Consider the following 121,896-nt stretch of genomic DNA (forward strand, 5'->3'; position numbering starts at 1 on the left):
TAGTAAAATCTAGATTATTCCCAGTGCCATGTGAGACGAGGAATAGAAGGACAGGCAGATGAATGCATAGCTGAGGAGCTGGTGCTGCGAGCATGGATTCACATTTTTGGATCATTGAGATCACTTCTAGTGACCTGTATAAGAAGGGCAGGTTTTACCTGAATTGGAAGGGAACAAATATCCTAGCAGGGAGATTTGCTAGTACTAACTTGGGAGGCTTTAAAATCGGGGGTGGGACCCAAAGAGATAATGAGAAAAAAAGCAAGTATAAGGCTGGTACAGTAGAGAAGAGGAGAAAGTGAGGTCTGCAGATGCTGGAGATCAGAGCTGAAAATGTGTTGCTGGAACAGCGCAGCAGGTCAGGTAGCATCCAGGGAACAGGAGAATCGACGTTTCGGGCATAAGAAGGGCTTATGCCCGAAACGTCGATTCTCCTGTTCCCTGGATGCTGCCTGACCTGCTGTGCTGTTCCAGCAACACATTTTCAGCACAGTAGAGAAGAGGAGCAAGTTAAATAGTCAAGTCAGGTAATAGCAGCCATTACCTGAGGTAAAACCAATAAATTAAAATGCATTTATTTCAATGCAAGAGGCCTGACAGGTAAGGCAGATGAACTCAGGGCATGTTTGGAACAATGGGACTGGATATTATAGCTATTACAGAAATGTGGCTCAGGGAGGGGCAGGACTGATTTTCCAAAATGTAAATGGTATTGGAAGGATAGAAAGGGGGGCAAGAGATGTGGGTGTGGTGGTGTTTTGGTTAAGGATAACATTACAGATGTACTTTGTGTATTCCTGGGTGAGCATCTGGTGCTGTTATATGGGTGGAACTGAGAAATAAGAAAGGGATGATCGCCTTCTTGGGGTTGTACTGTAGTTCCCCAGTAATCAGTGGGTAATTGAGGAGCAAATATTTAAGGAGATCTCAGATCTCTTTAAGAATAATAGGGTTGTAATGATAGGAGATTTTAACTTTCCAAATATAGACTGGGACTGCCATAGTGTTAAGGGCTTGGATGGAGAAGAATTTGTTAAGTGTGTACAAGAAAACTTTCTTATTCAATATGTGATGTACCTACAAGAGAAGGAGCAAAACTTGACCTTCTGTTGGGAAATAAGACAGGGAAAGTGACTGAGGTGTCAGGAGGGGAGCACTTTGGGGCCAGTGATCAAGATGTTATTAGTTTTAAAATAGTTATGGAAAAGGATAGACCTAATCTAAAAGTTAAAGTCTGAAATTGGAGTAAGGCCAATTTTGATGACATGGGGCAAGAACTTTCAAACATTGATTGGAAGACCCTGTTCATGGGTAAATTAATGGTTGGAAAGTATCTGTCTTCAAAAGTGAGATAATGAGAGATCAGAGACTGTTAGTGTGAAGGGCAAGACTGGTAGCTTAGGTAGTGTTCGATGACAAGAGAAATTGATGCTCTGGTCAAGAAAAAGGAGGCATATGACAGCTAGGATTGAGTGAATGCATAGAGTAGTATAAAAGGCAGTAGGAATGTACTTAAGAGGGAAATCAGGAGGGCAAAAAGGGCACATGAAATATCTTTGGCAAATAGGGTTAAAGAGAATCCAAAGAAATTCTACAACTACATTAAGGGCAAAAGAGTAACTAAGGAGAGAATAGGGTCCCTTAAAAATCAACAAGGTCTCTATGTAAGGAACCAGAGGAGATGAGTGAAATACTAAACAAATGTTTCAGGTTGGTATCTTGGTGTTGGAAGGACACAGAAGCTAGAGAACTTGGGGAAATAAATAGTGATATCTTGAAAAGTGCCCATATTACAGAAAAGTAGCTGCTGCATATCTTAAAATGCATAAAGGTGTATAATCCCTGGAACCTGATCAGGTTAATGCAAAAATTATGGGAAGCTGGGGAAGAGGTTGCTGAGGCATTTGTATTATCAATAGCCATGGGTGAGGTGCTGGAAGACTGGGGGTTGGCTAACATGGTGCCATTATTTAAGAAAGGCAGTAAGGAAAAACCAAGGAATTGTAAACTGGTGAGCCAATGGTGGGTAAGCTATTGGAGGGAATTCTGAGGGACAGGATTTATATGCATTTAGAAAGGCAAGGACTGGTTACGGATAGGTAAAAAGGTAAAAAGGTAAATAGTCACCTTCGCTTTATGCAGTGTGTCACAGTAATTTGATTGAGTTTCTTGAAGAAGTGACAAAGAAGATTGATGAAAACAGAGCAGTAGGCATTGTCTATATGGACTTCAGCAAAATGTTGGACAAGGTTCTGCATGGTAGACCGGTTAGAAAGGTTGGATCACATGGAATCCACAGGGAGCGAGCCAATTGGATCAAACATTGGCTTGAAACAGGACAGAGAGGATGGTATTGGAGGGTTGTTTTTTGAACTGGTGGCCTGTGACCAGTGGTAAGGATCAAAGCTGGGTCCTCTGCTTTTTTTCATAAATATAAATTATTTGGATATGAATATAGGAGGTATGGTCAATTTGTTTTTTTTAAATTTACTATTGGTCTTTAGCAGTTACTACCATCCAATAAATTTATTGTTTTCTTGTGATGTCACTCTTTGTTTTGCGCTGGACCCCCAATCCTGGGCTTCAATTTATCCAATTCAAAACAAACCTTACAAACTATGAGCCAACAAAGCAAGCAAAAAAAAATCTTCTCCCCTATGCTTTGAATTCCCACACTGCCTCCAAATTCCCTGAACTATCTCCTCGCTCAGTGATGTGATCTCTCCTCCCTGAGTATGTGCTAACTGATCCAATTTTCCCAATAACAGGTGTAAAATTAATTGGCCTACAATTACCTGTTTGTTGTCTCCTTCCCTTTTTGAATTACCGTGATACATTGCTAATTTTTCAATTCTTCAGGACATTTCCAGAATCTAAGGAGATTGCTTTCAGTGCACCCATTGTCTGTGCAGCCATTCATTTAAAATCTTAAGATGGCATCCATCAGGTCCAGTTGACGTATTTTGGCCCCATGAGATTTCCTAAAAATCTTCCTCTCACATCATTAAATTTACTTTGTTCCCACATTTTTGCTCCTTGTTTATTGGGGCAGAGTAAATAGGGAGAAAATGTTTCCATTCATGATAGGATCAAGAATGAGAGGGGACAAATTTAAAGTTATGAATAAAAGAAGCCAAAGTAATATGAGGGAAAATGTTTTCATGCAACAAGTGGTTAGGTTCTGAAACACATTGCTGAGCATGGTGGAGGCTGGTTCATATGAGGCATTCTGAAGGGAATTTGATGGTTATTTGTAAATGAACAATTTGCAGAATTACAGGGATAGGTTAGAGAAAACAATAAATGACATGCTTGTTTGGACGCTCTGCACAAAAATATTAGGATGAAAGACCTCCTGCACTGTTACAATTGCATTATTCTATGAAGCATCAAGACAGAAAAGTATTTGTTGGGCCAACTGGCCTGTTTCCATTTATTTTAGTGAGAAATTCATGTTCTCAAGCACATTCTGCAACAAATGGTTTTCAGCGTGCAGATGTACAACTTATAATGATAGATTGCAGTCCTGTTCTTGACGGAAATTCCTTGTTTCACCCCTAAAAAATGGGCTTTGGAGGTGTGGTCTAAATTTTGCAGTGTGACATTAATTTAGATATACATATTCAAAGTTTGTGAGAAGATTTGTAGCTCGGGTGCTCGTTGTTGTGGTTCTGTTCGCCGAGCTGGGAATTTGTGTTGCAGACATTTCATCCCCTGTCTAGGTGACATCCTCAGTGCTTGGGAGCCTCATGTGAAACGCTTCTGTGATGTTTCCTCCGGCATTTATAGTGGTTTGAATCTGCCGCTTCCGGTTGTCAGTTCCAGCTGTCCGTTGCAGTGGTCGGTATATTGGGTCCAGGTCAATGTGCTTATTGATTGAATCTGTTCACAGAGAACAGCTAGGGAATTCCTAGAGGCATGACACTCATCTACAGATTCAATCAATAAGCACATCGACCTGAACCCAATATACCGACCACTGCAATGGACAGCTGGAACTGACAACCGGAAGCGGCAGATTCAAACCACTATAAATGCTGGAGGAAACATCACAGAAGCGCTTCACATGAGGCTCCCAAGCACTGAGGATGTCACCTAGATAGGGGACGAAACGTCTGCAACACAAATTCCCAGCTCAGGGAACAGAACCACAACAGGTATACATTTTTTGGATTAGGTTAGATTACTTACAGTGTGGAAACAGGCCCTTTGGCCCAACGAGTCCACACCGACCCACCGAAGCGCAACCCACCCAGACCCATTCCCCTAACACTACGGGCAGTTTCGAAAGGCCAATTCACCTAACCTGCACATTTTTGGACTGTGGGAAACCGGAGCAAACCCACGCAGACACAGGGAGAATGTGCAAACTCCACACAGACAATCGCCTGAGGTGGGAATTGAACCCAGGTCTCTGGCGCTGTGAGGTAGCAGTGCTAACCACTGTGCCACCATGCATGTGGGATGCATTCTGTTATAATTGATGTAGCTTGTATCTTCTCTCATATTGGAGGAGAAAGTGAGGTCTGCAGATGCTGGAGATCAGAGCTGAAAATGTGTTGCTGGAAAAGCGCAGCAGGTCAGGCAGCATCCAGGGAACAGGAGAATCGACGTTTCGATTCTCCTGTTCCCTGGATGCTGCCTGACCTGCTGCGCTTTTCCAGCAACACATTTTCAGCTCTTCTCTCGTATTGCTAATCTTCAGAAATTAATAGGTTGCAAATAAACAAGAGAGGTTGAATAGGTGAAAGTGAGGACTGCAGATACTGGAGATCAGAGTCTAGATTAGAGTGGTGCTGGAAAAGCACAGCAGGTCAGGTAGCATCTGAAGAATAGGAAAATCGACATTTTGGGCAAAAGCCCTGATTTTTCTGCTCCAAGAGAGGCTGAATAGACTGGGACTGTTTTCCCTGGAGCATCAAAAGTTGAGGGGTGACCTTATAGATGTTTATAAAATCCTGAGGACCATGGATAAGGTAAAGAGACAAGGTCTTTTCCCTGGAGTGGGGCAGACAATAACTAGAGAGCATAAGTTCAGGGTGGGAGGGGAAATACATAAAAGGGACCTAAGGGACAATTTTTTCACTCATAGGGTGGTGCTTGTATACAGTGAACTGCCAGAGGAAGTGGTGGAGGCTGATACAATTACAACATTTAAAAGGCATCTCGATGGGTATATGAATAGGAAGGGTTTAGAGGGATATGGGCCAAATGCTGGTAAATGGGACTAGATTAAGTTAGAATATCTGGGCAGCATGGACGAGTTGAACTGAAGGGCCTGTTTCCCTGTTGTATTTCTCTATAAAATTGAGGCCCAAGATTGCCTGTGATCTTTTTTGTATTCACTTTCAAGTAGATAAATTAATTACATGATGAGCGGTTTTGTGGAAAACCCCAGAACTAATTCCTGTTTATTTAAAGCATGAAAATGAATTAAGTAAAATAAATCATTTAAAGCTGAACTTTAGAAAGACATCACCAGTGGATGCTTAAACTAGATTCAGATTAATTTCACCAATAGCACAATTGCCTCTAATTCAGAAGAGTAAATTTATATTTATTCTTAAAGATTAAATATCCATTTTGTGCATTACATATTTCACTTCAAACCTAAGCTCATTTTGTGTTTCTAAAAATGATATATTTTCTATGGGTTATTATGTGGAAACGTTGACTTTTCCTTCGCTATCAATTCTGAAGAACGATCACTAGACTCGAAACATTAACTTTGTTTTCTCTCCACAAATTCTGCCAGACCTGCTGAGTTTCTCCAGCAATTTCTGTTTTTGTTGAGAACTTTTAGTGGAACGTATTTAGTCTTCGCGATGGAAAACATGACACATTTCCATGTTGGAAAATGTTTTATCTTTTCCTTCACAAAACTTTATTGTACATTTAAAATACTTCGAACAATATCACACAACATTATAATTCAATTGTAGTTCAAAAATGAAAAGAAATAATATAGGAACGGTTTTATTCTCTTCACTATGCTCCATGCAAAACAATCAATGGTTTCTACGTCAATATCCTCTTCAAATAAAACTAACCAAATGAATGCTTTTAATACTTTACTTTTGTTTAACTTTGAATAGAGTTTTTATATAAATTGTAGTTTAAATAAACTTCGTCCAAATAATACATAATCACCAATAGCAACGGCGCTCGAAAATGACGTCAGTCATCTGGTCACATGAGGAAAAGAAAGGGAAAGAGGAGAAAAAATATTTTGTCTTTTGGAACGAAAAATATAAAATGGTGATCTTAATTAAATAGTTGTAACTATATTGATTCGGAAAAGATATTTCTGAAAAGGAGCGATTGACGGTGCGACGACTCGTGACGTCACGTGTTCAAGATGGCGGCGGGGATTTGAGGCAGTCACGTGGGCCGCGCGGCTTTGTGAGCACATTGACAGGTAAATGAGCGGTGGCTGGAGCGTTCGCGCTGCCGGCACGCTCTGAGTGTGGCTCGTGGTCGCACCTGGGCCTTTTCAAATCGGCGCCGGGCTAACGGAAAGGTGACGGTGTGCGCGTGGGCCTGAGGGCGCTTCATTGACGTGCGGCGTGGGCTCGATGGTGTCGGTCCGAGGCCGGTGGGGGATGGGGACTAATGGCAGGGGCCTAGACCTGGCCAGGGGACTCTGTGTCCCAAATCGCCCACCCTTGGGATCCGGGGATTCTGATCTGCTCGCATCTTCTGTTCCGGCAGTCTTCAAACGCAGCTTCACCATCATCGAGACCTGGGTCTCAGACCGGTAGCCACGGTTCTGATGGAAGGTCACTGACTTGAACCGTTAGCTTTGTTTTATTCTGGATCTGAGTGTTTTCAGTTTTCTGTCCCCACCCCATTTCCCGTTTTTAATTCCTATGGTATTTGGTATATTGTGGTACTAAGTTGTCATTGTTGTGGGCAAGGTATGCTGGGGGAGACATCACTGCCCTTCTAGTGTTTTAATTAAACCGTTAGTGGTTTATTTTTGAAGTTGTGTGCTTTCCTTATCTTTTGGGAGTTGTTTCAATATGCCCTGTTATTGGATAATAGAACCGACGAAAAGTGCACGATGAAGCCACTTGGTAAGGTGGGCTTCTGTTGGACACAGTGTGCGGTTATTGAGATCAAATGGCAGCTTTCACGCACGTTCCAGAGCGTCGAGTTGGAAAGAATGCAATCTTGAGTTTGTTAGCATTAACGAGGTGTGCTTTTATTCTGTAGTTGGAATTGGACGGAGGTTGTGCTTGTTTCGATTGAGCTTTAAAATCTTAATGTTTTAACTGAAATATGAATAAAATCTGTAGAACAAAGTTTAATGCTGGCTTGCGTGAACCTCCGCTTTCATTGAGGTCAGTTTAATGGACAGGGAGGAAAGAAATAGTGGTTGGGAGGGAGAAGAAATATGAGCTTGACCCTCCTGATTTCAAAATACCAGAGTCATCCTATTTTTAGATTTGAAAACTGCCTTAGGTTTTATTCTTGGAGCCCCAGGTACTGAAGTTCTCAAAACATTATAAGTCAACATGGTGTTGAGTTAAAATATTGTCCAAACAGTTAGTTGGCATTAACTTTCTGGGTTTAAAAATAGACTGCTATTCTGGCATTAACTTTTTAGAAGTTTAAACTTGAGAGGCCAGGATGGACTTGCTCAGTATTCTGTTACTGGGATTGAGGTGAAGTTGTTGAATTTTGCCTCAGTGCAACTAAATTGGGGAGAGAGAAATCAGCTTTTAATTCAGTGCAGATCTTGTTGAACATGTTAGTTAGCTGAGAAGTCTTGTAATTACAGTAGTGCAGTCTGTTAACCACCTGTCTAGGCTAAAGAAGTTGGATGGAATACCTGGCTTTCAAAAAAATCGTGGTCCTTGTGGACAGTCAACACTCATCTCATCTCAGACCTCTCCCTGTAATCCCCCCTCAATATATTTATCTCAATTTCATGGAATTTTGCTAACACTAAACTGGTTATCAAAGATGACTTGATTCTGTTCCCATTAGCCTTTCAGCTGAAATCATAATGTACTATTCAGATGAATGCTGGAAGTGTTCTCTTAATCTGTATTGTATGACAAGTTGTCATTTTCAATTGATTGCTTAAATGGGACTGAATTACCAATGAATTTGCCAACTGAGTAACTTGACCATTTCATTTAGTTGACTTGTAAAGTGAATTGAATTGATTTAATTTTACTTATACATTAAATAATCTATCCATGCCTGTGAAGGCATCCACCCAGACATTTGGAGATGAATGCAGTGAAAACTTGTACTGAGCCGGGAAGGGGTAGAATCCAAAGTGGTGACTAAAAGATTGTTTGGAGAAACTGATTTGTGTGAACTTCGTTAACTTACCTGCCAGGCTTTATTCATCAGTCATGTTTCATTTGTCAAGTTTGGGCTTTCTTCTTTGTGGTGTTTACTCAACGTAGGCTCAAGGAATGGTATTTTCAAACATATGTACATCATCTGGTCTCTATTGACGTCATTAGTTTTCATGTTGTAGTCATAGAGATGTACAGCATTGAAACAGACCCTTCAGTCCAACTCGTCCATGCCGACCAGATATTCCAACCCAATCTAGTCCCACCTGCCAGCACCTGGCCCATATCCCTCCAAACCCTTCCTATTTATATACCCATCCAAATGCCTCTTAAATGTTGCAATTGTACCAGCCTCCACCACTTCCTCTGGCAATTCCTTCTATACACATACTGCCCTCTGTGTGAAAATGTTGCCCCTTAGGTCTCTTTTATATCTTTTTCCCCTCACCTATGCCCTCTAGTTCTGGACTCCCTGACCCCAGGGAAAAGACTTTGTCTATTTACCCTATCCATGCCCCTCATAATTTTGTAAACCTCTATAAGGTCACCCCTCAGCCTTCGACACTCCAGGGAAAACAGTCCCAGCGCCTCCCTATAGCACAAATCCTCGAACCCTGACAACATCCTTGTAAATCTTTTCTGAACCATTTCAAGTTTCACAACATCTTTCCGATAGGAAGGAGACCAGAATTTCAAGCAAAATTCCAACAGTGGCCAAACAATGTCCTGTACAGCTGCAACGTGACCTCCCAGCTCTTGTACTCAATACTCTGACCAATAAAGGAAACCATACCAAACGCCACCTTCACTATCCTATCTACTGCGACTCCACTTTCAAGGAGCTATGAACCTGCACTTCAAGGTCTCTTTGTTCAATAACACTCCTTAGGACCATACCATTAAGTGTGTAAGTCCTGCTAAGATTTGCTTTGCATTTATCTGAATTAAACTCCACTTCTCAGCACATTGGCCCATCTGGTCAAGATCCTGTTGTAATCTGAAGTAACCCTCTTCGCTGTCCACTACACCTCCAATTTTGGTGTCATCTGCAAACTTGCTGTGTACCTCTTATGCTCGCATCCAAATCATTTACGTAAATGACAAAAAGTAGAGGACCCTGCACTGATCCTTGTGACACTCCACTGGTCACAGGCCTCCAGTCTGAAAAACAACCCTCCACCACCACCTTCTGTCTTCTACCTTTGAACCAGTTTTGTATCCAAATGGCTGGTTCTCCCTGTATTCCATGAGATCTAACCTTGCTTATCAGTCTCCCATGGGAACCTTGTCAAACGCATTACTGAAGTCCATATAGATCACATCTACTGCTCTGCCTTCATCAGTCTTCTTTGTTACTTCCTCAAAAACTCATTCAAGTTTGTGAGACATGATTTATAGAACATAGAACATAGAAGAATACAGCGCAGTACAGGCCCTTCGGCCCTCGATGTTGCGCCGATCCAAGCCCACCTAACCTACACTAGCCCACTATCCTCCATATGCCTATCCAATGCCCGCTTAAATGCCCATAATGAGGGAGAGTCCACCACTGCTACTGGCAGGGCATTCCATGAACTCACGACTCGCTGAGTAAAGAACCTACCCCTAACATCTGTCCTATACCTACCCCCTCTTACCACACACAAAGCCATGTTGACTATCCCTAATCAGTCCTTGCCTTTCCAAATACATGATCTCCAGCATCTGCAGACCTCACTTTCTCCTCAAATACATGTACATCCTGTCCCTCAGGATTCCCTCCAACAACTTGCCCACCACCGACATCAGGCTCACTAGTCTTTAGTTCCCTGGCTTGTCCTTACCTCCCTTCTTAAACAGTGGCACCACGTTAGCCAACCTCCAGTCTTCCGGCACCTCATCTGTAACTATCGATGATACAAATATCTCAGCAAGAGGCTCAGCAATCCCTTCTCTAGCTTCCCACAGTTCTATGGTACACCTATCAGGTCCCTGGGGGTTTATCCACCTTTACCCGTTTCAAGCCATCCAGCACTTCCTCCTCTGTGATATGGACGTTTTTCAAGACGTCACCATCTATTCCCTACAGTCTATATCTTCCATATCCTTTTCCACAGTAAATACTGATGCAAAGTACTCATTTAGTACCACCCCCATTTTCTGCGGCTCCACACAAAGGCCGTCTTGCTGATCTTTGAGGGGCCCTATTCCCTCCCTAGTTACCCTTTTGTCCTTAATATATTTGTAAAAACCCTTTGGATTCTCCTTAATTCTATTTGCCAAAGCTATCTCATGTCACCTTTTGCCCTCCTGATTTCCCTCTTAAGTATACTCCTACTGCCTTTATACTGTAAGGATTCACTCGATCTATCCTGTCTATACCTTACATATGCTTCCTTTTTCTTAAGCAAACCCTCAATTTCTTTAGTCATCCAGCATTCCCTAAACCTACCAGCCTTTCCTTTCACCCTATCAGGAACATAGTCATTTCTCCATTTATGGCAGCTTTTCATTCTACTTCTCACCTACATCTATAGACCCATATTTTATTTCTTGTTCTATTACCAAAGTCCTTGTCTTAAACGTCATTTCAAGTGAAAAGTGATTTAAATTTTACTTTCACTGGATTTCTTGCACTGGATTTGCTACCTGGGAGACAACGAATAAATTGGGTAGATTTTGATGGGGTGTAACTGAGGTTCTGATGACCTTTTGATTTTCTGCCCCACTCTGAGCTCTCTGCCTTACATCTATACTATTCCAATGAAGCTTAATGTAAGCTTGAGGGCCAGCATTTCCTCTTTTGGGTGTTTGCCACCTTTTTGGCAAATAGTACAAGTTCAACGTTTTCTAAGTTCTGTCCCCATTTGTTTTGAAGAGCTGTTGCTGATTCCTCTCTTCTCATTCTCACTGATTCTAGATAATATTTTCATTGCTTGTCCTGTTGTTGTTTTGCCTCGTCATGCTTTTATTGAATCTTCCTGCATTCCACCCCATAATAACTTCTGTTTTTTTCTCTCCCTTCCTTTTCTCACTACCTTAGTTCATTGTTGCATCTGGGTTTCCTGGTTCTGATGAAAGGTCAATAGCTTGAAATATTGCCTGTTTTTTCTGTATGCATAGTTGCTTGCTATTTACACCTTCAAGCACTTTATTTCTACCTTCTAACATTTGAACACTTGCCAAGTGCAATGTGGCTTTGTTATCTGTAGACAAAACCAGATAGAGATTTTATCTGCAAGCATATTAATGAACCAGTTCAATTTTTCCAATAACCCTGAAGCTTTTCTCATGATTTGTGCATGAATGTCAGAAATCAGGCTTACTGAAATTTTTATAATATGCCATGATGAATTTGAACTAAATTGGTAGTCCTGTTGCATAAGTATTAGACTACCATCCATCCAACAGATGGAGGAGGCTTAGATATTAAGCGTGAAGCTCTAGATAGCCTCTGTTTGAAGAGTTTGGTTTTGGTGGGGCTGAAATTTAGATAGGAATATGTCAGATTTGAGGGAATTTGAATAGGAACAGGAGTAACTATTTACCCTGTGGTGCTTGCTCTGCCGCTTATTGTGGCTGGTTGAACACTTCGATGCCTTTTGCCTGCAGAATCCCTGTAACTCTTTATGCATTGGTAATCACAAATCTATCAATTTTCTACATTTAAACACACTCAAAATTTGAGCTTTCATGTCTATTTTCTGTTTGCAGACTTTATCCCATCAGATTTCTGTCTTCCGAGGAAGGTTGCATTTCTATGGATCATTGCCTATGGCTGTTGGAAGAAATGTGATGTTTACTAAAGGCAGAAGAAGAATTGAGCTATTAGGTGTTTGTTAGCCTGTTAAAACCTGTTTTTTTTTTAGGACAACAATAGAGTAAACTAATACAATACTGGAAATCCAGAGGACTGGCAGTATGAGGAAAGAACTGTTCATATTTCAGGTTGACTCTTCAGAACGAGGAAATCTTAGCAGTGTAAGACTTTTAATGTACATGATTGGAGGTTGACCATTGTACCATTAGTTTTTATGCTTTGGTTGAAAAGTATACGGAAAAAAGGCTGGAATCTGTTGCTAACTCAGTTTTAACCATGGAATGAAGCATTATGATTTGAACTGTTGAAATGAAATCAGCTGCCTTAGTTTCTTTGCTCCCCTCGTTCACTCTAACCTGTCTCCTCTGCACTTGTTGCTCTCTCTTCTCTCAGGTCTAACTTGAGTTTATAACAAACCTACTGATGAGGCTGGTGCTGTTGTCTGTTGTGATGACCTCTGCTTTGCAGGGGCTGAGTGTCAACCCCTCACAACCCACCTCTTTCTTTATCCTTCTGTCACTTTCACCTGGTCTATCTCTGACTCTTTACTATTCCATTCCTGGAATAGGGTGCCACCCAATATCCACTGCAAATGACTTACCCCCATAGTTATCTTTACTTACCATCTCTCACCCTCTTTCCTGCAAGGACTCCATTTTGTTCTTTCCAGTTTTTCCATTCCATATTTCAAAGGGATTTCAAACATATCCATGTTTCCTCAGTGAGGATTTCCCACCAATTATGGTTAATAGGGTAGGCATATCAGACCTATTCCTGCACTTTTGCCCTCACCCATCTCCTCTTCCAGAGCAGCGATAGGGTTCCCTTTGTCCTTATTTTCTACCCCACCATTGGTTTCATTGGCAGTCTGTCACCCCCAGCAGAATGCCATCACCAAATGCATTGTCCCCTCCCCTCCACTGTCAGTATTCCCTGCGGACTGTCCCTTTGTCCTGCTCCACTCCTCCATTGCTCTAACACTACTTGCTCATACCTCATGGCACCTTGCTATGCAATCACAAATGTATGACACTTGTTCTTTCACCACCTATTATCCAAAGTTCCTAGCATATATTTCAGGTGAAGCAGCATTTTATTTGTACTGTTTCAGTCTAGCCTACGGCATTCTCTTAACCATACAGTCAGTCTCTGTTGGTGTGAGGCAGTGCAGATAACGTGAGCACTTTGCAGAACATAGCTGCTCTGTCTGTAACAATGCCTCAGACCTTCAGTTCTTTGTCATTTCTTGCTCCCATACCGACGTTTCCTTCCTGGTCCTATTCCTGTGTTCCAGTAGAGCTCAATGCAAGGTGGAGGAACAACGCTTAATTTTTCCACAAAGGCACTTTACAGCTTCTAGGACCGCGTATGGTTTTAAAAACTTTACAGCATGATCTCTGACCTTCGTTTTGATTAAAATCCACCCACCCCCTGCCACATGTCTTTATCACCTTGGTACTTTGCCTTGTGCTGTGGGGCCCCCTCACCATCTGTTCCAGTTGCTGCTTTTCCCCTCAGGCCACAGTATAAAAGCTAGTATTTTCTAGCTCCCTCTTCACATTTGAAAACAGCCCTAACAGGCCCAGTATTAACTGTTTTCCTACTTGCGACTTCTTCAAGATCCAGATTTGGCAATGTAGTTCTACAAAAGGGAAACTTTTTAAAAATGTAGTGTTTTGATGCTAGCAAGGAAGATGGAGAATCATTTGCAATTCTAAAAGCTGCAGCTCAACATTTAATATGCATGCTAGTATTGCTTGGATAGAAGATTGGCTAATAGTCAGAAGTAGAGTGGGAACTTTCAAGCTGGCAGGCTGTGACTTGAATGCCAGAAGGACTTGTGCTGGACTCAGAGCAATTTACTGTCTCTCAGTCATTTAATATGAATAATAATGTATCTATTTACCCTTATAAAAATAAAATGGATAAATGTAAGCAATTGACAGAACAGAGATTCCAGTTTGAGATGGCATACAGTATAGGGCAGTGTAGGTCCTAAGAAAAGCCAATTTTTACTTAAGTTATGGGATTTGTAGGCTTTGATGTTTAAAGTGACTTGGTTATGAAAAGGACAAGGAGAGCAAAAAGCTAGCATGCAGTTAGAGTAAGCAATTGGAAGACAACTGTCATATTGACCTTCAGTGCAAGGGAATTAAAGTACAGCTTAAATATCTTGCTACAATTGTAGTACCACATCTGGAATACTGCGCACTGTTTAGTGGTCTATATTCGTGGGTATACAGAGGAACCTCGATTATCTGGCATTCGAATATCTGAATATCGGATTATCCAGAAAGATTGCAAGGTCTTGATGCTCAACTAAACTGTTATCTGGCATTTGATTATCTGGAATTTGATTAACTGAATGAAATACATTCCACCCATGCCCTTTGGGTAATCGAGGTTCCTCTGTAGTTGTATTGGTGGTACTATAGTGAAGGTTCACTAACTTTGGCCCTTTGGAATGGGATGATTGTTGTACAGTTTGAAGCTGTAGTTATTGGAAGTTTGATTTGATTGAAACATTCAAGATTCTGAAGTGGCATGGTAGGGTGAAAACATTACTCCTTCTGGTTGAGGAATCCAAAACATAGGGTCACTGTCTGAACTTAATCGACTGATCACTTTGGACTGAAAGGAGAAGAAACTAGTTCACTCAAAGGGTTGTGAATCTTTGGAAATCGTTGTCTTTAAAGAGTCCATATTACAGAAGAGGTGCTGGAGGTCTTAAAATGCATAAAGATAGATAAATCCCCGAGACCTGATCAAGTACCTCTCGACGTTGTAGGAAGGCAGGGAAGAAATTGTGGGACCCCTGTCAGATGTTTGCTTATTTGATAGCCATGACTGAGCAGCTGGAAGACTGGAGGGTGACTAATGTTAATGCATTATTTAAGAGAGGCTGCAAGGAAAACCAGAGAACTACAGGCTGAGTCTGACATCAGTGGTTAAGTTGTTGGAGGGGTTTCTGAGATGGGATCTGTATGTATTTGGCAAGGCAAGGACTGATTTGGAATAGCATGGCTTTGTCCATGGGCAGTCACGTTTCAAATTTTGAGTTTTTTTTGATGAGGTGACAAAGAAAATAAATGAAGGCAGAGCAGTAGACATGTCCTACATGGACTTTAGCAAGGCCTTCAAGGTTCTGCATTGTAGACTGATTTGTAAAGTTAGACCACATAGGATCTATGGAGAGCTAGCCAATTGGATGCAAAATTAGCTTGACAGGACAAGACAGAATTGGTGTCACAGATAGACAGGGTGGTGAAGGTGGTTTTTGGCATGCTTGCCTTTGGTCAAAGCATCAAATTGGAGTTGGGACATAATGTTAGAGCTGTGCAAGACATTGGTTAGGCCACTTTGGAGTGCTGCGTACAATTCTGATGACCCTGCTATCGAAAGGATGTTATTAAACTTTAAAGGATGTTCCCAAGACTGGAAGGTTTGAATTAGAAGGAAAGGCTGGCTAGGCCTACTAGAGTGTAAGAGGTTCAGGGGTGACCTTTTTAGAGGTTTTAAAATCATGAAGGATAGATTAGGTGAATAACCGAGGCTTTTTTTTATCCAGGGTAGGCAACTCCAAAACTACTAGGCATAGGTTTGGGTGAGAGGGGAAGGATTTAACAGGGACTGGAGGGGCACCAGTTTCTCTCAGTGGTGAGTATGTTGAATGAGTTGCTGGAGGAAGTGATGGAGCAGAGTACAACTATCTTTTTACAAAAGCATTTGGACAGGTACATGGCTAAGTCGGGTTTAGAGGGCTGTGGCCAAATGTAGGCAAATGGGGCTGCTTCAGATTTGGAATGAGTTGGGCGGATGAATCTGTTTTTGTGCTGTATGACTCTTTGACCTTCATGGTCAGTTTTGATCACTGAATCTGTGTAAGACTGGAGTAGGATTGATTTTTGGAATCTCAGCATTGAGAGATCCACACAACTGGCAGAAAAGTGGAGTTGAAACACATCAGGTGTGATTGCACTGAGTGAGTGTGAAGTGCTGTTATGGCCACTTCCTGCTTTCTCTTGTTTCTTTTCTACCTGTAGTGTAGCATCCAACTGATGCCTTATTAAGTATACCTTGTACCACTGCTCCTGAAGTGGTATTCTGCACTTTGTATTGAACCTTGATGAAATTAGTGCTGGAAAGCAGTTCAGCTGTTCATGGCCAACAGTGCCTCATGAATGGCCTCTGGGCTGAACATATAGAAACCATGTTATTGCTACTAACCTGCTTCACCTGAAAACCATGCTCATTATGAAGATCTACAGGATACTTCTGGGCACTGGATCAATTCTGCAATGTTGGGTACCTTCTTTTAAATGATGGCAAATATTGAAAATGAAATTCAACATCTATATCACTACTGACTTTGCCATTTGAAGTGTGTTCAATGATGACCTTGTGCCAGGCACTTAGGTTATATTTTAGAGCTCTAGTGCTATCTGGCCTTTTGTGAATATCTGGGACATGGGCAAATTACAACAGACATCATAAAACCCAAGAGAAATATTGCCAGGAATGCCCTCAAAAATCGTGCAAATCTAAAGGTGGGATAATATCGGTATTCTTTCCAGCCAACAGTAAGGCTTTGAGAAAGTGAGGCAGAGTCGAAGAGTGTGGTGCTGGAGAAGCACAGCCAGTCATGCAGCATCTGAGGAGCAAGTGAGCATAAGCTCTTCATCAGGAATGAGGGAGGACAGCATTATGTGCTGTCAGTCAGGTGTGTTCAGCAGGCCACATTATCTACAGGTTTGAAACAAGACTTCTAAATTGCAAGCTTATCACACCAAGTGGATGCCATGAGGACAAAATGCCTTGAGACACCCTCCGACCCTCCTTGGGCAAAAAGATACTCCCACTAGTTGGAGGGATAGCTTCTCTTCTGAACCTGCCAAACTAGAGAAGTGTGTGCAAATTTGTCAAACATTTCGGCATCATGTGTTTCAATGAACGTGTAAAACCTCAAACATTGCACCTGCCTCTTAAAATACCACCTGCCCTATCTATGGTGGACTTAGCTACTGCAAACCACATCTCAAGTGGAAGAAAGTCATTCTGACTCAAGGAACTGCTGAAGATGGCAACCCTAAGAAGGAAAATTGTCTCAATTTGGGCAATGGATTAAGCAAGCCACCTTGTTGTGCTGCTTTGAAGTAAATGTGTCATTTCTCCATGACCAAGATGCCACCATTCAGCCAACCATAATCTTTTCTAGTACAAATGAGCAATGTGATAGTGTCACTGTGATGCCAGGTATATAACGTGTACATCTCAATGACTTGCAGACTGTATTGAAAATGTTGCACTGACTTTGGGCAATTGCACTCAGTCATTGCTGGCCATACTCAGGATACAGTGACCAGCAGTAGGTTTATTTCTGTAGTTGGAGAGCACTTCAATGATTGCCACTGTATTGGAAACCAGTAAGGTTCAGTTGGCCTGCAATGTTTCACTATCATGTGCTATAATCTACATGTCCTTTCACAGAGCTCCATTCTGTGTAAGAAAAGGAAGCTGTGTGCGTATTGCTCCCTTTTTAGTAGCAGAAGGGTTCATAAAGACTCTCAATTCTTGCTGAAACCCAAAGCAAACACCTTGACCAATTGCTCTGCTTGCTTGATAGAATGCTAATCATCTGGCCAAGGTTGAGTTAAAGAATGAAGCTGCAACTTGCTGCCAATCAGGTATCCAACTAATCAGCCTGTTTTCATGTTGCCTAATTTTTTTTAAGGGATGAGGGGTGTCACTGGTTAGGCCAGCATTTATTGCCTATCCCTACTTGTCCAGAGGGCAGATAAGTGCCAATCACATTGGTGTGTAGTAGGGGTCACGTAGGAAGTCTTAGTGCAATTGTATAAGGTACAACTGTGTCCACTTCTGGAGTATTGAGCAGTTGTGAATCCCTTAGTTTAGGAAAGATGTCATTTAATTGGTAGCCTTTTAGAGAATTTTCACCATAGTCCCTGATATCCTGGTGGTTAAGTGGGTTGGGACTCAGATCACCATTCATTGTTCTAAACTCTCGTGAACAAATTGAAACACCTGATTCTTAAGGGACTTGACAAGGTAAATGCTGAGAGGATGTTTGTCCTTGTGGACTTCTCTCGGAAGAGAGAACAACGGGTGCTATTTAAAACTGATTTATTTCTCAGGATTGTGTGTTTGGAACTCTGCCACGCAAACCTGTGGGAGCAGAGTCAGAGTATAGATGCAGACTTTTTTGCTCCAACTTGTCCATGCTGACCAGATATCCTAAATTAATCCAGTCCCATTTGCCAGCATTTGGCCTGTATCACTAAACCCTTCCTATTTATGTACCCATCCAGATGCCTTTTAAATGTTCTAATTGTACCAGCCTCCTCCATTTCCTCTGGCAGCTTATTCCATGGAGGCATCAACTTCTGCTTGAAACAGTTGCCCCTTAGGTCTCTCAAATCTTTCCCCTCTCATCCTAAACCTATGACCTCTAGTTTTGCACTCCCATATACTCTCCTCTACCTGTGTCACTCATGATTTTTATAAACCTCTGAAAGGTCACCTTTGATACTCCAAAGGAAATAGCCCCAACCTCTTCAGCCTCTCTATAGCTCAAACCTTCTGACCCTGGCAACACGCTTGTAAATCTTTTCTGAACCCTTTCAAGTTTTACAACATCCTTCCTGTAGCAGGGAGATCAGAATTGAACGCAGGATTCCAAAAGTGGTCTAACCGATGTCCTGTACAGCTGCACCATGACCTCCCAACTCCTGTACTCAATACTCTGACCAATAATGGAAAGCAAACCACCCACCACCATCTCTATCCTATCTACCTGCAACTCTATTTTAATGGAGCTATGAACCTGTACTCCAAGGTCTCTTTGTTCAGCAACTCTCCCCAGAACCTTACCATTAACTGTATGTCCAGCCCTGATTTGCCTTTCCAAAATGCAACCCCTCACACATTTATCTAAATTAACCCTCCATCTGCCATTCCTTGGCCTACTGGCCTGTCTGATCAAGATCCTGTTGTACTCTGAGGTAACCTTCGCTGTCCACTGTATCTTTGTTTTTGGTGTCATCTGCAAACTTACTAGCCGTATCTCCTATCTTTATATCCAATCGTTTTTATATAAATGACAAAAAGCAGTGGACCCAGCACTGATCCTTGTGGCACATTGGTCACAGATCTCCAGTCTGAAAAGCAACCCCCTTCTACCATCTACCGTGGGTGGCACAGTGGTCAGCACTGCTGCCTCACAGCGCCAGAGACCCGGGTTCAATTCCCGCCTCAGGCGACTGACTGTGTGGAGTTTGCACGTTCTCCCCGTGTCTGCGTGGGTTTCCTCCGGGTGCTCCGGTTTCCTCCCACAGTCCAAAAATGTGCAGGTCAGGTGAATTGGCCATGCTAAATTGCCCGTAGTGTTAGGTAAGGGGTAAATGTAGGGGTATGGGTGGGTTGCACTTCGGCGGGGCGGTGTGGACTTGTTGGGCAGAAGGGCCTGTTTCCACACTGTGTAATCTAATCTAATCTAATCCTCTTTTTTTCATGCCAATTCTGTATCCAAATGGCCAGTTCTCCATATTTTCCATGTGATCTAACCTTGCTAACCAGTCTACTGTGGGGAACCTTGTCAAATCCCTCACTCTAATCCATGTAGATCACATGTACTGCTCTACCGTCATCAATCCTTTGTTCCTTCAAAAAAACTCAAGGTCCATGAGACATGGTTTCCCCTACAGAAAGCTGTGTTGACTATGCCTAATCAGTCCTTGCCTTTCCAAATAAGTGTGAATCCTGTCCCTCCGGATTCCCTCCCAACAACTTGTCCACCACTGATGCAAGACCCAGTGGTCTTTTACGGCCTGCAGTAAATAGATTCTTGATCAGTAGGGCAATGAATGGTTTTGGGGAAAGGGCAGGAAAATGGACTTGAAGAATGCTGATCAGCCATGGTACTATTGAATTGCAGACTATGCTTGAGCGGCCTCCTGTTACTATTTCCTATGGTTTTAGGTGACTAGTTCTATATAGTTTTGATTTCATTTATCTGAGGATGTCAATACATTTGAAGCTGAGTGTTTACTCAGCGAATCCTTGGTGTAGAAATTGGACAAGTTGAGCCAGTAGCCATTGGAGTTTGGAAGAATGAAAAATGATTTTATTTGATGAATACAAGATTCTAGGGGGGAGGCTTGAAAAGGTTAAAGCTGAAATGATAGCTGAGGGCACAACAATGCATTCATGAGGCTGAGATTTGTGGATAGTGTGTTGCACAAAGTGGTCACCTTTCAACCTAAAGAAGTGCAGGCAATGCGAGAATGGATGACCACTGGGCTGGTAGTGAGGGCATCAGTCCTCTCTGTGCAAAAGTAGTTTTGGCCTGGTTGTGGGAAGGAGGAGAGAAAGGGCTGAGAGGGGTGAGAAAGATGACCTGTTGTCAGTATCCATCAGTGAGGGGAATAGACAGGTGAATACAACATGGGTTGTTGTTTTTTCCTGGATGTAGGTTCAAAAAAGTCATGAAATGTTGTGAACATCCAGACATTGTTCCATGTTTGGGGAGATGAGGTCCTGTAGGTAGACTTCAGAGAATTAGGATTTGTGCCTCTCCTCCATCTACAAGATACAAATCAAGCATTTGATGGAAACTTGATCAATGGCAAATAGGTGCCGGAGTAGCAGATGGAGTTTAATTTAGATAAATGAGGTGTTGCATTTGGGTCATGGATTCGGTCTTTTCCCTGGGGATTTAACCACTTTTGAGTTTTAAGGCATCCTGCACTCTGCTGTGTAGTATGGGCACTTTAAGATAACACTTTATTTCCCCAAGGTCACTAGCTTCCATATCCCTCTCCACAATAAACACTGATGAAAAATACTTGTTTAATATTTCACCTATCTACTGTGGTTCTACGACCTTGGCTGATCTTTAAGGGGCTGTATTTTCTCCCTAGGTACTTTTTTTTTTGTCCTTCATATATTTGTAGAATCCTTTTGGTTTCTTCCTAACCTGATCTGTCAAAGCTATCTCATGTCCCTTTTTTTCCCCTCCTGATTTCTTGAGTATACTCTTCCTGCCCTTTGAATCCCCTGAAGGGTACAATGATTTGTTGTTGGTCTGTTACCTGACCTGTTAGGTTTGTTGACAGACATTTCATCCTGTGTTGCCTCCTGTGAAGTGCTGCTGTACTGTTCCGCTGTACTGAATTTGTGGTTCTGTTTGAACTGTTTCTGGTTAGTGCTGGTTCTGGTTTTCCATTGCAGCAGTTGTATATTGGGTCCAGGTCAATGTTTGTGTTGGAGTCAGAGGGTGAGTACCATGCTTCCAGGAATTTCCTTGTTCTTTGTTTAGTCTGTCCTCGTATTGTTGTTGTCCCAGTCAAACTGCTGGTTCTTGTCTGTGTATGGATACTAGGGACAGTTGTTCATGTTGCTAGTTGGTGTTCATGGGCGCGGGTTACAAGTTGTCTGCCTGTTTGTCCTATCCTGTGCTTAGTGCAGTTGTATGGGATTTCTGGAGAAACCAGCACCAGCCAGAAACAGCTCAAACAGGACCACCAATTCAGTGCAACAGTATGGTGCTTCTCAGGAGGCAGCACAGTATTGATCTTACCTAGAAAGGGAATGAAACATACCAGCTCGGCGAACAGATCAATAACAAATCCAACCAGCTCCCGAGCTACAGATCTTCACAAACTGGATTCACTCGATCCCGCTGTCTGTACTTTAGATGTGCTTTCTCATTTTTTTCCTTGACCGGAGTCTCATCTCTCTGGTCATCCAGTATTCCCTACAACTACCAGCCTTGCCCTTCACACTAACAGCAACAGTGTGTCTCTGGGCTCCCTTCTCAATTTTGAAGACTTCCCACTCTCCACTCATACTGTACATAAAGGGCCTGTTCCTATTTGCCCTTTAACTGTGAATATCTGCCCCATCAACATATGAAAGTTCTTGCCTAAGACCATCAAAATTGCCCTTACTCCAATTTAAACTTTAATGTTTAGGTCTGGTCTATCCTTTTCTGTAACCATTTAAAAACTAATAGCATTTAGGTCACTGGCCCCAAAATGCACCCCCAATGACACCTCAGTCACTTGTCCTGTCTTATTTCCCCAAGAGAAGGTCTAGTTTTGCTCCTTCTCAACTCAGAATCGGAAAATTTTCATGTCCATGCTTAAAAAAATTCCTCTCCATCCTAGTCCTAGTCTACATTTGGAAAGGGAAAATATCCTATTATTATAAACCTGTTATTCTTGCAGATAACTGGAATCTCCTTACAAATTTACTTAATTTTTGTTGACCCCCTCGGCTGCAGTAGTACAATCCCAAGAGGTGGCCATCCTTTCGTGCAGAGGATGATGCTTGAATGGAGCGAGTTACTGGAGGAAGTGGTGAAGACTGGTACAATAAAACTTTAAATGGCACTTGAATGGGAAGCGTTTAGAGGGATGAGAGTCAAATGCAGGCAAATGGGACCAGTACAATTAGGACCTCTCATCAGCATGGATGAGTTGGATTCAAGGGTGTCTTTCTGTACTTTATTATCTGACTCTGAATACTGGGAAACATTCTAATTCATTGCTGATATCATGTCTTGCATTCTCTGTATTAGCCCAGGTTAATCTAGGTTTGTTTTCAACAGTGTTGCATTATTGACAGTGCTGGTAGTTGACATTTCATTCAATTTCTTTTTACATTTTCCCTTCAATCCACTTATCCCCAAGCCAACTGGAATTTTTTTCCTAGAATTGTTGATTAGTACTGAAGGAGGCAATTCCATCCATTGACTCCTAATGGAGTTTCAAATTATTTTTAAACTGGAATACATGCATGAGTTGTAAAACTTAATGTTCCTTTTACAGATTTTCTATTTTGTACATTGTTTTGTATATACTGTATATGATGTCTTCAGTGGGCAATGACCGATCTCGTGGCACTCGGGACAAGATACAGACTCAGACATGCGCACAGATACAGAAACCAGTACAGGTAAGGGGCTGAATTGCTTATCAGTGCAAATCTAGTCAGGCAGGCAAATGAACTTCAAAAATAGTATTATACTTTAATTAAGTATGGACTTTTTTTCCTAATTTGTTTTAACAATTTCCCTCTGTGGGAGAAAGGACTGGAGAATATTGGCTTTTTGTTTGTTTTCCAGTTACTGTTTAGAGTGGTTCTTATATTTATTAGATATAAAGTAATCCCTTGAAACTCAGCATATTCTGAACTGTTGATGTTTTAGGCTACAGCAGAACAAATTCGACTTGCCCAAATGATCTATGATAAGAATGATGCAGACTTTGAAGAGAAAGTGAAGCAAGTGAGTAAGACTCCACATGTAATGCAAAGTCAGTTTCTTAAAAATAGATTTCTCCCTTGTACTCATCAACAAATATCAAGTAGCTAAGTCATTTGACTAAGTTGGTATTAAATGTGTGGTTTTTCAAAGTTTGGGTTGCATTTGAGATTTGTGTACTTAAATCTGAATGCATAAAATTAGGCTTGTGTGGTTGAGAAATTTGAGAGCAGGCCTCTCGTGAAAACTCTGCATCAACTTTTCTTTTTCAATCACTTGATTAATTTTTTGAATGCATTGTGTAGATGTTTCCACAGTTACTCTAATTTCGTACAATAGTTATAATTAACAGTAGAATAATACCTTATTCTTAATGGGACTTTTTTTAGTTAATGGAAGTCACTGGAAAGAACCCAGATGAAAGCATAGTTGCACTTCATGACTGCAATGGTGATGTAAACAAAGCAATCAACGTACTGCTGGAAGGAAATTCAGATACGGTAAGAACAAAGGCATTTCATTATTCATCCATGATGCTAGACTATTAAGTTTTTATTTTTGTATTTGCACAGGTTTGGAAAAGGTACATCTGACTGCACTTTAAAAACTAACTTTCAAAAAGTTAAAACTGAACATACTGTTGAGCTGTTACTGAAAGACTGAAAATTGTCAAATTATAAACATTTCTATATAATTGGTAGAAATGTGTTGACTGGTCCTGGGAACATTTTAATCAAGGGTTTTCCAGCATACAACCCCTAACTCCCATTATGATTGGTTCCAGATTTGAAGTTTTTAAATTGAATAAGTAAGGCGTTCGACAAGGTTCTCCATGGGAGACTGATTAGCAAGGTTAGATCTCATGGAATACGGGGAGAACTAGCCACTTGGATACAGAACTGGCTCAAAGGTAGAAGACAGAGGGTGGTGGTGGAGGATTGTTTTTCAGATTGGAGGCCTGTGACCAGTGGAGTGCCACAAGGATCGGTGCTGGGTCCTCTACTTTTTGTCATTTATGTAAATGATTTGGATGTGAGCATAAGAGGTACAGTTAGTAAGTTTGCAGATGACACCAAAATTACAACAGGATCTTGACCAGATGGGCCAATGGGCTGAGAAGTGGCAGATGGAGTTTAATTCAGATAAATGCGAGGTGCTGCATTTTGGGAAAGCAAATCTTAGCAGGACTTATACACTTAATGGTAAGGTCCTAGGGAATGTTGCTGAACAAAGAGATCTTGGAATGCAGGATCATAGCTCCTTGAAAGTGGAGTTGCAGGTAGATAGGATAGTGAAGGTGGTGTTTGGTATGCTTTCCTTTATTGGTCAGAGTATTGAGTACAGGAGTTGGGAGGTCATGTTGCGCCTGTACAGGATATTGGTTAGGCCACTGTTGGAATATTGCGTGCAATTCTGGTCTCCTTCCTATTGGAAAGATGTTGTGAAATTTGAAAGGGTTTGGAAGATATAAAAGGATGTTGCCAGGGTTCAAGGATCTGAGCTATAGCGAGAGGCTGAACAGGCTGGGGCTGTTTTCCCTCAGAGGCTGAGGGGTGACCTTATAGAGGTTTACAAAATTGAGGGGCATAGATAGGAGAAATAGACAGTTTTTCCCCAGGGTCGGGGAGTCTAGAATTAGAGGGCATAGGTTGAGGGTGAGAGGGGAAAGATATAAAAGAGACCTAAGGGGCAACTTTTTCACACAGGGTGGTACGTATATGGAATGAGCTGCCAGAGGAAGTGGTGGAGGCTGGTACAATTGCAACATTTAAGAGGCATTTGGATGGGTATATGAATAGGAAGGGTTTGGAGGGATATGGGCCAGGGGGGAGGTGGCAGGTGGGACTAGATTGGGTTGGGATATCTGGTCGGCATGGACGGTTTAGACCGAAGGGTCTATTTCCATGCTGTACATCTCTGACTCTAAGTTGGCCATGTATGTTAGGAAGTAGCATTCATTATTTTCTATTCTAAGATTGCTAGTGATAGAAATTTTTTTTATCCATTCATGAGATGCAGATGTTTCTGCCTGGCCAGAATTTATTGCCTGTCTTTAGTTGCCCTTGAGAAGTTGGTGGCGAGCTGCCTTGAACCACTGCAGCATGCTTCAAAAAGTGAGCTTGCACATAACTCTGAAATAGTCTCATAGCAAGTGAATTTTGAGCAATTGATATCTTGTACCTAAACTTGAATTTTTTTTGTCTACGTCAAATGTTTGGAGCATGGATAATGTGCAGGTACCAATACTCAGTTTAGATAATATATCATTTGATTCCTAGTTTACATCATTTTGTTCGATTTTGCTTTTGTTTGACAATACCGAGACAGAAGATAACCAACTTAGCTGCAGGAATGAGATTGGTTGAAAAGGTATTTACTGAGACACTCAATCTCTAACCCTTTGAGGAATAGAGAGAAACTCCAGTTTGCCTCTCCTTCACAACTGACTTCAGATCTTGAGCGTTTAAGTTATGGAACTTCAACCAATTATTCTTTAAAATAAAAAGATGGGTAGGAGTCTTTTAAGTTAGGGTATGAATCCTAGATAATTACAGCCATGTGGAATGCCATGAGAAGTTAGATTGAACTCATTTCAGGTGAGCTATTGTCTGATTATAACTAAACTAACTGAAGTTCATGTTATTATGACTCTTATTTGATATCTGGGATCTTGACCGTATTTCAAGTTTGAAGTCTGCACTTTGATGCCAACAGTTCTGCTTAGGGTTCCTTATTCTGTAAACATTCCCTTTTTGTTTGAGATTTTCCCCATTAGTGGCAACAACCCTGTCCAGCCCACTCAGTGTTTTCTTTCAATAAGACCACTCTTCATTCTTCATGCTAATGAATAAAGGCCTTAGCTGTTCAGCAGTTCTTGATAAGTCAGTCATTGAGATATACGGCATGGAAACAGACTCTTCGGTCCAACTCGTCCATGCTGACCAGATATCCTAACCTAATCTAGTCTCATTTATCAGCACTTGGCACATAGCCCTCTAATCTTTTCCTATTCATACACTCATCCAGATGCGTTTTAAAATGTCCAAGCCTCCACAATTCCTCTGGCAACTCATTTCATATGTGCATCATCCTCTGCATTTTAAAAAAAGTTTCCCCCTGTCCCTTTTAAACTTTTTCCCCCTCCCCCTAAACCTATGCCCTCTAGTTGTGGACTCTCTTCCCCTCCTCCTCCTCCTCCCCCCCCCCCCCCACACAGGGGAAAGACTGTCTATTTACCCTATCCATGCCTCTATAAACCTCTATAAGGTCACCCCTCGGCCTCCGATGATCCAGGGAAAACAACCCCAGCCTATTCGATCTCTCCCTATAAGTTCAAACCCTCCAACTCTGGCAACATCCTCGTAAATCTTTACTGAACCTTTTCAAGTTTTGTAACATCCTTCCAATAGGAGGGAGACCAGAATTGCACGCAGTATTCCAAACGTGGCCTAACCAATGCCCTGTACAGCCACAATATGACCTCCCAACTCCTATACTCAATGCATTGACCAGTAAAGGCAAGCATACAAAACACTGCCTTCACTGTCCGATCTACCTGCAACTCCACTTTCCAGGATCTATGAGCCTGCACTCCAAAGTCTTCGTTCAGTAACACTCCCTAAGATCTTAGCATTAAGTGTGTAGGTCGTGCTAAGATTTGCTTTTCCAAAATGTAGCACCTCTCATTTATCTGAATTAAATTCCATCTGCCACTCCTCAGCCTATTTGTCCATCTGATAAAGATCCTGAGGTAATCTCCTTCACTATCCACTACTTCTCCAATTTTGGTGTCATCTGCAAACTTAGTCAACCACTTGTTCCCAGAAACCAGGCTGCTGAGCCTCTCTTGAACTGCTTCCAATGCTGGCTGCTTCAATTGAAAGGAAGTTTACAACACGAAGAAGACATGAGAACAGTATGTGAACATATTCAAGATATGAGCGATTTAAAAATGTAATAGGAAGTGGTAGAAAATGTATGGAGATGAGTGCAACAAAAATTAGAGCCTAAGTAATAGTTAAGAACCCTAATGCTTAAGGCAGGTGGTGGTGTTATCCTGTGCTGAACCAAATTGGTCAGAGATTATCCGACCAAAAGAAGCAGTGAAACCTAGATGTAGATGTTCAAGAAAGGATCAAGGCAAAAGATGGAAAATTATAGGCCAATTAACCTAACCTCGGTTGTTGGTAAAATTCTAGAATCCATCATTAAGGATGAGGTTTCTAAATTCTTGGAAGAGCACGGTCGGGTTAGAACAAGTCAACATGGATTTAGTAAGGGGAAGTCGTGCCTGACAAACCTGTTGGAGTTCTTTGAAGAGGTGACAAGTAGGTTAGACCGGGGAAACCCAGTGGATGTGGTCTACCTAGACTTCCAAAAGGCCTTTGATAAGGTGCCACATGGGAGGCTGCTGAGCAAGGTGAGGGCCCATGGTGTTTGAGGTGAGCTACTGGTATGGATAGAGGGTTGGCTGTCTGACAGGAGGCAGAGAGTTGGGATAAAAGGTTCTTTTTCGGAATGGCAGCCGGTGACAAGCGGTGTCCCGCAGGGTTCAGTGTTGGGGTCGCAGCTGTTCACGTTATATATATATATATTAATGATCTGGATGAAGGGACTGGGGGCATTCTAGCGAAGTTTGCCGACGATACAAAGTTAGGTGGACAGGCAGGTAGTACTGAGGAAGTGGGGAGGCTGCAGAAGGATCTAGACAGTTTGGAGGAATGGTCCAGGAAATGGTTGATGGAATTCAATGTGAGCAAATGCGAGGTCTTGCACTTTGGGGGAAAAAGAATAGAATCATGGATTACTTTCTAAATGGTGAGAAAATTCGTAAAGCCAAAGTACAGAGGGATCTGGGAGTGCTAGTTGAGGATTCTCTAAAGGTAAACATGCAGGTTGAGTCCGTGATTAAGAAAGCAAATGCAATGTTGTCAATTATCTCAAGAGGATTGGGATATAAAAGCACTGTTGTGCTACTGAGACTTTATAAAGCTCCAAATGGGGCCCAACCAGAGTACTGTGTCCAGTTTTGGTCCCCACACCTCAGGAAGGACATACTGGCACTGGAGCGTGCCCAGCGGAGATTCACATGGATGATCCCTGGAATGATAGGTCTAACATACGAGGAATGGCTGAGGATCCTGGGATTGTATTCATTGGAGTTTAGAAGATTATGGGAAGATCTAATAGAAACTTACAAGATAATACATGGCTTGGAAAGGGTGGACGCTAGGAAATTGTTTCCGTTAGGCGAGGAGACGAGGACCCGTGGACACAACCTTCGAATTAGAGGGGGTAAATTCAGAACAGAAATGCGGAGACATTTCTTCAGCCAGAGAATGGTGGGCCTGTGGAATTCATTGCCACAGAGTGCAGTGGAGGCTGGGACGCTAAATGTCTTCAAGGCAGAGATTGATAAATTCTTGATGTCCCAAGGAATTAAAGGCTACGGGGAGAATGCGGGTAAGTGGAGTTGAAATGCCCATCAGAGCTGAAAATGTGTTGCTGGAAAAGCGCAGCATGTCAGGCAGCATCCAAGTTTCAGGAGAATCGACGTTTCGGGCATAAGCCCTTCAGGAATGAGGAAAGTGTGTCCAGCAGGCTAAGATAAAAGGTAGGGAGGAGGGACTTAAAGCCTTCCGCCGCTTCCTTTCCCGCCGTACCAACCAGTACCCTTCTACTGACACCCTCCTTCGACTGACTGAACTGGTCCTCACCCTGAACAACTTCTTTCCAATCCTCCCACTTCCTCCAAACCAAAGGAGTAGCCATGGGCACCCGCATGGGCCCCAGCTATGCCTGCCTCTTCGTAGGATATGTGGAACAGTCCATCTTCCGCAGTTACACTGGCACCACCCCCCACCTTTTCCTCCACTACATCGATGACTGTATCAGCGCTGCCTCATGCTCCCACGAGGAGTTTGAACAGTTCATCCACTTTACCAACACCTTCCACCCCGACCTCAAATTCACCTGGACCGTCTCAGACTCCTCCCTCCCCTTCCTAGACCTTTCCATTTCTATCTCGGGTGACCGAATCGACACGGACATTTACTATAAACCGACCGACTCCCACAGCTACCTAGACTACACCTCCTCCTACCCTGCCCCCTGCAAAAACGCCATCCCATATTCCCAATTCCTTCATCTCCGCCGCATCTGCTCCCAGGAGGACCAGTTCCAAAACCGTACAACCCAGATGGCCTCCTTCTTCAAGGACCGCAATTTCCCGCCAGACGTAGTCGACAATGCCCTCCACCGCATCTCTTCCGTCCTTGAGCCCCGCCCCTCCAACCGCCACCAGGACAGAACCCCACTGGTCCTCACCTACCACCCCACCAACCTCCATGTACAATGTATCATCCGCCGTCATTTCCGCCACCTCCAAACGGACCCCACCACCAGGGATATATTTCCCTCCCCTCCCCTATCAGCGTTCCGAAAAGATCACTCCCTCAGTGACTCCCTCGTCAGATCCACACCCCTCACCAACCCAACCTCCCCTCCCGGCACCTTCCCCTGCAACCGCAAGAAATGCAAAGCTTGCGCCCACACCTCTTCCCTTACTTTCCTCCAAGGCCCCAAGGGACGCTTCCATATCCGCCACAAATTCACCTGCACCTCCACACACACCATCTATTGCACTGCTGCACCCGATGTGGCCTCCTCTATATTGGGGAGACAGGCCGCCTACTTGCGGAACGTTTCAGAGAACACCTCTGGGACACCCGGACCAACCAACCCAACCACCCCGTAGCCCGACACTTTAACTCCCCCTCCCACTCCACCAAGAACATGCAGGTCCTTGGCAACACGACGGTTGGAGGAAGAGCGCCTCATCTTCTGCCTGGGAACCCTCCAACCACAAGGGATGAACTCAGATTTCTCCAGTTTCCTCATCCCCCCCCCCCCCGCCAAACCTTGTCTCAGTCAAATCCCTCGAACTCAGCACCACCTTCCTAACCTGCAATCTTCTTCCTGACCTCTCCGCCCCCACCCCACTCCGGCCTATCACCCTCACCTTGACCTCCCTCCACCTATCGCATTTCCAAAGCCCCTCCCCAAGTCCCTCCTCCCTACCTTTTATCTTAGCCTGCTGGACACACTTTCCTCATTCCTGAAGAAGGGCTTATGCCCGAAACGTCGATTCTCCTGTTCCTTGGATGCTGCCTGACATGCTGCGCTTTTCCAGCAACACATTTTCAACTCTGATCTCCAGCATCTGCAGCCCTCACTTTCTCCTTGAAATGCTCATCAGCCATGATTGAATGGCGGAGTGGACTCGATGGGCCGAATGGCCTTCCTTCCGCTCCTATATCTTATGGTCTTATAGATCAGCATATTGGATTTTTTTGGGATCAGCAGATGATTAAAATGTTAATAGATGTGGAAATTGAAAGTAAATTGGTAAGCTATATAAATACAAAAGCAATAGCCTCTACAGGCATATAAAAAAAGTAGCTAAAATAATTGTGGATACAGGATCTGGCCTGAATCCAGCTGTTTTTTTTGAAAAGGAAGTGGTTGCACTGATAGAGGCATTACTTGAAATATTCTAGAACTTGATAGATTCCAGGAACATTTCAGTAAATTAGAAAACTGCTACTGTGACACCTCTCCAAGAAGGGAGGGAGACCAAGCAGGAAACTATAGGCCAATTAACCCAACATCACCCATTGGGACTATTAAGCTAGAAATTCCAGGGCATTTAACCAAGTTTTTCACGCAACCAGCATGGTTTTGTGAAAGGGCAATGATGTTTGACAAATTTTGCTAGTGTTCTTGGAGGGTATAACAAGCAGAGTTGACAGTGAAACTGGTAGATATAGGGCATATGGATTTCCAGCAAACATTTGATGCCCCATAAAATTATGGATCTCACTGTATGGGGCAGTGTATTGACATGGATTGGTTTACATTTTGAAGGTAGAGTTAGGATTCATGGCTCATCATTTTGGAAAGGTGTAACTTGTGGAATGTATCAAAATTTGTTAAATGTACAATGAGGAATTTGCAAGGATATAAAATGGAATGTGTTGTAGGAAAGAGGAGGAAGCAGCAAAAAGCAGACTATTTACATGAAGAGAAACTCCCAAAATAGTGCTGTGCAAAGGGAGTGTTCTTATAAAATGCAAAATTACCAACAAATAAGTTAGGCAAATGGTCCAACAAATAAATTTAGGCAAATGGAATTTCAGCCTCTATTGTTAGGGGGTTGTCATTTAAAAATTGAAGCCTTCCTATAACAGAATAGGTTGCTGGTGTGGCCACTTCAGTCTTATGTGCAGTTTTTAAGGCTGTATTTAAAGGATGCACTGGCATTAGAGGCCTGCTAGTCCGACTGCTGGGATGAAGGCGTTAACTAACTAGGGACTGCTCAACAGGTCAGTCCTTCATTCATTAGAAGAATGAGGATGATATTTTTGACCTGTCCAAGATTTTTTTGGCAGTGCTTGATGGGGTAAATATTGAGATGTTTCCAGTAATAGAGCAAACTCAAACCAGGAGACATAACTACAGAATAAGGGGAAATTTGTCCCAAACTGACATGGAAAGAAATTTCTTCTCCCAGACAGTAGCGAATGTCTGGAATTCTGTATTCCTCTATGTTCTGGAGGCCAAATCACTAAGAATGGAGGGGTAGATTTTTAAATAGAAATACAAGTTGAGGGCTGAGATGAGCTGGCATGAAGAACTAGTTCAGTCCTGATCTTGTTGAAAGGCAGGCTTGAGGTGCAATTCCTGTTTCTTAAGCTGATTGTGAATTGTTATGGATGTGGAATTTCAGAATTTGGTTTAAAGCTGAAGTGATTTGATTGGGTGTCATTGTACAGACTTCATGGGAGACTGTAGGCAAAAAGAAGAGTCTTGGAACTGGAAAAGATGGCCTTCTAGAAAATAAAGAAAACCGAGAGAAGCGTGGAGATAAAGCAATTCGGGGTCGTGCAGCCTCTTCTAGACGAGGGAGAGGAAGTCAAGGCAGGGATTGTAAGTATTTCATTTATATGTAACACTGAGACAGTTGTTTGCTGTTTCTGCTGAAGTGCATATTTCCTGAACTTTCCATGTTTTCAATTTGCAGACAGAGTTGAGGAAAATGGAGTGGATGTTAGTCCAGGTGATAAATATGCAGAGCGAGGCAGGCGTGGCCGTGGCAGAGGTGAGACAGGAAAAAAGCAGCAATCTTGACTGTATTACTGTTTATATACTACTGTCACTTGAATTTCATTAATATTACTTAAGATAATGACTGGAAATATAACTGGTTCATCAAGCTTCTAATCATGTATGATGGTTGTGGCATAATTTTTCACTCCCTACTTAACCACTATGATCTCTTAAGGCAATCAAATTTTAAGCTAATTATGGAAGGAGGTCTTAAGTATGCTCAAAGAATTCTTTAGGAATGTGCTCCTCGGCAGTTCCTTTTTTTCTCTCTGGTCTTTCAGAAATCACCTTAACATGCATACTGTACCTTGCTGTTGGATGCCATCTGTTATCCTGGTTAAGAAGCCTCAGTCTTCTGAGCTGAGTGATTTCTGACTGCTCTACCTCTTAATAATTATCAACTGTTTTGAGAAGTTTGTCTGTAACATTTTGATCTATTTGATCGTATTAATCTGTTTATATTCTGGGTGATGTGGTTTAACTTTGGTGCATCTGATCAACAGGTAGGTTAATGCTACCTTTGATTTCTCTTTAACTTTTAATACTATGTGATTGCTTAAGCATGTTGAAAAAATGGGAAACCTTAAAGTTTGCTCCTACTTTTGGTTTTCTTCACTACAGTTTCTAATACTTTGCCTGATATGGCTGTGTTGGGAAAGCAGACACTTGAACAGTGACTAAACTAAACTGGGAAGAAAGGATATTTGATGAGCTGATTTTTAAAAAAAAAAAATTGAAATCTGTTTTTGAAAAATTTTGAAAACAATGTCATGAATCATGGAAATCATCCCTTGTCCAAAATCCTGGAAACCTGATCTTAGGGCAAAGTTAAAAATTGCACCAGGTTATACTCCAATAGATTTATTTGGAAGTACAAACTTTCGGAGTGCTGCTCCTTCAGAATAGCTCGTGGGACAGATTATAGGACCTCGAGTTTATAGTGAAAGTCAAAGTGTCATACAACTGGTGCAATGTATTGAACAAACCTAGATTGCTGTTCAGTCTTTAATTATTTAGAATGGGGTTGCAGGTTTTGATTAATATGTCAATCCTGGAACTCTTTCAAGTCACATTCCCGAGATAACTTAAGGTGACATCTTAAAATGACATCTTAACTCAGACAATGCATTAAAGGTGTGAGGTTAGAGTGTGTACCCCAAACTTAAGTCAGACTGGTTCTATTTCTAAAGTAGGAATTGATAAAATGTCATGTAGATGGACTGCCAACAGCTTGTATGCTTATTGAACAAAATAGACTCTATCTACAAATACAAGTCTGCTCATGCAAATTCACCCCATGGGGTGAATTGGGGCAAATGGAGAAAGACTGCTGAAAACTGCAGACCAGAGGGATTTGAGTCCTTGTTCATGAGTTGCAAAAAGCTAGCATCTAAGTTCAGGTATTCAGGAAGGCAAATGCAATGTTGGCCTTTTGAAGTAAAGGGAATGTATATAGAAATATTGAAGTCTTGTTAAAATTGTACAAGGCACTAGTCAGACTAGAGCTAGAATACTAAGCAGTTCTGAATGCCTAATATAAAGCTACCTTGGCATTGGAGGCTTTCAGGAGAAGTTTCATGAGGCAGATATGTATTTTCTTGAGGCATTGAGTAGTTTGGGCCGATACTGAGTTTAGAAGAATGCGATGTGACTTTGAGACATAGATTCTTAAGGAGTGTGACATTGTAGATATGCAAAGTGGAAGGATTTGGGACTAGAGGGTATAGTCTCAGAATAAGAAATCACCTATTTAAGATGAATGAGGAAGAATTTGTGTGGGTTATGAATTTGTGGAATTTTTTATTGCACAGAGCTGTCCAGGCTCTGTCCTTAGTATTTGTAATGTTATGATAGGTTTTTTTTTAATGATGAAATTGAGTTATGGGGAAAAGGCAGGAAAATGATGTTAAAAGTTATCAAAACAGCTCCCTGATCTAACTGGCTGAGCACACTTGATGGGCTGAGTGGCCTGTTTGTTCTACTCCTGTGTCTTAGGGCCTAATGAAATTGTGGGCCTGATCAGGTGTGATAAAGTAAACTGGGTACTCTGCAGAAGAATGTAAAATGGTGTAATAATTCTCTGCTGCCTTTCAGTTTAAAATAACAACGTTATTGTTTTTTGGGGAAAATGCAATGTTATTTCTATGTTGATAATAATGTAGACATTAAAATAGTTACACTGCAAGTGCCTAGGTGAAAAGTGGCTGTAGTAACCAACGAAGCTGCATGCATGTACTACCTTGGAAAGTTAAAGTTCTTTTGAGTAGATCTTACAATCGTGGATGTTATTTTGAAAAGGCAGTAGGTGAGCATGCTATCCTCTTTGGAAGCCTTGTCTGATATGGATGTGTTGGAGAAATCAGGGCCTTGAAGGGTACAGAGGTTGCGGACACATGATATTTGATGAGCTGACCTTAATGAAATCTGACCTTTGAAGTCGTCATGAGCAATGAGAATCCTTTCTTCTCTGTATTATTTTGGATGTGTTCAGGGAAAGCTGTAATTTCTCGGGCATGTTCTGGGACCAAGGTTTGAATCCCACTATGGCAGATGGGAGTTTGAAATCATCAAAAATCGAGGGCTAAGAGTCTAATTATGACCATGAAACAGTTGCTGGAAGAGCACAGCCGGTCAGGCAGCATCTGATGATCAGGAGAGTTGACGTTTTGAGCATAAGCTCTCAATCAGGATGAAGAACTTGTGCTCGAAATGTCTACTTTCCTGCTCCTCGGATGCTGCCTGACTGGCTGTGCTTTCTCAGCACTGCACTTCTTGATTCTGACTCTGATCTCCAGCATCTGCAGTCCTTACTTTCTCCTCCATGAAACAATTGCTGGTTGTCAGAAAAAAAAACATGTAGTTCACTAATCTTTTTGAGGAAGAAAACTGCTGTCATTGTGGTCTGGCGTACATGTGACTCTAGATTCATAGTAATATGGTTGATTCTTAACTGCTGTCTGAGCAATTAGGTTGGGCAGTAAATGCTGATCTAATCAGCAATGCCCACAATCCATGAATGAAATGAAAGAAAGCAGGAGAGATCAGCTCATGAATTTGGGTATCTGATGTACGAAGGAGGAGTCAGTAATCACTGATTATTCTAATTACACTAATAATTTTAATACTTTGAAGTACATTCTTTATGCTGAAGTAACTTTCTGATGTTTTTAATCTCTGTACTTTCTGTAATCTCTGTACCACCTGAATCCCTGTACTTTCTCTCTGAATGAACACTGCATATGATGTTAGTATGTTTTACCATTTTCCTAAGGTTGAAAAGTATGTCCTGATGTATAACCCAGTTCTAACCTTGGATGATTTGAGGTTGTAATTGTTACTTCTCTTTAACCTGTTTGTTTTACACCACACAATTTTTCATGTTTGTTTTGACTTCCCATTCAGTTATTTTCTGGTTCAATGAAGTAGAGTAGCTCTTTGGAATTATTTTCATAATTTAGCTGCTTCAGTTTGGAAGCTGACCTTGCTGTCTTCACCTGTATTCTTTCCAAAGCCCTTTGCCTACTTCAACATATGCAGCACATTTAACTTGAACAATTGAAGTACTTTTTAAATATGTTCATGAAATTTCTCATCAGGATGATCAGCATATGTTCATTGTGTGTTCTCTGCTGAGGTGAACACCTCTTGAGTTCTTGAATTTTCACTTGAAGGTTGCAGAGTTTGTTTTTTCTAAAGTGCTTTTGAATTGGAGATTGAGACTCTCAATAAACTCTCTCCACCTGAATCCCTGTATCTGATGTTTTACCTGTACTCAATCTGTTCATTAAGAACTGCTCCTGTGACTTCTTCAGCTTAACTTCTTTGCTCTCAACCATTCTAAGCTGAACTTACTGCGCACTCTGCTGCCAAATCCAGCCCTAACTTTGTAGTAAAGCCCACCGACCAAGGACAGTGCTGTTGTTTGGTGCACTGACCTCCCATGTTACCTCCATTCCATTTTTCCATTTTCTTCATCTGTTATGCTCTGTTCTGATGACACCTTCTGCAGGGGGCTTATTTCCTCAACTGAAAATTCCCTGCTGTCATGGTCGTTAGCTGTGTCTGATTGGTTTCCCCACATATCTGCCTTCAATCCCTTTCCTTTTCCACGATAATGATGGGGTCCCTCCCAACCTCTGCATTCAAAGGATCATAAGCTACTGCATCCAGTAGGAGGCCACCACCAGACACCCTTGTCTGCATTCTGCAGATTGTTGCTTCTAGGACACCCTAGTCACTGCTCCATTCCCAGCACCCCACAGGACCTTAGGCAAGTTTTGCACCTTCTGCAATTTCATGTTTCCTCATCTCTCCTCACTATCCAAGGTCCCAGGCACGCCTTCCAAGTGAAGTAGTGATTTACCTGCACCTTACTCCATTTAGTGTCCATGTATTTGTTGTTCTACTTTGGGAAGATGAAATGCAGTTTGGGTGATCACTTTACTGTCTCTGTAAATATGACCCTGAGCTTCTAGTTGCCTGTCACGTCAACGCAGTACTTTGCTTCCTAGCCAGCATTTCTGTCTCTGGCCTGCTGCAGTGCTCCAGAAAGCCTTGATGCAAACTGGAATGCAACACATGTCTTCTGCTTGGAAACATGACAGCCTTCAGAACACATTATCATGTTTAATAATGTTAACTGCATGACTATTACCTCCTATGTCTATTAACCACCCCCACAGCTCAGATCCTGTCAAGACATGGCTTGCTTTCAGCACAGAGACAACCCATTTTCACTCATGCATAGCTGCCATTACCAGTTACCTAGCTTTTTCCCTTTGGCTTCTTATCTTATTCCCTTTTGTATGCTTAACTTTCTCTGGGCTTCCTGTCCACCTACCTGCTTACTACTTTCTCCACCTCTTCCTTCTGATCATCAGTGTAAATACTACTTTTATGTAACTGCTATGAGTTCTAAAGGAGGATCACTGTACTCAAAACTTTGTTTTCTGCCTGCAGATGTTGCTAGAACAGCTGAATTTCTCCAGCAAATTGAGAATATTTTTGGCTCAGGTTGAGGTTCTGGATGTAGGTTTGTTCACTGAGCTGAAAGGTTCAGTTTCGTGAAACCGAACCTTTTCAGTTCAGTGAGCAAACGTTCATCATGAATTTCTCCAATTTCTTGTCCTGAAGGTAAGAGTAAAGTTGCCAATGTCTTAAACCATAGGGCTCTGAAACAGATGACAATGGTGATGGTTTGACCCGAGTGTCACCACGCCTCAGGTGAGGGCAGGTTGAGAAGGAGACTCCTTTGTGGTAACCTCAGCAGTGTGCCTTGAACCCAAGCTGGTGGGCTTCACTGCATTGCAAGCTAGCTGTTGGTTCCTCAAAAATTCTATTCTGGATGTTAACATTTCTAAATTAACAACACCAGTTGTTTAGTTGGGACTGACTTCTACCTTCAGGTTTCAAGTAATTTAGTTTTATACTAAGCTTGATATTTTTGTTTTTGCCTTAGTTGAGTTGATTTGGAGACTGCAAAATGGTCTGCAGTTGGGTCAGATAAGTAAATGTGTTTTTTTAATGTTCATTAACTGGGTGAGGGCATTATTGGCTAGACCAGCATTTATTGCCCAGCCCTAATTGCTTAGAGGACAGTTAAGAGTAGGACTGGAGTCATATGAAGACCAAACTAGGTAAGGGTACCAGGTTTACTTAACTAAACAACATTAGTGAATCAGGTGTTTTTCCAACAATTTATGGTCATCAATAGACTCTTCAGATTTTTTATTGAATTCAGATTCCACTATCTGCCTTGGCAGGATGTGAACCTGGGTATCTGGAATGTTATTTGGGTCTCTGGATTAACCATCCAATAATACTGCTATGCCATTGCTTCCCCCTCACTATGAATTTTGGTGCTGTCTATAAGAGGCAGCTTCTCCTAACCAGGTATAAAGTCCAGTTTCAATGAGCATTTACTGCTTATAACCTGGGATAAAATAATAATGAGACTCATTATCCATGCGATACTGTTTTGTTTTTTGGTGTTGATTAGTTTGGGACAATTCTAAAATCAAAATCGTAAAATATTATTTATTTGTTGTTCCATATCATTTTGATTTATCTGTAGTTCATTTATTCTTACTGATTTGTAACAAGTTGACTTCCTAGGATGTAACTTGTTTTTTCAAGTTCATATGTTCGTATTTCATATTCCAATAAATATTTCCTGTTTCTAACCTGTTGACCTAGAACTAATATTAATTAAGTGAACGTGTCTGTTTGAAAATAGATCATTATTTTTGGAGTTAAAGCTAAACTTAAGGGCTGAAATTCCTCAACTATTCTTTTAACTTGAGGAAACTGCTCACTCTGCCAAAACTTGCTCCCTGTCACTTATGAAATTTCCACCTCAATAAGAAAACTTGACAAACCTCCTTTTCATTGATCTAACATAGTCATAGAGATGTACAGCATGGAAACAGACCCTTCGGTCCAATCTGTCCACACTGACCAGATATCCTAACCCAATCTAGGCCCACCTGTCAGCACCCGGCCCATATCACTCCAAACTCTTCCTATTCATATACCCATCCAAATGCCTCTTAAATATTGCAATTGTACCAGCCTCCACCACTTCCTCTGGCAGCTCATTCCAAACACGTACCACCCTCTGTGTGGAAAAAGTTGCCCCTTCGGTCTCTTTTATATCTTTCCACTCACACTAAACCTATGCCCTCTAGTTCTGGACACCCCAACCCTAGGGAAAAGACTTTGTCTATTTACCCTATCCATGCCCCTCATAATTTTGTAAACTTCTAAGGTCACCCGTCAGCCTCCAACGCTCCAGGGAAAACAGCCTCAGCCTGTTCAGCCTCTCCCTATAGCTCAAATGCTCCAACCCTGGAAACATTCTTGTAAATCTTTTCTGAACCCTTTCAAGTTTCACAACATCTTTTCGATAGGAAGGAGACCAGAATTGCATGCAATATTCCAACAGTGGCCTAACCAGTGTCCTGTACAGACATAACATGACCTCTCAACTCCTGTACTCCATACTCTGACCAACAAAAGAAAGCATGCCAAACGCCGCCTTCACTATCCTATCTACCTGTGACTCCACTTTCAAGGAGCTATGAACCTGCACTCCAAGGTCTCTTTGTTCAGCAATGCTCCCTAGGACCTTACCATTAAGTGTATAGGTCCTGCTAAGATTTGTTTTCCCAAATGCAGCACCTTGCATTTATCTAAATTAAACTCCATCTGCCACTTCTCAGCCCATTGGCCCATCTGGTGAAGATCCTGTTGTAATCGAAGGTAACCCTCTTCACTGTCCACTACACCTCCAATTTTGGTGTCATCTGCAAACTAACTAACTGTACCTCTTATGCTTGCATCCAAATCATTTATGTAAATGACAAAAAGTAGAGGACGCAGCACCAATCCTTGTGGCACTCCACTGGTCACAGGCCTCCAGTCTGAAAGACAACCCTCCATTTTTCGCAACATTCTGCAGCCATTCTGTTCTGCTATATTTTTTGGCTTGTGGGGTGTTGAGCAGTGGTTTGTATCTGAGACATTTTGGTAATAAGTGTTATCTGAGGCATTGATGCAGGAAGTACAGCTGTTCATGGTGGCGCTCAGTCAGATGGCATTGGTTTCCCATCATCAGGCTAGTTTTAGTGTATTGCACCCATAAATGTTTGGAGAACCTCAACCTGAGCCACAAATCTTCTAAAGAATTGCAAAGCTAGAATATCCTTCCTTGGATAAGGAGACCAAATCTGCACGTATTTTTTCAGGTGCAGTCTTACCAATGCCCTAAACAGTTGCAGTAAGATGATCTTGGCTCCTGTATTTTAATCTTCTTGCTATGAAGGCCAACATACCATTTTCACACTTCACCATTTGCTATACCTGCATGCTTACTTTCAGCAACTGGTGTACAAGGACACCTAGGAGATGACATGCAGTTTCCTCACCTAAACTATTAACCCATAGCATCCATAGAATCCCTATATTGCGGAAGCAAGCCATTTAACCCATCGAGTCCACATTATACCCTGCTAGGAGCATCCAACCCAAACAGCTCGGGGTCACAGTGTAAGAATAAGGGGAAAACCATTCAGGACTGATATGAGGAAGAATTTCTTCATTCAGAGAGTTGTGAACCTATAAGATTGTCTAGCACACAAAGCTGTTGGCGCCAGTTTGTTAAATATATTCAAGAGGTGAGCTGGATGTGACCTTTTTGACTAAAAGAATCAAGGGGCAATGGGCAGAAAGCAGGAATGGAATACTGAAATTCCATGATCCTATTGAATTGTGGTGCAGGCCGGAAGGCCTACTGTTCTACCTATTTTCTATGTAGAGTCCTACACCCAAACATATTTAGCTGTCTTATTAATGATTTTCTGTCATAAAGTCAGATAATTGCACATGTTCAGTACCATTTGCAATTCCTCAGATACTGAATTAGTCTGTGTCCAAATGCAACAGACCAGAATAATATCCAGGCCTGAGCTGACAAGCAGCATCTGAGGCAGGAGGGTACATCAGTACCCAATAACAGGGTCGCGTGCTTGAGTCAGAGGTAGGGCCTGAGGTCAGGGCCAGGACCAGCAGCAGGGTGATTCAGAACAAGAACAATACAGCACAGGAACAGGCCATTTGTCCCTCCAAGCCTGCTTGCCACATTTAACCTGTTTATTAACCGAATCCATATCCCTTTATTCCCTTCCCAATCATGTGTTTATCCCTTTCTCTGGCCCTACTGGAAAGTGGCAAGTAACATTCATGGCACAAAAGTGTCAGGTAACGATCATCTCCAACAGAAGAGATTCTAACCATCATCCTTGACTTTCAAAAGGCAATACTATTGCTGAATCCTCCACTAACAACATTCTCGGGTTACCAGTAAACAGAAACTGAACTGGATTAGCTATGTAAATACTTTGGTTACAAGTGCAGGTCAGACATTAGGAATTGAGCAGCAAGTAATGAAGAGCTTATGTCCAAAATGTCAATTCTCCTGCTCTTCAGATGCTGTCTGAACATCTGTGCTTTTCCAGCACCCCACGTTTTGATTCTGATCTCCAGCATCTGCAGTCCTTACTTCCTCCTAGCAAAACTGACTCCCAAAGCCTGTCCACCATCAACAAGTCAGGAATGTGATGAAATACTCTCCAGTCGTTTGGATGAGTACAGCTCCAACAACAATCAAAAAGCTTGACACCATTCAGGACAAAGGAGCCTGCTTGACTGACACAAAACCACAAACATTCACTCTCTCCACCACCAATACGTAGTAGCAACTGTGTGCCATCTATAAAGTCACCAAGGCCCATAAAACACCTTCCAAACTCATTGCCACTACAATCTAGAAGGACAAGGACAACAGATTAGTCCCCTCTCAGCCATTGTTATCCTGAACTGTGTTACTTCACTGTCACTGGGTCATAGTCCTGGAGCTCCATCCCTAATCGCATTGTGTACATATACACCGAATATACTGCAGCAATTGAAGAAGGTAGTTCATTATAGCTGTCTGAAAAGGGCAATCAGGGTGTTGGGTTCTTTTTCTTGAGATTCTTACACCCTTGATGCAACTGCAACTTCTGTGCCAAAACTTTAAGTATAAGCTTTCTGGAGAAACCCTTAACACACTTCGCAGGGCTAGCAGAGTCGTGTCAAAGATATCTGTAACTTCCTTTATACAGTACAAGACTTTCACATTACTGTCAGTAATGCCCACAAGACAGCCCTAGCCATTCCCCTACAGTCACATGCCACTCAAGACTCAATGTAGTGATCATATCATTTCCAGAAACAATGTAATGTACATCATCCCTAGATGGCCAGATATGTTGTGAATCATTTTTTTAACTACAGGACATGGTCAGAATTTTAATTGCAATGTTCTTATTAATTCTGAATAGGGGATAATAATGTAATTCTTTTACTCTGAATAACTAGGAAATGGCTCTGAATGCCAAGAGATAGGGATGTAGATTTCTTACATTCTACCTGTAAGACAGAAGCATACCACTCTACCCTCAGGACATCCAATTTCCTGCAGGTCAGCAAATTCGCCCTTCAATATTTCAAGGGATGGGAAATAAATGCTGACCCAGCACATGAAGCCCTTATCACTTGAAGAATAAACAAAACTACAAACCATATCAGAATGTATAAAGATCCCCGGGCTAACTGCTAATATCTACTGATCACATTATGTCTGAAATAGACAACCACATATGTGCTCCAACAAAGATCTTCATTTTAGCAGTTTGCCAGAGGATCTGTGATAAACAATGAAGTCTTTTAAACAGACAACCTAGTCGTATGTATATCAAATGTTAAATGTCTGTATTTTGGTGTCTGAGATATCAAATTTATTTTTACTTGCTGAATTGAATCTAGTGTTTTATATCTTCCAGCTCTGGATTTATGCTGAATACATAATAGCATCCTTTGTGAATCTAGAATTTTATCATAGTCTGCTAATTCCAAGTCGTAGAAAAACTCAATACAGTTAAACGGTGTCAGAGTGTAAAGGACATGTTTCTGTAACAGATCAATCAGACCTTTTGCAAAGGGGTGTTGTAAAAAAGCCATTAAAGAATGCTTTAACACTTATAATAAGTTAGAATGTGAAAATGTTGGCACTTTAACATGATTTATTCATGCATAGATGCTTACTGACTAAGAAGTTTCTAAATCAATTCATCAGTGATGCAGTGAGTTATTACTCTGTACTTTTGCCTTGGAACAAGGGTTGAGCCCAGTTGAGGTAATAGCAGTAAAATTTCTACTTATATTTTATCTATTACATGTGAATGGTTTGGATAACTTTAATTCAGTTTCTATTGGGAATTGAGCCTATAGAACAAAAGCAATTTCTACAATTTGGTACTCACTCAGACAGACCATTATAATGGTTAATCTAAGATGTTTAAGACATGCTCCAAAATTCAGGGACGAGTCATCTGATTTTTCGACTATAGTAAATATGATATTGCTACATTTTTTCAGACATTAATCTCCCTGTCCTTTCTGGTTTATTTGTTGATATTTTATGTAATAGTTTCTTTTAAATAAGACAGGGTAAAAAGTAGTGAATAAACAATCTTTCCATGAAAAAGACATGACGTCACCAACAAACACAAAATTACTGGCAAAGTATTGCAAAGATTTACAAAGGATTCACAGCACTCCAGCATTGATATTCCTCCACTAGAGATTTAGAACTGCAATATATTTCAAATATGGAGTTTAAAGTGTCCCAAACTGGGAAAAATTCTAAAATTGTACAAGCATTAGCATACAATTAAAAAAGGCAAGAACACACTAAATGAGAAGCATCTGTATTTCCTGCACTGCACCTGTAACTATACTTCAAAACTGCTTCATTGATCGTAAAGGATAGATTGAAATTGTCAAGTTATAACTTAGTAGTCCATATTTCCTAACTGCCACTGGTTGAACACAGTTGGTTAATTGTCGACAGTTATTTTCTTGATTTTTAAAAATATTTTTATTAAAAATTTTAACATGTTTTAGCAAGTTTACAAAAGAAAACTAAAAAAAAAGAACCAAGTATAAACATTGATATACAGTTGAATCTTAAATAAATGATAACCAAAATCTATCAAACAACAAAAAAATACCAAAAGAAAAAAAAGACAAAACTCAACTCAACTAACTACTTGTCTAACTTACAACTAACCAGAGTGTATCATTAAAATTCTTACATTATTCAAGAGAAAAACAAATCCAATGGATAACACACAAATTGAGCAGTGATATACATGCTCGGAATGTGTTAACATCACATCTCAACAAAACCCGTATTTATCCAAAACATCCCGAACATAGAGCATATAAAATTCTCAAAAATAAAAGCTCTTTAGTACATTCAGATCAGTATAATAAAAAAAACTATTTCTAAATAGTAGCAAAAATGTATAAAACTTACTTAAATGGAGATCTTCCCCCTTATTCCCAGGGGGGATCACTTCCTTTCCAAAAAAATCCCCATCATAACCTCTTCCAACCAGTGCCCCATCCTTGACCCAGGCACCCCACGATAGGATAAAGAAAATTCAAGTATACTACTGAACTAGAACTAACAGTGAGTACCCTATATTTTCTCTCCCCACCCCCCCCATCCCCACAGCAACACCTGGATATTTTTTGGTAATGTTAATACCATATATGAACATGTGTGACTATAAAATTACAGTCTCAGCAAATAATAATTAAATATATTAATACAAAATAACAGGGAAAAACAACCCTGCTTCCAAGGACAAAGATAAGATAAGGTAGCCACCTTCTCTCTCTCTCTTTTCCCCCCCCCCCCACCCAATCTACATTAACTAGACCCCCTGGCCTATATGTGGGGGGGCAGGACAAGGAAATTGCTAAGTAAAGGATGAATAAATAAACCTTTCTTCCCACCCCCCCGGAGATAATATTAAACAGTAAGGTAAGATTAGATTACTTAGTGTGGAAACAAGTCCACACCGACCTGCAGAAGCGCAACCCACCCAGACCCATTCTCCTACATTTACCCCTTTGCCTAACACTATGGGCAATTTAGCATGGACTGTGGGAGGAAACCAGAGCACCCGGAGGAAACCCACGCAGACACTGGGAGAATGTGCAAACTCCCCACAGTCAGTCGCCTAAGGAGGGAATTAAACCCAGGTCTCTGGCGCTGTGAGGCAGCAGTGCTAATCACGTGCCACTGTGCTGTCCTGAAAGGAAAAAAAAGGGGCGTAAACTGGGATTGGGGGGGGGGGGGGGGTAGGGCAAAACAACATCAATTAACTAATTTGGGAAATTTGTCTGAGTGTCCAAAAGTTCCTTGGCCTTCTCCGGTGATCCGAAGTTAAACACTGACCCTCCATGGCCAAAGAGTAGTATAGCTGGGTAGCGCAAGGAGTATTGAATGTTTAAATCCCTTAAACACTTCTTTGCTTCATCAAACGCCTTCCTCTTTTGGACCAAAGCTGGGGAAAAGTCCTGAAATAACATAATCTTGGATCCTTTATAAGTCATGGCTTGGGGATCTTTCCCAAGATTTCTGGAGGCTTCCAAGAGCATCTGCCTCACCTTATAACTCTGCAGCCGGAATAGGACCGGGCAGGGGTGCTGGTTCGAGCCGGGCCCGCGTATTGCAACCCAGTAGGCCCATTCTACCCTTACCTGGCCTGATCCAGCCTCCAGATTCATTAACTGCGGAAGCCACTGTTCGAGGAACCTTGTAAGCTGGCCGCCTCCTTCCCATTCGGGAAGGCCCAGCAAACGAATATTTTTTTGACGACCTTGATTCTCAAGGTCGTCAGTGTGGTTCTCTAAGGTCCGGACTTGCTGCTCGAGAGTCCGGACCCAACCCAAGGCCAATTCTGCAATGGCCTTGGAGGTTGTGGCCTTTAGCTCAGCCCCTCCGACTCTGCATTCAATTTCTTCGATGTCTCGAGAATGAATTCCACTGACTTCGGGACTCTTCTATGAAAGCATCGATCTTCGCATTGAGTTTGGAGATTATTTCTGCGAGGCTTGCCATCATAGGTAAGTCCCCCGGGGCGGCTGCGGACGCCTCTGCTGCAGCTGGGGATGGTGGGGGAGGGGCTCCTGAGAACTGCGGGTTCCTTTCCCCCTCGTCATTTTTACAGGAGTCTGAACTGTATAAGTTTAGTACTGAACCACTAATTACATTAAGTAAAAAGTATTTTTAATTGATTGTGGGGGAGGGTGGCCCACTTTGCCTAGGTCTTGGGAGGAGCACTATAGACTCAGACTTGCTGAATCACCGCCATCTTGGATCTCCATTTTCTTGTTAAATATGGAAACCCGGTATTCTTTTAATTTGACTCACTAAGTCACGTAAATTGGGAACTTTGGATATCTTCATTAAATATTTTCGCGTTTACAATGACTCCAGAATTCAAAATGATTGCCAATGCATGATACTAATAAGTCATGATAAAAGGATACTTCATTTTTCAGAACTTAATTTGTTCTGTCAACATCATAGAAACATAATCAAAAAAATTGTAGCCAAAGAAAGATATCTAGAGGGATGATTTAAAGCTTGTTCAAACATGGTTATTTTTAAGAAAGGTCTGAAATAAGGAGGAGGAAATGAGTGGTGAAATAGATTAGAAAGGAATTCCAGATCACAGACCAAACTCTGTATCCCTTTCTGGTCATGACACCATAGTAAGAGTGACTGCACAAAACAGGGTGCTGAGGATGTTCACCAAAACATTGCTGGTGCTGGAGTGATTCAGCTATAGAAAAAACTGGAAGTGAAATCTGAGAACGCAGTTCCAATTTTGATAGCTGGGAGGTTAGTTGCTATGTAGTCTTCTATCTTTTTTAAAACTGTATTTTTTAATCCTTAGATGGCCACTTAATACCATGGCCTTCTCTTTTGTTTAATACTAAATTCCAACAATTCAACATTGCAGTAAACAAGCTTCATAACAAAAAATGTCCTTGCATGTGTAGAAGTGTCAACAGATGGCCAGGGCAAGGACTCATACTTTTCACATGTTTTTTGGCAGCAGTATCTGAGAAGAGGTCCTGCAGCCACGAAGGTCAGATTCTCCTCGATTAGAAAAATATTTCGGTTGATCCAACTGCTGTTGTGTTCCAGAGATGTTGACATCAAACTCCTCCTTCCTCTGCAATCCCAATCAAGAGGGATGCTTGCTCTAGCATTAAATATTTACCTTGGTTCAACATTAGGAGTACACAAATGGTGCAATCCCAATCTGAGTGTTGGGTTGCAGCCTGTGAAAACTGTAGCCGTGCAGTTTATGATAATTGTTCATTCTTCAAATTTGTAGGATTTCGTGGACGTAACAGAGGTAGGGGAGCAGGAAGATTTTCAGCACAAGGTATGGGGTACGTAAGTATTTTTCTTAATTGTTTATTTCATAGGTTCCATGTATTAAAAGCGCTGTCATGCTGTCAACTGTCTTGCAGATGTGTTGATGTAATCTGGTATAATTCATCACTGTTTAATATGTTTAGAGTTGAAATCTATGCTATTGATTTAAATTGAAGGGCAAAAATGAGATGTAGTGCAATGCAGATAACTGGAAAAGGACAGACTACCTAAAATTAGCAGAGCGAGACTTTTTTAAAATGGAGTGCTTATTATTCTGACAGTAAATAGAGGTTTGATCTTAACAGGTCATCTTAAAGGGATTGTTCAGCATTCTCGGATTTATACCTTCCTTCACCACCTCTGGCAATATGTGAAACAAACTGGTGATGAGGCGGGTATATTTGGAACATTTAAAAGGCATCTGGATGGATACACAAATAGGAAGGGTTTTGAAGAAAATGGGCCAAATGCTAGCAAATGGGACTTGATCAGTTTACGATATCTGGTGGGCGTGGATGAGTTGGACCGAAGGGTCTGTTTCTGCACTGTATGGTCCTGACTGTGACTGTAACTGTAAATGCATTGTAGCAATAGTGATTTTTGATGCTATTTGTTAAATAGTGACCATCTGAATTTTTCATTGTAAAGTCTCTCATTTTGCTTAATTATGTAAATACCCTTTGCATTCACTTGGTATATTTCAATTGCAGAACCTTTAACCCCATAGACTATGCAGATTCTGCAACAAATAATGGTTTTGGAACAACATCTGAAATTTGGGAGGCAAGTCGAAATAATGGAACAGGTAGGAAAATGTCCACTGAAAATATTAGTGCGCTTAATTTTTTAAGGATATATAAAATTGATTTGTCAGATCCTATCTTCTCCCCCTTCCTGTTATTCCAGGTGCTTGGCAGAATTCCATGGAGGACTGGGTTACTGAAGACTGGAATGAAGATGTAAGTAACAGACTTGTGTTGGAATGCTTTTTTTTCCCCTCAAGTGTTCAAACCTGTTGATAGAACATCAAAGTCACTTGAGCATTATTTGTGAAATGGCCTACAGTAGTTTGTGAGCTTGTATCTTAAGAATTAATAGTCATTGCTGCTCTGTGGTGCATTTTTATACCAATTGCCCAAGAATTCATCATACGTAATGGTGAATTGATGTCTTTTGCTTGATTTTAAAGTTTTTTACATGCATGAAATAATAGATTCTTTAGATGCAATTTAATCTTGTGGTAAGATTAGTACTCTGTAATAAATTTAGTTCTGTTCAGAAATGTGCCATTGGATCCACAACAGCTGTTGTATATGTCTTGTGATGTAGCAGTGCCAATAGACCCCCTCATTCAATGTTAGTTAAATAAATTAGAATGTTAACCTTTTGGCAGACTGCTTGTTTTTGCAGTGGGGGAAGTCAGTAATATCAAACAGCTCATCTCTAGTACCTGGAATGTAGCACTTATATCTTCTATGTCTGTTTATTTGAAGGCTGTTTTTAAACTTGAACAATGTGTTAGTTTAAATTTCTTTACATGTTCTATACATGCCAGTATCTTGAATAATAGTCAGTTTTATCTAGAGTGTATGCCAGTTGATTTGTAAATGTTACAACTGAAAATACTTAGTATAGCAATTTGAAAAACCTGTCAAGTCCTGTAATCTCAAAATTGCAACCATAATTGAAACAGACTTCAACCAAAAGTAGTTGAATACCTCTCCTGAGGGAAGTAGTGATTGGCAGGACACTTAAAAACTATCTCTTGGAGGAAGAGAGATTTTGGTGGTGGGGGGGTGGGTTCTTATACACAGAATCCTGAAGGAGGCAGGATAAGTTAATGGGTTGGTGAAGGCATATGGGACACTTGCCTTTATCAGTGATGACGTGTAATAAGAGTCAGGAGATTGATGGAGCTGTACAGGACTTTGGTTAGGCCATAGCGGGAGTACGATGTGCAGATCTGTAAACTGCAATATAGGAAGGATGCAGTTGCACTGGAATGGGAGAAGGGATTGACCATGATATTGCTGAGGATTGAGCATCGAGCAAGGTGGATGGAAAGCAGCTGATCCTTAGTTGAAAGGCCATTAACACGAGAATGCATCTTTAAGGTGAAAGGCAGGATATTTAGAGGGGATTGAAGGAATAATGTTTTCACTTAGAGGGTGGTGGGTGTCTAGGATACAGTGCCTAGGAGGATAGTTGAGGCAAATATTCTCCAACCTTTTTAAGAAGTGCTCTGGTAAGTACTTGATGTCATAACATTCAAGACTATGGGCCTAGTCCTGGACAAACAGGGCTTGTGTAGAATGTGTATTTTTTTGTGGTACAGACTTGACAGTATAAAATAGGCATTTTGGCCTGTGATCCTACTGAAGTGGAGGCATTAGTTTACTCCAAGTGTCGGAAAGGTCAGTGCACCTTTTTTAAATAGATGTTGGTAACTGAAGAATAAAACTGTCAGTTAAGACCTAACTTTTTCTCAGAGGATGTGTGGAATGAGCTGCCAGAGGAAGTGGTGGAGGCTGGTACAATTACAGCATTTGAAAGGCATCTGGATGGGTACATAAATAGGAAGGGTTTAGAGGGATATGGGCCAAGTGCTGGCAAATGGGACTACATTGTGGGCGGCACGGTGGCACAGTGGTTAGCACTGCTGCCTCACAGCGCCTGAGACCCGGGTTCAATTCCCGCCTCAGGCGACTGACTGTGTGGAGTTTGCACGTTCTCCCCGTGTCTGCGTGGGTTTCCTCCGGGTGCTCCGGTTTCCTCCCACAGTCCAAAGATGTGCAGGGTCAGGTGAATTGGCCATGCTAAATTGCCCGTAGTGTTAGGTAAGGGGTAAATGTAAGGGTATGGATGGGTTTCGCTTCGGCGGGTCGGTGTGGACTTGTTGGGCCGAAGGGCCTGTTTCCACACTGTAATGTAATCTAATCTAATCTAATCATTAAGTAAGCATGGTTGACGTGGATGAGTTGGACTGAAGGCTCTGTTTCTGTGCTGTACGTCAGTATGATTCTAAGATATTTGGTGAACTCGTAATATATCAGCACATTTTGTTAGTACACAATGACTAAATAAGAATCTAAAATCCATTCAAATTGCACAACTGATCATGCCACTTAGTCCCAGAAAATCTATTATCTCAGATTTTGTTTTCACTTCTGGATTATTCATTGGTTGAATTACATAAAATACTGTTTTGTTGAACTGAACTCTAAATCCTGGTGCTTTCTCCCTAATGCATTGTGGGTAAGCAGTAGGGAGCCTATCACCTTCAAGGGTTGGGTAAAAAATTCTGTCCAGCCAGTGAATCCCACAAATGAATGAATTTTTAAAAAAAAACCGACTTTTGAGAATCCCTGACTTTGTCTGAATTACAGGGAAAGTGATGGTCCAGTGGTATTATCACTGGACTCTTAATCTAGAGACTCAATGTTCTGAGGATGTGGGTATGAATCCCGCCACAGCCGATGTTTGAGTTTGAATTCAAGAAAAGCAAATCTGGAATGGAGTCTAATGATCAAGAATATACTGTTAGTTGTCAGAAAAACCATCTGGTACACTAATGCCCTTTTCTTGGAGCAAGCTAATCTTCCCTCCTTACCTGGTCTGGCCTACATGTAGCTCCAGACCCACAGCAATGTGGTTGATTCTTAACAGCCCTCTTAGCAATTAGGGATGGGCAATAAATGCTGGCCTAGTCAGTGATGCCCTCATCCCACTAATGAATTCCAGAAAGTTATATTACAGTAGATCTTTATCTGATATCACTAATCATGAAATCGCCTATCTGTGCCAAAAAATAAGTAACAACAAAAGTCAATTCAAGAAGTGCTTCTATAACACGATGGTTGCATTGTTGTGCAACCCCATATAGAAAAATTGTACTTTAGAAACAGCGCTTAAAGCATGGATGTAATAGTGTTAGAGCCAATATATTTTAAAAGTTCATGCTTTAGAAATAGTCCCCAAATCGTCAATCTCATTAGTGAATTTGTGTTAGTTAAATGCATGTTACAGCAGAATGGCATGTATCTGCAGGCAATCATTGCATGTATGATTTTTAACCCATTTTTAATGAGCTCCGTACTTGTGAATTTCATCATTCACAGAAGTTCTCAGGAACGAAATCCTCGTGGATACGGAGGATACTTGATTGGTAACTCCTTGATTTTGTTAATGAAACTGCCTTATGATGTACAGTACAAAATGTCAGGTGCAGTCACTGGGAAGTTTAAGCCTTATTTGAAAAGTTTAACCTATTTACATTTTTTAACTTGGTTGACCAGATCTTAATTATTTTTAAGTTGATTGGGAGTGCTGCCTTCTCCTCAGCCCCCCACTTCCCCCTATCCATCTCTCCACCCTGGAGACTCCCTGCTTCTATTCCTGATGAAGGGCTTTTGCCTGAAACATCGATTTTCCTGCTCCTCAGATGCAGCCTGACCTGTGCTTTTCCAGCACCACTCTGATCTAAACTCTGGGAGTGCTGTCACCTTGTTTTACTAATGGTAAAATTAGAATCCGTTATATTTCTTCTTTTTACTTTCATGTTGATTTTAGCTGGACGCTTTGCTTCAGGAGGTGGTCACACCCCTTAGGTTAAGTAATTCAAATTTGGAGACAGCTGGTGGTTGTAATATCAACAGAGACTGGAGGTGAGGGTACTCAGCAGCTGAGGAACCTTGGACAGGGAGCCATTTTTTAAGTGGGAGCAGGAAAAGAACGTCGTATTGATAAGGGCCCATACAATTACAGGGGTAGATACTGTTTTCTGTAGCAATGAGTGAAAGTCCCGAAAGCTGTACCTGGTCAGTGCCAGGATTAGGACACCTCAGGGTTGAAAGGGATATAGCTGTTGACCAGGTTGGTACCAGTCACCTTGATAAAAATGGAAAGGTTCTGCTGAAAGAATTTGAACCGTTAACTAAATTGAAAAGCAAAACCTCAAAGGTAATCTTGGGACTACCACCTGAGCCATGGGTAAACTGGCATATGGTAAAGTCAAGGAGCTGATTGTGCGGGTGCAATTAGTTTTAGTTTATGGGGCACAGGCACCACAACAGTAATGTACAGTGTGTTCTGGTATAATGTGGCAGTTGTGTTCTTTTGCAGCCCCGTGCTACAGAAAACAGCTATAGAAAATTGCTATACTTGTTGAGTAGGAAGCTTGCATTATCCAAACAGCGTCTGCAATTTCGGTCATGTCATAGCCAATCTGAATTTACAAAGCATGCGTTATGACCTGTAGTAGGGAGCTGATGTAGTGGCACGAATTTCACTTGAATTGTGCTGGTATCAGTGTCCTGACGGATGAAATAATTTGTGCTACAGAGAGGGCTGTAAACTACTGGGAAAAAGGGAGTCTGGGAGAGGGGAAACATGGCTTTATAAAGCAAAAGAATGTATCAGCATTAGATGATCTAGAAACTAAATATTATAGGATATTTCAGTTTTTGAATACATGAAGCAAAGGTTGGTGGGATAGCTTTGTTAGTACAAGATGGAATAAGTTCAATAACAAATGATTTCAATCAAAGTTCAGAATTCATATGGATGGAGGATAAGAAATAACAAGGGAAGGCAATAATGGTGAGTAGTTTATAGGTGCCTCAACAGTGTTTATACTGTAAGAAATAAATTGAGATGATAGAGGGCATGTAAAAATGCAATATATTAATCATGGCTAAGTTTAATCATTGTGTAGATTGAGGAAAATCCAGTGGTAAAAGTAACCATGAATTGAGGTGTATTTGGGACAGTTTCTGAGAATAATGTTGTGGATCCATGTAGGAATCAGGTTGCTTTGGATCAGTAATGAGGCAGATTGAATAAACAATGTCAGGTTAAAAGATTCTTAATGCAACACTGATTATAACATTATAACAAATTCGCATTCTGTTTGAGGGGAAGAAATTTGGGTCAGAAACCATTCTGCTAAACTTAAGGGTAATTACAAAGGAATGAGGGCAGAGTTGGTTGGTGTGGACTGGGAAAGGCATTTGATAAAAAGATAGTTGAGGAACAATGCCAGATGTTAGTTTGACTCCTAATGAAGATATGCCTCTGAAAGATGAGGTTACTAGGAAGGGAATAAACTAATCAAGGAAGTTAGGAAATAAAAACAATATATTTTGGTAACTGTTAGCAAGCCAGAGGATTGGCAGTCATTTTCTTAAAGCCAACAAAACATTTAAAGAGAAGAAAAAAAAATTAAGTAATATAAAAGTGAACAGCGATCTTATTTAAATGAGTGTCCAATATGAATGTAGCTCCTTAGAAAGTTGCTCGAGGGAAAAGTAATGGGGAAATAAATGAGGTTAAAGGCTAATAGTCCTCAGTTCTGGGTTTTGTCCTTGGACGTTGAAGGAAGTAGTTAAAGAAATAGTGGCTGTCCTGGTGGTAATCATGCAAGCATCTGACTCGGAAACTTAAGGATTATATGGAGTTAAAGGCGTATAAAGTGGAAGTTGAAACTTTATTGCTGGAACAGCACAGCAGGTCAGGCAGCATCTAGGGAACAGAAGATTCGACGTTTCGGGCACATGCCCTTCTTCTGTTCCCTAGATGCTGCCTGACCTGCTGTGCTGTTCCAGCAATAAAGTTTCAACTTTGATCTCCAGCGTCTGCAGACCTCACTTTCTCCCCGTATAAAGTGGAAAAATAGTAATTCTGGGGAATGGGAGTTTTTAGAATATAGAAAAGGAAGACAAACCGGGGAAAGGGAGAATGGAAAATAATGCAATCTAGGGAAAGGTAAAGGACTAATTACTTCTATGGGAATGTCAAATGTTTCCTCTCTGCTTGAAGCGAATGTCAGTCCAATAAAGGCAGAGTTTGGATAATATGGGGAAGAAAGAAGTAGCAAAATAACTAAACGATGACTTTGTCTATTTCATTTAGGAAGATACAAGAAATCTCTTAGAACTAGAGATCCAGATAGTGAGGGACATAAAGTTGAAGGAACTTCATATTAGTAAGAAGATTGTCATGAGGGTTTAATGGGCGGGAAAGCTGATAAATCTTCAGGACCTGATATTCTACATCTAAATGTTGTTGGGGGTGGCTGTTGAGATTATCAATGCATTGATAGTTATCTTCCAAACTTCTAAAGAGTTTGAAATGACTGCAGATTAGAAGCTAGCCAGTTTCATCCCACTGTTGAAGGGAGTAAGAGAAAGCGGGAAACTACAAACTTGTTGGCCTTGAATCATTAGTAAGGGAAAATGCCAGAATCCATTATCAAGAATGGGATAAAATAGGTATTTGGAAGATAATCATTCGGTCAAAGTCAGCATGGATTTGTGAATTGGAAAGTTTTTGACAAACTTGAGTTTAAGACATTACTAACAACAAAGATTAGTTGATGGATGTAGTATATGTTGATTTTTGAAAAGCTTTTGATTACAGCAGGAGGTTGGTTATCAAAATTAAATCACTTGGATTAAGAATTAGGAAAACATTAGTAAATAAGTCATTCTCACATTGGAAGATAGAGTTGGGTACTGCAAGGATCAGTGCTTGGGACCTCAGCTGTTCACTATTCAAATCAATGGTTTGGAGATGGGACCTAAATGTGACATTTACAAATTTGCAGATAATAAATTAAAAGCTCAATCAGAATGTGATGTCAGGAAGATGTGAAGCAGCTCAGGATGGTTTAGACAAGCTTAATGTCTGGTTAAGAAAATGGTAAATGGATGATCATATGGAAAAATGAAAGGTTATCCACCTTGGTATGAGGAACAGATGTACAGGGTATCACCTTTTAAATGGTATCTCTTGAGGTTAAATATAGATGTGCAAAGAGGTTGAGGTGCCCTTGTTGATGGTCATTGGATGCTAAAATGATGCAGGAAGCTATGAGGAAGGCCAAAGGAAGGTGACCATTATTGCAAAAGAATTTGACTATACGGTTCATGAAGTCTTCAATTGGATAAGAGTATACTTAGACTGTACCTAGAGCATTGTGTGCAGTTTTCCTTTGGTTTAGCTCTGGAAGGACCTTCGTTAAGAGAGGGAATGTGACCAGATTTGTTCATGGGATGGCAGGACTGCCTTATGAAAGGTTGGGCAAAGTGGGCTTGTATTCTTTAGAATTTCAAGCAATGAGGGTGATCTTATTCAAACTTACAGAATTACTTGAAGGGAAGGACATGGTTGTTGCAGATAAGCTGGCTGGGGAGTCTACAACCATAGGGCACAATTTAAAAATAAAGGCAATGCTGTTTGGTTCTGAGATGAGGATTTTTTTAATGTATATGATTGAGATTCCTTTGGAATGCTGTACCAGAGAGGGCTGTGGAAGCAATGTTCCAGTATCATAGAGACTTAGAAAATTCTAACCGGACTAGACAGGGTAGATGCAGGGAGGATGTTCCTGATAGTGGGTGTGTTCAGAACCAGTAGTCACAGTCAGGATCGGGGTAGACCATTTAGGATGGAGATGAGACGCTACCTAGAGTAGTGAGCCTGTGGAATTCTTACCTTTTGGAAGTAGTTGATGCCAAAACATTGAATGTATTCAAGAGATGGCTAGATATCGCTCTTGGTGTGAATGGGATCAAAGGTCAAAGAGCAAGCAGCATTAGGCTGTTGAATTGAACGATCAGCCATGATTGTGATGAATGGCAGAGCAGGGTCAAAGGGCCAAAAGGCTGCCACCTGCTTCTATCTTGTATGTTTCTGACACATTTCTAATTACCAATGGCTTACAAGATTGTAGAGATGGGATAGGTAAAAAGCATTGAAATGTTTGATCAGCCATCATATTGATTGGTAGTGTCTATTATTGGCCTACTGTTCCCAAAAAAATCCCAAGATTTTGGAAAACTATCAAGTAATCTCTTTCCTAAAACTGGTAACTGTAGGCTTATTGGGAAAATGTTCATCTTCATGAAGGATGTGTCCTTAATTATCCTTGTTAACCATGATTGACCTACCCTCTTCCTAAAATCCTCCTTCCTCACTGGACTGTGCCTTTGCTGTGAACCATGAACTGTTTTCTGAACCATTGTTCCTCAGTTGTCGTCTTGGTCAAATTTAGCATAAACAAGTTTAGCCATGTTATGATCATTGTTTCTGAGAGGATCTTCACTATGACATTGTTTGTTAAACACACCTCATTATACATCACCAGCTCCAAAATAGCCTGACACCTAGTTGGGTCCTCAACTTTGGTTTTAGAACAAAGAAAATTTACAGCTCAGGAACAGGCCCTTCGGCCCTCCAAGTCTAAGCCGATCCAAATCTACTGTCTAAACCTGTTGCCCAGTTCCTAAGCATCTGTATCCCTCTACTCCCCACCTACTCATACATATGTCCAGACGCATCTTAAATGAATCTACCATGCCTGCCTCTACCACCTCTGCTGGCAACGCACTTTAGACACCCACCACCCTCTGTGTGAAGTACTTACCGTGTGTATCCCCCTTAAACTCTTCAACTCTCACCTTGAAAGTGTGACCCCTCATTATTGAATCCTTCACCCTGGGGAAAAAGCTTCTCTCTATCCACCTTGACTATACCCTTCATGATTTTGTCAACCTCAATCAGGTCCCCCCTCAGTCTCCTTTTTTCTAATGAAAACAAACCTAACCTACTCAACCTGTCTTCATAGCTAGCACTTTCCATACCAGGCAACATCCTCGTAAACCTTCTTTGCACCCTCTCCAAAGCGTCCACATCCTTTTGGTAATGTGGCGACCAGAACTATACACAGTATTCTAAATGTGGCTGAACCAATGTCTTGTACAATGTTAACATGATTTGCCAGCCCTTATATTCAATACCTCGTCCAATGAAGGCAAGCATACTATATGCCTTCTTGACCACTCTATCCACCTGTGCAGCACCCTTCAGGGTACAGTGGACCTGCACTCCCAGATCTCTCTGCCCATCAACTTTTCCCAAGGCTCTTCTGTTGTGTCTTTCACTCTAGACTTAGACTTGCCAAAATACATCACCTCACATTTGTCTGGATTGAAATCCATCTGCCACTTTCCAGTCTATCTATATCCTCCTGTATTCTTTGACAGTCCCTTATGCTTTCTGCTACTCCACCAATCTTCGTGTCATCTGCAAACTTGCTGATCATACCAACAGCGCCCTCTTCCAGATCATTTATGTATATCACAAACAACAGTGGCCCCAACACTGACCCCAGTGGAACACCACTGGTCACCTTTCTCCATTTCGAGAAACTCCCTTCAACTACTACTGTCTCCTGTTGCTCAACCAGTTCTTTATCCACCTAGCTAGAACACCCTGCACACCATGTGACTTGACTTTCTATTAGTTTATCATAGGGAACCTTATCAAATGCTTAACTAAAGCCCAGCTTCTACCTAATTTTGATATAATTGGCCTTGGCCCAGTTTAGTACTCTTCCCTTAGGACCACTCATCCTAGTCTGCGCGTATTTTAAAACTTACAGAATCTTGGTCACTGCTCCCAAAGAAATCCCCCACTGCAACTTCTACCACCTGTCCTGGCTGATTCCTCAATACCAGGTCCAATATGGCCCCTTCCCTCATTGGACTATTGACCTACTGCTCTAGAAAACTTTCCTGGACGCTGATTACAAATTCTACCCCATCCAGACCTCTGACGCTAAGTGCATCCCAGTCATGTTGGAAAAATTAAAATCTCCCATCACCACTACCCTATTGCCTCTACATCTTTCCATAATCTGTTTACCCATTTGTTCTTCTACCTCAAGGTCACTGTTGGGAGGCCTGTAATACAGCCCCAACAATGTAACTGAATTCAGCCAATGAGAGAGAGAGAGAGAGAGTTCCCTAGACTATCTCTCATATGCTGAACTCTTCCTCATGTCTTCCCCTGCCAATCTGACTATTCCAATCTGTTTGAAGATTCAAGTCACTCTTGAATGTACTGCCTTTTGTTACATGTTCTCATTAAATCCTAATTGCTTTTCTGTCCTACCATATCACAACAGTAGGGGGCCTTTAGACTATTCCTACCAGTGTTGTTGTCTTTTCCTCTATCTCTTGTCTACACCTATATGGATCCTACATCTTTCAATTCAAGGTTTTGTTTCTGGCTAAACTAAATTTCATCTTGTACCAATAATGCTGCCCCACCACCCCATCCTCTTTGCCTGTCCGACAGAAAAGTCACAAACCTGACCATTTAGTTCCTAGCTTTAATCTCTTTGTAAACATGTCTCTTTAATAAGTGTCTCTAATAGTTTAGATCATACTCATTAGCCTATATTTCTGCTGTTAATTTATTTTATTATACATGAAAATTCAAAAATTTGACTTGGATGAAGGGGTCGAAACATAGAAACACAACATACATGCAGGCTTTGAGCCTGCACTACCATTCAATACAATCATGACTGATCATGCATTTAGTATTCCGTTTGCACGCTTTCCCCATACTCCTTGATTCCTTTAGCCTCATCCAGCTCCCTTGAATATATCTAATGAACTGGCAACAGCTTCCTGTGGGAGAGAATTCCATAGGTTCGCAACTCACTGGAGAAATTCTTCCTCATCTGAGTCCTGAATGGCTTACCCCTTATTCTTAGATTGGGACCCTTTGTTCTGGACTTGCTCAACATTAAGAACTAACTTATTGCGTCTACCCTGTCCAGCCCTATCAGGATTTAATGGTTTTATAAGGTGCGGTTGTCAAATTTGCTGATGTTGCTAAGATGAGAGAAAATTGTGATGAGGCTGAGGAAGTTTTTGCATTGTTTGGATAGGATAAGTATCAAGTGTTCCTTTGGTTATTTAAGGGATAATTTCTGAATTTACAGTTCAGAAATTTGTTAGACTCATTCCTAGAATAGCGAGGTTGTCTTGAGAGGCTGGACTGACTTGGCTTGTATCTGCCAGGTTTAGACTAAGAGGCAACTTGATTGCAACAAAGAAAATCTTAAGGAGTCTTGACAGTAGATGTGGAGAGGATGTTTCCTCCTATGAAAGAATCTATAACTTGGGGCCACACTTTAAAAATCAGGAGTTGACCATTTAAAACACATTTGGGATTTTAGGGTCAAGTCTTTGGAATTCTATTACTGGTGTACTGTTACAGTGTATATCCCTACAGTTTTGATTTAGTTCAAATTTCATTTTCCAACAGAGTTTAGTTGAGTCTCTGAATATTTTAAGGCAGAGCCAGATGGCAGCAATGTTGATTTTGAGATTATTATCAGAGCCATGATCTTATTTACTGGTGAAGCAAATTTGATGGGTTGAATTACTTAGTTTTCTGTTTCTATGTTCCCCTTTCTAGAGCAATTAATGGCACTTCTTCCCATATTCTCTGACTGAAATCACTCATGGGGCACGAGCAGGATAGTGACTGAGACCTTTCCAGTCTGTGTGGCTAAGCTGGTTATAGAGCAGCTCCTTTATGACTGTGTATTTTAAGTACCTATTAAAGCTACCTGAACAAAAGTGCAATTCTGCACATAGTGGAAATTGAAACGAAGTGTTCAAAACCGAATGGATGTGCTCAGTATCCAGCAGCACTTTTTTGAGAGAAATCATTAATACAGCGGGTAAATACCTTCTGTAGTGAGTAAAGGTCATTTTCACCTGAAATGTTAATGACTATATCCACAGATTCTGCCTGATCCACTGAATAGTTCCAGTATCTTATTTTTGCCTGATCTTGTATTTGTATTGCTGAGAAAATGCAGACCTGCCTAACCGTTAGCATTCTTATGTATTTTTTAAGCAGCTGACCGAAACAAAGGTCTTTACAGCTTCCACTCTTGCAAGAATGGAGAACCAAGTCACTCCAGGGTTGAGGTATGAAACATTTGTCTTTGCATGCATTAACTAGTTAAAACATGTTAATATAGAATATCAAATTAGATAATTGCATTCGTAAATTTTAAACCAGCTTTTGAAATTGGTACAGTACGGAGCTGAGTGCTTGTTACAACTGTGCATTCCTGGCGAAATCCAATTCTTGATGCTGTCAAGCAAACCTCTGAGCAAGCCTGTGTTTCATATCTCCATGCTGTTGTAATGCCAATTTCTTTAATTACTTTGGAACAAGTATTTGTCAGCTATGTTCATCTGTTTTTAATTGAACTGGTTTCTGAACCAAAAAATTAAGCCCAAACTGTAGCTCTTAGAATTTCTTCAATGTATCTGAATCTCCAAGTGAAGTCTGAAAATCTTTCCAGCCAAATTTGAATGGGTTCTCCATTTAAATAACATACCATGTTTTCTGAAGTTGCCGTAAAATACTTGTTTGTGGAATATGCCAAGATTCATACCTCCAGAAAACCTCAATTTTAGCAGATATGATGTTTGGAAATAATTTCCAAGTCCATAGTCATTCAAGTAAATCACTAAAAATCCTTATTGCTAAATTTGGCTCTTGTTGCTCACTTGTCTTGGCTAGAAATGTTAATTTGTGGAAGAATTGTTCTCTAGTTTGTGTAGAATTATTCTTCAGAATACAGCATTATGTAGCCCTCTGAGTAATTTTACTTTAAATGGTAATTAACTAAATACTTTATACCAAGACCAGATAATTATCAGAGCAGTCAACTTGTACAATGAACTTGTTCCAACGATTGCTTGCTTTGGAGCAGGATAACTTGAACAATCAACACCCCTCAATCTTATTTACCATCTACAGCCAACAAGGTAGACTTACTTCTCCACACTCTGTATCTCGTTAATCAGTAGGATGCAACAGATACCATCTGGCAACTTCAATTCTCCTTATCCAGGCTTATAGGTATTTGGGGTTATTTTTAGCTGATGGCTATGATTTAATGGTTTGAACTTGTGTGTACAAATGCCTGGTGCCTAATCTCGTTCCCACAACTAAATCAACCAATTCCAGTGCCAATTCTCTCCCTTCTTATCTAATTTGCAGATACTAGGCTGACAACCATGTGTTTGAATACAAGATTACAATAAGCCTTCATATTGGTTTGCAGCGGTTTTCAGTTTTTGGGGGTATTTCTTCCCATTTCATAAGAGCCAACTTTATTTTCACCCTCTAAGCCAGATTGTGCAGTTTTTAGGAAGGAATTCTAGTCTAAGTGTTAAGTGCCTCCAGAATCAGTTTTACAGTCCTTGCAGAACCTGTTAAAAGGTCTGAAAATAAACTTGTCTTTTTTTAAGCACTGATCTAGCAACATTGCTTCAAAAACCCTCAACTGATACTGTAACAGAAACCAACTCGTGTGAAGCACCCCAACAGGCAAACCTCACTCAGTCACTGGTGTTCACTAATTCCCAACATGATGATCCAATTTCATCGGTGGAAGGCAACTCCAATGCTGTGAATTCCTACACTCAGAACCTGGTAAACGAAAAGAAAATGAAATTACGTTTTGATGCTTTTGTCAGTTAGAAGAGCTTCTAAATGACGTTTGATAGACTTTTCAGATGTACATTCTCCGTTTTCTCCTTCAGAACAGGTCTTCTGCAGCACTTGGGTTTGACCTTTGGTGTTAATGTAATCAGAATTGAAAGGATGATCCTTTTTGTCGAAACTGCAAATTTTGCCTTTTTTTTTGGAGTGTTTCTTTGTTTTTCAGTATCAGGATATCACCCTTCATTCTAGGTGGTGAAGTTTTGATCCCCATTATCTTTAAGGTCAAGCTTGTGGTCTTGTAGCTATTGCAAAAATGGTTTTTGTTTTTCTCTCCCAGTATAACTGAGAAGCTTGATGGGATTCTAGTATTGCTGATCCTGTGATGCTGAGTTTCCACTGATGAATTGACTTTGCCCTGGGCTGGGGTGGTCTTGGAGTGGGCTGCTCCATTAGAATACCTGAACTAGGCTTGGGAACCAGAAGAGTGTGTCCTTCCTTGATACCAGCTGCTGCACCTTCAGCAAAGAGTACTTTAGCGTAATCATTGGGCCCTTATATTTTTTGAGTATCTCCCTCAGCTGCTAAGAAGTGCTGATTATCTATCTATCTATCTATCTATCTATCTATCTGTCACCTATCTGTCACCTATCTGTCACCTATCTGTCACCTATCTGTCACCTATCTGTCACCTATCTGTCACCTATCTGTCACCTATCTGTCACCTATCTGTCACCTATCTGTCACCTATCTGTCACCTATCTGTCACCTATCTGTCACCTATCTGTCACCTATCTGTCACCTATCTGTCACCTATCTGTCACCTATCTGTCACCTATCTGTCACCTATCTGTCACCTATCTGTCACCTATCTGTCACCTATCTGTCACCTATCTGTCACCTATCTGTCACCCCCCTCCCTGCCAAGGCAACGGCTAAGGCCTATAGATGACAATTTGGTATTGGAATTACATAAAGCCGTAAGAAATGCAAGGTGCATCACATAGGTCTTTCATTCATCTTTCTGTTTGTCTTTGAGCCTTAAAATTAAAAGGACTCTTGTTTTTAGTTTATGCTTTCTACATCATGTGACATAGTTTAATCTGGTTTAATATTTTGAGGTTAAGTTGCATAATTAAGGCAACTTTAATTGGAGCTATTGTATGTTAAATTCAGCCACTTTACTGGTGATGCCTTGATTTAGTTATTTTTCTGTTCGGGGACAGCTTCTCGATTTTGTGCATGTTTTCATTTGCCAGGCAAAATGTTGTGAAAATGGCTTGGAAGCAAATTTTGGACTGCAATTTTGCAATGTGAATTTGACTAAAAATTACTTGAATATTAAATGTATATACTTGTATATTAAATATGTTGGAAGCAATATTTAAACTTCTTGTCAATTGGGTTGAGCTGGCAAATAATTCACTTCTAAGCTGCAATTCTGCTTTTAAAATCACAGGAGTATTTAAGTCATGACAGAAAGCTGGCTTTGTCAGCTTTGCATTTGGTGTGAATTCCTCTTATTTTTCAGATTATATTGTGAACTGCAGATGAGTTCAAACTGTTAAGAGAAAGTCACTTGGACAATGTAATTTTTGCATTTGTAACTTGTTCGATATGCAGAAAATTGACATTGCGTGGTAAATTGAGGACAATAAAATTCATCCCTTCTCTGGTAAAACTGGAGAACATGAAAAGGGTGAGGAAAAGCTCCTGCATGATTTGTAAAGCAGTTCAAGGCCACACTTTATATAGTTTAATAACTGAAAGGATTGTCCAAATGCCTTTTGGGTAAGTCTTGTAGTTCAGTGATCTGTGATCTTTATTTCCATTGCCAAATTTCATTCTTTCTGGTCAATGTTCCATTTCCTGTTCGGTGTCTCCCTGATAAATCTGTGTGCATGTTGGGTCAGGACAAGATTGGAGTTGCTAATGGTGTTACCTTTTCATCCTGTGTGCAGGCATATGTTAGCCTGTTGACATTTTTGCAATGTAATTCATGCTGTTTGTGGCTCTTTACTGAAGTGGTTCCTTCATTTAGCAAGAACTGCTGATGCTGCCTGCCAGAAGGGTGTCCTAATGTGGAAAAGTAACTATACCCATACTGTACTGCATAAACTATGTTAAGTTCTTTTTCTTCACCACCTGGATATTAACTTAGAATGCATTGTTTTGAAAATTCTTTGAAATTATTTAGGCTAGAAAATTGCTATATGTAATAATGATGTCAGTAGTCTAAAAATGTTGTAGTGTTCATTGGACAATGTGTGTCTTACTGCCATGCAGTTTTTGCTTGGCAGACAGAATTACCTACTTCAAGCTCTATCCGATCCATTTGTAGAATAAAAATGAAAAAATATCTAAAAATGGGTTATATCCATGAAAAGGTCAGCCAAAGGCTTTGATTAGTGTTTTCATGAATTTCTTTTCTAAATTTGCCTCAGTTATAATGTTTAGACAGCAATTGTATTGGGAGAGTATGCCACAAACCTTGATGCTAAATATTGTGAAGTACAGTAATATAAATTGGATATATGCATTACTGGTCCTATGATAGATTTCGAAGCTAAATATGAAGATGGAGTATAATGTGTGATGTTTAGGTTTTCATGACAGCAGTTTGCACAAAGCAAGCAATCTCTCTAATCCAAGGTTATTAGTATATCACACACTCGCAAATCTACTGAGGTTTTCTGAAAGCGTTATTGGTGTCACCTTCTCTTCCTAGTTGTTTAAATTCTATCCATATTTGCACAAAAACCCATCCATTTTCTATAGTCAATAAGAAATGATCAAATAATTATGACCAGTATTTTTTAATCAAGAATTTCCAGAGATGTTTAAACTTGACAATGTAATTTCAATCAACTGCTTCCAGCAATGAAAAATCTGTCCTGTTTGAAGCTTTTGCTTTTTGTCTGAGAATCTGGATATTAATTTAATTGTTCCCAAGATACCAATGCAGTTCACTGGTACAGTCTAGGAGTTAAATGTCGGTAAAATCTGTACGTTGCTAGTATAAAAAGCTTCCAAACATCTATTGTCAGTAAACCAGTTAATTTGATGTATAATTTCTTGAATTTACATTATTATATTAGGGCCTGAGGTTTTGGAAAACAGTTTCTTGTGATAGTCTATATATGCTTGAATGCAGTAGTAGCGGTTTTGTGGAGTGAGGCACTGATTTAAAGGTTTAGGTTTTGTCAATTAACTTCTGGCTCAGGGAAGTGTGGTCGGTATTCAGCACCTGAATTCTGAATCACAGTATCATCTGTTAAATCATCACAATTGTCCATTAGCTTAAATATTGCATTTGTTGTTTAATCGATTTCAGAGTCAGTGGTACTAGTTTAAACTTTTCATTTTGTGGATTTTTTTTGGAAAGCTGAACATTCTCCTAACTCTTATTTTCTGAAAGATTTCAATTAAAGTTAGATTCTTAAAAGTTAAAACAATTGATTTTTGAAATTTGGATAAATGCAGGACTCTTTTGGGTTGTCCTCATGAAGTTGTATGTGCACATTACTATTATTCAAACTTGTGGCTGAGCTGATACTGAACACTACTTTTTAGTTTTAACATAAGCACTGACCTGTATAGATTACTTTTAAAATCTGGTCATTTGGCAGGTATGAAGAAGAAAATCTTTAACCAGTGGAAGTTCAGTAGATGAAGCTTAGTTGAACTGTAAGTCATGTGTTAAAACAGTAATTTCATAACAGACTCCATTGTAGCTCTGTTTCCTGAAAGATTTTATTCGCTAATTTAACTAGTACTTTTTTTGTTATCCCCTTTCAACCACCCAATGGAAATTAATTTCAAGACTTTCTAACGCCACAAAACATTACTCATGTAAAGCCAATTATGAACTATATTTACTGAAGAGATTTTGATTTAGTTAGTTTCATTACTAGGAACTGACCAAGAAACAAACACTTGGTTTAAAATTTGATATTTTGTACTGCAGTTTGAATGTTGGATTAATGAAAGTTTTTGTTCCTGAATTAATAGAAGAAGCCTGCTGCACATAAACACTCATACTTCAAACTTTAAATTATTTGTTTCAGCACTTACAGACGATGCTTTGTCACTTCAGCTCGTTTCTTCAGATGCTAAACTTGAACTGCAGGACTCCTATTTTAGGTAGTAAATTGAAAGCACGTTGTTTCTGATTTGATCAGTGAGCTGTTAATGTTCATACATGCATAGCATGTAGTTGTCTTTACAGTTAAACCTCCTCCAAGCTAAAGTAACTGCATTGTTAAATCGATTTTTGAAGGTTGTTTAGACATTGCGTGTCAATAAAATTGACACTTCAGTGTAATTGAAGGCCTTTTGCAGCAAGGCAGTTATATGAACAGTATTTTTCAAGAGATTTCCATTTAAAAATGGTCCACATACTCCTCCAATAATTGTTTCATTTCAGTTGTGTACACAAAAGATTTTTGAAGTTCTGCAACATGCATTTTTAGATAAAATTCCTGTGACTTGTTAGTGTATTCATTTTGAGCAGGTAGTTTTTGGGCAACTAGGAAACAGTGGTGAGGTAGGTTGGAGGAAGAAATAACTTGATTGAAGTCAAATCCAAGTGCATTTGAAGTACCTTTCTGGGTTGGGAAACCGATTTTTAGGCATTGTCTCTGAATTTTGGGATTGTAATGCATTTTTATATATTTAAAGTAATTACTTTCAAACTGCACAGGAATAGCTTTTTATCTAGCAAAGATTGTTTTATTCAGATCTAGCAATTTTTGTTACTGAACAGCATCTGAACTAGTGATCTGTGTTGGTGTCAAGTCTTGTATTTATCTTGATTTTGGGGTTTTGTTTCATGGCATTAATGGGATTTTTGTGGAACAAATTGTACACTTACTTGGCTGTTAAGTGTACAGTTTGTACTTGGGCTGGACAGCATTCCATTAAATGTCATGTGCAGAGTTGCTTGTCGATGTACATCAGTGTTTAAAATTGTTAAAAATGTTTGCTAAATTGGTAAGTTTTATGCAAGAAATGCATGAGCAACTTAAAACAAATGTATGGATATTTTGTTTTAAAATTCCTAAGCTCAAAATACCTGGCAAAGTAAAGACCAGTATTGTCCTTATATATAGAATAATATTTAATGCTTCTCAGAAAACAAACCTTAATTATTTTGTTTTCTTTATAGTCTCCTGGGTTTGGGGAACTTGCAGCTACAAAAATCCCCAATTCTTCAGCGTCGCAATTACTTGAGCAGTTGAATTCATCTAGTTTGGGAGAGATTTCTGCACAGGCCAGGAAAACAAGTAACAACACTTCTTGGGAAGACCAATCAACTTCACAGTCAACAGTCCTGAGCCAGTTTGGTCAGTATTTCATTATAAATGAATGATGTGTGTTCATGATATTTTATTAAGAAACATTTATTTTCTTCTATTCCAACATTACAGCTAAACGTCTTTCATGACTGCATACATCTTTTTAATAAGGTTGATTTTAGAAAGTCAAACAATTTCTTGACAAAACAGAAGTGTTAGCACTTTAAAAAAAAATATCTTGATAGCTGTATAAATTTGCAGGAGCAAAAGATAGAAAAATGCATCACAACAATTTAATCAGTACAGAAGCCTAGATGTCTTTTTTGTAAACTATGCACTGCGATATTGTAGAACTGCAAAAATTTCCTGTGAAGGAGCTACAGGAACATAGTAATTGCAAATGAGAGGAGTGGATAACAAATATATCTTGTGGGTAGAGGTTTAGCATGTAAATGGAATACAAGAATAAATGTTTTAATCTAAAATGTGCACAACTCTTGATCTGTTTCTTAAACAATTTTAAAAGCAGTTATTTGGGCATCTTTTAGACTTCAAGACCCAGCCTGAGCCTTCACCTGTTTTGAGCCAGATGACTCAACGGCAGCAGCAGACCTCTGAACCAGTATTAAATACCTATTCCTCTCAGATCAAGTTAAGAGAATTGACTCCTGTTGATAGCACTGCTGTTAAAATTATACAACTGCTACCTATCTCCACAGACAATCAAATAACCAATGTTCAACATATACAGCAAAAACAACTTAAAACACAGAAGAGGAAGGTACCAACATCTTCTAAAGTAAGTTGAGAAACAGTTTTGTTATACTGTGTTTTCAGCTCGACTACTGGTGTATTCACATTTAATTTTCTGAATTAACTTGTTCCTTAATCTCTCAGCATTTAAATATTCCAGTGTATTTTGAGGTTTAGGATAGTATTTTCCCTCCTTTTGACTTTCAGGCAAGAGTAGAGCAAAGGCTGTTTGCTGGATGCAGTACATGACATTTGATTACAGATTCAATAACTTAACCCTTTCCAAGGCTTATCATCTGCACTATATGTAAATATCACCATTCCTGGATATGTCCTGTTCCATTGGCAGGACAGTCCCAGTAGAGATGGCAGCACAGTGATATTCAGTCTGATATCCAATTGCCATGCAAATTCTGGGATTCCAGAACCATGAAATCTCATGGCATTAGGTCAAACATAATTAGCAAGATATTTCCTTGTCTATGTATCTCGGTTGATGACTCTGCTCCTCCATGTTGAACAACCGTTGGAGGATGGCAAGGGTGTAGAATGTATTCAGGGCAAGAGATTTCAGTGTTCACCAACAATAGTTTGGCAGCAGCATGACTGATCAAGCTGGTTAGGTCTAAAGGGCATAGCTGTTAGACTGGGTTTGTAGCTGATGGTGAAGGGAAAAACTAGTCCTCATCCTCATCCTCACTAATTTCCCACAGCTGCATCTGTCTATGACTATTGGTAAGGGTGGCCACTGCTTAGTTATGATGGAGTCTAATTCAATCCTTAACATTATACCTTGCATCATGTGTGGCACTATTACTGTACTAAATGGGACAGAATTTGAACAGATTTAGCAACTCAAGACTGTGTATTAATGAGGCACAGTGGGCTATTAGCACAACACTCTTCCCAATACAATTGGCACCCCCATGGTCCAACAGCAATTAGGATCAACCCTGCTTTCTAAAAGTGTAGGAGGGCATGCCAGGAACAGTACCAGGTATAGCTGAAAGAGGTATCAACCTTGTGAAGCGTACAACAGGACTAGAGACGAACCTTGATTAACCGAACGAGATGGGCAGGCACTATTTCATTTGGATAGTTGGTTATTCAGTTAATTGATTTCCTCTGGATCTTGGAGTTTTCTGTCAAGTCTACTCCCTGTTCAGGAGACTAGGCAAAGAACACTGCGCGTGAAAACCCCTCCGCTCCCACCCATCCCCAAACCTGGATCCCGTCCATCCCCACCCATTGTCTGATTCCTGCCACCAGTCCCTCCCCCTGTCCTCAACTAACTGTGTATAGTTTTAGTTTTACATGGATTCATGCATGTTAAACTTTGTAAACTAGAGAGGGTTAGTCAGTCTGACATAGCATTGGGACACAGACAGATTTCACACCTATTGTTTAAAAACGTGAGCTAACTTGAGAATGTAATTTAAAAGAATTTTTGGGATTGACATATCAAAGAACAGAAACCAGCATATCCCATTCTAAAAGATGCAGGATTTGATCTGATCGTTTACTGTATCACATCTCCGTGACACTGGACTCCTTTTGGCTGTAAATTCTGTGAGCATGATCCTAACCTCCAGAACAACCTGATGAAGGAGCTGTGCTATGAAAGCTAGTACTTCCAAATAAACCTGTTGGACTATAACCTGGTGGTGTGATTTTTAACCATGTACAAAAACACTATTACATGAGCCAATTTTAATGCTACATATCCTAACAAGTCTTTTGGTACTCTGCTTGAAGGAAGTTTCAGCCATCTGCATCTAGTTCTATGCTCATGGCATTCTTCTCCCTTCCTTCTATACTTGTCAAGCTTTTGCTTAAACACCTCTATACTGTTCACTACTTCAACCACTCCCTGTCACAATTAGTTCCACATTTTTAGTATGTCTTTTATTTGCCTGTAATTTGACTCGGAGAATAATGGTTTGCAGTTGAAAAATTATTTTAAGTGCAGGAAGTCTTCACATCAACAGCATTCTTGATCATCCATCTGCTCCATGTTTTTGCCCTTTTGTCATGGCACACAAGATATCCCTTCACAGTGATGTTTAAAAAGTGAGAAGGCTGATGCCCAACAATATGGCTGAATGCTTTGATGTAAACCACTACTTTTGAGTAACTCGAGCGTTGACTGCATTGAGTTTGGAGGTTATGTTTGGGGTTTTGCCAGTCAAGCTAATATGCTTTCCAAGTCCCAACACTTTTCAAATTGTCTTTCCAGAATGCATCTTAACAGTGAAGGTTTGAGGCCAGTATATTATTTTGTAATCAGTGTGTCTGGAATGATTAATGCTTTTTCATATCCATAATGATCCACATGTAGCTCCTGATCATTGTGTATTGGCATGTGGCAAATCTGAAGGGCAAGTTTTCAATAATCAAAACTGAACCTAAAGTGCTTGGTATACAGCAAATTGGTCAACATCTGTGATAAGTATGTACTTTGCACTTTTGGTAATCTAGCTTCTCTCATGGGCCTTCTGTTTTAATATAAAAGAGCAGTTTGGAGTTGATCTTCATCTAGTTTTTAGTAGATCGAGACATACGAGGGTTCAGTATTTAGTGATTTGACTCAATAGAAATGTGGTGTTGAGAATATATTTAGCTATAGATTCTTCCTTGGACTTCATAGTCTTTCTGGTCGAAGTTACTATTAAGCTGCAAAGTATCAGTTTGACTTTGATTCTGGTTTTTATTCAAATGTATTTATACAGATCTTAAAGTAGTGGACCAGAACGTAGTCTCCCTTCAACACTGTTTTGATTTAACGTTGTCTCCTAACATTCAGCATTTTAATTCCAAAATAGACAAATGTATAAAGTAAGGACCTGAATAAAATAAAGAATTTATTGTGATCTCCATACAAGATCAAATGATTTGCCTTCTGTAGATGATTCCTGACGGAGAGTTGTGTATGAGGTTTGAAGATTGTTCCTATATCATTTGATGTCTCTTCTCTCCACCCCTCTGCCTCAAAACACACATGCGGGCACACGCATGTGCGCACATGTCCATATCTTGTTTCCTTCCACAGACCCCATCCCATAAGTGGTATTTTGTGTGGGCTCAGCTCTGTGTTCAGCATGAATTGTCAACATTACAATTGCTGACCATAGGAATGTCATCTTTTGATCTCAAGCACTTTTTAAAAAAAAAACAACTCCACTTTCTCTTTCCATTTAGATTCCTGCATCTGCTGTTGAAATGCCAGGATCAATTAATGTCTCTGAATTGAATGTTCAGTTTGGAGCCTTAGAGTTTGGATCAGAGCCATCTCTGTCTGAATTTGGAACAGGAAGCAAGGAAACCATCAACCAGGCACAAAACCACTTGTTCTCAAATTCTGTAAGGTAAAAACAAATTTTGTCGTCCTCCAACCTTCACCCATAGTGATCTGCAGTGTCAGCTTTGCTAACAAAGAACTAGGTTTTAAAAAGTGCAAGATACTTAGCTACTAAATGCAGCTGTTATCAGTGCTCTCTAACAGATTTGCTGAGGCCCAAGGTATTACCTTGGTGTTTTCAGGTGGGATAAATATAAAAATATAGAAGAAAAGCAATAGGGAGAAAGTGATATTTCAAAAGAAAAATGCAAAATTGTTTTTGGTAATGTTCCTTGAATTGCAATGAATTGCAATTGTTTGACTGTACAGAATTTCTGTTTCTGAAAACAGGTTCTGCAATCTTTTTGTTTTGTACTCATGAGGGTAAACAGCTGTTCTATTTCAAAGGGATCAAAAAGTTGTGTGTTGCCATGGAGAATGCAAGTAATTAATGTATTAAAAGTTTAGTGTTCCCTTGGAAATTTTAAGTGCAAGAAAAAGCTTCAGCATACTACCTTTTTCAGCAAGTGAATTGATAAAATACTTATCATTGATTTATCCTTTAGGCATGGACACATTTATGCAAGCTTATCTTCAGTAGCTAATGTGTAGCATTAAATTTTATTCTATAATGTAGTGATTCGATGTCACAGTTTTTGTCGATATCGAGTGCAGTTCAAGAATCAACAGATCCATCTTCCATCAGCTCTTGCAGCTCAACAATTGCTCAGGTTACTTCAGTGACTTCAACAGTTGATCAGAGTTCAGTGCATGGAATACCTTACCAGAACTCCCTTGGTGCAGCTCAAAAGGAAGCTTCCTCACAGGTGACTGAAATTTTTTATTCATATTTTCTAAGTGTTCAGCTTATGGTTGAGGAGAGAAATACCTTTTGGGATGGGGAAGGTGAGGGTGTGGACATGAAGATGGCTTGTACTTTTTCATGCATTGTGGGAAGTTACATAGTGGTTTCCTGTGATATATAGCTTTGAGTGGACGAGTGCACTGGTAATCAAACTTCATTAGTTTTGCGTGGCTTGTGAAGGAATAATGTGAGCGTTTAATTTCACCACCCAAATAATCAGTTTCTCATAGTTCTTATCCAGGACAGAGGTTCCTTCAATAAACTTTTTTTTAAAAAAAGCTTAAAGCAACATGTTCTACCATTCACAAGAAGCGGAAAAACTGGCTATCAATTAAGCTATCCAAATACATGCATTCACATAAACAGATAAGCCATTACAAATCTGGAGAGATGTGGGTTTTGAAGAGCAGGTAAATGGGGAAACATTCAATGGGCCGAGCATCCAAATTCGACGGATTTTGAAGTGCAAAGAGGTCCAGTTGATTTTCCTGTCAGACACTGACATGTTGACCACTAGAGAATCGATGAGATCTTCAAGCCAGACTTCAGTTCAAGTAGGATGTTGGTTGGATCATGGTTTTTGAATGAAAGTAAAAGATTGAGCAAATTAAAGATACTGACTTCTGGACCTGATTTTTCAGGTTCCCAGAAGATGCAGTCTGTAATTTGTCATGCTGTAAGCTTTTCTTTTCAGGAGCAATCTTGCTTCTTTATGATTAGCTTCTAAGAGATTTGTTTCACCTGATGCACCTTAGTTTGAGTTGAGAGGCAATTGCTGGGCAACCTTGAGCACAGGCCCTCCGAAATCAGTCTGTCCATAATGAAACCAATAAAAATGCATCTTTTATCTCTCAAAGCATTGCTTGTCTGCTATTCAAGGTTACTTGCAATTAAATAGCAGATGCTTAAGAACCCACATTAAACTTTCAACTTCAGTAATTACTGCTGAACGCAATCCCAATAAATCATGCATCCTTCAAACCCTTTAAATCTATTACGTCTAAACCGTTCCTTATTCAAATTCCTCATAGTTCTTTGTAATAAAAAAAATTCCCAACACTTAGACAAGCTTGAAATGACAACTATACCACAACATGCAGTGTCCTCAGCCAAAGTTAGATTCAGTCTTGTTGGGAAGATGATACAGGAGGTGGAACCATAAATGAGCTAGGAAACACCGACAAGTCAAAACAAATAGTGAGCAAGGTCAACCCTTCAAGGCAAATATGCTCTAAAATGAGAAGCAACTTCTGACTTGAAAATATGTTGCCCTTTCTTCACTGCCACTTGGTCAAAATTCTGGAAATTCCTCCCTAACAGCATTGTAAATCTGTCTACAGTACATGATCTACTGCGTTGACTTCAATCCATCGCCTTCTGAAGGCTAGCTACAGGCAGGCAATTGATGTTAGCCAGTCAGTGATATTTATGCTCACTGAATATAAAAATAAGTTGGATTGGTATTGAATGCTCCTTACTTGCCTAGATAGAATCAGCTTCAAGGACACATGCTGAACATCATGCAAGGCAAAATAGTCTGCTCCATTGGCACCCCATTCAAGGTTCAACCTTGACTCCCATCGCTGCACAGTACATGCTGCTGACACTATCTCCAAGGTGCAGTGCAGCAACTCACCAATGCTGCTGTGATAACACTTCCCAAACCTTACAAGCTCTACCAGCTTGAAGGACAAGGGCAGCAGATGTATGGTGATGACATCACGTAAAGATATTGCTATAAGCTACATCATCAAAAGCTGTGTCAAACTCCCTATCAGCAAAGATGTTCATAAAATTTCAAGACTTCAATTGCTTAAGGAAGCTCACTGCCACCAGCTTGAGGCAATTTGGGATGGGTAATAAGTGCAAAGTTAGCCAGTGACCCCTAAACCCATGAATGCTATTTAGAAGGATTATTCTGGTAACCTGCTTTTCAATCAGACTTGGTCTAGCTGGATTTGTCCTTGCATTTTCACCAGCAATTTGCAAAATGGTCATTTAACAAGTTGGCAAATCATACAACTGTTGGCTTGGCACTAGCTTCATTTGTTTGTTAGATTTTTTTCTTTGTTTGCAAATAGAGTGTACTCTGGTTATGAATTAAACTCCTACGAATCTTCATGGTGAGGTGGGGGATCTGTTAGCCAGCTGTCCAGCCAACTGAGCTTGCATTACTGAGTGCCAATGGTATGGGTTCAGATCAGACACCTGCTGAGGTTGTAATGTAAGACTCTTCCCCTCAACCTTCCCTTGCCAAGGTACGGTGACCTTTCGGTTAAGCTATTAGCTCATGTCGATGTCTTTGCTTTCCCCATCTCACACTACCCATCGACCTCCCTGTACCCCACTTCAAATTTGCATAGTCTTCAAGCACAACTGTGAACACCATGTTTTTTGAATAGCAGCTCTATGAAGCTTAATTCTTAACTACTTTGTGAAGTCAAATTGAAACATATTTGATCTTTTCTGTAGCTTTAATGATCCATAACAGTTTTCTCTTTTGAAAGTTGAGTGGCAGCATCTAGTGTTTTGCTATCCCTTCAGATGAACAGCAAATAGTTTGTTCCGTGATCTAAGATTTGTGTACAAAATGAGTCAAGCAGTTTATCTTTTTGTTTACAGATTGGTCTTGGAACACATCAGGCACTCGAAGGTGAGTGTTGAAGTCATCAATGTTAATGCATAACATTGTAATATTTTGGTTTTACTGTGCGTAGGATGGTAGTTCAAAATTTCTTGTTGGTTTTAGCCTTTAAATGAGACCTTGAACAATACTTTCTCTTCACTTTTGCAGGGTTTGTAAAATTGTCACTTCTGTTAGCCCATGTTGTATATTTGAATAAGATAACCTTTTAGATCACATTTAAAACATTGCAAGTGCACTTTTAATAAATACGTGTATCAAATTTAACACTCTTATCTTTGGGCAATGATTTTCTGTGTAAGCATTTTCACAGCTTGGATTTGGTGCTCTTATTTAAGTCAGCAAAGGTAGGCTTCCAGAATTAAGCTGTGTATGAGAGGGAGATGACCATTCTAATGCGACATTTAAACAGTAGAGCACATGTGGAGGTTTGTAATTTAAGTAAATACAATTTTTCAGTAAGAAACATAGCCAGATCTTTCCATTTTAAGGCTGTAGTTTTTCGTCAATATTATTACTACCAGGGACTTGGAGGCAGCACCAGAGCTGTGTGGGAGGATACCAAGCAGGTGAGTACACTTGCCAGGGACTCTGAGGTAGTTCTTTTATAGCGTGACAGTTGTGCTCCAGTGCAGTGCCGCATTATAGAAACAATGCTTTAGAAACAGTGCTTAAAGTCTTGGTGATGTAATTGTGTTACAGCCAACTAGTTTTAAAAGTTCGCGCTTTAGAAATACTGTCGCCAATTCATCAATTGCATTACAGCAAATTGGCATTAATGAAGCCCAGGTTATAGCAGAACGACCTGTAGTTAGATTCAGGTGCTCAAACAGCCGTACTGAATTGGGGGAAGTGGGGAAGTACATCAGTGATGTCACAAGAAAGAGTCACTGTTGATTAGCTGGTAAGGAACAACCATTTCTAGTAAACTGGATAAGTATGTTAAAGAATTAACTCAAGTACCAAGGATGAGAAAATGTCGGAGCTAGTAGAATAGTGGGATAAATGTGATTAAATAGGCCAAAGTATAATAAGGGAATGGGATTATGATAAGGGGAGTATGTTTAAGAGTGACTATTAGAAAAGTTAGCAAAAGTAAGTTCAAGTTTTAAGTTGAGGCCAACCAAGTGGAACGTGTGACCTGTCATTTGGGAAGTTATGGACCTGACTGGCATCCTAGCTGACTATATTTGTGGAAACGCTTCCACTTGCAGAAATTTGAGCTTAGGGTTTTGAAGCTTAAGTGGCGGCTAGAGTCACTGTGGCACATCGGCAAGGCTGTCTTGTGGTTAGTGTATTTAGAGCGCAGCTTAGCATGTCTGGGAAAGCACTGAGAAACAGTCACAATGATCCAGATTCTCTTACCCTCCCTTCTGCACCAAATCTTGAGCCACGCTGCCTTTTGCTCTAATCTCCTATTTTTGTACTAGCCATCAACTGGCACTGGGAATCAGTGGAAAAAGCATTGATACAAGCCCTATCATGTCGAGGGTAACAAGTAACTGCCAAGCTATTCTAATCCCTGCTACTTGAACTTGGTCCATTTCCTACTGTGCCCTGACATTTTAAGTGCTTGACCAGATGCTGCATAAATGTTGCAAGAATGCATGCCTCCAGCCATACTTGGGCAGCATATTCTGTAGTTCTACCATCCTTTGAGTGAAAGTATTTTCTTCTAATTCCTCTAAACCAGTTGCTCCTCACATTTTAAACTTTCAGTTGCTGGTCTTACTCGTCTTAGATACTGGTAAAAGATTCTCTTGAACTATTTTGTATCCCTAAATCAGATCTCCCCTCTGTCTCCTCTGTTCCAGGCAGGAAAAAAAAACAGCCTATTCAGTCTCTGAAGATTTCTAACTTTGAGTTAAAAGTTGCACAACACCAGGTTATAGTCCAACAGGTTTAATTGGAAACACACTAGCTTTCAGAGCGACGCTTCTTCATCCAGTGAAGGAGAGTCGCTCTGAAAGCTGGTGTGCTTCCAATTAAACCTGTTGGACTATAACCTGGTGTGTGTGACTTTTAACTTTGTACACCCCAGTCCAACACCGGCATCTCCAAATTATAACTTTTTGAGGTTATCCTTTTTAATCTACTGCCTAGCTCCACGAATTTGTGATGCAAGACCTCATCCCTTCTGCCTATTCAACATTGGTACCAATACCAGAATCTCGAGCTTAGCGCCACCTTCTCTGGGATGCCCTGCAGTGTTTTTTTTAGTGACATCACTCATACTGGCTCCAAGGAGGCATCGTTGTCAACCTGGAATCATTTGTCTGTGCAAATGCCTCTGTTTCCATAACTAATGAATGCCCAATCATTATTGCTCCTGCTTTCATTTTCCTCCCCCTTTTATAGAGTCAAGCTGCTTGTGATGCCAAAGCTTGGCTCTGATTGCATTCCCTTGAACCAGCACCAAATCATCCTCCCAAATCACAAACCAATTTGTGAGCAGAATACACTACCTTCCTGTTCCTCTTTGGTATTCACCCATTTCTTTGTCCTCAATTTCTTGAGCTGCAATTGACCCCTCAACATTCTTGCGAATGTGTTACTAAGTGTTCGGGAGAAGCTTGAACTAGTTTGGCGGGGGAGGGGATACAAAGCATACTATAATTAAGAAATCAAGACTGGATTTCAGTCATGTTGAGTTTTGGGGATTAAGGCAAGGTTGGTGGCCTCTAATAGAATTATAAATCAAGACATGACAAGGGTATGGCTTGATGTGTAGTGATATTGTTGTCATCACATGTTAAGATAGAGGCAACTCATTCTGGGGTATAGGATTTTCAGGCTAGGTGGTAAGGTGAAAAAGAGGGGCTGGTGTTGCGTTCGAGTTCACTTATTGCAGTAAGGAGTGACAAATCTTGGAAGGGTATGTAAATTAGGCTTTGTGGGTAGAGCTTAGGAATACATAAAAGGGGGCAGTCACATTGCTAGGAGTGTATTATAGACCCACATGTAGTCTCAGGCAGTGGAGGAACAAATATATGTTGATAATTCACCCAAAGTGTGTAAAATAATAGGGACCATGAGGCCATTTCATCTGCTCCAACGTCACATTTTGATTATTTCAAGTAAAAGGTTGAGAGGGGGAGCATTTCTTTAATATATCCAAGAGAATGTTTGATATCAGCACATAGAAGGTTCAAGAAGGAACTGCGCAGTGCTGAACCTAATTCTAGGGTGTGAACCTGGACAGGTGAGGTGGCAATGAGGAAATATTGTGGTGATATTGACCATAGTGAGATTCAAGTTAGGGAAAAATAAAGGATAGCTTGCAAAAAAAAGTTTTGGATAACAGGCAAGTTTTATTAAAATAATCTAATCTAATCTAATCTATCTAATCTAATATAGCATATGACCAGAGTATATAAATTACAGGGGAGAACTTAGGAAAGCAATGAGGATAGCTAAGAGTGGCATGAAAATGTTTGTATGCCAGATGACCGCTATAAAATTAGGTAGAATCCTATAAGTATATGGGCAGTAAAAAGATTACCAGGGAAGAGAGTAATGCTCATTGGGGATCAAGGAGGTAATCTTTGCCAAGACTGGAGGATGTTGGCTAGGTGTTAAACAAGTACTTTACATCTGTCTTCGTTTTGGAGAAGAAATTTGTAGGTACAGAATTCAAAGGGGGCTAAAATTCTTAAATAGATTGACATTGAGAGTGAAGAGGTACTGGTGATTTTGTGCATAATTCCAAGTTCCAGTTATACCAGAGGTTATTGTCGAAGGTAAGGAGAAAATTAAAAGGGTTCTGACAAAACATTTAATTCCTTCCTGGCAACAGTGAAGGACTGGAGGACTGCTAATGTGGTTCTACTTATCAAGAAAGATGGTAGAGATGGAGTAGAGAATTACAGACCAGTGAGTCTCTTCTCAGTGGTAGGAAAACAATTGGAGAAAATTCTGAAGCAGAACTAATCTCCATTTGAAAAAGCAAGTTTTTGTTCAGGGATGGCCAGCATTGTTCATCAGAGAGGATGATTGTCTTCGGAGTAAAGGCTAAATAAGTTGGAACTCTCTTCACTTGTGTTTAGAAGCATGAGACGTGATCTCATTGAAACATTGGATTCTTAAGAATTTGACAGGGTAAATATCGAGAACATTTCCTCCTCATAGGAGAGTTGAGGACCAAATGGTAGAAAGCTAATTTAGGACTGAGATGAAGAGGAATTTCTTCTGAGTTGTCTTCCTACAGTTCTGTGGTAAAGTGTTCTAGAGCCCTGTTGTATATTTAAGGCTGATCAAAATCCATTTAGATACTTTACGTTTTTCAATGACACTAAGATTGGCTGGGTGGCTAATGGTGAGGAAGAAGGTCTTCAGTTACAGGAACATGGGTGGTCAATGGGTAGATGAGTCAGATGGAATTTAGTCCTGATGTGAGGTGATGCGCTTTTGAAGAAGTAACAAGATGGAGGACTCATTGACTGGCAGGATAGTAGGGTGCTCAGATCTTGGCCTGTTTGGCCACAGATCTCTGAAGGGAGCAGGGCAGGTTAATAGGATTAAAGCATATGGAACACTTGCCTTTATCCCTTATCAGTTTTGACATAGATTATAAGAGCAGGGATGCTAGTTTGGAGCTGTACAAAACTTTGGTTAGACTGCGGCTGGAGTACTACTTGCAGTCCTGGTCGTCTTCTCATTTGAAGAGAGGTGGTTGTGGAGGAGGTTAAACAGGATGTAATTGAGTTGTAGCATTTTAACTACAAAGAGCGGCTGAATAGGCATGGGTTGTTTTGTTTAGAGCAGTGAAGGCTGACTGGAAACCTGATTGAGGGGCATGGACAGGCTAGATTGGAAGCAGCTGTTCCCCTTAATTGAAGAGTCAAGAAGGCATAATTTTAAGGTGAAGATAGGGTTTGGGAAAACTATGTTTTACCCACAGTGTGTTGGGAATCTGGTATGCACCTGGAAGTGTCTTTTCACTCTGGAGTGTGGGCATCTTGAGCTAGACCATAATTATTGTCCATTCCTAGTTGTCCAAGGAGCAGTTAAGAGTCAACAACATTACTATGGGTCTGAAGTCACATTTTTGGGTGCCAAAGAGTGTATTATCTAGTTTGTAGGCACTGTATTACTAGGGTTTGAAAAACTTAAACTCCCAATTTTATGAAAATACATGTTGCTTGTAATTTTCATTTTTTAATAAAGGTCACCTATCTTATAGCTACAGTAAATTATCCAGTCAGCTTATGAGTTTATTTGATTTGCTTGTTATTGACCAATTAGAGTAATTGAAGTTAGTGCAGAAGGAGGCTATTCAACCCATTGTGCTTGCTCCTGCTCTATTACTTGTACTAGTTGCTTCTTCCCTGCTCTTTCTCTCTGCCCCCGCCCCCAACCCATTACTTGCATACGCTGTCCAAACAATCATCCAATGCCTGACTTGGACCTCCCTCTACATTCCTAGGCTGTGCATTCCATACCATAACTACCTGTTATGAATGTATTATTCTCCCAGGATCCTTGCCTTGTTTGCATATAACTTTGAAATTGTCATATTGGGACATTTAATATTGTTGTCAACATAATTGTGTCTGATTTAATCTTTTGTTCTGTCTATTCATTTTAAAATGTCAGCCATTTTATTGCTTATTAGAACTGTTTTGGGGATACATTATTTTAATGTTTGTGAAGCAACTTATAATTGCAAACATAAAATATTACAGATGTTAACTTTTTCCCCACCCAGCCACAATTTGTCCCAATGTGAAATCCGCTGAATCTCCATCTTTGTCAAGTGTGAATTCACTATCTACTGGAGTGTCCACTGCTTCTCTTCTGCCTACAGTATCGCAACATTCTGCTAGCTTGTCCAGTTTGAACCAGACCAACGAATTGCCCAGCAGCTCCATTTCACAACTTAGCACGTGGGTATCTGACCAGTTGTTAATTCTTGCTTGGAAAGCTGGTTTACATTGATAAAATGAAAGAAAATGCAGGGAGCATACCTTGCAATGGATGCAGTGCTTAGGAAGGATAGGGGGAAGATGAATGGGGAGGGGAGTGAATGAAATGCTGTTTGGAGTGGTGTGTCACAAATAAGGAGAAAATTAAATTAAACTTTTTGTTATTTGCTAGAGGTTACATATTGATTAGGTAGAATCCAGAAAAATGCTTTTCAAGTTAGTTTTGTTCCAACACGTGCCACTAGCTTGCACCTGCCTAATTATATATGAATTAGAGATCCATACCTCAATTTAACCATTACCTGTTACCTTTTTCCATTTGGCCTCTAGTGTTCCTGCCAGACTCTACTGGATGATTTTAACGCATCATTCATAGTGCGAGGGCTTGGCCTAACCTTAACCTTAATCTGGGATGAGACTGGAATCCAGACATTACTGGATCTAACATTGTCACTGGCGGGAGATCTGGTTGTGCAAAGAAGACCAGCTTTGGGAACATGGTGAAAGTACTTTTTAAAAGACTTAACTCAATAAAAGGAAACATGCATTGATTCTAGTTTAATTCATCCATGGGGTGTTTCTCTGGTTAGGTCGGCATTAATTACTTATACCTTGTTGCTCTTGAAGGAAGTGAACTGCTGCAGTGACTTTGGTTTAGGTAGATCAGTAATGCTTCCCAATTATCTGCTGAATTTGGATGCCAGCTTTTTGTGACTTGTATACATGGAATTTTTAGATCTACCTCCTCTAGCTTTCTGCAGTCTTTCTCCATTTAAATAATATTAGCTCATCTATTCATCCTGCCAAAATATGACCTCCCGTTTTCTCACATTATATTGTCTGCCAAGTTTTTGCCCATTTGCTTAACTTGTCTGTATCTCTCTGTTGACACTGTCATTTACACCACTTGCCTTCCCACCTATTTATCAACTGCAGTCTTAACTATCGTGCACTCACTTTCTTCATTTGTTATTAATACATATTGTAAATAATTGTAGCCCAGCACTGATCACTATGGCATTCTACTAGATATAGATTGCCACTCTTTTTAAAGAAAAAGCTCCCTTCCTCCCAACTGTTTACTGTTTAGTTAGTCAGTTCTTTATCCATGCTAAGAGAAAACCTTCAGTCCCTTGGGCTCTTTACTTGAGTTGTCTAAAGTGTTGTACCTTCTGAAACCCTTTCTGAAAATTCAAATGTATTATGTCCATTGCTTTCCCTGTATTGTGCTTGTTACCTCAAATGATTCTAATAGACTGGTCAGGCATGATTTCACCTTTTTGAAGCCATGCTGACTCTGCTTGATCATATGGCAATAAAAGAACAAGGGGCAAGTGAGCTACTCAGCCTTTTCAGGCTGCTTCAGCGTTCAATCAGATCATGGCAGATCTGATTTTAAGTTTATCTACATTTCGTGCGTATCCCTGGTATTCACTTGTCCTGTTGATAATCAAGAGTCTTATCTGTCTGCCGTAAAGATTTGCATCCACTGCCTTTTGAAGGCAATTTCAAAGGCATTCTACCCTCAAAACACTTCTGTTTTCTCATCTTTTAATGAGTGGCCTCTTATTTTATATCTTAATTTCTAAATGCACTGTGGTTATGTTCTTTTATAATGCACTCTTATATCCTTTTTAATCTGTTGCATATCCAACAAGTAAGAATGCAGTACAGTTTGGATAAGCTGGAGAATGTTTAAGAAATATCCTAGTGTTCGCATTAGAGAGAAAGATCAAAGAATTAAGGAGCCATTGAACTCTACATTGGCTAATTTTAGTAGGATGATTAGGCTTTATTGCAGATTGTTCTTGTGTGCTGTGCCTGCAAAGGTCTGGTCCACAACACCATGATCTCCCTTATAAGTAAGCAGGTCAGGAAGCAAATCCCAAATTGCAATTCATGTTCTAGTTGGCAATCTGATCTACATCACCTGTCCAACCAACTGAGCTAATGTAATCTGGAGCTAGCGATGATGATCGTGACTCCCATTTTCTGTGTTGTATGGAAGTACTCTTCGTGTCACTGCCTGTGTTAACCAACTGCAAAAAATTCAAATGATTCATTAAGTCAGGTTTCATTCTGGGATCTGACTTGTCCAATATTATGATTAACTGGGATCATAGTAAAACAAGTCTTCAATTTGGGAGAAATGCCTGCTGACTGAATTTTAACTGACCTTATGGAGAAGTTTGTGTTAGTGGTTAGATTTCAAATGGGAACATTGCTGTACAACGATGGTTCAACACTGAGCTGAAAAAACTGGCCTTCTGCTTATTCTTTCTTTTGCTTTAAAGACAGATAGTTAATCTTTACGAGTAATCTCTTAAGTGAGAGCAAATAATGAACAGTGGCTCATTGTTTTCCTCCAAAGTAAGAAAAAGAATTATGTGCAGGATTGTTCATTCAAGTAGCTGATTAGATGTCAGTTCATATTCTGATTATACTTTGGGCAATAATTTTTTGGAACTTTTTTTAATGCAGTTCCTTGCCAAGCCACCAAAGCAGCAGCCTTACTCCTGCCTCTTCACTAACTACAAGCTCACCCAATGCAGTAAGTATGTTGATCTTTGAGTTTGGTTGTCCTTAAACTTCCCATTTTTCTCCTAATGGGGGATAGGGTAGGTTGAGACACAATGTAGGAAAGAGGGTTTCAGAACCTTGGCAGAGTTGAGTCTGAAAAATTGAAAAATGGGGTGAGAGAGAGAATTGAGCCAGGATAAAACAGAATTCCTGAGTGGAAACAATAGTTACTAAACAAAGGGTGATATTGCTTTAAAGGGAAAGTACAGGTTAGATGTATTTGACAAGGGTGAAACGGTAGCGGAGCCAAAACCTGCACTCTGAGTCACAAGGGAGGTAAAGAATGTTTCTTCTTGATTTGTACATACAAATTTTTAAGCGAGAACAATGTTTAAAAATAATGACATGGGAAAATTTTAACTGGCAAACAGAATGAGTATAGTGTTGGCAGTTAGTGTTGGAGAAAATCCTGAAATCTCCTCCCATGCAAATAGGTGGCTCCCATTTGGGATTGACTGAGATTTGTGGTTAGAGATGCAGGATGAGACTATCCACAGGATATCCATAAAATAACTTTGTATTGGTGCTTGAATTAAGAGGATTTGATGTAACAGTACATTGAGGAAACATACTGACAGAATAAGAGATACTGATGGGAGAAATGATGAGCAGGATATCCTGGAAAAATGTTTTATGCTTCAGTTGATAGTTAGTCTGGTCCTGTTGACTTCCATCCAAGATTGACAAGGGAAAGGAATGATGCTGATTTCAGAGGCTTGCCAAAAACTTCTGATTTTCCTAATATAGAGAGGTAAAGTCACAGGGTTGAAGGGCAAATGTGACTTATTGAAGAAAAGATGATTGTTTGTAAATAAAGCTAATCAGTTTTGCATCACTTTTGATTCAATGTTTAGAACTTATGCTGTTCAAGGATGTCCAGCACAGGATTATATGTGATTGTGTGCTTGACCTATCTTATTGGAATATTTTGAAACAACAAAGATTGGGGATATGGTCGAGATGCTTTTTCAGAAAGCATTTGAAAAGAGTGTCACAAAAGGTTGAAGCTCATAGAAGGAGAAATCACTTAGTTTGAATTTAAATTGACTTAAAGGTACAATAGAGTTTAACCAATGGTTGTTTTCTATCCAGGAGAAAGGTAAACTGCTCCACAAGGGTTAGTGCTTGCATAACTGCATTTTGATGTATGTGAATGACCTTGATGTTAGAATTTAAAATTTCAACATGGCACCAGAATTGGAGAGTGGCACATGCTGAGGCTGTTACCAAATAGACTGTGTGAAAGGATGTAGAGTAGATGGACTGCTAATATCAAATGAAATTTAAAGTGTGAGGTGATATCTTTTGATAGAAGGAATAGGGAAAGACAAAGCCAACTTCATCATGCATTTCCTTTAAAAAAAAAGACCAGGAATAAGGGGAACTTGGTCAGTTTGCGATTCATTGAAACAGAAGGGATATTAATTAGCGAAGCACGTAAAACCTGGGACTTCATTAACTGAAGGCATTAAATGTAGCAGCAGGAAAGTAAGGCAGTATTTGATTGAAGTCAGTGGTTGGCCTCGGAGGTTCCACTTCTAGTTATCTCACTTTAAAATGATTGTGAGGATCCATTTCAAGGGCACAGAAGATTTGCCAAATGGTTCCAGAGACAAGGGATTGGAAAAGCTGAATTCTTCCTTCTTTGAGCGAAGGGAGTTGATGTTAGATTTGACTGAAGTTTCTATTTGAGAAGTGTAACCAAAAGAAACCAATAAAATGTTTCCATTAGCTGATAAAATGCCAGTCTGTGATGGAGCAGGGTTTTGGGCAAAAAATGCAACTGGGATTGGCAACTTTTTTTTACACAGCTAGAGTTCATGATCTGGAACTTGTGTAAAGTTGGAAGTTTAGAATTGGTGCTTTAAAAAAATTGGAAAAGCATTGAGAGGTTTTCTAAATCCTCGAAGCCCCTGGAAGACAGGCTAACAAAGTGGAGATATTCTCACCTGATTTCGTAAAAACAAAACCTTAGAAATACTTCGCAGGTCTGGCAGCATCTCGAGAGAGAGTTGATGTTTTACTTTGCAGTTCCTCAACTTTTGATTTAAAAAGTTATGATGTAGATGTTAAGGAATGTAAATTTGTAATGGATGCTAAAGGAACAAATCAAAGTGACCACTTGGAATTCTGCAGGTGCAAACAGTAGAAAGTATAAGGAATCTTCATTTACGTGTTGACCAATTTGTCAGTGCCAGGATTCAGTTGTCTATATTAAGGTCCTAGATGGTAAGAACTTCATCTGTGAATGAACTTCTGGTTCACGTTTTGAGTTAATGATCACTGGCAAAAAGTTAGTAAGAAGGGAGGATGGGGTAGTTGGACTTAATCATTTTAAAGCAGTGATAGGTGCCTCTATTTAGCCTTTTGGAGGATCTGAAATTAACTATAGACTTATCCAAAATTTATCCTCACCTCAAGTGGCTGCAGGAGGGTAGGAAGGCAGGGTGAGAGTGATGGGTGTTGTAAAGTTGTCTGATTCTTGCTGCTAACGTTTTTCTTTTGCTTACAGCATGCAAATATTGACAGCAGCTTACAGACTTCTGAAACTTTCTCCACTGCTTTGACATTTACCACAGCCACCACCTCAGCAGTCAGTGCCTCCAGCAACCTAAACACTACAAACAGCCTTGGACTGAGTGCGGCAAGTGTATCCATGCCAACTGCTACTACACGAGCAGTTCCCTCTGTTTCTTCAGGTTAGCAATTTTATTATTAAATTCTCCTTGTGATAAAGGAGTCTGTGTTTATCTATTTTCATTTTATTAGCTTGATGAGGTCTTGAACTTCAGTCAAATCCAAAAAGACACTCTCCTTGTATCTGTATACGTTAGTATTTTTCTCTTCGTTTTGCTTTTTTCATGCTGATTACATCATTTTGAACATTAGCAGTAGGTCATTCAGTTATTAAAGCCTGAAATGTCTTTCAATAAGATCATGGTTGATCTATTTGTTTGAATTCTACATTCCCGCCAACCTAGATAACCTGAGATTCTTGTTAGGCTGGGAAATCGATCTACCTCTACCTTAAAAATATTTAATAACCCTGCTTCCATTGCTCTGAGGCAGAGTTCTAAGGCTGTCTCAATACTTTAAAAAAATTTCTATCCTAAAAAGGAAATCCCTAAATTTAAACAGTACCCCTTTTGTTCTGGATATCCCCCCATAAGAGGGAACATTATTTCCATGCTATCCTTGTCAAAATCATTCATCAGTATTTCAATTAAGTCACCCCTCGCTCTTAATTTGTGTAAACAAGGCCCAGTCTGTCCAACCTTTCCTCATCAGGAGGTAAGCAGATGTGCTTGGAGTATTTAATAAAATTAAACTTTCCTTAATACTTGGGTCTGATCTGCTTATCTTGTGATGGGATGCTAAGCAAGCTAATGAATAGCTTGTTACATTTTTAGATTTACTTAATTCTCATTTAGGTCTGGGGAACCACCTGAGCCTTTTTCGTTCAGGATGAGCAATTGTGCATACACTTGTTACCCAGGGATCAAATAGAAACCTCAACTTAAATAGCTTTTCTCGTGTCGCAGGGGCACCATTGTGGCTCAATGGTTAGCTTGCTACCCCACAGCATCAGGGACCCAGGTTTGAATCCAGCCTTGGGGGTAATGTCTGTGGAGTTTGCGTGTTTTCCCAGTGTTTAGATTTCCTCCATGTGCGCCGGTTTCCTCGTACAGTTCAAAAACTAGTGCCTTGGGTGTAATGGCCAGGCTAAATTGCCCATAATATCAAGGGATGTTAGGGTAGATGAAAATGAGGTTGCAGGAATAGGGTGGGAGTTGGGTCTAGGTGGGATGCTTTCCAAAGTGTCAGTTGTGGACTCTGAGCTCAATGTTTTGTTTCCATGCCAGAGATTCTAGGATTGTATAGTGTCCTTTGTGATTCAGTCTTCAGGAGTGGTAGCCTTGTTGATTTCTAGTTGCGACCTAAATAGGCTGTGAGCTATGACAAGTGTTTGTTAAAAATAAACAGTAACTAGGCCATATAACATATTACAATTGGACATTAGTACATCTTAGGTTTCAAGAAGACCCAGCAAACAGTGTTAAACAAAAATGTAATTATGTAGATGTTCTGCCATCAGTAACATTAGTCTAAGCTGTTTATCAGTCAGAATGATCAATGACTTCATGATCAAATTCAAGTGACAGTGCACTGTACTTGGACAAATAGACAACATCCCTCCTCCTCTTCAGAGGTTCCTGCAATGAAAAATTCACAATATTTACAATTGGTACTCATTCGTCATCAGTGGATAAGACTTCAAGGACATCAGTTCCTCTGTAGCTCTGTTTGTTTATCTTACTACTTAGCGTTAATCTGTGGTCTTTTAGGTATACCAGAAGCATTTATCTATTGTCTCTCTTCCTGAGGCAGATGCTGCGTGTTTGGAAATTCATGCAATGTCTTGGTATTCTTTGTTAAAGTACTGCCTCCCTCGAGCACCAGTTTTACTGTACTGTTCCTGTATCCAAATCTGTTTGATACTTATTTGCAGCTCTTCAAATGTTATCTCTGGCACATACATTCTGGTTGGCAAGAATTGATCTGCATGTCTTCTCCATACTGTCTCAGCTGTACAGTATAGGGAACTCGTCCAGGCTCTGCTACAATGGTGTTATCCATTTGCCAGTCGTATAATTCTTTCCCACCACCCCCCCTCCTTTTGTGGAGTACATAGTATTTTGACTTGTTTTCTTGTTGGAAAGCCTGCTTGTGGTATTTTGTCTGATTTTTGTCACGAGTGGTTTCAACAGATTAAATGCCATGTGCAACTGACTTTACCACAAGCAATGCTGGAGGATTTGGAGTCATTGCGTAGGTTGTGTTTTGGAATGCTAACGAAAATTGACTGTCTCTGAGAGTGATCTTTGTTCTCAGTTAATCTAAAGAAATTTTTAATGAGCAAACTTTTCTGACAAACAATTTGTGGACAAATAAGGAGTTCATCCGATATGTTGAATTCCATGCTGCTTTAGTCTGTATTGGTACCATTATCACCAAGTTGTTCCACATAACCTAGTGAAGATCTCTCCTTTTCAATAGCTTTCTCTGAAGATTTTTTTACAATGGCAAGTTGAGTGTTTAATATGTTTTTCATGTTGTTTTACACATTCATCCTTTAGAAGGTCCAGATTCCTCACTACAGTCTTTCTGACCATTCCCATGGATGTAGTGGCATTAATATAGGTAGGTTGAAAGCTCTTGCGGAAGGTGCAAATACTTGTGCCATCTCCATTTTGAAGTTGAACCTTGTGACCAAAAATAGCTTCTAGTTATTTCCTTCATTCTGACAAGACCACAGTGACCTTTGCATAGTTGATTTTAACACTGGCTTCCTTGTCCATGCTGGAATTAGACCCTCATTTCCCAAAGGAGCCACCCTGCGTGTATGGAAAATTCTAGCTGTTTATTTGTTCTGAGGTTTGTTCCTATGATCTTGTCATGAAATACTTATATCCATTCCTGATAGCAACAGTGCCCTTTCCTGCAAATGGCTTACTGCTAGATAAAATACATTCCTGTATGAGGCCCAAATATTGTGGTGTGGTCTGTTATGGAACTTATTGGCCATTGATGCAATTATGATTTCCTAGAGTTTTTCTCCTTGTGTGTAGGTCATTTACACTGCTTTAATGATCTTGGTGCAAAAGCTATTGGTTTCTATTCAATAGTAGGTAACATGAAAAACAAATGGTAACAAATGGTGCAATAGAACTTTGGGTCAGAATGGGTCAGGACTTCTGACTTTTAGTAAACCTCTTTGTCTTCTACAAAGGTTCTTTCACATTTCTCCTATTTTCAATTCTTAATTTGGCATAGTAAATTGTGCAACAGCTAGAGAATGGTTGCAAGGTTTGGAATGAACCTACTGTAGTAATTGATCATAGTTTAAGTGATCAACATTTAGGTGTTGATGCCTCAGTTATGGTGTTTACTTTTGAAGGTGACTTGTATAGTCCCTTAGCATTGATGACATGGTCTAATACTCTAAAATTTTTTAAAATCACATTTTTCTTCTATCACTTTTTAGGCTGTAATCTTCAAGTCTCTGCAGAGTAAATTGAGATTTTTTTTTTGTTTTATCTCCATAACTGAAATATTATTTAACTTTGGATTCCTTCCAATCTACTTAAAATCTGGTGCATGGCATGCTGGCAATACACTGGTACAGATGTGATCCAAGCTGGAGTCTCTTAGATTTGAACAGTTCTTAATAGGTATTTCTGATGCATGCTCTACATTCACCTAGAGATAGGCTTGACTAAGACTTGAAAAGCTGACCGGAGGAGAAAGTGAGGTCTGCAGATGCTGGAGATCAAAGTTGAAACTTTATTGCTGGAACAGCACAGCAGGTCAGGCAGCATCCAGGGAACAGGAGATTCTAGGAGGTTCCCAGGGAACAGGGAACAGAAAAGCTGACCCCCAGCTAGTACATCAAACATGAAGTTGATTAAAGGCAAAGGACACTACTCAGCACACAATACCAGATTAATAGTGACCTTAAAATAACTGCTAGTTGAACCGATCCATCTTATTCACTCGTGATATGTGGCTGAATGTTTCTCATCTGAGTTCAAGGAATTTGTCTCGACCAGTCTCTCTGACTTTGCCTCCATCTTTGGTCTGATTTCAACCATGTTCTTTCAACCATGTTCTTCCAATAATGCTGGAAAATTTCTTCTGGTAATGTGGAAAAGTCAAATCTTCAAGCTTGCCATGTAACTGTTCATGTTGTACCACACAAAGGCACCACTTCACCTGTGTATATTCTTAAGACAATCTCTAGGTTTGCAAAGCAATCTGATTCAGCTGCTTCTGATACATTCTTTCAGGTATTAATGAAACTGCTGCTCCAGAGTCCACCTCCATTTGTACTGGTTTGCCATTCAGTAAGGGAGTGACCCATTATCAGTTGGTGGTGTCAGTATGCTTAATGACAGACTCAATCCAGAGGAGCTAAGGCTTTCTCATTCTCTTTGTACCATATAGATTTTCTTTCTTTCTAGTTTTGTCGAATGTGATTCATGTTTCTTTCTCAAACACGTTCATTTTATTGTGCTTTTTTTTTGCCACAGTTTCTACATATGGCTTCTTTATTTCAGCAATTTGTTGCTTCTTGTTGTTCCATTGTGTTGGTTCTCATCTGTCACCATTTTGTGAACACTCATGCTCTTGCTTGGCTGTTGGACTCCATTGGCTGATAGCTCCTTTGAGGTTGCTATTTCTAGTTCTTGCTTTAAGTCTAGGTACCTTTTCTGTTTATAATCGCTTCTGGATTGCTTCATACTTAAAATTACATACCAGTCTGCACCATTTAAGTTGCCTCCAAATTCACAGGATTCCGCTAACTTCAAAATTGCTTCAAACTGGGAGATTCAGTAGCATGCAGGTTATGTTTGTGGAATCTGAACCTTTGAACAGTCACCAATACTTTTGGTGAAAAACTGTTCTTTAGGATCCCTACCACTTTATAAACTTTGTATTCTTGCTACACCAAACTCCTCAGGTGGTTAAATGGTCCCCTTCCCATAATGTTCAGGAATGCACAGTAACAATATCTGCTTCAATTTTGAAAGTCTGAGTTAGTTTATTTGAAAGCACCAAATAACCCTGTTGGACTATAACCAAAAGAGAAAATGCTGGAAAATCTCAGCAGGTCTGGCAGCATCTGTAAGGAGAGAAAAGAGCTGACGTTTAGAGTCGAACTGACCCTTTGGGGTTATAGTCCAACTGACTGTTGGACTATAACCTGGTGTGATTTAACTTTGTTCACCCCAGTCCAAACCAGCTTCTCCAAATCATGCTTCAATTTTGTTAACTTGAACAAAATGTTAGAATCTCCTATGAAAGCTCCAATAGTTAGTCCCAAATTTCCCATTTGTTTTAAATGAGAAGTCCCTGAGTAGCAAAGTGTACATTAAAATTTAGCATTATCTCACTGCTTCCTACTTAAAACAAGATATTCCAAGGCTGCCTGCTTTTTTCCAAGTCTACACTCCTAGGTCAAGACATATCTTTCGATATGGGTACTCATTACTCAGTGATTCTTGAGGGTGGAGCATCTGGCAAACTTTTGTACACTGTTCTCTCTTTGCTGGGGTGAATGTTTTTTTCTGTAGTGATGGTGCCTTTTGATTTCCCTGTTTTTTTTTTAATCAAAGCATCTGAGGTTGGCAGCAAAGACCACGTTTCCTTTTTGTCAAATTGAGCCAGTCGATCTTGAAGTAGCTTTTATCCTTGACACCAGTTTTCTTTTTGTGCCAAGTTCCAAGAAATACCAGAAGGCTTAAGTGTTTCGTAGCAACTCTTTTGTTGAGTTGAGATGTTTACCCTACAGCAGCAAGGCTAAGTGAAGCTATTTTCTGCCCAGAATTATGCCACATGATCTGACTCTTAGTGACAATTGCCATATATCTTCCTACACAACAAAACCCCTGTGACACAAATGAGAATCCTAATTCTTCTATGTAGTGAGGTTTTGATTGAGCCGTCCCAAACTGTGGTGTCCTTATGCTTCCCAATGATATGTCTATGATCTACTTGTCATTCAGGTTGAAGTTTGACGGAGGAAAGCATTAGCTAATAATGCTATACTCGTGCTATTTCAATAGTCTCTTAAGTGCCAAACTAAATTTAATCCAAGCAAATGCTACGTATCTGTCCTGTGCTAAACCTTCTTTCGCTCATCCTTCTTGACCTCCATTGATTCTCGTTTTTCATGTAATTATGATATTTTCATCAATTTCTTCCAATCCTATATCCTCAAACTTCAGTTTCTCCAACACTGGTATAGTGCATTTGGAGACCCTTCCTTTTTATCCTTCCTTACATGCAGTCTTTAGATTTCAAGAGTGTAGGAATGGAAGGAATATGTTTGAAGAGTACTCAGTTTTGTAACACAAAATAGTGGAGTCTGAAACTTTCAAGTTGTTTAAAAGATATTGAGTAAGTTGAAACAAAAGAAGGGCACATCGCGTGCGCCCCATAGCTTTATCTCCTCAAGTTAACATTTTTAATATAACAACTTGTTTTTTTTTTATTGCAGGGAAGGCTCCACCAAATCTTCCTCCAGGTGTGCCTCCTATTTTACACAATCAGTACATTGTTGGACCAGGGGGACTACTGCCTGCATATCCAGTAAGAATGAGTGCACTTACTAGTTGAATGCAAATACTAAAGAACAATTGTTTTAAGACCAGGCAGTGAAATTGCTTCGTATAGAAGTTTTATTTAAAATGCATTCTTTGAGATTTTGATCTGTATTTCTCTTTCGTGCAATAGATTTATGGGTATGATGACCTTCAGGTACTTCAATCCAGACTACCTCTGGTTAGTATATTATCTTTACAAACGGAAGTTTAATTAGTTTTGCTTTAGTTTGTCTTGTATTTTAGTTAGGACAACAACATGTGTACTGTTGAAGTAGATCTTGAATTTTGTAGCCTCACCATAGTATCTTTTTTAACACCGTCTGAGGTACAAGACGTTGAAACTAAGTTTTCTTTTTAAAATATTGATGTGAACAACGTTTTTTCTAAGCACAACCACTTCCAATCTTGTGAGAAAACAACCAAAATTATAGTTTCTGGAGTGAATTAAGTTGTGGATTTCTTGGACATCATCCACCAATGCAGCCAGGGCTACTGAATTTCTCCAGTACTTTAAGATCTCCAACATCTGCAGTATTTTGTTTTAATATTTGTGTGGAAGCTCAGTTTGTTTTAAAATCCAGCAAACACTGCTTGTTGTATTTGAGTTGGCATGTAACGAGTAATCATCTTTAACTGAGATTTGAAATTCCAGTCTGACATCACTGTGGCCCCTCTTAGTTACAGTGAAAGATGTATTTGACTAAGATTATTGAATTACTTTAGTTCTTGTGAATATACCAAGTACTCAGTCATGTTTGATTTTTGTTTTTGGAAGACTTGAACAGATTCTCACATTTTGTAATTATCCAACTAATCATTTCTGTTTTGGCATGGCATGTGATTTTGCTGGTATGGAAAACATGTAATACCCACTTATAATCACCCTTGAATGGCTTGCTTCGTAATTTCAGTAGACAATGTGTCATCACATTTGTGAGTCTGGAGTCACGTGGGGAAGGATCAGATGAGGAATCCAAACCCCAGCATTAATCAACTGGATGGGTTTTTATGACAGTTGCCACACTAGTTTTCAAATTCAGATTTTACTGATTGGTTCAAATCAAGCTGGTGAAATTTACAATGTCCTGAAAACATTAAGGGCCTCTAGATTACTAGTTATCACTATTACAATTACCCTTTTTAAAGATACCTTGGATACAGTAAATAATTGACTGTTGAATTTTTATTTCTACTTGCAGTGAAAGGCTATATTAGCTGTTGAAGTTGTTTTGGAGAAGTGTGACTGTTTAAAAAGTTTTGTATTCCTTGTCTCTTCACTCTTCCCTTCTGATTCTCCTATAATTACCTGGTTTTTACCCCTTCCCTTTGCCATTCTTCCAGGATTACTATGGAATGGCATTTCCTGCACCAGCTGCAGCACTTGCTGGCAGAGATGGAAGTCTTGCAAGCAACCCTTATTCAGGTGTGTATTTCCAGAGTTATGTGCATCTCATTCCAAGGCAGTTTTCTGTTGTTGAAATACATTTGGTGTATTAAGTTCCTTCCACAGATAGTCAACTTGTTTCTCCTCTGCAAAGGTTTAAACCTTCAAGGAAAAGTGCTGTGAATGTCATCTCTAAATTTATTCTTATTTTTGATAATGCATCAAGTTGGTCATTGGGATGTCAGAAGTTCTGCATTTAAGTTGTATGGAAGGATGACACTTTTTAAAAAATTGAGTAAGAAGTCACTTGTGGCAGAGCTGTATCAGTCTCCAGCAATAGACGTGTGATAGTCGAGTGTAATGGAAGAAATGATTGGAGCTTGTTGAAAAGCATGGCAACAATCATTGGAGGTTTTAATCTACTTAGTGACAGGGAAACGTCAAATGTTCAAAGCTAGCTGACCTGTTCGTAAAGCATTCTCAGGACAATTTCTTAGCATCACATGCTCTGGAACCAGTAAAATGTAAAGCTTTACTAGATGTATTGTACACAAGATGCTGCAAGAGTTTGTTCCTTGGGGTATATATTTTCTAATTAATCTGTCCAAAGACTTTGCACAGGTGGGATTTGAACCCAGGTCTCCTGGACCAGTGCCACTGCACAACAAAGTCCTGTTCCTCAATAGTGTCTGAGACCCAACCATCTTCAGCTGCTTTATTGATGATCTTCCTCCTTCATAAAGTCAGAAGTGGGGATGTTTGATTGTATAGTATCATTTGCCACCCTCCTGTGCAACAGTGGTAGGTTCTAGGAGTCTTGTAGTTTAAATGTAAGTACTAAAACTAATTAGTGAGTTTTGAAAAGATGTGTAGCTCAGGTTGAGGTTCTGGATGTAGGTTTGCTCACTGAGCTGGAAGGTTCATTTTCAGATGTTTCGTCGCCATACTAGTTAACATCTTCAGTGAGCCTCCCTTATTTATATGTTTGGGTTTCCTTGGGTTAATATCATTTCCTGTTCTGATGTAATTTCCTATGGTGATATCATTTCCTGTTCATTTTCCTCAGTGGTAAATGGGATCCAAGTCAATGTGTTTGAGTTTCAGTTGGAATGCCAAGCTTGGAGGAATTCTCGTGCATGTCTCAGTTTGGCTTGTCCTAGGATGGATGTGTTGTCCCAGTTGAAGTGGTGTCCTACCTCATCTGTATGTAAGGGTACTAGTGACAGTGGGTCATGTCCTTTTAGGCTAGTTGACGTTCGTGTATCCTGGTGGCTAGTCTTCTGCCTGTTTGTCCAATGTAGTGCTTGTTACAGATTTTGCAAGGTAATTTGTAAATTACATTAGTTTTGCTTGTCTGTATAGGGTCTTTCAAGTTCATTAGCTGCTTTTTTAGTGTGGTGGTGGGTTTGTGGGCTACCATGATGCCAAGAGGTCTTTGTAGGGGAGAGTGGCTAGAATTTCTGGACACGTTTTCTCTGCTTGTTTGGGTTTGTTGCTGAGAAATCGGCAGACTGTGTTCATTGGGTGCCTGTTCATTCTGAATACACTTTATAGGTGATTTTCCTCTGCTCTGCATAGTTCCTCTGTGCTGTAGAGTGTGGCGGCTTGTTGAAATGTTCTAATGCAGCTTTGTTCGTGGATTATGGAATGATTGCTTCTGTAGTTCAGTATTGTCCGTATGTGGTGTTTGCCTGTAGACACTGGTTTGAAGTTCCCCATTAGCTGTTTGCTTTACTGCGACATCATCGAATGGCAGTTTGTTGTTTTCCTCTTTAGTGAATTTTATGCCAGCAAGGGTATTGATTATTCTTGAAGGTATCCTCTCATTTGTTTCGTTTAGTGATGACAAAGGTGTCATCCACGTAGTGGACCCAAAGTTTGGGTTGGCTGATTGACAGAGCTGTTTGTTAGAGTCTCTGCATTACTGCCACTGCTAAGAACCCTGATATCTGAGATCCAATGGGTGTTCTGTTGGTTTGTCTGGTTTTATTATTGAAGGTGAAGTGGGTGGTCAGGCATAGGTCCTCTAGTTTGACGATACTGTCCTGGCTGATAAAGTTGGCCTGAGAAAAGGAACAGGAAATGACACCACCAGAGGAAATGGTGTGAGCAGAGGAAATGACATCACCAACACAAGGAAACCCAAACATAAACAGAAAGCAGGCTACACCACCAGTGCTTCATCCGGGGGCTCACTGAAGATGTTACCTAGTATGGTGATGAAATGTCTGAAAATGAACCTCTAGCTCAGCGCACAAACCTACATCCAGAACCAATACCAATTTGTTAATGTGAGACTTAACCATTAAGGCAGCAACAGACAATCTAGTGCAGTAACTTAGGAAGCTTAAGTTATGAATATATTTATTAAAGCAGGGCAGTAACTTCATGGGTTTACTATGGTTCTTGGTTTCTGGTTCAGCTTGGGGCAAAAGTCAACACCCACTCTCTGCTCTCTTCAATGCTTTGGACTTTCCACTTGGGATTGGAAGCAGGATAATTTCAAAACTCCTTGTGTGTGCATTAGTCAGTGAAAGCTGTTGCTTAACTCTTTGAGTCACAACATGATCAGGTGAAGGTGAAGACTGCAGATGCTGGAGATCAGAGCCGAGTGTGTGGTGCTGGAAAAGCACAGCAGGTCAGGCAGCATCCGAAGAGCAGGAAAACTGACGTTTTGAGCAAAAGCCCTTCAGGAATGAGGCTGGGAGCCTTGGGGGTGGAGAGAGAAATGGGAGGGAGCAGTGGGGCTGGGGTGAAGATAGCTGAGTGTATAATATGTGGAAGGCGCTGGAGGAGGTAGCTCGGAGGGGAGGGTGGAGTGGATAGATGGGAAGAAAGCAGGATAGGTAGGACAGGTCATGAGAGTGGTGCTGAGCTGGAAGGATAGAACTGGGATAAGGCGGGGGAAGGAGAAATGAGGAAACTGATGAAAACATTGCCGTGGGGTTGGAGGGTCCAGAGGTTGAAGATGAGGCGTTCTTCCTCTTAGTGTTGGGTGGTAAGGGAGTGGCGATGGAGGCCCAGGACCTGCATGTCCTTGGCGGAGTGGGAGGGGCTGTTGAAGTGTTCGGCCATGGGGCGGTGGGGTGGTTGGTATGGGTGTCCTGGAGATATTCTCTGAAGCGCTCTGCGAGTAGGTGTCCTGTCTCCCCGATTGTAGAGGAGAACGCATCTGGAGCAAAGGATGCCATTAATGACGAGTTTAAGTGAGGTGAAATTTTGATCGATGTGGAAGGCTCCTTTGGGGTGAGGGGGAAGGTGTGGGTGCAGGTTTTGCAATTCCTGTAGTGGCAGGGAGATGCCAGGAGGGGAGGATGGATTGTTGGGTGGCATGGACCTGATGAGGTAGTCAGGTTGATCAACTTCAACGCATTCCACCTTGACCTTTACATTTACCTGGACCTCTCTCCCCTTCCTGGACCTTTTCCATTTCCATCAATGGTGACCGACTCAACGCTAACATTTTCTATAAACTCACCAACTCCCACAGCTACCTGGATTACACCACCTCCCATTCTGTAAAAATTCTATCTCTTATTCCCAATTCCTCTGCCTCCGCTGCATCTGCTCCCAGCAGAACCAGTTCCACTACAGAACATACCAGATAGCCTCCTTCTTTAAAAACAATTTCCCCTCCCATGTGGTGGTTTCCCTCCAGCGAATTTCATCCACTTCCCCACCTCTGCCCTTGACCCCACCACTCCAACCACAACAAAGACAGAAACCCTCAGTCCTCACCTTCCACCCCACCAACCTCCATAGATGTTGCATCATCCTCTGTTGTTTCCATCACCTACAAACAGACCCCACCACCAGATATATATTTCCCTCTCCACCTTTATCTGCTTTCCTTTAAGACCGTTCCCTCTGCAACTACTAGTCAAGTCCACCCCCTGGCATCCACCACCCTCCCCTGCTGGCACCTTCCCCTGCCACCGCAGGAATTGCAAAACCTGCGTTCACACCTCCACCTTTACCTCTGTCCAAGGTCCCAAAGGAATCTTCCATATCAAAGTTTCACCTGCACTTGGAAGCATGTCATTTACTATATCCATTGCTCCCGATGTGGTCGTCTTCAAATTGGGAACACAGGATGCCTTCTCAGTACTTCAGAAAGCATCTCCAGGACACCCGCACCAACCAACTTCACTTCTCCCCTCTTTCTCCCCCCCCCCCCCCCCCCAACAAACCTTAACCCAGTCCAACCTTCCAGCTCAGCACTGGCCTCATGACCTGTCCTACCTAACAATCTTCCTTCCCACCTATCCACTCCATCATCTCCTCTGACCTATCAGCATTACCCCCACCTCCATTTACTTATTGCACACTCAGCTACCTTTCCCTCAGCTCCACCTTCCTCCCATTTATCTCCCCAGCCTCATTCTTGATGAAGGCTTTTGCCTGAAACGTCGGGTTTTTTTCCTGCTCCCCGGATGTTGCCTGACCTGTGCTTTTCCAGCACCGCATTCTTCACCTACAACATGGTCAGGTATATCATGCATTCTTAGTTGGTATAGGCTAAGCGGACCTTATTGCTATTTGGTTTAAGGGGTGCATGATCAGTCTGCAATTGACTGTCACCTCTCATTATCACCTGACTGGCAATTTAAGATCCAATCATTCGTGGGTCAGTCCTCAGAAGTTTTGTTGTCACTTTAGACTTTTAACTAAGACTAGATATTTGGAAGTGTTTTTTGCTGCCTTTGTTAAAAGAAAAACTGAGGCATTTGCAGTCAGGACCCAATAATTCATATCCTTGTGCTGACATCTGAATCCTCTTTTTTTTAAATTTGAATTTCTCATTAAATCAGACACCTGCTAATCACTAATCATTTGCTTTTCCCTTAGTCATGAGCTATCGGAATTATTTTGTTTCTGCTGTTTGAACACTTAGAGCAGTTTGTATAGCACTTAACACTTCAGAGGCAAAAGAATGAAATAGTGAAATATTCCTCAGTATCTAGTCTTGAGTAAAAATGTAAAAGATTATACAATTGCAGACTTTAGAATGTTACATTTAGTCAAAAGCTAAATTTCTAAGATTAATTGAGACATACCAGTACATTGGCACAGCTCTGGTTATGATTTCTTGATGAAAGCTTTATTTTCCTTAATCAACCTTGGAAATCCGAATGTAAGCTGTACATAAGCTAAACAGAACCCCCTCATTCTTGCAACTGTTACTCAAAAGCACATTAGGTTATTGCCTCCACTTAGTTTGCAATCCAGTTCATTGACAAATGAAGCTGAGCAGTCACATGATCGTGTCAAAATCTGCATTGGTTCTATTAAGCCAAATAAGAGATTTATCAATGAATATACTTTAATTATGTAATCTAAGTCAATCATGAGATTTTGGTTTCTGTACTAATCTTAGACTATGTCCAAATGTAACAAGACCTGGACAGTAGTCAGGGTTTGTCCTGACAAGTGGCAAGTAACTTACACACACAGGTGCCAGGCAATGACCATTTCTAATGAGAATCAAACCATTACCCCACGATATCCAACAATATTGCCATCACTAAACTTGCTGGGGATTAGCATTGACTAGGAACTGAACTGGACTAGCCATAGTGTGTCTACATTAGCAGGTTCAAGACTAGGAATGTTGAAGTGAGTAACTCAGCACCTGACTCTCTGTCTCTTAAGAGACAGTGAAGTCTGCAGATGCTGGAGATCAGCTGTGTTACTGGAAAAGCACAGCACATCAGGCAGCATCCGAGGAGCAGGAAAATCAACACTTCGGGCAGGAGCCCTTCATCAGGAATGACCTCATCCTGATGAAGGGCTCTGGCCTGAAACGTCGATTTTCCTGCTCCTCGGATGCTGCCTGACGTGCTGTGCTTTTCCAGCAACACACACCAAGTCTTTCACTACAAAACAAATGACAACTGTGATAGAATACTACCTGCTTACCTGGATGAGTGCAGTTCCAACAGCACAACACTACCATCCAGAACAACGGAACCTACTCGCATGGTACCACGTTCCCAAATGTGCAGCGCCTTCACCACTGCTCAGTAGCAGCAGTGTGTATCATCTCCAAGATGCACTGCAGAAAATGACCAAAGCTCCTTCAACAGCATCTTCCAAAACCATGCCCACTGCCATGGAGAAAGACAAGGAGAATAGGTACATGGGAACACCAACTCCTATAAGTTTCCCTCCATACCACTTCCTAACTTATTTTGGAAATATACTGCCATTATTTTGCTGGTTTTGTATCATGGATTGCCACCACCACCAGTGCATGAATGCACCAAGGATGGGTAACAAACATTGGCCACCCAGAAAATCCAGCATCTCCTAAATGAATGATCAGAAACTTACGTTTAATAATTTTTCTCTTAAAAACCTAGTAAATGTAGGTGCTGTGAATTCTTTGCACATTTTGTCATCTGCATGTTTAGCTATTATGCCTTTTCTCCTGTCTTCTTGGTCATGGATGTACATTGTAAAAAGTTGGGGCCTCAGCACAGTACAAGTCTCCATTTGTCACATCTTGCCAGTCATCTGTCCATGCTATTATTTAATTCTCTTGCTTCATGCAATTTTATTTTCCATCAGAACTTTTGTGGCACCTTGGCGTCATTGACTTGGCCAGTATTTATACCTCATCATTTTTTGTTCTTAAGTGGTGCTGAGCTGCATTGAATTGCTGAACAAATTTTTTGAAATGCTGTGAAGCAGTGGAATCATTTCTTGATAGAGCTGTTGTTACAACTAATGACCATCTAAAAATGCAATGTTTTCTGAACCATTTTAAAGAGTAAAAATACTCCTCTTGCAGGCGATCTAGCAAAGTTTGGCAGGGGTGACTCTGCTTCACCTGCACCAGCAACCACTCTTTCCCAACCTCAGCAAAATCAGGCTCATCACACCACTCAGCAAGCCTTCTTAAACCCAGCTTTGCCACCAGGATACAGTTACACAGGATTGCCGTATTATGCTGGTATGCCTGGTGTTCCAAGCACATTCCAGTATGGGCCTGCCATGTTTGTAAGTAATTTGTACTGTTATTTCTCTACTGTAATTTGTGGTGATCGTTATAGAGCTTGTTTATTGGAAATTATAAAGTGCTTTGCAGCTGATTTTGTTTGAAAAGGATTGCATACCTATTATAACTAAATCCTTTTTTAATTCGTGAATTAATTGTTACTCTTGTTTTCTGAAAACAGTCAACATATCAGGAGAACTTTCTGCTCTTCACATAATTCCATGGCATCTTTAAGGTTTAACTGTAAAAGTCAGTTTCACTTTTTTCACCTGAATATAATTATCACTGAAATAAATTTAAGTATCATGTTGCCTTTTAAACTAACCAGAATTGACAGACTTTTTGCCCAATTTAATTAAAGCTAAAAGGAACACCTCTCCGAAAACTTATGTACAGAATAAAATAGAAAATATAGCGGAAAACCATATTTTGGTGATTACGTTTGCCCTAGTTAAGATGTGTATGATAAATACAAGAAATATTTGACCGAGCAGAGGAAACTGGAGTTGGTTGTGAAATGCATTTATGCACTTAGAAATTGAGGCACAGATTTATCAGATTATTTCAAGTGACTAATCTGTTCCTGTCAGGGATATGGGAATAAAGTACGTAATGTTAAAATTTGAGCAATAAATATCAACAGATTAGCTCATAAATTCATAGAATAATAAGAAAAATACATTTGGTCTGTTTCTGTGCTGGCTTTCTGCAAACACAACTCATTTAATTTCATTGCCTGCATTTTCCTTGTGGTCCTGTCAATTTTTTTTTTCTGAGCCAGTTTTCTTCTGAAAGCAATGATAGATTTGCCCTTGCAACATTCTCTGTAAATTCCAGACTCCAACCACTCAGTGTGATTTTTCCCCTCATTGCACTTGCTTGTGTCACTTTAAGTTGGTATCCTTTTGTTTCTCAATTCTGCCATGAATGGTGTCTGATCTTGTTAACCTATTGTGTGTAGATCATGATTTTGAATGCCTTGATTTAATTTCCTCTAACCTTCATGGAGAACAGATTCCAAATCTCCCAACCTTTGTTACAGAAGTTTGTCACCCTGAACCATTCTTATTAATAGGTACTCGCTGAAATGCCTTCATATTCTTCCTGAATTACCCATCTCCAGAGCTAGATTGAATACTCAGTTGGGACTGAATCAGTTTTATACAAGAAAATCTACTTGCTTTTGGAACATTTGGCACCTCAGTATAAAGGCTAGGTCCTTTATTTGCCACTATTTCAATTCTCTATCCAATCAATGATATGTACATCCTCAGGAACTTTTGCATGTATGTTCAGATACTGCATTCGTTTTTACCGTTTTTTTCTATATTATTATGTTTGCCATCGAAATGGATTACTTACACTTATCTACCTTAAATTTAATCTGCTACTTATTCATCCATCTCACATATCTGTCTTAGTGAGTTTTGAGAAGATTTGTAGCTTAGGTTGAGGTTCTGGCTGTAAGTTTGCTTGCTGAGCTGGAAGGTTCATTTTCAGACGTTTTGTCACCACACTGGGTAACATAGTCAGTCAGCCTCCGATGAAGCACTGGTCATAGTTTGGTCTTAGTGACTCGCTTTCTTTTTGTGTTTAGGTTTCCTTGGGGGTGGTGGTGTCATTTCCTGTTGACATCATTTTGTTCTTTTTCTCAGATGGTGGTAAATGGGGCCCAAGACAGTGCACTTGTTGATAGAGTTCCATGCTTCTAGGAATTCTCGTGTGTCTCTGTTTGGCTTGTCCTAGAATGGATGTGCTGATGCTGTGGAGTATCCTTACAGCTGAGGAAGGACACCACTGCGACTGGGACGGCGCATCCATCCTAGGACAAGCCAAACAGACGCACGAGAATTCCTAGAAGTATGGCATTCCAACCAGAATTCTATCAACAAGTGCATTGTCTTGGGCCCCATTTACCACCCTCTGAGAAAAAGAATATAAAATTATGTCACAACAGGAAATGACATCACCATCCCCCCAAGGAAACCTAAACATCCAAAGAAAGCAAGTCACTAAGACCAGACTCTGACCAGTGCAGCATCAGAGGCTCACTGTTACCTAGTGTGGTGATGAAATGTCTGAAAATGAACCTTCCAACTCAGATTCTGGCTATAAATTTGCTCACTATCTGTCTGTCATTTGAAGGTTGCTACCATAAAACATTAGAAATAGGAGCAGTAGTAGGCTATTAGATCCCTTGTGTACTCCACCATTCTTCAAGATCGTGGCTGAGCAGATAATAATTTTCTCTCTCTTTCTATATAACCTTTAACACTTATCAATGAAAAATCTGTCTAACCCCACTTTGAATATGTTCAATGACCAAGCTCACTGGGAAGTAAAAATCACAAGACTAGCAATTGGGAAATAGACTTTCCCAATTCTATTTTGAATCAGAGGGCACTTTAGTTTGGAATTGCGACTGGTTCAGACTCCCACCCCACCCCATGGGAGTAATCATCCTCTAACATCTACCCTTCAAATCCCTCAAAAAGATCACTTCTTAGTTTATTTATTTAGGCAATCTGGGTTAAGCTGGCCGAGTCAGCGTTTATTACCCATCCCAAATTGCCTTTGGCAGAATGATGGTGAGCTGCCTTCGTGAACTTCTCCAATCCATTTGTTGTTAGTATCCCCTGGAGTTTGACCTAGCAACAGTGAAGGAATTGAGATGTTTTGAAGTCAGGATGAAGAGAGGCTTGAAGAGGAACTTGCAGGTAGTGGTGTTCCCATGTATCTGATACCCTTCTTCAAAATAGAAGTGGTTCGAGGTTTTCAAGATGCTAAGGAACCTTGGTGAGTTTTTACAGTGCATCTTGTAGTTGATGCACAACGCTTCAACTGTGTGTCAATAGTGAAGGGAGTGAGTGTTTGAGAATGTGGTGCCCAAAAAGTAACCGCCAGTGTATCAGCCCAATTTGGTCAATCTTTCTTCATTAGAGAAATCCCTCATCCTAAGAATCAACCTCGTGATCCATGTGTGAACTGCTTCCAGTGTAGGTATGTCCATCCTTGCGGTGGCCATTGCTGGAGATAGTGGTGTAGACTCGACTGTACACTGTAGTCAGACCTCACTACTTTATACTCCAACCTCCTTGCTTTAAAGACACAAACACTCTTTGTTTCCATGATTACTTTACCTATATATTAATATTTTATGATACATGAGTAGGATCATAGTAATTGTTTTATACTTGTCGTTTTTCCACTTTTTACTCCATTGGCCAATTTTATTTTCCACTCGCTTAACCTATGTATATCCTTTTGCAGATTTTGTATTGTCAAACTTGCTATCTTACCTAATTTGGGATAGTTAACTCTTCACAAATTCACACTGTCTAACTTAATAGTTTATTCAGGTGTTCAGTCCCATTATCTCTTTTTAAAGGATTGTAGTATTTCCCAAAAGACATGAGACAAAAGTTCATAATTTGTTGATCATCTTTCTCTCCCATTTCTTGGCTAACAAAGTAATACTGGTAATTTTCTATTTTAGTGGTGGCATCTTCTCAATCCAGACTTTTGAAACGATACCAGTAAAACATTTGCAAATGCTGTACCACCACTGGTACCCTGAGTTGAACACAAGGCCCTAGGCATTAGTTAGTCTTCAGCAATTTGCCACCAAGTGTGCAAAATTCTGGCAAGGCTTTATTATTTTTGATCATTCACTGAGGGAACCAGCAAAAATGGCTTTGGGTTTGAAATGTTTAGCTTTCCAGAAAATTCATTAAGTTTGTTTCTTTTGGAAGAGTGGAAACTTTTGTGGTGACATCACTGAAATCCTCAAGGTTGAGGGCATTGACGGTTGACTCTCAAACCATTCGTTATGCTATTCAGATAACTAGTGATGCATCTTTTGAAAAGGTTCAGCCTATTTTCCTTACTCCTAGCTTGTAAAGGGTAAAATTGCTGTGAAGTAAAGTACATGTAAAGGAGATGAGTGCTTATGTACAATGTATAGTTTTAGTAATATTCCTGGAGATGGGATTGAGGAATATGGTATTGGATATTCAGAGGGAAAAATTGCAAAAGGTTGCTGAATAACTTTTCAATACAATGCTAAGAATTTCAAGCTATCATTAGTGCTTGCAGCATTGGTGAGCTCTTCATTCTTTTCTAACTTGAGCTGCTCAACACATTTTAAATGCTCTTATAGTTACCTCCAGCAGCTGCAAAGCATGGAGTGAATATGAATACCGCTTCAGCTTTTCAACAGGCAGGTGGCTATGGACAGCATGGATACGGGACTGGTATGTACTCCATATTATCATACGCCCATGTAACATTTTGAATTAATCTTGTATGGAACACTGGCTGATTCTTTGACAAGGATGATTGTACAAGATAGGAAGATGATAATGGACAGAAACACATTTTCTAGGAAAATATAAGCAGGAACTCCTATCAATATCAGATGATCTGTCGGTTAATTAAATGGTTTATCAAATGTAACTCTGTTCCCCTCTAAGTTACGAGAAATCGTCGTTTGTCTGAGAAAGCAGTCAGCTGCTTCAGTTTAATAGTTTGTACAATACTTGTGTATTGAAGTGCCCTTCTACATTGAGGTTTGAATTTATAACCTTCAGTTCCAAAGGTGTGGGCATCCCGTGCTTCCAAAGATTCTTTCTCTCATTAAATTATGGGAGGGTTCACTCATCAAAAATCTACTGTAGGTGGCTTTGTAAACATGTCCTAACTAATGCAAGTGTCTACAGGAGGAGAAATTACTGGAAGGAACAATTTGGTGATATAGCATCTTTAACATATAGAGGGTAAGGTGCTTCACAAAACATTATCAAACAAATTTAGGCATCTGACTGCATAAGCTTATATGAAGGTCAGTGACCAATAGCTTCAGATTTAAGGAGCATCTTCAAGAAGTAGAGAGGGTGCGTCTTGGAGACTATGAAAAGGAACTACAGAGCTTGGAGCCCAGGCTGCTGCTGAATACACAGCCACCAAAATGCTTTAATAGGCTAGAATTAGATTGCTTGTAGCAAAGATGTTTGAATGCAAGAAAAGCAATTCCTGATGAATAGTATTCAGTATGCCATCAGATGCAAGATGAGATGTAAATTTACATTAATTTGACTACTGTAATTTTGTTTTACTTAAACTTTGCTATTGAGTAGATATTAATGGTTGGTAATTCACTCTTGATCACTTTTGAAGCATGAGCCAACAAGTTGTATCCTGATTATTTTAGTTTGACTTCATTCTAACGAAGTAGATAAGTCTGGGAAAATATGCAAGAAATCTGAATAGATAATTGAGACTTTTTTTGGTACAAGATAAACACTGTGTAATATTGTTTTGGTCCACTACTTTTTGATGCAGTATAGTAAATACTTCAATGAAAGTGTGTGGAATATAGTCATTTTTTTGGAACTTGCTTTTTAAAATATATGTGGATATGGGCAAATACAGAGGATTTTGTGGGAGGAGAAAAAGTTGATTCTGGAATAGTGATCCAAATGTCTCACTTTCTATAATACTTGTGATTGCAAACAAGATCTTGAGATAACCCTTGGAGTGATAATATCTGTGTTTATACTTTTTTTGGGGGGTTTATAACCGGAATCTTAAATACATTATTCATTAGTTTCCTCAGACTCCTGCACACAGTCTCCATTCAAGTACAAGATTGCTCTATCTCCATGACTATCTTTTAATTTTAAGTTTACAGAAACTGAGTTCTGTTAGCTTAGTCCATTTGGCCTTGCTTTCACATACTTCAGCTGTCATAACGTAGCAACAACAGTTGGGCTAGAAAGAAATTGACTTGAACTTTTACTGGTTCTAACGTCAGAATTATGACATTGTCATGACCATTCAAGAAAGAAACTAGAAGGAAGCAGCTAAATACTATCTTAGAATTGAAGCAGGAATATAATTTATCTAAGCTGGAGACTCTAGTGGATAACAGTGGGTAATTGGTTGAACTTTTGTTTTAATGTTAATTGGGATCTTTGTAAATATAGCTTGGCTTGTTTTTTTTTTCGCAACTTAGTTTTAAAAATTTGATTATATATTCATGAGACTACGGAGGTTTAACAACAAAACAATCAAGGTAGGTTTTATTCTGGAATCTGACTTGTCTATCAACTGGAATTGTAACTCCTATTCCCAAATTTGTGTATCTGCTGGAGGTTTAATTTTTGTTATTAACATCTAACCTGAAATAGACAGTAATAGATTTTAAAGGGTTTTTGAATAAATGCTTGAAAAATATGCAAGGCTACAGGGAGTGGCAATTGGTAGGTAGGTCTTTTAAGGCGTTATTACATTTGCTGATGTTTGATTTAATTTTATTCTCTAACAGCGTTCATGCTAATTTAATCTACTGTCTCATCTCCCAGTGAAGAATTTGAGTCACCACCAAAATGTAGTCTGTACCCAGTTGAATTTGAAATGTTATTGTTAGCTGATGAGTTGATTACTGGCTAGGAGACTAGATTCTGGACATTGTTTTAAATGTCTCACTGGTTCATGTATCAGGTAGATGTTTCTCTGAAATTTTGAAAGTTGAAACTTTGAATAGGAAGATGCTTGATTCCTTAGTCTCCTTTGATAACAATGGCAATTTGTGAGCTGTTAGTTGCGCAAGCTAGAATTAAAAATCTGACTTAATTTTAGAAAACCTTAGATTTTCAAAAGTTTTCAATTTAAAACCATCCATTTTCAAAATACTTCAAATTTGTTTGTATTTAAAACTATCTTAGTCTGATTGTTCAGAGTTTCTCTGGATGTTCTGTGGTATTAAACCTAATATATGGAGATAGACGTTTTGCTTCTTGACCATTGCTGCTCACGTGCCTGACATGACAAGCCTCAACAGGCTGGCACAAGAGATGCTGTTGTGGTACTTAAGAGAACAGCTGGTGTTTGTAGACTTGAAGCTGCAGTGCACCTTTTATAGTGAAGATAGAATAATTTGCAGAAAGGCACGGTGAAAGCAAGGTTGTGCAATAGAAATTCTATAGTCTAACTTTGTTCTTGATTGACAGGTTATGAGGATTTAAACCAAGGGGGTGGAGCTGGAGATTACAGCAAAGGTGCCTATAGTGGGTCTACTCAAGCACAAACCAAATCAGCTGCAGCTGGACCAGGGAAAGGTAAGGCTGATGGGTTAGTGCCATTTAGTATAGTGAGTCTTCTAACTACCACATGCCATGTAATCTGGCATGCTTTGTCTATGGGGATGGTTATCATTGTTAATTGGAGAAATGTGTAACAGATATGTATTGCACTTCTAACCAGGACTTCTAACCAAGATAACAAGTTTGTTGGAAAACTGACACTCTGCAATGTGAGCAGATGATATGTTATAGTGGTTAACTTGCATCATGCTAGGTTATTAAGCTAGATTGTTGGACCCCAGTGCTTAGTGTGCAGCGATTATGGGGCAGGGGATCAGAACAATGTTGTTATCTTTGTATATCTCTGCTGTTAGCCAAACTTTGATGGAAGGAAGGAGGTAGTATTATTGAACTGTCGAGAGTTGGAGATAACGAAATTGTTTGAGAATGAATTGAAGTGGACTTGGACAGTGTGGGACCTCCAATCTTTAATGCAGGTATAGATGGTTATTGGATATGCCAGGAAAGACTGATTTGCCCTGGTAATCTCTTACAATGCATGTAGATCATAGTGTCTTTTATTAGAGGCCCAGTGGCAGTTAACTAAGTTCTCTATGTAAAGGAACTCTTTGCCTAAGGACTATGTAGGGGTGTATTATACATGCTTATAACAAAATGGCCCAATGTCTGCGCTCTCAAAATGGGTGACAAACAAAAAGAGGCTGCCTGCCTTGGAATTAAAACAAAAGATGGCTGACAGGAGGTAAATAAGGAGCAGTAAAACCAACGTTTCGGGCAAAAGCCCTTCATTAAGCTTTTGTCCGAAATGTCAATTTTTCCTGCTCCTCGGATGCTGCCTGACCTGCTGTGCTTTTCCAGCACCACTCTAATCTAGACTGATTTCCAGCATCTGCAGTCCTTACTTTCGCCTAAGTAAGGCTAACAGTCTGTTCCACCCCATTCCAGACAATACTGATAGGGGTGTGTCTCTAAAGTAGACGAGTAACTAATCCTAGCCCTCCTTAATGGAAAAGTAATTGACCAGTGAATGAATAGACACCAAGCACAGGATAGGTCCAGTCACTACCTTATGTCATTACCAGGACAATATTTTGTAATTGTTTCTCTGAAAGAATACTCTGCAATAGGTCCTAGTTAGAATTTCCCTTGGAAATCCTAAGGATAGTTTTAGCATTAAAAAAAACATATAATGAATGCTTAATAAGTATTAAAGAAAAAGCATTTAGAGCTAGATGTGAAAGTTAATTAACTTCAAGAAATACTATCCTGTGCCCTGAACAAAATAGATTGCTTACAGCCAAAGTACTGAGTAGGAAAAGCTGTATTTAACCTTACACTTTATAACCAGCTTCCTAACAAAAACCCACGTTACAAATCTTACAGAAGCTAGTTGAAACTGATTGTTTGTATTTTTGCATGCATCATTAAGACAGTGGGCAACATAAGAATAATGACTGAATTTAATAAAGACAGCACGTGAGATTAAATCAAATTCAAACTGTCTCTACAGATAAAGCTAGCCTGAGAGTATAGCAGCAAACCTTGGAATGCAAATGAACAGAATGCATAGAAAAATCCCAAGGCTTAGAGATTATAGTGTCTGTTTAAAGACCATGAGATCATAGGCAGCTGAGTCTGGTCAAATGGGTGTCTGTCACTAATTAGATCTATGGACTAGAAGGGAATGACTGTAGTTACATTGTATATAATCATTGTAATACAGAAATGCGTAAAATACTACTTACTAATACTATATGTTGGTGTGTCATTAATCTATCTTCTGATTTGAGTCAAAAATTAAGCGAATAATTGAGTTTGTATGTTGAGGCTGGATTCAGAAGATCCTTTGACCCTCCTTGTTTTAACTGGTTTCTGCATGAATAAACTTCCATTTTCATGAGGTCTGCCTGCCTCCAGAGTTTTCATTCCCTATCAAGGATAAAAGCTTCTGCACTGACCATTTGACAAAAGCTGTGTAGAGCTGTATTCTTTTTGGACTGTTTAACTTAGATCTAACTGCTTAGAAAAAAGGAGCTTAACTGAATTACTACGAATCACGACGGATTATTTATCCACATTGTCTCCAATATCATCTACCTGTACTTATGCACTTGTGCTGAGAGCTTCTGTTTAATGTTAAAATTTGAAGTATCTTAGGAATGGCTTCATCTACAGGCTAGTGAGAAAAGTATCTTTTTAAAGTGAAAATATTTTCTGTAATTGACTTAATTCACTGTGATAATCAATAGTTAATTATTATGTTACAGGTATTTCAGTGAACTCTTCTAACATTGTTCCTGATATGACTGGCTCAGTATACAAGACTCAGGTGAATGCTTGTTTATTTTTGCTTATGCTAGTCATTCAGAGGATTGCCAACATCTATATTTGCTGAGTTCTCCATTGAGATTTACAGCTCTTTTGAAAGTGAATGGGAGTGAAATTAGTCCTTAGCAACAAAATGAACATCAAAACAATTGGCATATAATTTGTGTTCTGTCTGATTTTTTTTTCTTTTGTTCCTCACTTATGTCAGTTGTCCATTGTGTAAATGTGCAATGTGGATAACTTAAAATAAGAAGCAACACATGGTTGTACAGCACCCAGGTTATGCTTAACTACAGATTATAACGTGAACTGAGTAGGAAGTTTAGAATTTGGTAAGAATGGGAACTCGAGAGATGAAGAATGTTTTTTAGTCTTAACACCTTTTCTGAGTTGTGAAAGCTTGAGTCAATGTTTTTTAAAATGCTTCATATAAATTGTTAAAAATCACACTACCAGGTTATAGTCCAACAGGTTTAATTGGAAGCACACTAGCTTTCGGAGCAACGCTCCTTCATCACACCCCCCCCCCCCCCCCCCGGTTCAAAACGCCAAATGATCTTTCCACATCCGGCTGAAATTTACCTGTTCCTCCACTAATGTCATCCACTGTATCCATTGCACCTGATGTGGCCCCCTCTACCTTTGGGAGACAGGACACCAACTTGCAGATCGTTTCAGAGGACATCTCTGGGACCTGCACCAACCACTGCCCCTGTCACTGAACACTTTAGCTCCCTCTCCCACTCCACCAAGGGCAAGGCCGTCTGCATTGCCAACCCCTAACCACCTGACACCTGAAGGAATAACACCTTATCTTCCACCTTGGGACCCTGCAACCACACTGGATTAATGTGGATTTCACCATTACCTCATTTTCTCTCTCTCCCCCCCCCCCCCCCTTCCAAAAACCGTAGTCCCAAGCCTCCAACTCGGTGCTGCCCTCTTGACCTGTCCATTGTCTTTCCCATCTGTCCGCTCCACCCTCCTGTCCAACCTATCACCTTTCCACCAACCTTCATCTACCTATTGCATTCTCGGCTACCTTCCCCCGAGCCCCCCCTTACACTTATCTCTCAGCTCCCCCACCCCAGCCAAAAAGACTCATTCCTGATGTGTGAAACGTTGATTCTACTGCTCCTTGGATGCTGCCTGACCTGTGCTTTTCCAGCACCACACCCTTGACAGCTACCAGAACTAGCAACATTACAAATCAACAGACTTGTAAGCAAGACCATTTTGCTCTCTGGTGAGCAATTGCCACTCTATTTTAATTCAAGCTATAAATGAATTGGGTGGGAGAGTGAAGTGTGAGGAGGATGTAGTGAAGCTTTGCTATGCTTTGGACAAGTGAGTGAGGAAATGAATGGCAGAATAAGCATAATGTGAAATTATTCCTTGCTAGCAAAACAGGATGCCCTACTAGTCACTGCATGTGAGGATGCATGTGCACTCGGTGATAAAGAAGGCAAACGGTATGTTGGTCTTAATAATGAGCAGATTATAAAGTGAGATGTCTCGTGCAATTGTACAGCACCTTGGTAAGGCCTTACCTTGAAAATGGTGTGCAGTTTTGATCTCATTTGAGGAATGATGTTCTAGCTATGGAGGAAATGCAATAAAGGTTCACTAAACTGATTCCTGTTGATCAGAACTATATTCACAAAAATTAGAATGGGTGGGGTGGGGCTTGAAATGGTCCAATGACTATTTTATATTATTCTAAGAATGTGCTGTATTGGAACCAAGATGTCTAGGAGTTCATGACTAGCGAGGCAACAATGCATTTGCTTTCAATTTCTCTCACTCCACTCAGTGTTTCAGATGAAGTTATCAGAAACTTGAGTCAGAATTTCTAGATGGTTTTTAACTGCATGAAAACTTCAAGAAGTGAGGCTTTAAGGAGCCATGTAGCAAGCATTTGGATATTGAGAAGGAGCCCTGCATACATCAAGATTTTTTTCTTTTGCTTGTAGCTGATCAGTTGTGTGCAATGAATATTTGCGTTTTGCAACATTATTATTTCATGTAATTAACCATAGAACATAGAACATAGAACATAGAAGAATACAGCGCAGTACAGGCCCTTGGGCCCTCGATGTTGCGCCGATCCAAGCCCACCTAAACTACACTAACCCACTATCCTCCATATACCTATCCAATGCCCTCTTAAATGCCCATAAAGAGGGAGAGTCCACCACTGTTACTGGCAGGGCATTCCATGAACTAACGACTCGCTGAGTGAAGAACCTACCCCTAACATCAGTCCTATATCTACCCCCCCTTAATTTAAAGCTATGCCCCCTTGTAATACCCGACTCAATACGCGGGAAAAGGTTCATACTGTCGACCCTATCTAACCCCCTAATCATCTTGTACACCTCAATCAAGTCACCCCTAAACCTTCTTTTCTCTAGTGAAAACAGCCCCAAGTGCCTCAGTCTTTCCTCATACGATTTTCCTTTCATACCAGGCAACATCCTGGTAAACCTCCTCTGCACCCGTTCCAATGCCTCCACATCCTTCCTATAGTATGGCGACCAAAACTGCACACAATATTCCAGATGCGGCCGTACCAGAGTCTTATACAACTGCATCATGACCTCAGGACTCCGGAACTCAATTCCTCTACCAATAAAAGCCAGTACGCCATATGCCTTCCTCACCGCACTATTTACCTGGGTGGCAACTTTCAGAGATCTGTGTACATAGACACCAAGATCCCTCTGCTCATCCACACTACCAAGTATCCGACCATTAGCCCAGTACCCCATCTTTTTGTTATTCTTCCCAAAGTGAATCACCTCGCACTTAGCTACATTGAATTCCATCTGCCACCTTTCTGCCCAGCTCTGCAGCTTCTCTATATCCTGCTGTAACCTGCCACATGCTTCCTCACTGTCAACAACTCCTCCGACTTTCGTGTCATCCGCAAACTTGCTCACCCAACCTTCTAACCCCTCTTCCAGGTCATTTATAAAAATGACAAACAGCAATGGTCCCAAAACAGATCCTTGCGGAACACCGCTAGTGACGGCACTCCATGAAGAAACTTTGCCATCAACTACTACCCTCTGTCTTCTTCCATCCAGCCAATTCCTAATCCAAACCTCCAACTCACCCTCAATGCCATATCTCCGTATTTTCTGCAGTAGCCTACCATGGGGAACCTTATCGAACGCCTTACTAAAATCCATATATACCACATCTACCGCTTTCCCCTCATCAACCTCCTTTGTCACCTTTTCAAAGAATTCAATAAGGTTTGTGAGGCACGACTTGCCCTTCACAAAACCATGCTGACTATCCTTGATCACATTATTCCTATCTAGATGTGCATAAATCCTATCCCTTACAATTCTCTCTAAGACTTTGCCCACAACAGAAGTGAGACTCACCGGCCTATAGTTACTAGGGCTATCCCTACTCCCCTTTCTGAACAAGGGAACCACATTTGCTATCCTCCAGTCTTCTGGGACTACTCCTGTAGACAAAGAGGACATAAAAATCAAGGCCAATGGCTCTGCAATCTCCTCCCTTGCTTCCCAGAGAATCCTAGGATAAATGCCATCAGGCCCAGGGGACTTATCTATTTTCACCTTTTCCAGGATTTCCAACACCTCTTCTCTACATACCTCAAAGCCATCCATTCTACTTATTTGTGCCTCAGTATTCTCATCGACAACAATGCCCTGTTCCTGAGTGAATACTGAAGAAAAGTATTCATTCAGTGTCTCCCCAATCTCTTCCGCCTCCACACGCAACTTCCCCCTACTATCCTTGACTGGACCTATTCCTACCCTAGTCATTCTTTTATTCCTAACATACCTATAGAAAGCCTTAGGGTTTTCCCTAATCCTATCTACTAAGGACCTTTCGTGTCCCCTCCTTGCTGCTTTTAGCTCTCTCTTCAGGTCCTTCCTGGCTACCCTATAACTCTCTATCGCCCCAATTGAACCTTCACGTCTCATCTTGAGATAGGCCGCCCTCTTCCATTTAACAAGGGATTCCAATTCCTTATTAAACCACGGCTCCCTCGCACGACCCTTTCCTACCTGCCTGACAGGTACATAATCATCAAGGACACTCAATAGTTGCCCCTTGAACAAGTTCCACATATCATTTACACTCTTGCCTTGGAGTCTACTTTTCCAAGCCACACATCCTAAGTCATGCCTCACCGCATCATAATTTCCCTTACCCCAGCTATAATTCTTGCCCTGTAGTACACACTTATCCCTCTCCATCACGAGTGTAAAAATCACCGAATTATGGTGATTTTCTGATTTGCTGATATTCTGGTGATTTGCTGATATTCTGAACTGCCAAAAACCATGGTTTTAGTTTGATACTTTCTTTCATTTTCTGTAGTCTTTTGACAAACAGGGATTTCATGCTGGTACGCCACCTCCGTTCAATCTGCCATCAGCACTTGGAGCAACAGGAACCTTAAACCCTGGTGCAGCTGCAGGGTATGCTCCACCGTTTTTGCACATTGTGTCAGCTCACCAGCAGCCTCACTCTCAAATGCTACATCATCACCTGCAACAGGATAATCAGGTAAAAATGCAAAACATTCTGACAAAAATGTACACTTTTTCAAAGTGATATAGATAATGAGCTTTTATATTGGAGTAGACATGGTTTTAAAGCATCTTTATGAAAAATTCAGTCTTTCAACCTGGTATTTCCCTTCAACTACATCAAACCTTTCTCGATGAAGAGTGCAGGAGGACAACCTGGGCACAGCTTAAAATGTCATATCATTGCAGTTACATTACTGAATTGCTTGCATAGCAGACAGCAGAGGCAAGCGTGCTGTCAATTAAGTCGAGTGATCCTACAAATAACAGCAGTCTAGATCAAAGCTCTGCAGTCTTGCCATATGCACTTTTGAATGGTGAATGATAAACACGTGACAGGAGAAGGAGACTTGACAAATGTCCTCATTTGTTGAGGAGCCTGCATGTCAGCACAAACTATCAGGCCAAAAGCTTTCCAGCTATCTTCAGCCAGAAGTGTGAAGTGAATTATCCATCTTGGTGTCCTTCTGCGGTTGCAAGCATTGCAAATGCCATCCTTTAGTAAATAGGGTTCATCGCAATTGAGATGAAAAATATCCTCACTTGACTCATTTCCTGGAAGCAGTTTCAGTATGGAGTTTTGCCTTTGCATGTGACAGCATTGGAATTATGCTTATAGTTGTGCATGCAGATGTGTACAATTGCAAGAGGCAGTGTCTACTGCTGGCAATCAGCAGAGTGAAGAGACCTATCACGTGGCACTTGCACAAGAATATGCAAGTTGACAAACAGGGATTTCATGCTGGTACGCCACCTCCGTTCAATCTGCCATCAGCACTTGGAGCAGTTTAAGTTCCAAGGTTACTTGTTCCCGTGCTTTGTTATAGCCTTGTTCCAAACGTGGATGAAAGAGCTGAGCTCAGGTTGGGGTTTGTGAGACTGCCATTGACGTTAAAGTACCACCAAATCTAAGCAATCCAGTCAGTCCCATTCTCTTGCTCTATCCCTATAGGACTACACCCCTCTCAATGTCCATCCAATCTTTGAAACTATTATTAATATCCACTTGCAATACCTTTGCAGGCGAAGACTTTCAGGTCATTACCACCTGCTTTGTTTTTGAAAGCATTCTTCCTTGCTCCCTTCTGTTTTAAGTGCAAAATCTTAATCCTTCCACTAGCTTTTCCATGTCCAAACTTGTTAATCTAATACACCTGTTTGAGTGCATCTGTTTCAGATTCCACCTCCTTTACTCCTAGGCGAACAGCTCCAATTATTCCAACCTAATCAATAGCTCAAGTTTTTCATTTAGAACCATTGTGTTAAATCTCCTCTGCATTTCAGGGCTTTCCATCTTTCATCAATTGTGGAGACCAGAGCTGGCTGCAAATTGGCTAATTAGTTTTACAAACGTTTGGCATTGTTTCCCTACTTTTATACTAATTTTCTCCTATGAAAGCCAAGATCCCATGTGATTTGCTGACTATATGTCCTGTTAGCTTTAAAGTGCTGTACACATTAACTCACTGACCTTGCTGTCTTTAAATTTCTGCCATTTTGTTTGTCTTTTTCTGCCAGAATGTACTCTTCTAAACCTGCTTTGGTCAACCCATTCTTCTGTGCTCTAGTGCAGTTAGTCAGTCATACATGTTGAAAACAGACCCTTTGGTCCAAGTAATCCAAACTAAACTAATCCCAACTGCCTGCGTTTGGCCCATATCCCTCTAAACCTTTCCTATTTGTGGACTTATCCAAATGTCTTTTAAATGTTGAAACACTTCCCACCACTTCCTCTGGTGGTTCATTCCACATACAACCCACTTTTTTTTTTAAGAAAACAAAGTTGCCCTTCAAGTCCTCAAAACTTTCTTTGTCACCTTTTAGAATTCTGTCCACTAGTTTTGAATTCCATTCTGTACATCTGTCGTATCTAAGTTTGGCATTGTTGGCACTTAACTTGGATATTGACAGCAAAAGTTTTTGCTTTTTTAACAAAAGATCCTAATAATCCTGAAGGGTTCCTGTTTTCTACCTTCCTGCGGTCTTTAAAACAAAATCTCACAGCTTATCACTTTAACTTAAAAATATTTTGTATCTAACTTGACATGGACATGACCGTTTCATGAGCCTCAATTTTTTTAAACTTGTACAAATCACTCTGAAAATGCAAATAGGCAATGTCCACTGGGACCAGATGTTATTGCATGGTATGATTTAGTTCAGTTCTAAATAGCCTATTTGTGTTTGACTCTTTAGTTGATGCCTTTTAAAATTATTCTCAATTGTCTGAACTGCTTGTCTTATAATTTCATAAATAAGATTGGGTGTAGCTGTGCTTTCTTTGAACATTTCAATGCATTGCAGAGGCCTGCTTTCAAGACTTGGCATGACTTGAGAACATCCATTCATCAAGATACAGACATATGAAATTAGGAGCTGGTGTAAGCCATTTAGTTCCCCCAGTCTGCTCTGCCATTCAGTAAGATCTGATTGTAACCTCCAATCCATGTTCTGTTATTTCATTGGCAGAAACTGTGGATTAACCATCCTGCCAAGTGAAGTAACTTTGGGTGAGGGAAAATTGTGACAATTAAGATTAATTTTACTTGGAAGTGACTCAAATTTTGACTGTAAATATTAAGGGCAGCGTGGCAGCACAGTGGTAGCACTGCTGCCTCAGTGCCAGGGACCCAGGCTCGATTCCAGACTCTGGCAACTGTCTGTCTGCACAATCTTCATGTATCTGGGTGCTCCGGTTTCCTCCCACAATCCAAAGATGTGCAGATGAAGTGATTTGACCATAGTGTTGTGGAATGTGTAGGCTAGGTCCACTAATTAGGGGAAATGTGGAGTAATAGGGTAGGGGAATGGGTCTGGGTGGGATATTCTTCAGAGGATCAGTGTGGGCTAGTTGGGCCAAATGGAGTCATAGAGGCTTACAGCATGGAAACAGACCCTTCTGTCCAACCTATCCATACTGACCAAATATCCCAACCTAATCTAGTCTCATACCCATCCAGATGCCTTTTTAAATGTTGCAATTGTACTAGCCTCCACCACTTCCTCTGGCAGCTCATTCCCTACACGTACTACCCTCTGTGAAAAGGTTGCCCCTTGCGTCTCTTTCATATCTTCCCTCTCACCCTAAACCTGTCTAGTTCTGGACTCTGATCCTTTGTAATTTGGGGGAACCTTCACTGTCCATTACAACTCCAATTTTGGTGTCATCTGCACACTTACTTACTATACCTCCTATGTTCCTATCCAAATCATGTATATAAATGATGAAAAGTAGTATACCCAGCACCGCTACTTGTGGTACTCTACTGGTCACAGGCCTCCAGTCTGAGGGAAAAAACCCTCCACCTTTTGAGCCAGTTCTGTATCCAAATGGCCAGTTCTCCCTATATTCCATGAGATCTAACCTTGCTAATCAGTGTCTCATGGGGAAGCTTGTCTAATGCCTTACTGAAGTCCATATAGATTCTGTCCACTGCTCTGCCCTCATCAATCCTTTGTTACTTTTTCAAAGAACTCAATCAAGTTAGTGAGACACTATTTCCCACGCACAAAGCAATGTTGATTATCCCTAATCGTCCTTGCCTTTCCACATGTAAATCCTGTTCCTCAGGATTTCCTCCAACAACTTACCCACCACTGATGTCAGGCTCACCAGTCTATAGTTCCCGCTTATTCTTAGCACTGTTTTTAAATAATTGTAACTAGGTTAGCCAACTTCTAGTCTTCCCGCACTTCACCTGTGACTATTGATGTGACTATAGCTCAGCATAGGGCCCAGCAATCACTTGCCTAGCTTGTCAGAGTTCTAGGGTACACCTGATGAGTCCTGATACATCCCTCTAATACGTATCAAGACATCCAGCACTTTCTCCTCCATGATATGGCTGGTTTTTTTTTCCAAGTTGTCACCATCTACAGGAGTAGTGCCAGAAGATTGGAGGCTAGCAAATGTGGTTCCCTTGTTCAAGAAGGGGAGTAGGGAAAACCCTAGTAACTATAGGCCGGTGAGTCTCACTTCTGTTGTGGGTAAAATCTTAGAGAGAATTGTAAGGGATAGGATTTATGAACATCTGGATAGGAATAATGTGATCAAGGATAGTCAGCATGGTTTTGTGAAGGGCAGGTCGTGCCTCACAAACCTTATTGAATTCTTTGAGAAGGTGACTAAGGAGGTGGACGAGGGGAAAGCGGTAGATGGGGTGTATATGGATTTTAGTAAGGCGTTTGATAAGGTTCCCCATGGTAGACTACTGCAAAACATACGGAGGTATGGCATTGAGGGTGAGTTGGAGGTTTGGATTAGGAGTTGGTTGGCTGGCTGGAAGAAGACAGAGGGTAGTAGTTGATGGCAAAGGTTCATCTTGGATTGCCGTCACTAGCGGTGTTCCGCAAGGATCTGTTTTGGGACCATTGCTGTTTGTCATTTTTATAAATGACCTGGAGGAGGGGTTAGAAGGTTGGGTGAGCAAGTTTGCGGATGATACGAAAGTCGGAGGAGTTGTAGACAGTGAGGAAGGATGTGGCAGGTTACAGCGGGATATAGATAAGCTGCAGAACTGGGCAGAAAGGTGGCAAATGGAGTTCAATGTAGATAAATGTGAGGTGATTCACTTTGGTAAGAGTAACAAAAAGATGGGGTACTGGGCTAATGGTCGGATACTTGATAGTGTGGATGAGCAGAGGGATCTTGGTGTCCATGTACACAGATCTCTGAAAGTTGCCACCCAGGTAAATAGTGCGGTGAAGAAGGCATATGGCGTACTGGCTTTTATTGGTAGAGGAATTGAGTTCCGGAGTACTGAGGTAATGTTGCAGTTGTATAAGACTCTGGTGCGGCCGCATCTGGAGTATTGTGTGCAGTTTTGGTTGCCATACTATAGGAAGGATGTGGAGGCACTGGAACGGGTGCAGAGGAGGTTTACCAGGATGTTGCCTGGTATGGTAGAAAGATCGTATGAGGAAAGGCTGAGGCACTTGGGGTTGTTTTCACTGGAGAAAAGAAGGTTTAGGGGTGACTCGATAGAGATGTACAAGATGATTAGGGGTTTAGATAGGGTCGACAGTGAGAATCTTTTTCCACGTATGGAGTCAGCTATTACAAGGGGGCATAGCTTTAAATTAAGGGGGGGGGTAGATATAGGACAGATGTTAGGGGTAGGTTCTTTACTCAGCGAGTCGTGAGTTCATGGAATGCCCTGCCAGTAGCAGTGGTGGACTCTCCCTCATTATGGGCATTTAAGCGGGCATTGGATAGGCATATGGAGGATAGTGGGCTAGTGTAGGTTAGGCAGGCTTGGATCGGCGCAACATCGAGGGCCGAAGGGCCTGTACTGCGCTGTATTCTTCTATGTTCTATCTATTTCCCCACATTCTGTATCTTCCACAACCTGTTTCCACACTGTAGGGGCCTTGCACTGTGCCCTTCCCAACTAAACAAACACGAGTAGGCCATTCAGGCCGTTCTACCACTTAATGAGATCGTGATCTGTTGCTAAACTTGATGTTCCTGTCTTTGGCCCATATCCCTTAAATACTTTGCTTAAATTAAAACTGATATAGCACCCATTCCAAACACTTGAACGGTCTGGCCTTAAATTTTTAAAAAAGACTGTGTCCCCCAGTTCTAGAATTCCTAATCAATAGAAATAGTTTGTTTTGCTTCCCTATCTTTTCCTGTTAATATCTTGAAGACTTTGACCAGATCACTCCTTAAACTTCTAAATTCTATTTTGACTTGCAGAGTGGATCTGGACAACGCAATCAACAGAACAGCATACCACAGAAGTCTCAGGTTAACAAACCCAACTATGGCAACTCCCCGTACTGGGGTAACTAAACTGCAAGTTATTGCCCCCTTCTAATAAGAGAGAAGAAAACTAGTTGGCCAAATGTCTGTGTTGTGGGGGGAGCTAAAATCTTAACGTACCTTAAATGTGACAGTTGCCTGCTTTTGATTTGCTGTTGTATGTAATATATTTATGTATGTATTTGTATATGTAATAGAGCCTAGATGTGGTTTCTGCACTTGAAGCCTTTCTTCATGGGGGAAGATTAATAAACATTCAATAACAATGTATATTTGTTTGAGCTCTGTGGGCTTTCTAAATGGACAGTGTTTTCCAGTATTGAAAATGGGTTTCCCTTGTTTTAATTAAGTTTATGAAGAATTCCATGAAGGGGTGGGGGAATAGCAGTTTAGAAATCCAGATTCTGTGCATAATGTTTTTTAGACCTATCCTTTAAATTTGTATTGATCAAATTTGGACTACCTTAATTTTAAGTTTGCCACCTGATTCTGTGGATGATTTTCAAACAACCGTTTGGAAACAAGTTTTTTTAAAGAAATCATTGTCCTTCTAAGAACTGTATTTATCTTTGGTATTTATTTAATATTTCAATGCACAGGCTCCAGTATGTCAAATTATGTACATTTATTTGGTATATTTCCCTTCTTACCTACATCTAGTAGTTTTGAAAATCTTTACTTCCACTATAATGTCCCATCCAGCAATTCTCCTCTTAATATCAGGAGCCAAAGTAGTAAATATTTCAGTTGAATTTCCTTTAAACCCAAAGAAAATCTAATAAAAGCTCTGAGCAATTAAACCATGTCTGAATATTTTTTGTTGTTTTTTTCACTTGAGATTCTAGGATTACTTTTGCCATTAACCATTGGTCAATGGAGCTAAATACAAAATATATGCAGGCAAAATCAGCATCAAATGGAACTTGTAAACTTAAAAATAAAACCCACCTGATTTAGATAATGCTGTAATCACTCAAATGGATATTGTACAAAGGATAAAAGAGGGGATTCGAAGAGAACTTGATGCTGAAGGATGTAAGACTGCTGAGATTAAGGTGGAATATTTTATGAATGGGGAGTGGAATATGAAAGTAAAGATTTTGCTACACTTGTACAGGGCATCAGTGAGACCACATCTGGAGTACTGTGTGCAGTTTTGATTTTCATTTCAGAAAGGATGCAGATTATCTTATGAGGAAAGGTTAGGTCTGTATCTGTCAGTTTAGAAAAATAAGGAAGGATATTTTTCTTTCTGGGAAAGTCTAAAACAAGGAGGAAAATTAAAAAAATAATGGGTCTTCCATTTGAGGGAAATTATATTTGACAGTTATGTGAGCCTAGATTATTGAAAATTGAGGTGGTGGTAATGAAATTCTTGACTGGGAATGTAGGTTGGGGGGGCAAGCAGGTGAGGCTCCTGGCCCATATCCC

The 121,896-nt window shown here is 40.4% G+C and overlaps 1 protein-coding gene across 7 annotated transcripts; it reads left to right on the forward strand.

Annotated features, from left to right (window-relative positions):
- Positions 1–6,394: 6,394 nt before the first annotated feature.
- On the forward strand, positions 6,395–121,270 carry ubap2a (ubiquitin associated protein 2a). Of its 7 annotated transcripts, XM_043687679.2 has the most exons (28): positions 6,504–6,520; positions 23,012–23,088; positions 23,342–23,419; positions 23,785–23,895; positions 32,230–32,383; positions 32,478–32,555; positions 47,368–47,425; positions 48,122–48,216; positions 48,318–48,370; positions 60,132–60,205; positions 61,544–61,727; positions 66,904–67,081; positions 67,582–67,832; positions 70,985–71,151; positions 71,761–71,950; positions 74,611–74,641; positions 80,340–80,517; positions 83,038–83,107; positions 85,649–85,835; positions 92,198–92,289; positions 92,434–92,481; positions 93,645–93,726; positions 100,481–100,689; positions 104,847–104,940; positions 107,698–107,805; positions 110,058–110,119; positions 114,487–114,675; positions 120,400–121,270. In XM_043687679.2, the coding sequence occupies exons 3-28, from the start codon at positions 23,372–23,374 to the stop codon at positions 120,493–120,495; spliced, it is 3,087 nt and encodes a 1,028-aa protein (XP_043543614.1). In that variant the 5' UTR covers positions 6,504–6,520; positions 23,012–23,088; positions 23,342–23,371; the 3' UTR covers positions 120,496–121,270. The 7 variants fall into 7 exon arrangements, with proteins under 7 accessions (XP_087846080.1, XP_043543614.1, XP_087846064.1 ...); XM_087989954.1 differs by lacking the exons at positions 6,504–6,520; positions 23,012–23,088 and adding an exon at positions 6,395–6,418; XM_087989938.1 differs by lacking the exon at positions 6,504–6,520 and having other exon boundaries at positions 22,962–23,088.
- Positions 121,271–121,896: the final 626 nt, after the last annotated feature.

The sequence above is a fragment of the Chiloscyllium plagiosum genome, unplaced genomic scaffold, assembly GCF_037043375.1.
Source record: "Chiloscyllium plagiosum isolate Xiang-an unplaced genomic scaffold, Cpla_swu_hap1 HiC_scaffold_1, whole genome shotgun sequence".
Taxonomy (NCBI): domain Eukaryota; kingdom Metazoa; phylum Chordata; class Chondrichthyes; order Orectolobiformes; family Hemiscylliidae; genus Chiloscyllium; species Chiloscyllium plagiosum.

Excerpts from the sequence above, each read along its gene's own strand:
- ubap2a (XM_087989938.1), top strand. The coding sequence starts at position 22,999 with ATGATGTCTTCAGTGGGCAATGACCGATCTCGTGGCACTCGGGACAAG. Across the intron at positions 60,206-61,543 it reads CAAGTCACTCCAGGGTTGAG|CACTGATCTAGCAACATTGC; the intron begins GTATGAAACATT and ends TCTTTTTTTAAG. Across the intron at positions 67,833-70,984 it reads AGGTACCAACATCTTCTAAA|ATTCCTGCATCTGCTGTTGA; the intron begins GTAAGTTGAGAA and ends CTTTCCATTTAG.